The 123,915-nt window shown below is 43.3% G+C and overlaps 2 protein-coding genes and 1 pseudogene across 5 annotated transcripts; all 3 read right to left on the reverse strand.

Moving 5' to 3' along the window:
- Positions 1–48,097: 48,097 nt before the first annotated feature.
- Positions 48,098–48,632, reverse strand: LOC128045533 (ferritin light chain-like; annotated as a pseudogene).
- Positions 48,633–55,098: 6,466 nt separating this feature from the next.
- Positions 55,099–58,476, reverse strand: OLFML3 (olfactomedin like 3). Of its 2 annotated transcripts, none has more exons than XM_052638172.1 (3): positions 57,904–58,476; positions 56,684–56,969; positions 55,099–56,375 (listed from the first exon to the last, which is right to left on the reverse strand). In XM_052638172.1, exons 1-3 carry the CDS (start codon positions 58,015–58,017, stop codon positions 55,555–55,557), a joined length of 1,221 nt encoding a protein of 406 aa, XP_052494132.1. In that variant the 5' UTR covers positions 58,018–58,476; the 3' UTR covers positions 55,099–55,554. The 2 variants fall into 2 exon arrangements, with proteins under 2 accessions (XP_052494132.1, XP_052494133.1); XM_052638173.1 differs by having other exon boundaries at positions 56,684–57,012; positions 57,904–57,958.
- A 1,251-nt stretch (positions 58,477–59,727) lies between these two features.
- Positions 59,728–115,661, reverse strand: HIPK1 (homeodomain interacting protein kinase 1). Of its 3 annotated transcripts, XM_052638170.1 has the most exons (17): positions 115,564–115,661; positions 104,359–105,436; positions 94,827–94,950; positions 85,098–85,217; positions 84,241–84,327; positions 83,122–83,306; positions 82,592–82,754; positions 81,581–81,806; positions 74,574–74,695; positions 73,491–73,625; positions 70,760–70,902; positions 70,180–70,362; positions 69,497–69,703; positions 67,643–67,884; positions 65,525–65,655; positions 63,957–64,448; positions 59,728–63,744 (listed from the first exon to the last, which is right to left on the reverse strand). In XM_052638170.1, exons 2-16 carry the CDS (start codon positions 105,432–105,434, stop codon positions 63,960–63,962), a joined length of 3,633 nt encoding a protein of 1,210 aa, XP_052494130.1. In that variant the 5' UTR covers positions 105,435–105,436; positions 115,564–115,661; the 3' UTR covers positions 59,728–63,744; positions 63,957–63,959. The 3 variants fall into 3 exon arrangements, with proteins under 3 accessions (XP_052494130.1, XP_052494131.1, XP_052494129.1); XM_052638171.1 differs by having other exon boundaries at positions 59,728–64,448; positions 70,760–70,899; XM_052638169.1 differs by having other exon boundaries at positions 59,728–64,448.
- Between the last annotated feature and the right edge of the window lie 8,254 nt (positions 115,662–123,915).

The following is a 123,915-nucleotide window of genomic DNA, read 5'->3' on the forward strand; positions in this document are numbered from 1 at the left end:
TATTCTTTGGGAAGTAATTATCCAGGCCTTATTATGCTCAAAGATCACTCACCCAATTCTTAGCATGGTTTTTATCACAAGAATCTCCTGTTAACCGAACAGGCTTTTGCCTACACCATTTCCTCACTGTAATTTTTCTGATCCCTGTTTCCATTTTTATTAATGGCTGTTTTGCTTTCTGCTTATCCCACTGTCCCCTTCCACCATCCTAAATCAAAGCACCAGCCCCCTGTGGGAACTCCCACTCAGGTGCAGTTGTCATCCTGAAGGGCATCTCTTGAGCCTAGCTCACTGCAGAGAAAAGTAATGCATGCTACACCCAACGCTGACTCACTCAGGCTACCAGCTCCAGCCAGCTTTCTCACAGAGCTTGGGCCCCTGAAGGTTCCCACCCAGTCCCAGCACTGCCCCTTAGAATTGTGATGCTCAACTTTGTCCCTGTCCACCCACCCTGTGTGTACTTGTTCCCGCATCCCTGGCATCCCTGGAGCTTTTTCCCTTTATGTCTGTTGCATTCACAGGAGAGTCTTGAGGTAATGTTCAGTTCCCAGTCCTGAGTCTAATTCCAGATCCTTCCACAGCTGAGCAGCCGGCTGAGATCCTTATCCTTGCTCTCCATCTATTGGATCTAGGGCTACCATCTCCGAATTTCTCAACATATTATAACAACAAATATTCCTTCCAGGGGACGTGAAGCCCCACCCCTAGCCCCCAGGTCTCCAAGAGTTAATTCCACCTGAATCCCAAGCCCCACACACTTCCAGGGGCCCCCAGTAACCAGGCGCCCATAATGGACACTCCCTCTGCCCCAATTTTCTAACACTGCACAGCAACCAGAGCCATTAAATCCAGAAGCTAATTTGTAAGGAAAACAATGAAAAGTCTCTCCATAGGATTCCAGTGGAAGGTCCCGCCCCGACTGGTGCTCTGTAAAGAATGGAGAAGGGCACCTGGAGAGAAATGCCTATTAACGTTCTAAAGCCCCCTGGTGGAATGAAGTTGACCCACTGAAAAATGGAAATCTGCCCCCGCCCACGGAAGCCCACCCTCAGGATCACTTTCTTTATCCTGCAAACGGAGTTTCTAACGGGAAGTAGCAATAGCACAGCCAGGTTCCAGCTGTGGGGTGGGGGGTGGGCAGCTGGCAGGCCTGGGGGCTTTGAAGCAGTGCTATTTGGGAAAGAGGAAAAGGAAAAATCAAGTGAGGAGATGGGAGGGAGAGAAAGAGCTGGAAAAACTGAAAAGTCAGCGGCAGGCAGAGGGGACAGTCTGGAAGTCTTTGCAGGGCCCTGAGGAGACAGCCAACCTTGCCGGAAGGGAAGCACGGTTGCCGTCTTCTGTTGCTCACGGCTTGGGGCCGGGGCCTTGGAGAAGGGTAGACAGAGATTCACCTTGAGTCATCCCATGAGTCAGAGGCAGGAGGCAGAAATAGATCTTATGACCCGCTGTTCCTTGTCACAGAAGCATGGAGCATCTTTAACCAGGACTCCTGAGCGGGGTTGGATTTGGCTGTTCTTTGAAGCCAGGTTGGCTCATTTGAGGAGCTGTCTGTCCTCTCCCATGCCAAGGCAAGTGATTTACAGTCAAGAAGAACCAGGATCTTCAAACAGACATCCGTGGCCAAGGCTCCTGCTCGCCTCACATCAAGTACACCTGTTTGCCCTCACAGCCAGCTGTGACTCATCCGCTCTGTCTCTCCTTCACCTCCACCGCCTACTCTCACATACCACACCCAAGTCCTCTAGGACAGCGGTCCCTGACCTTTTTGGCACCAGGGATTGATTTCTTAGAAGATAGTTTTTCCACAGACCAGGGGGTGGAAGGAGTGGTTTGGGGATGATTCAAGCGCATAGCATTTATCATGCACCTTAGTTCTAATCTGATGCCACTGCTGATCTGACAGGAGCTACCGGTCCTCAGCCCAGGGATTGGGGACCCCTGCTCTCAGACTCTCCACTTCTCAGTGGAAACTCTTACACTCAGAAAGCCTTCCTTGATTAGTTCCACCCAATTCTGATCTTTTCTGTCACTTGTGTTCTTGTAGGGCTCATGAAGCATGTCTGGATTACCTACCTGACAGCCAAGATTCCGCACTGCCTTTCATCAGAACTCAGATTTGGTTGTGCTACTCACCCTCCTCAGGTGCTCAAGGAAGGGTCCCTTCATGTTCTGAACTCCCTGTGTGAGGATGTTATTGTTTTTAAAATGTGGGTTTTATTGTTTTTCAGATATAGTGAGGCCAACTGATCAGGAGCTGATCACTGTTGAAAAGACAGTTGCAGCTTCTAAGAGGAGGGAACATGCTTATACTGGGGTGGGGGTGGAGATGGGGAATGGGGACACATAGGGAAGCCCTGGGGCAAATTTGGAGGGGGGGGGAGTGGGCAAGAGCTTTATTGCAGTTTCTGCAGGCAGTACAGGTGAGGCAGGTAAGCAGGCTTAGGATTGGCTAGGTGAATGATTTCTGGCTCTGGGGATGTTCCTGCTTTCCGGATACCTAGCCCCTGGGAGGATTAGGCAGGTGGCCCAGAGGATGGGCTCCCTGGGAGAGCCTGATGAAGGGGGTGGGTGGGCTATGAGATCCAAATTAGTTGGTTTGCAAACAAAAGGCCTGTTTGCAGGCTAGCAGATTACTCTTCTCTGGGAAATGAGCCAGTCCTGAGAGGGGCCATTTCTCTAGGGTCAGCCAGAGGTCAGCCAGACTGACTAAGAGATCAATCCATCAAAAATACAGAAAATGGAACTTCGCTGGTGGCACAGTGGATAAGAATCCGCCTGCCAATGCAGGAAACACGGTTTTGATCCCTGGTCCAGGCAGATTCCACATGTCTCTAGCAACTAAGCCTGTGCACTAGAACTGCCTGAGAATGCTCGCTCTAGGGCCTGTGAGCGGCAGCAGGAGAGGGCACCACAAGGAGAAGCCTGCACACAGCTCTAATGAGCGGCCCTTGCTTGCCACAACTAGGGAAAACTCACACAAAGCAATGAAGACACAGTGCAGCCAAAAATAAACAAATAAAATACAGAAAGTGGAAGAGTGTGATTAATACTGTTAGACTTCAGGCTGTGGCAGCCATCTTGGGACAGACGGGAAAATCAGCAGGACTTGAGAGAAGCCACTTCAAGCCCCTGGACTTTGTTGAATTTCTGAACTAAGCAACCCTGAATTGCCTTGCTCTGATGTTCATCTTGCTCTGATGTTCTCATTACATGAGATAAATCCTTTACTGCTTCAGCCACTACTATTCAGCTAGCACGTTACTTGCATCTGAAAGCATCTAACTCACATGGCATTTAAGCCTTTACCTTACTCCAAAGGTAAAAATTCTAAACTGAAATTGTTTTGTTACACTAGAATTGTTTTTTTAAAGAATGAGTTACTTGAAATACCATCATTCCCAAGTTTCAGGAACTGTAGATAAAGTTATAAGAACCTATTACATTTGTTTAGAGTTTTATATTTTATAATCTCTCACTGGCTACCTACCCTCCCCAGAGTCAAAAGGGAGTGAAAAATAAGTGTTTTGAATCCAGCTGGAAAAGGAGGAAGGTATCTTTTTCCTTTTCTGATTCCTGGATCTTCTCATATGATATTTCCCCTCAGAGAGAGCTTTGGACTTTAGGTAGGTGGATGGCTGGAGAGGGACACTTGAGTAGGAAGGGGTGAAGGCAGTGAAATTCAGTTGTTACTTGACTGCAGGATCAAATAAGCGTAATGGGAGAAACGTTATCTTAGAAGGGAGAAAACAAGCTTCCTAGAGTTAGCTTGGCTGTTGTCCAGATACGTGCCCTCTGCCAAATCACACCGCACTTCTAGGCTTTGGTTCTCTCAATCACAAAGTGAAGGAGTTGGACTAAGTTATTCCTGGTCACTTCAAGCTCACAAAATGCCATGATTCTAAGTATAGATAGATTTTCTCGACTTTCGGCTAAAATGTCAACCATGTACCACCGAGTCCTTTATTAGAGGCAAAGACTATCCCGTGAATTGAAAGAACTGGTTATTAAGTGTTTCTGTTTGGCAGGGCCCTCTACCAAGATAGGGCTTCCCTGGTGGCTAAGACAGTAAAGAACCTGCCTGCAGTGCAGGAAACCCAGGTTCCATCCCTGGTTTGGGAAGATCCCCTGGAGAAGGGAATGGCAACCCACTCCAGTACTCTTGCCTGGAGAATCCCATGGACAGGGGAGCCTGGCGGGCTACAGTCTGTAGAGTTGTGAAGGATCAGGCACAACTGAGCCACTAACACTTTAACACTCTACCAAGATAAGGATGGGCTTCCCAGGTGCCACTGGGAACCTGTGCCTGCCAGGGCAGGAGATGTAAGAGATGCAGGTTAGGTCCCTGGGTAGAGAAGATCCCCTGGAGGAAGGCAGGGCAACCCCCTTCAGCATTCTTGCCTAGAGAATCCCAAGGACAGAGGAGTCAGGCGGGCTACAGTACATAGGGTCATAAAGAGTCAGACAGGACTGAAGTGACTTAGCATGCACACACGCAAGATAAGGAAAGGATTTATCAGTGATATTATGAAGACTAGTGTTATGGGCTGAAATGGGTGCCTCTTCCCAACCTGGAGCACCTCAGAACAGCACCTTCCTTGAAAGTAAAGTCCTTACAGTTGGAATTAGTTAAGATGAGATTGTACTGAAGAAGGGTGTGAGCCCTTAGTCCAGTGATGGGTGTCCTTACAAGGAGAGATGTGCACACAGAAAAGGAGCACAGACATATGAAGACACAGACACAGGAAGAACAGCCAGTGACAGCAGAGGCAGCGACTGGGGTGATGCACCTACTAACCAAGGAAGGGCAAGGATCGCTGGCAAACACCAGGAGCAAAGCAGCAAGGAAGGAGTCTGCCCTACAGGTTATTGGGGGCAGCACAACCCTGATGATACCTTGATTTCAGACTTCTAGCCTCCAGAGCTCTGAGACAAAAAATTTCTGATGTTTGAAGCCGCCCAGTTGGTGGTACATTGTTTTGACAGATTAGGAAACTAAATACAATTACCAAGAGCTAATATTTATTGAATGCTTACCACGACGTACCAAGAGCTGTGCTAAGTACATGCAGAATTTCTTTTAATCTTTTCTACAACCGTGTGGAGTTGATGCTATTTTTATCCATGTTTTACAAGTGGGGAATATAATGATTTTAGGAGTTAAGTACATAACTACAATCATTAGGCAAATAGTGAGCTTGGAGCTTTGAGGATCCTTTCTTATAGACTCTTAAGTGTTACGGGATTTAATATATTCAAGGCCTCTTGTGAATACTAAACTTCTTCACTACTTGAGTTATTTTGCCTGTGTGTGTTCATCCAGCCAAGCAGTATGATAAAGCACCTCAAATTTAACATGTCCAAAATGGTGTTTATTTTCCCCTCCAAACTTCTTCCTGTGTGTGTGTGCACTCAGTGTCAGACTCTCTGTGACCCCACGGACTGTAGCCTGCCAGACTTCTCTTCCACGGGATTCTCCAGGCAACAGTACTGGAGTGGGTTGCCATTCCCTTCTCCAGGGGATTTTCCCAACCCAGGGATTGAACCTGGGTTTCCTGCACTGCAGGCAGGTTCTTTATTGTCTTAGCCACCAGGGCTACTTTCTTCTCCAGGGGATCTTTCTGACCCCGGGATTGGACCCCAATCTCTGGCATCTCCTTCACTGGCAGGCCAATTCTTTACCACTAGTGCCACCTGGGAAGCCCCCAAACTTCTTTGATTTCCCACTGAAACATCTCCTTCCCACTCTTCCCCAGTCTTGGTGATGGCTCTGTGCTCACACCAGAATCCTAAGAGTCATTCTCAGTTCGCCCACTCATCCCCAACACAGGAGCCTCCAGCAGGTCCTGTCCCCTCGGGCTATGTATTAAAGCCAGTGTGGTCTCACTGACACACTGCCACCACCCTAGTCAATCACCGATATCCTGCTTCTGGGCTCACTGCTGTGGCCTGCCGAATCTCCCTACGAGTAGCTTCCACTCCTGCTCTCCTGGAGTCCTCTCTCCCAAAATGCCTGTTCACAATTTAAAACAAATCAGATCATATTTCTCTCCTGATTAAAGCCCTCCAAAGGCATCTCTTTCCACCTAGAATAAAATCCAGCTATTTTCATGGTCTGCAAGGCTCAGATAATCTGGCGTTTGGCCCCTCTGAAACCCCATCATTACCACTCTCTAGCTGTGCTGCTCGTTTTTGTAGTCCTCCACTACTCCTTGGCTTTGTTGTTTTCTTCACCTACAAGGTTCTCCTCGGACTTCCATTGGCTCTTTGCTTCCTTCTCATGATTTAGACCCCAAAGACCTTCCCTGACCATATTTAACATTGTCTCTTTGCCCAACCCCACTTCATCCCATTACCCTGTTTTATTTCCTTTAGTCTCTGAAAATTAGCACATACATTTATTTTTCATTAACTCTCTTGCTTATATTTTGTCTCTCTCCATTAGAATTTCAACTGTGGATGGGACTTCCCTGGTGGTCCAGTGGCTGAGAACCTGCCTTCTCATGTAAAGGACATGGATTCAATCCCAGGTCAGGCAACTGAGCCTGTGCCACAACTACTGAGCCCACGTGCTCTGGAGCCCAGACTCTGAAACAAGAGAAGCCCACGTGCCACAACAAAGGCCCAGCCCAGGCAAAAAATAATAAACAAAAATAAATTTTAAAAAAATTGGAAAGGAATTTAAACTATGGGAGCAGGGGCCTCATCTCCTGGGGTTCACTATTCTGATGACTAGAAAGTATCTGGCACATAAGAGGTGCTCCATGAATGCATGAATGGAACACTAAGGTCCTCAAAGTGGGATCCTTGCTTTGGGTGAATTACTAGTGTCTTCTGCTGCTCCCAGGTCAGCACTGTGGCCCAAGCAGGTGTCCATCAAACGCATGCTGGTTGCATGATCAGAGAAAATTTTCTCCTAGAATTTCTGGGTGGTACTAGGACTTCACATTCAGAAATCCATCCCATAGTGTTCTTGAATGAGACTCAGAGAGTCCTCCTCAGTTTTTCCCTAGAGGAGGTCTCTGCTCAGTGAGACATAGTCATCCTCCACACACAGATAGGCCTGACCTACCTCAAACATGGGACATTGCTGTTTTAACCAAACTCACATATGTAAACATTTTCCGGATTTTTAATTACTTCCAACACAGAGAACACATATGGAGGCCCTTGCCAGTCATTCTGCATCTCTTACCACTTCAAACTGCTTGGGAAAATGAGTTTTTCTGCCACAGGGGACATAGAAGAAAATGAAGGATTTTTTTTTTTTTAATTAAGTCCATATTTAGTGCTCTTCTCAGACGCCTTGCGTCCATGTGTAATAAATGGAAGTGGGCTCGTGTTCTTGGAAACTGATTTCTCCATTCCCCTTAGTACTCTGTATTTGCTAGGCCGCTGACTTTAACAGTCCCTCAGAAAGCTGTTCTGAACTCCAGATCTGCTACGGGGAGTGGTGGGGGTGGCCAGGTCCGGCAGCTAGAACTGTGGCAGCAGGTTCCTTGAGCCTCCTGAAAAGTCTGCAGGAGGCAGAGTCTGACGAGAAAAACTCTGAGCTTTAGATGTGGAGTCCTGGGCAGTTGCTGCTCTTCTGAGAGTACGTGATCACACAGAACAGGAAGTCCCCAGTACAGCTGTTTGTGTCCTGTCCCTGTCTGCCCACCCCCACTCCTCATCACCATATTCATCCATTCCCATTCTGGCCTGATTACTCCAGGCCAGGAAGGAGGAGGAGGAAAGTGATTTAAAGTAAGTTAAGTAGGCTTGGCATTAGCCTCGAAGAAGGAAGCAGCCGTGTCTATTTTGGGCAATACCATTTCTCAACAAAATTATCCAAACTTCTCTTCCTTTGGTAAAAGGTGCTGGGAAACCAAGCTGACTAAGCAATGTGTTTGCTTAAGGCTCTTTTTGGTTGCAAATAATAAATACCCACTTGGGCTAACTTCAACAAAATAGGAAAATGGATCATATGGATACAAGAATATCTCACAGAACCAAGGATCGGGGAGAGGATACGGGTCTCAGGACAGATCTAAACTAGGAGCCATGGGAAAGTAACGGGCCGTTTTCTAGTTTTATTTTACTTTAGAATCACTTAGACACTCATGTCTGTTTCCCTCTGTACCTCTCTTTGATTCTTCTCTCTTCTGCCACAGACTTTTTGTTTCTGTTTGTTTCTGCTTCTCTCTACATGAGACCATTATTCAGCTCTCAAGTTTATCCTTTCTCAGTTCAAGCCACACACAGGAACCCCCTGCTCATGAATCACAGGGTCTCAGGAGGAAGAATCTGATTGGCTCAGCTGAGTCAAGTACCAACAGCTGATACAATCCAATTTCAGCCAGGTGGACATACGTTGCTGTTGTTCAGTCACTCAGTCGTGTCCAATTCTTTGTGACCCCACAGACGGCAGCACAACCACAGGCTTCCCTGTCCTTCAGTATCTCCTGGAGTTAGATCAGACTCATGTCCATTGAGTTGATGATGCCATCCAACCATCTCATCCTCTGTTGCCCCCTTCTCTTCCTGTCCTCAATCTTTCCCAACATCAGGATATTTTCCAATAAGACGACTCTTCCCATCAGGTGGCCAAAGTGTTGGAGCTTCAGGATCGGCCCTCCCAGTGAATATTCAGGGTTGATTTCCTTTAGGATTGACTGGTTTGATCTCCTTGCAGTCCGAGGGACTCTCAAGAGTTCTCTCTAGCACCGCAGTTCAAAAGCATCGATTCTTCAGCACTCAACCTTCTTTACGGTCCAACTGTCACATCCATACATGACTACTGGAAAAACCATAGCTTTCACTATATGGAGGCAAAGTGATGTCTCTGCTTTTCAATACGCTGTCTAGGTCTGTCATAGATTTTTTTCTAAGGAGCAAGTGCCTTTTAATTTCATGGCTGCAGTCACCATCTGCAGTGATTTTGGAGCCCAAGAGAATAAAGTCTGTTATTGTTTCCATTTTTTCCCTATCTATTTGCCATGAAGTGATGAGACCGGATGCCAGAATCTTAGTTGTGGACATATACTAACTCATATTGGGAAGTCATCCCATGCATCACTGGGGCCACAGAGGGCTAGGCAGCAATCCCCCAAATACCTAGAGTGTATGATTACCCTTCACTGACAGAGAGCCACTTTTTCTTTGTTGCTGCTCTGTTCCTTTAACTCCAGCGACCTTGGAATATTCAAAAATGACTATAATCTGACTTTTCGTTTATTGCTTTTTTATCTAAGAAAGGATCATTGGTTATTAGACTTTTCTAAGAAGTCCTAAAATTATTTTTTCCAAAGTAGATTTTTTCCCCCTTCTTTCTGAATGTCTGAACAAGGGTTTTCAAACCCCTAGCTCATCATCAGTCATTCAAACACTGGAAACTAAGGTAGCAGACCTGGGACCATTAAGTTAGTTAAGGCTAAGGAATAATAGTAATGATAATCATAATGGGAAGTGGAAAGTAAAGGAGAAGAAATAGATGTGGAAGAGGAGGAGTGAATGTATATTGAATACTTATGATTGCCAGGCATTGTAATAAACATCTTAGGGACCCAGTGACCAATCCTTTCCTCAAGCAAGTTAGAGACACAGGGAGCTCTAACTGTATTATCCACCCACGTTCAGGACCACTGCTCTGCCCCTTCACCCCTGTGGGTGCTTGGCTTGATTACACAGAATATTACTGACTATTTTCATTTACACAAATAGCTTTCATTTATACCTAATCACCACATAGCACAAAGATGATTATGTGTTGATTAACTTTGCTTTAAGATTAATCTCAACATTAAACTCTTCCCATTATTTTCAGCCTTCCTAGTTTATTGTTTGTACAAAATTGATTGTCTACTCCAACTTAAAAATAATTAGAGGAAATATTATGATACTAGGCTATAATATAGATGGCACACACACGGGCCCTTCCCAAGCAGCAGAGGATAATTGGATATTTTGAAAAATTGATCTTAGACTATCTGGATATCCCTTTGGAAATGAAAGAATATTAGTGTCATGGAGATCTATAGTATGGTCTAGTTGCATTTTTAAGATGCTAAATAGAGAAGTGGGCAACAAGTTACTGTGGAAGAATACCATTACTAAAATCAAAGTCATGGTCAGCCTGCCTCCAACAACAACTAGCTATGATACTTCTGGGAAGTGAGGATGTGGGGTCCTGTAGGGGTAAACATTTGTTGCATGTATACCATTGTAAATATTAATACTGCCTGAAACTTTAGTAACAATAATAAGTAATGACAATAATACAGAAACAATAGAAACAAGATAGCTAGCATCTATTGAGCTCTTGTGCCATGTAATATCATATTTAATCCTCAGAATAACCCTGAGGGGTTGGTGCTGTCACTGAAGCTCTACTTTGGCCACCTGATGCAAAGAGTCAACTCATTGGAAAAGACCCTAATGCTGGGAAAGATTGAAGGCAGGAGGAGAAGTGGATGACAGAGGATGAGATGGTTGGATGGCATCACGAACTCGGTGGACATGAGTTTGAGCAAACTCCGGAAGATAGTGAAGGAGAGAGAAGCCTGGTGACTTACAGTCCATGAAGTCATAAAGAGTCAGACATGCCTTAGTGACTGAACAACAACAGCAACAAATTGGTGTTGTCATTGTCCTGAGTTTTCCAGAAGAGGAAACAAAAGTTGGGAGACGCTAAAAAAAAAAGACCATGTTGGTAATTCCTAGCTAGTCTGGATCTGAATCCAGGCCTGTCGGGCATCAAAACTTACAATCTTTCCTATTCTTCTAGGCTGTCTCCAAGATCGCTAATCTCCAAGAATCTCAGCTTCCTCATTTGTAAAGTTGGATAATAATATTTTTACTTAAAACGCAATATCTTGATGAGAGTCACAGGGTCACACACCTGTGTTGCTCACCCAGCAGTGGCTCAGGGCAGAGTTGCTACATGACGGATGATACTACTGTTCCAGTTATAGCACTCACTGAAGAGAGATGAGCAATTTCCTTTTATAATATCATCTTCGTCCTGAGTCTCAGGCACAAACCTGGAAGCACTTTTTAAATACTAGAAAATGTAAACTTGTTAACAGACTCACAGAGTTTACCTATTTTCCTTGGGAAATATAGGCAATCCTGCCTTTCTTCTCTCTTTTCCTCTTTCTCCCCTTCCATTCCTTTTGTCCCTCTTTAATTCTTCCCCTGCTGTCTTCCGATGCTGCAACAAATTCAACACCCTTTGCACTCCTGCCTAGTTGGGGAAAGCATTAACCAGGGAGCCCAGGAGAGCATGTGTTTCAATCAGCCACCTGTGATTCACTGAGACATGGCTTTGTCACCCTGAAGACAACTGAGACATGGCTTTGTCACCCTGAAGACAGACGGAAACCTGAGAGCAAGCTACACACCCAGCAGTGGCTCAGGGCAGAGTCGCCACGTGATGGATGATTCTGTTGCTCCAGTTAGGGGACTCACTGGAGAGAGATGAGCAATTTCCTTTTATAATATCATCTCCGTGCTGAGTCTCAGGCACAAACCTGGAATTCTCTTAGAGAAAATTAGACATCTGCCCTTGATAGGGTAATACAGATAAGGCATAGCATCTGTGACCAGAAGATTAAGATCTGAGTCCCAGCTGTGCTACTCTTTGCTGTGTGACCTTGGGGAAGTCACTTAATCTCTCTGAGCCTCAATTTTCTCATCTCTAAAAAGAGGCTCGTGGTAACAATGTTGTGTTGGAGATGTGTATATTAAATGAAGTAATAGATACTTTGCAAACAGTGGTCTTATGATTAATCACAACTTAGTTGTGATTATAATTATATATTTTTTCCAGCAATGAGGAGAGGATAGGTGAAAGGCAGTGCCCTGAGACTCTCCCTCATGGCTAGAGTCTACACAGGGTTCACCTGGCATTTATAGTCTTTTATTTTTATTATTAGAAAAACAAGCACAGGTGTCTCTTACAACTTGCAGCATGGACACCTGTGCCTGAGACAAAGGCAGTGGTGAGCGTGGGCAGATGGCGTAACTTCCAGGGGACTGGGCTTTGGAGGGTTGAGCCATTTCCTACAGGAAGAGCACTAATGGCTCAGGAAAGTAAATGAAGAAGGGAGAGGCAGATATCCATTATACACAGTTAGCAATCACCCCACAGCCCTGGCCCCCATGGATTCCAACACCCGCAAAGTTATTGCCTTTCCTACCTCTGTCTCTAACTGCCCAGATACTCCTTCTAGTCTGACTTTGAGGAGGCAAGGATGCTAGAGAAGGAAGACATCTTGTGAGGTTTGCCCCAGGACCCTGCATCCCCTCATTGTCAGAGCAAGCTCGGCTCTATCACATCCTTAGACAGAGCAATGACCACACCCCCACGGAAAAAGGAGCGTGATCCTTGAAGCTTGGTGTTAGAGAACAGGGAATCATTCAAGTTCTGCCACTAAAGTGCTGTGACTTCAGCAGTTCACTTAATCTCTGAGCTATATTCTCAGGCAAATGGAGATGTTAACATTTGTTCTGACTTCCTCATGTTGTTGATATGAGGATCAAATTAAAAAACAAAACAAAGAAATCATGGGAACAAAAAAAGTCTGTTTAAATGTTTATTTTTATTGTTTTTAAACATTTTGTTTATTTGTTTACGTAGAGCTGCGCTGGGCCTTCGTTGCTGCCCTTGGGCTTTCTCTGGTTGCGGTGAGTGGGGGCTACTCTCTGTTGCCGTGCACGGGCGTCTCATTTAAGTGCCTTCTCTTGCTACAACGCATAGGCTCTAGGGCTCAGGCTGCAGGCGTTGTGGCACACGGGCTTAGCTGGCCTGCAGCATGTGGAATCCTCCCAGACCAGGGATGGAGCCCACGTCCCTGGCATTGGCAGGCAAATTCTTAACCAGTGGACCACCAGGGAAGTCCTGAATGTTTATTTTTATGAGAACAATAAAACAGTTAAAAGCAATAGGCTAGGTGAACACCTCGCAACATGGTTGGATCTTAAATACCTGGCCCTAAATAGAAAATGCAAGAAGTATATAATGAGCTCTCTAACACAATGCCAGTCACATAAATTTAAAGCATATGCTCACTAAAAATAATAAAATATATGCTCACAAAACAGTCATTCACATTTTTCAAAAATTCAGCCCTAAACAAATTAGAACAGTAATAAGACTAAGGAATGGGGATAAAATGAATGAATGGCAAGGGTTTGTGTGGACCAATGGTGGTAGTATTCCATGAGCTGAGGAGTAGATTAATCCAATCCCATGTACCTAAAATTCACACACACAAAAAAATTGTTATTATTAATGTGTCAACTGTGGGAAGTAAAAGAGGAGTATTGACAATATTTTTTTCTGTGATGTGGTCATTCATTCAGTTAAACATCTACAACAGACCAGACTATGCCAGCTGCTAGAATTATAGAGCTTTAAAAAAAATAGGTCCCATGCTCACATCTGCTGTTTACAGAAAAGGAAAGAAATGATTACAGTGTGAGTGATGGTGTCTGACAGAGATGAGGACGAGGGGACCCAGAGAGAGGGCCTTCACCTAGCTTGGGCCGAGGGAGTGGGCTAGGGCAGCGAAGGCTAGAAGAGGGGTGCTTGGGCTGTACTGGAAGGATAAAAGGTGGGAACAGAGGCTTCAGGTATAGGAAATGGCAAGTTCAGTGGCATCAAGGCTTAAAAGAGTGAGAACAAGGGCCCCACAGAGCTGAGGCTGGAGACACAGGATAGACACTGCTCTGAAGAGCCTCTCAGAACAGGATGGGGAGTCTAGATTTTCTGTAAACTCATGGGTGCCAATGTGGCTTTACACAGGAGAATATCACACCCAGAGATGCATTTTTAATAACCTCTCTGGACACAGAAATTTTCTATGAGGGAAGCTTGAAGGTGAGGAGACCACTTAAGGGGTTGTGGAAACACTGGAAGCCTGATCTAAAGCAGCAGCCGTGGGATGGAGAGAAGAAGCCAGTCTCCTCTGACCACCTCTGACCAATTCTCTACCTGATGTCCAGCTGGACACCAAGCCATGTGATTCTGGATTCTCCCTCACCTTCCTATCTCACGTCCTTGGTCTCCCGTCTCCATCTCCACGGCCACCTCTTTAGTTCCAAGCTTCTTTTCGGACCCCAAGTTCAGGTGATCATGTCCTTCTCCAGAACAGGAAATCCAGGAGGAGGCAGGCTTGGGCAAGACAATGAATTCAGTTTTGGAGAGACTGAGTTTAACTTTCAGTAGGTTGTGCACACAGGAATGCAACTCAGGAGAGGCTGCCGGAGTCCAACTCCAGCAGCCAGGGATTCAACCTGAAGAAATGGATGGTGTTGGTGAATGAGACAGCCTCTCATTTTTCTATGGACTGCCTGTTTAGTCCAAGTTTAAGATTCTCTTTGATACATTTACAAAAACATTAGGCCAGAGGTTTGACATTTTCAGTTCCCCCTCTCCCAGATTTATTCTCTCCATAAATCACTGTTGCTCCTCAAACAGAGTTCCTGCTTCAGTGATTCTCTCGGAATCAACCTTATCATCTACTATCTACCTCCTCTAATGTGTCCTATAGTTGGCTTGTGATTACATTCTAATTCATGCTATATTCCTCAGTTTACTACTTATCTTCCTAAATCCTGTTTGCCCCTAACATCCTGAGCTCACTATATCTTAAAAAGGCTTCTAGCTATCAGTTCAGTTCAGTCGCTCAGTTGTGTCCGACTCTTTGCGACCCCATGAATTGCAGCATGCCAGGCCTCCCTGTCCATCACCATCTCCCGGAGTTCACTCAACTCACGTCCATCGAGTCAGTGATGCCATCCAGCCATCTCATCCTCTATTGTCCCCTTCTCCTCCTGCCCCCAATCCCTCCCAGCATCAGAGTCTTTTCCAATGAGTCAACTCTTTGCATGAGGTGGCCAAAGTACTGGAACTTCAGCTTTAGCATCATTCCTTCCAAAGAAATCCCAGGGCTGATCTCCTTCAGAATGGACTGGTTGGATCTCCTTGCAGTCCAAGGGACTCTCAAGAGTCTTCTCCAACACCACAGTTCAAAAGTATCAATTCTTCGGCGCTCAGCCTCCTTCACAGTCCAACTCTCACATCCATACGTGACCACTGGAGAAACCATAGCCTTGACTAGACAGACCTTTGTTGGCAAAGTAATGTCTCTGCTTTTTAATATGTTATCTAGGTTGGTCATAACTTTTCTTCCAAGGAGTAAGCGTCTTTTAATTTCATGGCTGCAATCACCATCTGCAGCGATTTTGGAGCCCAAAAAAATAAAGTCTGACACTGTTTCCACTGTTTTCCCATCTATTTCCCATGAAGTGATGGGACCGGATGCCATGATCTTAGTTTTCTGAATGTTGAGCTTTAAGCCAACTTTCTGACTCTCCACTTTCTCTCTCACTTTCATCAAGAGGCTTTTTAGTTCCTCTTCACTTTCTGCCATAAGGATGGTGTCATCTGCATATCTGAGGTTATTGATATTTCTCCTGGCAATCTTGATTCCAGCCTGTGTTTCTTCCAGTCCAGTGTTTCTCATGATGTACTCTGCATAGAAGTTAAATAAGCAGGGTGACAATATACAGCCTTGACGTACTCCTTTTCCTATTTGTAACCAGTCTGTTGTTCCATGTCCAGTTCTAACTGTTGCTTCCTGACCTGCATACGGATTTCTCAAGAGGCGGGTCAGGTGGTCTGGGATTCCCATCTCTTTCAGAATTTTCCACAGTTGATTGTGATCCACACAGTCAAAGGCTTTGGCATAGTCAATTAAGCAGAAATAGATGTTTTTCTGGATCTCGCTTGCTTTTTCCATGATCCAGCAGATGTTGGCAATTTGATCTCTGGTTTCTCTGCCTTTTCTAAAACCAGGTTGAACATCAGGAAGTTCATGGTTCACGTATTGCTGAAGCCTTGCTTGGAGAATTTTGAGCATTACTTTACTAGCATGTGAGATGAGTGCAATTGTGCGGTAGTTTGAGCATTCTTTGGCATTGCCTTTCTTTAGAATTGGAATGAAACCTGACCTTTTCCAGTCCTGTGGCCACTGCTGAGTTTTCCAAATTTGCAGGCATATTGCGTGCAGCACTTTCACAGCATCATCTTTCAGGATTTGAAACAGCTCAACTGGAATTCCATCACCTCCACTAGCTTTGTTTGTAGTGATGCTTTCTAAGGCCCACTTGACTTCATATTCCAGGATGTCTGGCTCTAGATGAGTGATCCCACCATCATGATTATTTGGGTCATGAAGATCTTTTTTGTACAGTTCTTCTGTGTATTCTTGCCCCCTCTTCTTAATATCTTCTGCTTCTGTTAGGTCCATACCATTTCTGTCTTTTATCGAGCCCATCTTTGCATGAAATGTTCCCTTGGTATCTCTAATTTTCTTGAAGAGATCTCTAGTCTTTCCCATTCTGTTCTTTTCCTCTATTTCTTTGCATTGATCGCTGAAGAAGGCTTCTTATCTCTTCTTGCTATTCTCTGGAACTCTGCATTCAGATGCTTATATCTTTCCTTTTCTCCTTGGCGTTTCACCTCTCTTCTTTTCACAGCTATTTGTAAGGCCTCCCCAGACAGCCATGTTGCTTTTTTGCATTTCTTTTCCATGGGGATGGTCTTGATCCCTGTCTCCTGTACAATGCCATGAACCTCAGTCCATAGTTCATCAGGCACTCTATCTATCAGATCTAGGCCCTTAAATCTATTTCTCACTTCCACTTTATAATCATAAGGGATTTGATTGAGGTCATACCTGAATGGTCTAGTGGTTTTCCCTACTTTCTTCAATTTGAGTCTGAATTTGGTAATAAGGAGTTCATGATCTGAGCCATAGTCAGCTCCTGGTCTTGTTTTTGTTGACTGTATAGAGCTTCTCCATCTTTGGCTGCAAAGAATATAATCAATCTGATTTCGGTGTTGACCATCTGGTGATGTCCATGTGTAGAGTCTTCTCTTGTGTTGTTGGAAGAGGGTGTTTGCTATGACCAGTGCATTTTCTTGGCAAAACTCTATCAGTCTTTGCCCTGCTTCATTCCGCATTCCAAGGCCAAATTTGCCTGTTACTCCAGGTGTTTCTTGACTTCCTACTTTTGCATTCCAGTCCCCTATAATGAAAAGGACATCTTTTTTGGGTGTTAGTTCTAAAAGGTCTTGTAGGTCTTCATAGACCCGTTCAACTTCAGCTTCTTCAGCATTACTGGTTGGGGCATAGACTTACTTGGATGCAATCTCAAAAACCACAGAATGATCTCTGTTCGTTTCTAGCTATAGTGTCTCTAAAAATTCCTAACTTCTATAAGCTATAGTAAAATATGCTAACTTTACAACTTTCCTTAAATCTTTAACTTCTATTTAATTATTTCTAAACCCTAAATTCAGTAAACTCCTTTGCCATAAACATTCTCCTTGCAAATAGGCTTCAGATATCAGTCTCTCCCATGGCCTCAAGCTGCGGCCTATGTGCTCATCCTGGAACACTCTTTTGTAAAAGTCCTTGAACAAATGTCGATGATTAACTTTATGAATTATTTTCAGAGCAATGCTGCAGAAGGTTTTGTGCCTTCTCATGCTCCTCTCAAGAACAATAAGCACCTTAATATTCCTTTTCAGTCAACTCAGCCGAGGAGAGGAAAAGACAAGTCAGAATTACGAGGCCTAACTCCTTCATCCAGGGATCCGTGCCTGCGGAATGAGGAGAGGGGGCTGGGGACCGTGCCTCCATTTTGTCAGTAATGCCTAACGCGGCTCCCAACAAGAGGCCCTGAGTTGGAAATATCCACATTTGGCAGCACTGAAATGTGAAGCCTCTGGAAGAAATGATACATCAGGGAGAAGTTAGAGCTGAAAGAAGAAGAGGGCCAAGAACAGACAGTTCATTTAAGGGATGGGTGGGGGAATAGAGACTGTGAAAAAGGGAAAGAAGAGAGACCAGAGGAAATGAGATTAAAAGTGAGTGGTGGGGCTCAGAGCTAAAAAAATTCCACCTGCCAATGCAGGAGACGTGGGTTTGATCCCTGACCCAGGAAGATCCCACGTAATGCAGAGCAACAAAGCCCATGCGACACAGCTGTTGAGCCTGTCTGTGCTTTAGAGCCTGGGAGCTGCAGCTACTAACGCCTGAGCACCCTGGAGTCCATGCTCCACAACAAGAGAAGCCACCGCAAGGGGAAAAGCCTGTACTCCACAGCTAGAGAGCAGCCCCCGCTCGCCACAACCAGAGAAAAGCCTGCGACGAAGACCCGACATAGTCAACAATAAGATAAACAAATAAAATTTTAATGAGTCATGAAAAGGAGGAGGAAGAAGCCAGATTCATCAGATAATGCAAACAGGTCAAATAACGTCAAGACTGAGATGAGTACAGCAACCAAAAGACCTGTGGTCACAACAGAGAAAATAAAAGCAGCAGGTACAGAAAACTTTTGCAAGAGATCTGGCTAAGAAGAGAAAGAGGGAGATAGAACTGGGACTAGAGGGAATCAAGGAAGGAATTTTAAAAGAATGAGAACATACAGCATATGGAACCGTATTCAATATCTTATAATAACCTATAATGGGAAAGAATCTGAAAAGGAATATATATATATATATGAACCATTTTGCTATACACCTGAAACATTGTAAATTACCTATACTTACATAAAACTTAAACATTTAAAAAATTTTTTTTGAAGAATGAGAACAACTTGAGTATCTTTAGAGGAAAGGTATGGGGAGAGAGGAAGAGATTGAAGATTCAAGTTCAGTTCAGTTCAGTCACTCAGTCATATCCGACTCTTTGCAACCCCATGGACTGCAGCACACCAGGCATCCCTGTCCATCACCAACTCTTGGAGCTTGCTCAAACTCATATCCATCGAGTCAGTGTTGCCAACCAACCATCTCATCCTCTGTCATCCCTTTCTCCTCCCCCTGCCATCTTTCCCAGCATCAGAGTCTTTTCCAATAAGTCAGTTCTTTGCATCAGGTGGCCAAAGTATTGGAGCTTCAGCTTCAGCATCAGTCCTTCTAATGAATATTCAGGACTGATTTCCTTTAGGATTGACTGGTTGGATCTCCTTGCAGTCCAAGGGACTCTCAAGAGTTTTCTCCAACAACACAGTTTAAAAGCATCAATTCTTTGGCACTCAGCTTTCTTTACAGTCCAGCTCTCACATCAGTACATGACTACTGGAAGATGCAAGAAAGATGGGAAAACTGATGCTAGGGGATCCCAGAGAAGGTGATGAGGGCAGAGCAAGGACACTGCTGAAAGGGCCCATATGGATTGAAGAAGGGACTCCTTTACCCCTGGATGCAATGAATTTTCCATCTTTCCTGAAATAGTAATGTGTACACAGCTTTCTGCTCCCTGTAAAATAAGACTGGTATCTGTTAATGAGATTACTCTAAATTTTCATGACTTTCCCATTTTCTCTTTCCCCAACTTCCTCCAACAATGGCAAGAATGCTGAGGCGGGTGCCTGAGAAGCAGGAAGAAGGGCCAGGAGCCAGTAGAGTTGGGAATGGGAAAGGGAAGCAGCCCATAATGGGACATAGAGAGGCATCAACATTCCTTCTAATCGCCAATTTAATGCCTCTGCTGAACCAGGCAGGCACAGAGAAACTGTCCTGGCTTCCCCACTGTTTAAACCTGTTCTTACTTCCCCCCTCCTCCCAACTCCAGATCCACCTCAGTCTTTAACTTCCCCACTGTTCTTTCATCGCTGGCTCCTGATGCTTTGCGCTGCCTCCAGAGTTCTGCCTTGTATTCAATACTTTGACACTCTAGAGGGCTTTTGTCTATCTTAGGCAAAGGGATCTGAGGTGGTTAACTAAGATATATTGAATATAACAAGATTTTTAAAATACTTAGATCACGAATCAAAAGAAAAAGCAAAATTAGAATAGGATAGTCAAGGTAAGGTGAAAATGCCCAAAATACATTCCATAAGTTTCTTTTACTATAAATGATCATAGATTGAGGACTTCCCTGGTGGTCCAGTGGTTAAGAATCCTCCTGCCAATGCAGAGGACATGGGTTCAATCCCTGGTTGAGGAACTAAGATTCCACATTCTGCGGGGCAACTAAGCCCATGCATCATAACTACTGAGCCCACACTCTAGAGCCCAGGCTTTGCAACAAGAGAAGCCGCTGCAACAAGAAGCTCACGCATCTCAGCCAGAGAGTGGACCCCATTCTCTGCATCTAGAGAAAGTCTGTGTGCAGTAATGATGACCAAATGCAGCCTAAATAAATAAAATAAAAATGATCATAGATTGGCCTCCTAACAGCCAATATAAGGCAACAGGAGAAGGTATGCAATTTACTGTGCTTTTAAATAAAAACGAATGCATTAAAATCAAGAATAAAGGGAATCCAAAACAAAAGAGGGGCAAAAGGAACCTCCAAGATGAACGTTAGGACAGTTCCAGAGTACTAGCCATCAGAAAGAATGTTGTAGGAGCTATCTCCATCAGAGGAAACTGATGGAATACCTGATACGTTTGAAAGTATTAAAAAGTTTAGACAATTAAAGGAATGTTTGGCATGAAATAATGATAAATACTTAGAAATTAAGCATAAAGACATGGTAATAATTATCCCCAGCATAAACAAATAAAACAGTATAAGAAAGAAAGACTAATAGTGCTGCTACAAATAGCAATTCTGTGGTCCTAATTATGTAACCATGAAATATCAATATAATATTGATCAAATCTATGCCATAATGAGAGGAGAAGAAAGTCGTTGTGAGAGATAATAATGTTTATTGCTTTAATTTGCTACTTTGCGTGTAATTATATTTCTCACTATAAAAATGAAAAAGTAGGAAACTGATAACACCTCAAACAACCAAAAAAATCAGGAAGAAGAAGTTTAAGCTTGTTATTTAGAGATATGAAAGTTTGTAACAACAACAACAAAAATAGCTTACAAAATTAGGGGCTGGAGATCCACTTCCAAGACGGCTCATTCACACGACTGGCAGGTTCTTGTTGGAAGATGGAGAATGGAGGCCTTGGTCCCTTACCACACAGACCTCTCCTTAGGGCTGATGGCGTGTCCTCGTAACAAGCAGCCAAATTCCCCCAGAGTGGGCAGGACGGGGTGGAAGACGCAGTACTTGACGATGATCTAGCTTCAGAAGTCACACTCCGTCGTTTCAGATGACTCCTACTGGTCACACAGGAGGACGCTACTCAGTGGGGGCAGTGACTAGAGAGAGATGTGAACTACCAGGTGGCCCGGTGGTAAATAATCCACCTGCCACCGCAGGAGATGCACGTTCAGTCCCTGGGCTGGGAAGGTTCCCTGAAGGGGGAAGATTCCCTGCAGGAGGAAATGGCAACCACACTCTAGTATTCTTGCCTGGAGAATCCCGTGGACAGGGGAGCATGTCGGGCTACAGTCCATGGGGTTGCAAAAGAGTTGGACAAGACTGAGCGACTGAGTGCACACACACACAAGGATTATTGAAGGCTGCTACACAAGTATCCAAAAAGTATTATACAAACTTGCTAATAAAGTAAACCACATTCTTAACATTCTTATGATAAGGACATCGTTAGGCCAGTGGCATAGCAGAGAAGTCCTGTTCTAAAAAGCTAGCCAACCAAAGGCCAAAATGATAGGTGCCAGCACCCTGCTCCCTGAAGGTCTCTGTAGGTCTGACTTATCTGTAGATAAGACAGGGAATCCAGAGGGAATGCATGTCTTTTGCCTCCATTGATGCTATTTTTTGCAACCGAGCATTTGGTAAATGTTGAGCTGCAGGAAGCTCAATGTTATGCTATTTGACAAGTACATGGAGTTCAGCTCCTCCCTGCTACCAATTAAGAGCAGATCCACAGTCTTTAATAGGCTGAGCTGGAGATGGGCTGTCATCCACCTGGGAAAGTTCAGGAGCCTGGCTGGGACACATGAGTGGTTAGAAGGACAGCCTCTTGGATGTAATATCTGTCCTCCATACAGAGACCCTTGGCATTCAGCACATCCCAGCTTTAAATCCATACCCTTCCTTTATGCCCAAGAGCAGGAAAATGATTTGTTTCCTCTTTTAAAGTTCTGTTTTTAAAAAATGTATTTATTTTTTAAAATTACATTTATTTTGGCTATGCTGGTCTTCTTCGCTGCCCGGGCTTTTCTCTAGTTGCAGTGAGTGGGCTTCTTATTGTGGTGGCTTCTCTAGTTGCAGCTCCCAGGCTCAACAGCTGTGGCTCATGGGCTTAACTGCTCCATGGCACATAGGATCTTCCCAGGTCAGGGATTGAATTCGTGTCTCCTGCATTGGCAGGGGGATTCTTTACCACTGAGTCACCAGGGAAGCCCGATCTCTTTTAAAGTTCTATCAACCCTCAAAGTCCAGTTCAAAGCACCCAATCCATCAAGACTTCTTCACTCCCTCCATACCTGCTATTCTACCTTCTCCCAGCGAGCGCTCAGGCCGCTCAGACTGCTCCCTATACAAAGTATGGTTAACAGGGTGGACGTAGTGACCCCAACAACTCCACCGTCTCTTTCAGGTACAGGTCACACCTCATCCAGGCTTGTACCTTCCTAGGCCTCAGGTCTGTCCATAAGAAGCCCTTGGCACTTTTGTACCTACAAAGCGTGCCTTCAGAACTGGATGATTCCAGGGGTACAGGGATGCCCGCAAAGAACAGCCATGATTTTGTGTGTTTGTTCAGACATTTCTTCCCCCCTAAGGAAAAAAACAGTTTTCATCAGAATCTCATGGCCCAAAGAGGTTAAGAATCCTTGTCAGAGGACACAAATCAGAGGGCATGCAAGGTTATTGGTTTGGACCACAGAGTGTTTGGAGGAAGGGAACAATATTTAAAAGTAAGAGGATTTTACACAAAAATATAGATTTATAGCTATACAAATAAAAAACAGACCCCAAAAAAATGGAAAAGGAGGCAACACTGAGCCCACATTCCCTGGTGGCAAGAACTGGCTAGTTCGGAGCAGAGCTGCTCTTCAGATGGGACACAGGCTCCCCACAGTTCCCACCAGACCAATTTCTTTTTGATGATTCTGCCTTCTTGACCCTGGTTTAGATTCTTTGTTGTAGATCTTCAAAAACTGGTGACTGTTTCTCTCCCAGCAGTCGGTTTTACTGGTTTCAGGCCACTGCTGGCCATTTTAGGAACTCTCTGCACCCCAGAGCCGCATCTCACAGGGGAGCTCACCCTTAGGCAGGCTGTTCTTTCCATTGCTGACATCTCCTAGCGGGGAAGGGACCTATCAGAGCTGACACTCCTGCCTGACTGCGCCCCCCGTTCCTGATTGGCGGCTGAGCAGAGAAAGCTGGCCGTGTCCTTCCTCCCTCCCTCTCCTCCCGCCCCAAGCCACCCAACCCATCAAGCGAGTGGGCTTCCGTTTCTTCAGGCCTTGTGGACATGTGTACAAGGGAAGGACATTAACAACCTCATTTTGCTGGATATGAGAGCTTTTTAGAAAAATAGCTTTATTTGGTTATTTATTGTTTTAGCTGTGCTGGTTCTTTGCTGTGGCATGCTTGCTTCTCGTAGCAGTGGCTTTTCTTGTTGCAGAGCATGGGCTCTGGGACACGGGCTCAGTTGTGGCTCGAGAGCTGTAGAACCGGGGCTCAGTAGCTGTGGCACAGAGGCTTAGCAGCTCGCAGCACGGGAGATCCTCTCAGACCAGGGATAGAACCGGTGTCCCCTGCATTGCAAGGTGGACTCTTAACCACTGGACATCAGAGAAGTCCTACATATGAGAGCTTTAATAGGTAGTGAAGGTGATACTTTGTTCTCCATTGGTCTACACAGTTGTGTATTTTCTCTTTAGACTGTATATGCAGGAATCACAGTGCTCTACACTGTGACCTTAGGCAAATCATTTAATCTCTCTTCTGCCTCAGTTTCCTGGGCTGTAGAAAGAGGATAAGACTAGTGTCACCTTCAGTGAGATGTTTAGAATACACCAGATAATCCATTTTTAATAAATATTCAGGACACAATAAGAACTCAGTAATTGTAATCTATTATCGATATAATGTCTGATCTCATTACTAAAAATTAAACCAAACAAAAGTAAGAAAGCCAATAACAAAATAGACAAATGCAGATTTTCTTTGGTTGGAGCACTCCTCTCCCTCCTTTCAATGGCCTCTGAAATGGTCCCAGGAAACCCCCAGGCATTCACTCCCAGGGGTCCTCCAGTTCAGTTCGGTCGCTCAGTCATGTCTGACTCTTTGCAACCCCATGGACTGCAGCACATCAGGCTTCCCTGTCCATCATCAACTCTCAGAGCTTGCTCAAACTCCTGTCCATCACGTTAGTGATGCCATCAACAATCTCATCTTCTGTCATCCCCTTCTCCTCCTGCCTTCAATATTTCCCAGCATCAGAGTCTTTTCCAATGAGTCAGTTCTTCTAACTCATTGGTGTGTTCTATTGAATACACCAATCTGGTGTATTCTATTGAATCAGGTGGTCAAAGTATTGGAGTTTCAGCTTCAACATCAATCCTTCCAATGAACACCCAGGACTGATCTCCTTTAGGATGAACTGGTTGGATCGCCTTGCAGTCCAAGAGACTCTCAAGAGTCTTCTCCAACACCACAGTTCAAAAGCATCAATTCTTCAGCATTCAGCTTTCTTTATAGCCCAACTCTCACAACCATACATGACTACTGGAAAAACCATAGCTTTGACTAGACGGACCTTTGTTGGTACAGTAATGTCCCTGCTTTTTAATATGTTGTCTAGGCTGGTCATGGCTTTCTTCCAAGGAGCAAGCATCTTTTAATTTCATGGCTGCAATCACCATCTGCAGTGATTTTGGAGCCCAGAAAAATAAAGTCAGCCACTGTTTCCACTGTTTCCCCATCTATTTGCCAGGAAGTGATGGGATCGGATGCCATGATATTAGTTTTCTGAATGTTGAGATTTAAGCCAACTTTTTCACTGTCTTTCACTTTCATCAAGAGGCTCTTTAGTTCTTCTTCACTTTCTGCCGTAAGGGTGGTGTCATCTGCATACCTGAGATTATTGATATTCTCCCGGCAATCTTGATTCCAGCTTATGCTTCATCCAGCCTGGAATTTTGCCTAATGCACTCTGCATATACGTTAAATAAGCTAGGTGACAATATACAGCCTTGATGTACTCCTTTCCTAATTTTGAACCAGTCCATTGTTCCACATCTGGTTCTAACTGTTGCTTCTTGACCTCCATACAGATTTCTCAGGAGGCAGGTCAGGTGGTCTGGTATTCCCATCTCTTTAAGAATTACCCAGTTTGTTGTGATCAACACAGTCAAAGGCTTTGGCATAGTCAATGAAGCAGAAGTAGGTGTTTTATGGGAATTCTCTTGCTTTTTCTATGATCCACTGAATGTTGGCAATTTGATCTCTGGCTCCTCTGCCTTTTCTAAAACCATCTTGAACATCTGGAAGTTCACAGTTCATGTACTGTTGAAGCCTGGCTTAGAGAATCTTGAGCATTACTTTCCTAGCATGTGAGATGAGTGCAATTGTGTGGTAGTTTGAGCATTCTTTGGCATTGCTTTTCTTTGGGGTTGGAATGAAAACTGACCTTTTCCAGTGTTGTGGCCACTGCTGAGTTTTCCAAATTTGCTGGCCTATTGAGGAGTGCAACACTTTAACAGCATCATCTGTTAGGGTTTGAAATAACTCCACTGGAATTCCATCACCCCCAGTAGCTTTGTTTGTAGTGATGCCTCCCAAGGCCCACTTGACTTCACATTCCAGGATGTCTGCCTCTAGATGAGTGATCATGCCATTGTGATTATCTGGGTCATGAAGATCTTTTTTTTTATAGTTCTTCTGTGTATTCTTGCCACCTCTTCTTAATATCTTCTGCTTGTGTTAGGTCCATACCATTTCTGTCCTTTATTTGTCCGTCTTTGCATCAGATGTAATCTTGGTATCCTTAATTTTCTTGAAGAGATCTCTAGTCGTTCCCATTCTATTGTTTTCCTCTATTTCTTTGCATTGATCATTGAGGAAGGCTTTCTTCTCTCTCATTGCTATTCTTTGGAACTCTGCATTCAAATGGGAATATCTTTCCTTTCTTCTTTTAGCTCTCCTTTCCTTTCTCTCTTCTCAGCTATTTGTAAGGCCTCCTCAAACAACCATTTTGCCTTTTTGCATTTCTTTTTCTTGGAGATGTTCTTGATCACTGCCTCCTATGCAATGTCACAAACCTCTGTCCATACTTCTTCAGGTACTTTGTCTATCAGATCTAATCCCTTGAATCTATTTGTCACTTCCACTGTATAATCGTAAGGGATTTAAGTCATACCTGAATGGTCTAGTGGTTTTCCCTACTTTCTTCAATTTAAGTTTGAACTTTGCAATAAGGAGTTCATGATCTGAGCCACAGTCAGCTCCTGGTCTTGTTTTTGTTGACTGTATAGAGCTTCTCCATCTTTGGCTGCAAAGAATATAATCAATCTGATTTCGGTGTTGACCATCTGGTGATGTCCATGTGTAGAGTCTTCTCTTGTGTTGTTGGAAGAGGGTGTTTGCTATGACCAGTGCATTCTCTTGGCAAAACTCTGTTAGCCTTTGCCCTGCTTCATTTTGTACTCCAAGGCCAAATTTTCCTGTTACTCTAGGTATCTCTTGACTTCCTACTTTTGCATTCCAATCCCCTATAATGAAAAGGATGGCTTTTGGGGGTATTATTTCTAGAAGGTCTTGTAGGTCTTCAAAGAGCAGTTCAACTTCAGCTTCTTCAGCATTACTGGTTGCGGCATAGACTTGGATTACTCTGACACTGAATGACAACTGTTAAAGACAGCAGAGTAGAAGGATGTACACTCATCTTCTCCTGAGAGCACTCCAAAATTACAACTCACTGCTGAAGAACTGTTGACAGGAGAACATTTGATCCCACCATGAAAAGATACCCCATGTCTAAGAGCAAAGGAGAAGCCCCAGAAAGATGGTAGGAGGGGCAAAATCACATTCAGAATCAAAACCCATATCTGCCAGAGACATTCAGAGGGCTCAAATGCTGGGAGCCAGCACGGGAGATCACACCCTTGACAGGGTCATGTGGAAGAGAACTGTTAAGCAAGGCTTCAGGACTCGAGGGGTTCCCTAGACTTTCTCAGGCATCTACCCCAAAACCAGAGTCTGTCTGCCTTATTGTATTATGCCTGTCACCAATGCTCCTGACATTAACAGGGGGCTATCTCTGACCACCTTTCTCTGGAGAAAATCAACTTAGGGCTCTAGCTAATAAGTCTCCTGGACATGAGAGGAATATTTCAAATCAAACCCCCTCTGTTAGCATTCTAGCTTGCTTGGCAGGTATATCCAGACTCTTGCAGCTACGCATATGATTATTTACAGCCTCCCAACTGTGAGAGGCATGGAAAGCCTTAAACATAGAGCCTTTCAAAGAGTTAAAAGTTATCAGAGTAGTGCTGGTGTAGGATTTCATTATTGGGCCAATGCTTGTTGCTAAGTTCCCATATCTCTTATCCACTGTGCACCTGGGAATGCATTAGTTAACATAGTGAGAATGTAAGAAAAACAAGTATAGCCTTGAAATTAACCACATCAGAACTTTGAGCTAATTGATTCTTTCTTGTAACTCACTGCACCTTTGCCCTGTGAAAAATGTAATTCTGTTTAGCATTTTCTGAGGCTGACATAGATTAGAAATATAAAGAAAAAACACTTTGCGGGAAAATAAGTTTTCTGGTTGAGCAGCCTTTATCAAAAAAGAAGGTCATAAAATGTTCACAGGCCTTCAAGGCCAGAAGATACTGTACACAACATCATTTGTGGGAAAGGTATGCAGAAAAAATCCTGGTTTCGATAAGGGCAAAACTGCTGGAATGTTTGGGCTGACTCTGTATGACCTTGCATCTTTCATTTCCCTCTATGTATGAGGCAAGGTATAAAAGTACCATTTGAAAAATAAAGTAATGGGGCCTCGCTCACTGAAGCAGCTTGGTCTCCCCATGTCAATCATTCTCTCTCTCTCTCCCTCTCCTTCTTTTTTTCAGGCTGATCCCTTGGAGCATAGAGGCTCCCTGCGTTCACTTATCTGCCCAGGTTTCTAAGACCTGAACAGGAAGATGTTCTGCGTCTTCACTCCTTTGGGAGACCAGGAGGGCACCTATGGCCTCCGTGAACAGGGCAAACTTCTTGTCTAGGAGTTTTATTGGCTTTCTATGTAAACCAAGGAATATCAGCCTCTTTCTCTCCTCTATTTTCTTATCTACAACATTCTTTCCTTATCTCTCTCTAAATCCTCCGCTGACGCCGTTTTTCCTTCAGGTTCCCCTAGATCCTGTGGGGGCTGGACCCCAGCACTCAAACAAAACTTTGTGTGCATCAGGAGACCCAACAGAGCCTGAGCCAGACCCTCCTTTGAGTGTTTGAATGTGTCCTGTGGACGTACAGGTCAGCAGGGGCCTGCCGCAGGGGCAGAGGCTCTGGGTGCAGCAGACCTGGATATGGGATAAGCCCTCTTGGAGGAGGTTGCCTTTAACCCCACCATGGAGCCGCCAGAAGTTACACAGGACTGGGGAAACAGACCAGGACCCAGGAGGGCACAGATAAAACCTTGTACACCCCAGGACCCAGGAGAAAGGAGCAGTGACCCCACAAGAGACTGACCCATACTTGGCCATAAGTGTCCAGCAGTCTCTGACAGAGGCATGGGTCAGCAGTGGCCTACTGCAGGACTGGGGAAACTGAGTGCTCAGTGCATACACAGGACCTTTTGAAGGAGGTCGCCATTACCTTCATTACCTAAACCATAGTTTGGTCCTCAGGTCAAACACTAGGGAGGGAACACAGCCCTGTCCACAACAGAAAATTGGATTAAAGATTTACTGAGCATGGGTCCGCCCATCAGAACAAGACCCAGTATCCCCCTCAGTCAGTCTCTCCCATCAGGAAGCTTCCATAAACTTCTTATCCTTGTCTATCAGAGGGCAGACAGAATGAAAACCACAATCACAGACAACTAATCAAACTAATCACATGGACCACAGCCTTGTCTAACTCAGTGAAACTATGAGCCATGCCATGTAGAGCCACCCAAGACAGATGGGTCATGGCGGAGAGTTCTGACAAAATGTGGCCACTGGAGAAGGGAATGGCAAACCACTGCAGTATTCTTGCCTTGAGAACCCTATGAACAGCATGAAAAGGCAAAAAGATAGGACACTGAAAGAGGAACTCTCCAGGTCGGTAGGTGCCCAATATGCTACTGGAGAACAGTGGAGAAATAACTCCAGAAAGAATGAAGCAAAAACAACACCCAGCTGTGGATGTGACTGGTGATGAAAGCCTGATGCTGTAAAGAACAATATTGCATGGAACCTAGAATGTTAGGTTTGTGAATCAAGGTAAATTGGAAGTGGTCAAACAAGAGATGGCAAGAGTGGACATTGACATTTTAGCAATCAGCAAACTAAAATGGACTGGAATGGGCAAATTTAACTCAGGAGTCTTCCAAACTTAGTTCAAAACCACTTTTTTTTTTCTTCAGACAATACTAGAAAGCTACAGTGATCAAAACAGTGTGGTACTGGCACAAAAACAGAAATTTGGCTCAATGGAACAGAATAGAAAGCCCAGAATTAAACCCGCACACCTATGGCCAATTGTGTGTGTTAGCCACTCAATCATGTTCAACTCTTTGTGACTCCCATGGACTGTAGCCCACCAGGCTCCTCTGTCCTCTAGTATTCTCCAGGCAAGAATACTGGAATGTGTTGCCATGCCTTCCTCTAGGAGATCTTCCCAACCCAGGGATCGAAACAGCATCTCTTATGTCTCCTGCATGGGCAGGTGGGTCATTTACCAGTAGCACCACCTGGGAAGCCAAATCAACTATATTTTAATTAAAAAAAAAAAAAATATATATATATATATATATATTTTTTTTTTTTTTTTTTCTCTGCTATTTCAGTGTCCTCCACCAACCTGGTGCTGGAGTTAGACACCTGAAAGTTACCATAGATTCCTCTCTCTTCCCTACTCTTCAGCAATGCCACACTCTGTTGGCAATCCCTCCTAAATTTCTCCCCATCTCTCACCTTTTCTACTACCCCTGTCATGAATTCAATAATTCACTCATTTAGCAAATACTGATACCTACTATATGCCAGGTACTGCAATAGATACTATGGATATAGCAGTGATCAAAACAAGCACATCCCTGCCTTCAAGGAAGTTTCATTCTCCTGGAAGAAGACAGAACATAAACAGAGAAGTAAAAGATGTGGTAGGTGGAAACAAAGAAACAAACATGGAAGTGGGATAGGGAGAAAAGGACTGTTTTAAGTAAACTAAGGGTCTTCATTCAATTCAAATGATGATTGGACCTACTATTGTGAACAAGAATCCCGTAGGAAAAAAAAAAAAAAAAAGAATCCCGTAGAAGAGATGGAGTAGTCCTTATAGTCAACAAAAGAGTCTGAAATACAGTACTTGGGTGCAATCTCAAAAACGACAGAAGGATCTCAGTTCATTTCCAAGGCAAACCATTCAAATCACAGTAATCCAAGTCTATGCTCCAACCACTGATGCTGAAGAAGCTGAAATTGACTTTTTCTATGAAAACCTATAACACCTTCTAGAACTAACACCCAAAAAGATGTCCTTTTCATCATAGGGAATTGGAATGCAAAATTATGAAGTCCAGAGATACCCAGAATAACAGGCAAGTTTGGCCCTAGAGTGCAAAATGAAGCAGAGCATAGGTTAATAGAGTTTTGTTAAGAGAACGTGTCGGTCATAGCAAACACCCTTTTCCAACTACCCAAGAGATGACTCTACATATAGACATCACCAGATGGTCAATATCATACAGTCAAAGCTATGATTTTTCCAGTAATCATGTCCAATTCTCAGATGTGAGAATTGGACCATAAAGAAGGCTGAGAGCCAAAGAATTTATTCTTTTGAATTGTGGTGCTGGAGAAGACTCTTGAGAATCCCCTGTACTGCAAGGAGATCAAACCAGTCAATCCTAAAGGATATCAACCCTGAATGTTCATTGGAAGGACTGTTGCTGAAGCTGAAGCTTTGCCCACTTAATGCGAAGGGCCAACTCATTGGAAAAGACACTGATGCTAGGAAAGACTGAAGGCAAATGGAGAAAGGGGTGGCAGGGGGGATAAAATGTTTAGATAGCATCACTGACTCAATGGACATGAAACTAAGTAAACTCCAGGAGATAGTGGAAGACAGTCCATGGGGTTGCAAAGACTCAGACATGACTTAGCAACTGAACAACAACAATGCTTCATTAGAAAGTAGACCTTAAGCAAAGGCTTAAATCAGGTAAGGGAGTGAACCTTGTGAACATCTAGAGAAAGATCATTCCAGACAGGAAAGAGAAGGTGCAAAGGCCCTGAGGTCAGTGTGACAGGCATGTGCAAGGATCAGCTAGTTGTCGGTGTGGCTGAGCCAGGAGAAACGGAGTGGGAGATGAGGTCACAGAGATAATGGGCCAGTCTGGGGGCCTGATGCTTCATTTATAATGGCTTTGGTCTTTACTCAGAGTCCATGGGAAACCTTAACTGAAACTCATTTCTCACCCACCTCACTGCAATGGTCTTCTGTCTGGCCACTCTGACTCCAGTCTTCACCGGTCAGTGCTGCCAGAGTCAGCCTTTTAAGGCTCATCACTCCCATTCTTTACCCCTTCAGCAGGCCCCCACTGTTGCCAGAAAATATCAGTTTCCTTGTGAATTTTTTAAACTTTGTGGTTCAGGTTTAGATACACCTCTCTCGTCTTCCTACAGTGTGGTCCAAGGAGCATGCCCTGCCCTCAGCCAGCTGAAACCCATTCAAATTCCTGTGTGGGGCCCCACCTCTCACCCTGTATCTGTTTCAGCTGTTCCTTCTGCTTACAGTGTTCAAGCCTTTCCCTTCCATCTCTTCTGACCACCCAAGTGCTTCCGTAACCAGCCTGGAGGTGGGGAAGGGCCAGGAGGCTCCCATCCTGTGGGTGCCTCTGCCACAGCCCTGTCTCGTTGTTTTCTCTTGGCTCATTCATCTGTCTGAGCTATAGAGTGCTTTGAAGACTAGCGTCTTTTTCAACTCAGTATCTCTAGTGCTCAGTGCAATTCCTTGCACATAGTAGCCGCTCAATTAAATTTTAGTTTTAAAATGAATGATCTCTTTCCTTCCCTCTTCAATCCCAACCCATTAAGCTAGAATTAATCTCTCCTCTGCTCTTAAGCACCTTCTTGCATTTGATTTTTAGCAGTTATCACAGTCCAACTTTCATTAGTTTTGTGTGTTATAGCCCCTCTTGGATTATAAACTAACTGTCCAGGAACACTGGAATTAATTTTGGTAACCACATTCCATTTCATCCCCTCACTACCTAGAATGACGCCTCTCACAGGGAGATTCTAATAAAATTAAGAGCATGGGCTTTGGGATTGAACTGACATTTGATTCTCAGCTTCCAGGTCTGTGAAGGCTTGTCTGGCTACATTTTGTCCATCCTTTTTTGGAAAATGAAGATGAGGATGGTGATGCCTGTTTCAAGAAAAATGAGCACAGGGCTTGTCTGCTCATCAAGGGCTCAACAAAGACAGCTGTGATCATTAGAGGCCCTGTGCAGAATTTTTCAAATTTGTGTGAAGTTCAGCCCTCATCCCCATCCTACCTTTTAAAAAATATTTATTTAATCATTTATTTGGCTGTGCTGGGTCTCAGTTGTGGCATGCAGGATCTTTAGTTGTGGCATATGGGATCTAGTTCCCTGATCAGGGATAGAACTCAGGGCCCCTGCATTGAGTCTTCGCCACTGGACCACCAGGGAAGTCCTACTCCGCCCCTTTTATTCCCTTTTTTCCCTTGGGTGCGCTGTGAGGCTTTCTTATCTCTTCTTGCTATTCTCTGGAACTCTGCATTCAGATGCTTATATCTTTCCTTTTCTCCTTGGCGTTTCGCCTCTCTTCTTTTCACAGCTATTTGTAAGGCCTCCTCAGACAGCCATTTTGCTTTTTTGCATTTCTTTTCCATGGGGATGGTCTTGATCCCTGTCTCCTGTACAATGCCATGAACCTCAGTCCATAGTTCATCAGGCACTCTATCTATCAGATCTAGGCCCTTAAATCTATTTCTCACTTCCACTGTATAATCATAAGGGATTTGATTGAGGTCATACCTGAATGGTCTAGTGGTTTTCCCTACTTTCTTCAATTTGAGTCTGAATTTGGTAATAAGGAGTTCATGATCTGAGCCACAGTCAGCTCCTGGTCTTGTTTTTGTTGACTGTATAGAGCTTCTCCATCTTTGGCTGCAAAGAATATAATCAATCTGATTTTGGTGTTGACCATCTGGTGATGTCCATGTGTAGAGTCTTCTCTTGTGTTGTTGGAAGAGGGTGTTTGCTATGACCAGTGCATTTTCTTGGCAAAACTCTATCAGTCTTTGCCCTGCTTCATTCCGCATTCCAAGGCCAAATTTGCCTGTTACTCCAGGTGTTTCTTGGCTTCCTACTTTTGCATTCCAGTCCCCTATAATGAAAAGGACATCTTTTTTGGGTGTTAGTTCTAAAGGGTCTTGTAGGTCTTCATAGACCCATTCAACTTCAGCTTCTTCAGCGTTACTGGTTGGGGCATAGACTTGGATTGCTGTGATATTGAATGGTTTGCCTTGGAGACGAACAGAGATCATTCTGTCATTTTTGAGATCGCATCCAAGTACTGCATTTCGGACTCTTTTGTTGACCATGATGGCTACTCCATTTCTTCTGAGGGATTCCTGCCCACAGTATTAGATATAATGGTCATCTGAGTTAAATTCACCCATTCCAGTCCATTTTAGTTCGCTGATTCCTAGAATGTCGACGTTCACTCTTGCCATCTCTTATTTGACCACTTCCAATTTGCCTTGATTCATGGACCTGACATTCCAGGATCCTATGCAATATTGCTCTTTTCAGCATCGGACCTTGCTTCTATCACCAGTCACATCCACAACTGGGTATTGTTTTTGCTTTGGCTCCATCCCTTCATTCTTTCTAGAGTTATTTCTCCACTGATCTCCAGTAGCATATTGGGCACCTACTGACCTGGGGAGTTCCTCTTTCAGTATCCTATCATTTTGCCTTTTCATACTGTTCATGGGGTTCTCAAGGCAAGAATACTGAAGTGGTTTCCCATTCCCTTCTCCAGTGGACCACGTTCTGTCAGACCTCTCCACCATGACCCGCCCGTCTTGGGTTGCCCCGCAGGCATGGCTTGGTTTCATTGAGTTAGACAAGGCTGTGGTCCTAGTGTGATTAGATTGACTAGTTTTCTGTGTGTATGGTTTCAGTGTGTCTGCCTCTGATGCCCTCTTGCAACACCTACCATCTTACTTGGGTTTCTCTTACCTTGGGTGTAGGGTATCTCTTCATGGCTGCTCCAGCAAAGCACAGCCGCTGTTCCTTACCTTGGATGAGGAGAATCTCCTCACCGCCACCCTTCCTGACCTTCAACATGGGATAGCTCCTCTAGGCCCTCCTGTGCCTGCTCAGCCACTGCTCCTCAGGTTGCTCCTCCCGGCCGTCGGCCCTGGCCTCGGGCATGGGTGGCTCCTCAGGGCCACCGCCCCTGGCCTCGGGCATGAGGTGTCTCCTCCCGGCCACCACTGACCTCGGACATGGGGCAGCTCCTCTCAGCCACCTCTCCTGACCTTGGACGCGGGGTAATAGAGGAAAACAACAGAATGGGAAAGACTAGAGATCTCTTCAAGAAAATTAGAGATACCAAGGGAACATTTCATGCAAAGATGGGCTCGATAAAGGACAGAAATGGTATGGACCTAACAGAAGCAGAAGATATTAAGAAGAGGTGGCAAGAATACACAGAAGAACTGTACAGAAAATATCTTCACGACCCAGATAATCATGATGGTGTGATCACTCATCTAGAGCCAGACATCCTGGAATATGAAGTCAAGTGGGCCTTAGAAAGCATCACTACAAACAAAGCTAGTGGAGGTGATGGAATTCCAGTTGAGCTGTTTCAAATCCTGAAAGATGATGCTGTGAAAGTGCTGCACTCAATATGCCAGTAAATTTGGAAAACTCAGCAGTGGCCACAGGACTGGAAAAGGTCCATTTTCAATCCAATTCCAAAGAAAGGCAATGCCAAAGAATGCTCAAACTACCTCACAATTGCACTCCTCTCACATGCTAGTAAAGTAATGCTCAAAATTCTCCAAGCAAGGCTTCAGCAATATGTGAACCATGAACTTCCTGATGTTCAACCTGGTTTTAGAAAAGGCAGAGGAACCAGAGATCAAACTGCCAACATCTGCTGGATCAGCAAAAAAGCAAGAGAGTTCCAGAAAAACATCTATTTCTGCTTAATTGACTATGCCAAAGCCTTTGACTGTGTGGATCACAATCAACTGTGGAAAATTCTGAAAGAGATGGGAATCCCAGACCACCTGACCTGCCTCTTGAGAAATCTGTATGCAGGTCAGGAAGCAACAGTTAGAACTGGACATGGAACAACAGACTGGTTCCAAATAGGAAAAGGAGTATGTCAAGGCTGTATATTGTTACCCTGGTTATTTAACTTCTATGCAGAGTACAACATGAGAAACGCTGGACTGGAAGAAACACAGGCTGGAATCAAGATTGCTGGGAGAAATATCAATAACCTCAGATATGCAGATAACACCACCCTTATGGCAGAAAGTGAAGAGGAACTAAAAAGCCTCCCTGTGGTCATGTATGGATGTGAGAGCTGGACTGTGAAGAAGGCAGAGCATCAAAGAATTGATGCTTTTGAGCTGTGGTATTGGAGAAGACTCTTGAGAGTCCCTTGGACTGCAAGGAGATCCACCCAGTCCATTCTAAAGAAGATCAGCCCTGGGATTTCTTTGGAAGGAATGATGCTAAAGCTGAAATTCCAGTACTTTGGCCACCTCATGCTAAGAGTTGACTCATTGGAAAAGACTCTGATGCTGGGAGGGATTGGGGTCAGGAGGAGAAAGGGACGACAGAGGATGAGATGGCTGGATGACATCACGGACTCGATGGACGTGAGTCTGAGTGAACTCCGGGAGTTGGTGATGGACAGGGAGGCCTGACGTGCTGCAATTCATGGGGTCACAAGGAGTCGGACATGACTGAGCGACTGAACTGAACTGAACTGTGCTGTGAGGTACATGGGATCTAAGTTCTCCAACTAGGGATCGAACCCAAACCCTCTACAGTGGAAGTGCAGAGTCTTAACCTCTGGACCACCAGGGAAGCCCCTCATCCTTCCCCCGACCCTTTCAGCCCCTTTCAAAGGGGACATTTTTCATAGGCTCCCTTAGAACTCAAGTGCAAAGACAGTGACTTAAAAATATCTATAAATTGTGTCTTTATAAAAGATGTCAGTAATTTTGTAAAACTTACCATAAGACTGAAAAGTCAAAATTCAAGCAATTGTTAAAGAACTTGCAGAAGCTCAGGCTTGTGTCCACAGACCTTTTGTTTACTAAGTGGACTTGGGACAGAACCAAAGGCCCAAAGGCAGAGGGTGGCTGGGGGAGGCAGTGGGCGAGGGAAGGGGTGCAGGAAGGGTCAGTTGGGAGTCCTTGGTTCTTCCCATGATGGGGAGGGGGACACTAGGGAGGAGGAGTCAAAAAGCCAGCGGTTTGTCCCTGGAGACTCTAGCCTGGTGTACAGCCAGCTGGTGGGAGTGAGGAACCTCCCACCAGAGCCCCGGAACCAGCAGCGCCTTGCACAAGGCTAAGGGGAGATCAACTGTGGGTAGAGGCAGAAAGAAGTTCTGGGAAAACAATATAACTCAGAAATTTTTATCTGCAGCAGATGGGAAAAATCACCAAGCCAACAGAGGGTCATCCAAGCAAAGAAGAACCAGGGCAACTAAATATGAAGCCAGACCCCTGCTTCTTCCTGGCCCCATACCCTGCCGGAGCCAAGGCGACTTTGGGGTCTGCTTCATTGCTCATCTCTAAAGACCACTTCTCAACCCCAGGCCTCCAAGAACACACGCCTCCCCTCTCCTCTCACCTGGCAGAAGTCAGTTTCTGGCAGTGACCCTGGCCACTGACCCAGAGCGGAAACATCTAGAGGTTCTCCGACATCGTAAGAGCCCCCTCCCCCGACCCTGGCATCGTATGGCACCTTCTCCCACAGTCAGACAGGCCTCAGCCTCCACAGTAAACAGACCAATCACGTATTATTCCCCCTCCCCAAGACCGAAAGAAACATCTAAATGACCCAGGCAGCCACAGGCCGACTCCTTCAGCAACTGCAAACAGAGATCATTTATATTCAGAATGGATCTGCAGAGGGCAGCGGCCTCTCCATGCTCTTTTCACACTGGAAGAGGCTATCGAGCTGGAGATGTTATTTTCCTCCACTCAGGAGGCTTCAGAAGGAGTGCAGATGTGCAGCTAAGCTGAGCACCCTTAAACATTCCCAGTGGCATCTCTGCGGGCTTCCCAGGAGGTGGTAGTGGTAAAGAGCCTGCCTGCCAATGCAGGAGATGTAAGAGACATGGGTTCGATCCCTGGGTTGGAAAGTTCCCCTGGAGGAGGGCATGGCAACCCACTCCAGTATTCTTGCCTGGAGAATCCCATGGACAGAGGAGCCTGGTGGGCTGCAGGCCGTGGGGTCGCAAAGAGTCAGACACGACTGAAGCAGCTTAGCACAGCATAGCAGCCCTGCAGGGGCAGACGGTGTCCTTTCCCTACAGATCCTTAGTTGTCTCCTGGAAGAGCTGTAGATGAGAGGAAAACCAGCTCTGTTCCAGATCTTTGTAGTGTAGACCAGGATCCGAACTTGGAAAAGAAACTCAACTGCTGACCCAGAGCCCAAAGGTCCCAGCTCCCTTGTCTCCCGTCACTGTCTTAGCCCTTCTTCCATCCCCTCCCTCCTCCCTTCCCCACTGGAAGTTGGAACCCTTTTCCAGAGGCCTATTTGGCAACGATGTGCGCCAAAGGTCTTCCTAAGTCTGATTTCTAGGAACTATCCCAAGAAAATAATGTTTTGTTTATATCCACGAGTGTTCTCTTTGGAGTGTTATTTATAATAAACACAAAATGACCCAACAGTAAGGAGACTGAGTATATGATGGCATCCTTATACACTAGAGTATCATAAAATCTGAGGGGAAAAAATAGAGCCCAGGCTACATTGGGAATTATTTAGAAGCATTTTCCAATACATTATTCCTGCATATTGCCAATGACACAAAGACAGAGGAAAGCAAAAATATGTACAAAAGAGGACTAGAAAGTTATGTTGCCGTGTGGTGGGTATTTGGATGGTTTCTTTGTACTCATCATTTTTTCCACAGTTAACATGTCTTATATTTCAGTCAGAGTGTAAAAAGCAATTAATTGTCCATCTTTTTAAAACACAGACACGTACTTTTACCCAATACACGTATTTGTGGAGCAAACATCTTACTGGTTGGTCTTCTGAGAAAAGCCAGAGCTGGAAAGGGCAGAAGACAGAACAAGTGATGGGTCAGTGAAAGAATCACCAGCTGGTGGGTGTAGCTACATAACTTCAGGACCCAGTGCACAATGAAAGCAAAGGGGCTCCTCTATCAAAACTTACGAACCTCAAGACAGCAAGAGCAGAGCATTAAACCAAGTGTGGGACCCTTCTAAGTGTGGGGTCCTTTGCGACCCCTATGCAGGCATCACCTGCCCAGGAAGCTGATTCTGTTCATTGGCCTCGAGCAGAACACTGTGGCCCAGCAGATGAGGGTGCGCAGACCAGCAGTGAGCTCGGAGGAACTGCTCAGAGGCCCCACTGCCTCCTCGCCTGTTGCTGAACAGGTTTTCATTCTTCATGAATTCCCCTTCCCAGCAATCAACCTCTGAAACAAAGTCAAACTTCACCATCTACGTGCAAATAAGAAACCAGCCAAGATGACTTAAACCCTGGATCATAACCTCCCCCACCTTTTTTTTTGAAGGTAACTGCTTATTTATTCTAAGGATAACAGAAAGATGCCAAGCCATCTTCACCCTGAAATTAATGACTGTCCCTACTGAGAATAGAATGTGGATTTTTTTTTAAAGCAATTTCTGATTGTTTTCTCTCCAGAATCAAGAACCCAATTGGCACAGTTTCATGGTCTTTTTCCGCTCCCAGTCCCTCCTCCGTTTTTTTTGGTCAATCCCTTTATTTTGCAAACAGAGAGGAAATTCATTAACGAATTCACTACAGAGCATTATTCATTCCACATGTCTCATTCGGAGGTTTTTAATATCAGGAGTTACAGTAAATCACCTTTGAGTTGTGATCCTATGAATCTAGCAAGGCTCACAGAGCAGCATCCCTGCTAATGACCAAACGAAGGTGAGGTTGGAGGAAAGTGTGTTGATTCCCCTTGTCTGGGGAGGAGCAAACTCAGTAACTAACCCTTGGATTAAATTATGTGCAAAGCAAATCTCTCCCTCTGCAGCCAGTCACAGAGGCCGCCTGCTGCAGAAATGCAAACAAGTCGGATTCAAACCACAGCCAGACACCTGCCTAAGCCAGAGCTTGTGAAAAATGGATTGGGAGTCACTCAGGCAGAAATGTACACGCCAAATTTCTTCCTCCAACTTCTCTGGGAGACTTCACCTGAGGCCGAGTCAGGGGTGGGTGGGGCAGGACCCAAGTTCGACCCTTTGCCCTAGCAGCCAGAAGAGCGTCGCTCATTTTCCAAGGTGTAGCATGCGGAGCTTTGCCCCGTGGCCAGCAATTCCAAGGCCTTTGAACTCTTCTGTCTTGACTTTCCTCTTTTTTATCTTGCTAAAAACTTTAACAAAACTTCAATGTTGGAAAATATTGTGAGGGGCATCTGTTCCACTCCTCTAACACTTGCCTTCCTCTGTGAAGCCACACCCAACTTTCACCCAGCCTTTGCTTGAATACCTCCAGGAATAGGGAGCGCACTACCACCAAAGGTAACAAAACATTCTAGCACAGGGCTGACCATTCTTCCTTTTGTTAAATGGAACTCCCTCTCTTTGTGTAACTTATCCCTACTGAGAGCCTTGCTTTACACTTACGGACCAGATGAAACAACTGTTATGATGACCTTTCTCATATTTGAAGACAGGGCTCTTACTTCCCACAGGTCTTTTCTTCAGTGGATATCAACAATACCAGATCCCAGTGACCTTGCCTTGCGACAGCCTCTTGAAGGCTCAAATTTCTTGCTTGTAGAATAGAGATAATAACATCAACTTTTCAGGATTGTTGTTGGGATTAAAAAGAAGGCATGCAAAGCATCTCACAGGAGCCTAGCACCCAGTAGGTGCCTAATAAATAGTAGCAGATCTAATTAGCCATTTCACCTAGGGCAGAAAAGAACATTCCTTCTCAGACCTGACCCAGCAGAGTGACCAGACTGATTCCCGCAGCCGCCTACCCCCCGCCCCCCCACCGCCCCACTAATGCTGTGCTTCTCATTTGGCCTGAGATGTCTCACCTTCAGGGGCAGTCACACGACACACAGCACCTACTAACATAAACCTTATAGCAACTAAAAGCCTGAAGTCTTTTTGTTTGTAGCCTGTCATGCTATCAAAGGTGATTGTGAAATGGGAAGATGCCTATCAAGGACACATTGTAAAGGCTCAAAAAAAGCGAGGAGCTGTTAGCTGTTACCGGTTGACCAATACTGTCCAGGAGGGGGAGGGGAGGCTGGCCACGAGGTGAGTTGCTGTGGACCCCTGGCAAGTTCCCCTGGCCCTCGCTTCTCAGCCATATCTCCGCCGTCTCTTGCTGCCTTTGTGCCAAATTCCCTTTGCTGTTGGCTGTTCCCCTAATTTTCCTTCTCAGACTTAGAGCTGATTCCCAGCCCTCACCTTCCCAACAGTTGATTCTTCCTAAGGTCAACTTTCTCCATTTCACTCGGTATCTCATCCTTTGCTCTTCTGCAAGAAGCCTCCTACGCACACGCCTGTCCTCATCCTGTGTGGGCTGGTTCCCTCTCTCCATCACACTGACCATCAACCTCTGCCCAGATGCCAGTCTTTCCCCTTCTGGAAACAAACACTGAGGATAAACAGGAATGGAGCAGCACCCCACTGGGAAGTCCCAGTGCCCTGCGAAGCCCCAGACAGATGCACCACGAAGCATCCTTCCCCCACTTCTGGGGTCTGTCCAGGACCCTCCCACATGGACACAGGGATGCCTGAACCAGGATGCTCTATTCTGTGTGTAACAGTGAGAAGTGGAAACAGCCGGCAGGAGGGGAGAGACAGGCGCAGGAATACAGTGGGAGTGAAAATGAAGGAGCTGGAACTCTGTGACCATCCTGGGCAACCTCCAAAATAATGCTGGAGCTTAAAAAGATTGCATACATGTACTTAATAGAAGGCACTTCCCTGGTGGCTCAGCAGTAAAGAATCTACCTGCCAATGCAGGAGACCGGGCTTCAATCCCTCGGTGGGGAAGGAAATGGCAACCCACTCCAGTATTCTTGCCTGGGAAATCCCATGGACAGAGGCGCCTGGTGGGCTACAGTGCGTGGGGTCCCAGAATTGAACATGACTGAGCAATGGAACAACAGTAACATTTATAGAAGATACTTTTTATGTGAATTTTAAAACATACAAAATAATTCTACAAGCTGACTTGGTACAGATATGTGCAATGAACACATTGTTTTAAACACAAGGGGATGATACTGATTTAAGGATAGTAGTAACCTGTGAGGAGAGAGGTGAGGTGGGGGTGGGGAAGATGGTTAACTGAATCTGTAAGCTTATATGTCTTTTTCTTTTTTTTAAGAAAGAAAGATCTACAGCAAGCATCAGAAATGTGAACATTTTAAGTCTGAGTGGTGATTCACGGTTGCCAATTATATTATTTTCTGTACATTTAAAATATCAACATTTCATAATATAAAATATTTAAACAAAACTTCCCTCAACCCTGCGTCTCTTTCTCTCTGCCTCCTGCCCAGCACACCTGCCTGTCGAACACCCAGTTTCTTCAGTGAGCAGCCTTGTTTCATGGCCTCCCCTCCCCTCACCAACTTGTACTTCAAAGCAAATGCCCTCCAGCTGCTTCCCTCACCATTCTGACCTCTCCAAATGTTTGAGCGTCCTGGCTGCCTCCTCCTTCTTGGTCCTTCCTCCTCTCAGATTTAGAAATGAGGACTTTCCCTAGTTCTACACAGTCTCTTTCCTCCACTGGCTCCTCTTCATTCTCCCACGCATGCTAAGCCGCTTCAGTCGTGTCCAACCCTTTATAAACCTATGGACCATAGCCCGCCAGGCTCCTCTGTCCATGGGATTCTCCAGGCAAGAACACTGGAGTGGGGCACCATTTCCTCCTACAGGGCGTCTTCGCCACCCAGGGATTGAACCGGCGTCTCATATTTCCTGCGTTGGCAGGTGGGTTCTTTACCATTGGCGCCATCTGGGAATCCCCTCAACATGCTTAGTTCGTTAGTTCAATCATTCAGTTGTGTCTGACTCTTTGTGACGTCATGGACTGCAGCACACCAGGCTTCCCTGTCCATCACCAATTCCCAGAGCCTACTCAAACTCATGTCCATCACGTTGGTGATGCCATCCAACCATCTCATCCTCTGTTGTCCCATTCTCCTCCCGCCTTCAATCTTTCCAAGCATCGGAGTCTTTTCCAATGAGTCAGTTCTTTGCATCAGGTGGCCAAAGTATTGGAGTTTCAGCTTCAGCATCAGTCCTTCCAATGTCAGGACTGATTTCCTTTAGGATGGACTGGTTTGATCTCCTTTCAGTCCAAGGGACTCTCAAGTGTCTTCTCCAACACCACAGTTCAAAAGCATCAATTCTTCAACACTCAGCCTTCTTTATAGTCCAACTCTCACATCCATACATGACCCCTGGAAAAATCATAGCTTCTACTAGGTGGACCTTTGTTGGTTAGCTCAGCTCAAAGAGAACTCCCTTAGCAATATGGCCTGATTGAGAGTTTTGGGCTTTTATTTCACTGTACACCCTTAGAGGCAATTTATATTCTCATAAAACTCACCTAGTAGCTCTTTCCAGATTATACTTGCACCTGACCATCTCCACACCTGGGCTCCTGCCAGTGTCCTCTCCTGGGGCACCCTTTCAGTCCAGCCCTTCCTCTGAGGCCACCTCAAACACTACCAGCTGATGGCACCTCTTCAAATCCCCCTCCTGGAGTACGGACCACTCCCTCCTTGGAACTCATGAAGCACTGCTCTCTAATACCACTTATTCTAAACTATCCAGCCACAGGCAGAGGGAAATCCATGCCTGTCTTATCATTCTACCCTTGGCCACCTCCCCATTCCCCCATCCCAACTGAGTAGTCAGTTTCTGAGGCCCGGAAGTCATCACGTCTTCTCAGCCCCCAGCACAAAGTCTGGCTCTCATTAAATGTGTTGGGAATCACTGTTTTGAGGCTTGAAACTATTGCATTTGTGCTGTGTAGGGTGGGTACCAAAGGCTCTGTAAACAGTGCCACTGTTTATTATTTCTGTGGGTGGCAGGCCTGGAGGTAAGTGCTCTACAGAGGCTGCGGCCAAAGGCGAAGATGAATTCTGGGGGGCATCCAGTGAGACTTGCTCCAGGGGATGCGCAACTGGCAACAAGGTCCTGTTCCTAGGAGACTTGTAAGGAAAACTCTGCAAAAAAAGGAGAACTGGCTAGGGTTCTGGCTGCTGGCTGTCTCATGAGGGAAGCTGCTCCTTCAGGAGAGCTTGTGTGCTGGTGTGTGCTAGGGCATGTCTGACTCTTTGCAATTGTGTGGACTGTAGCCCGCCATGCTCCTCTGTCCATGCGGTTGGTTCTTCAGGCAAGAATACTGGAGTGGGTTGCCACTTCCTACTCCAGGGGATTTTCCCGACCCAGGGATCAAACCCGCGTCTCTTGCATCTCCTTCACTGGCAAGTGGATTCTTTACCGCTGAGCCACCCGGAAAGCCCGCAGGAGCACTTACACCCGTGCAAACTCCTAGTCCAGAGCACTTGCCTTCAAGCTCACGGTGAACAAGTTTGGAAGGAGAGGACAGCCCTGAACAGTGAGGACCCTCCTTCCTCCCTTTGTGACCTTCCCTCTCCGTGTTCTTCGCAAACATCCATTAAGCCTGAGGAGTAGCTACCACCACTATAAAGAGGAAGTCAGTCTAGTCTGGGAAGATGGGTCCATTAACAAGCAGTGACATACAGCAAGACACCGTGACACAGGCACTGGAGCCAGGAGAGACTCTGGGGCAGGACGTCAGTTGGGAGACTCCTGCAGTGGCCCAGCTGAGTGATGACGAGAGTGGTGTGCAGAGGGGTCCTCCCTCCAGTCAGGCTGAGGACCCTCCAGAAGCTGACACACCCCCTGTACCATGAACAAAGTCCTCTTGCTGCACAAGTCTGACCACGCTGCAATGTGGTTTCTATTTATTCATGTCTTTAAACCAGAAGTCCACAAACTGTGAAGACATGTCCACGTCTGTGGACATTGACTGTTGTGAGGAAGTGAAGTCGCTCAGTCATGTCCAACTCTTTGTGACCCCATAGACTGTAGCCTACCAGGCTCTTCTGTCCATGGGATTTTCCAGGCAATAGTACTGGGGTGGGTTGCCATTTCCTTCTCCAGGGGATCTTCCCAACCCAGGGCTCGAACCCGGGTCTCCCGCATTGTAGACAGATGCTTTAGCGTCTGAGCCACCAGGGAAGTCCAACTGTGAGGAGGCACGTAGTATATACTTCACCAATAGCCATTACATTTTTCATTAATCAATTGCCTGTCCAAGCTGGCTTTGACATGGCAGTGTTCCCACAGGTGCTGCTTTTCACACAAGCCCCATTCAGACTTCAGCGTCTCTCAGTGGCCTTCCCTAACTCAGATGTGTGTCTCACCTCCAGATTTGCTTCCTGCTCTATGACTAGGCGGACTTCCCAGGTGGCTCAGTAGTAAAGAATCCACCCGCCAATGTGGAAGCCACAGGAGATGTAGGTTCTGTCCCTGGGTTGGGAAGATCCCTTGGAGGAGAAAATGGCAACCCACTCCAGTATTCTCGTGTGGGAAATCCCATGGACAGAGGTGTGGCTACAGTCTACGGGCTGCACAGTCGGATGCAACTGAGCATGCGCGCGCTATAACTAGGCATTGGGCTTCGCTCTACACGGCGTGGTGTTCTGACTTGCAGCCTGAGCACCATCTATGACTGCGTTTTCTGCCTTCTGATGACCGCTCACAGTGGTTCAATCTCATAACAGGGTCCAAGTTCCGTAGAAATCATATCCCCTTTGAGAGTCTGAGATACCTATTACAAGTTCCTTTTGTTTGTAATAATCAACCTCCTAATGATGTCTTTTTTTATTTGTACAACATCCGCTTTATCCTTCTTGCCAGACAGGTTCCTCGGCCTGTCCCATTCCTAGCACAGTCACGAGACACTCTACGATAAATCTTAATGGAGTGATCTGAGCAGCAGGCCTCTGTGTGGCTCTGTGATTTACAAAACACTTTCACATGTGTTATCTCATTTTAGTCATCACACTGCCCCTGTGAGGGAGATACGAATATTGTTGTTACCTTACAGGTGAGGAAACTGAGATTATGCAGGCAGACTAGAGCTGAACTACAAACTTGAATTTCAGATGTCTGCTCTGGGCCCTGCCACTGTCCCGTCCTCGGGGAAATGGTAAGCCATGCTGATCTTTCCCAGACCATGAATCAGTAAGAGTGTTGAGCTGCCTCCCTTGTCCTCATTAAAAACCCACAGATCATAAATCCCAATTTGTGGCTGATGATTTGTCTGCAATTTACAGGCTTTCAAATGAATACTAAAGCCCAGTTTAAATGAGATTACTTCTACCTCAATTTAAAATCCAGTGATAAAGACTTCCCTGGCTGTCCAGTGGTTAGGACTCTGCACCTTCATTGCTGTGAATCCAAGTTCAACCCCTGGCTGGGGAACAAAGTCTGCAAGCCACAAGTGACAGCCAGCCAAAGACCAAAACAAACAAACAAAAAACCCACTGATAAAACTAACATTTCCCTTACCTACTTATTAAGCTAATGTTTCTAGCTTACATCATTAAACCTTCCCTTAGATATCTAAACAATATACAGCAGTAAAAAATATTTCACCTCAGTCTGGACTAAGGAGGGTTGGAAAGGACGGAGAGAGAAAGAGAAGGGAATTTGTAGGTCATAGTCAGGAATGAGAGGAGAAATCCACAGCTGTGTGCGTTTACTTCCCCCTCTGCTGGGAGGGAAAAATGCTTAAGAATCCAGGTCATCAGGCAGATATTCCAGGGGTAGAACATCGAATCCTCAGTCACTGCCAGCATAAACCATATACCTGCTTCACAAATCACTGAGTAAACTGATCACATCATGCTGGAAGGCACCGGAAGGGCATGGTGAGTTAGAAAATACTTGTGTGACTTGAGGGTCCTAAACCAGATGACATTAAGCCTCTTCCAGATTAAAATAGGTTATGCTTCCGGTCTGTAGAATACTCTGCCACATTCTTTGTGATGCCAATAAAAGTGCCTGGCATGATTGCCAACTTGAAATCTTTCAGAGCCTTTTAACTCTTGTTCCGTCCAAGCCTAAGTGGACAGCCAATTAGAAACAGTGATGGAGATTTCTCAGAGTGGCCCCAAAGGCTACAGGGAGAACTGACAGGTGACAGTGAAGGAGCAGAGAGGAGAAACATGAAGAAGAAAAGCATCATAGCCGCACTGTACACAGCATAATTGGTTCTGAAGGCATCAGGACAAAGCAACACCATGCAGTAATTTATGTTGATAACCCTGAGCCACCAAGAGGTTAAATCATAGATACGTCACTGCGAGCTGATCATTCAACTCATTTACAAAGTATTTATCAGACACCTCATGTGCGCCTGACTCTGCCTGGATCCCCAGCAAGATGAATATGACACGGTCCCTGCCCTCAAAAGGCTCTCTGGACTTCAATTTCTTCGAGTGTAAAAGTAGGGAGCTAAACTCAATGATTCCTAAGATTCCTTCCTGGAGGTCCTAAAAGCTTTATGCATTAGGACTTGAACCTCAACAGTCCTATGAGATGGTAATCCAGATAACATAATCCTAGTTTGCAAATGAGCACTGAGACTCAAGGAGGTTAGCATCTGACTCAAGGTCACACAGTGGATGAGGAGCAAAGCCTGGACACTCAGCCACATGAACCCGTCACACTGAGATGGAAAGGTCTTTCTCCCTTCCCTGTGCTCTCTCCACACTGTCTTCCTTCCTCCAAAAGGACAGGCAGAATAGATGGAAAACAGCTCATGCATTTCACAGCTGCCTGGATTTACAATATTTATAATATTCAGCAGCCACAAAACAAAAATCACGTGCAATTGGACAGTAATAAGTATCTGTAAGACCAAGTGCAACCAAAGTGCACTGAAGGATCTGTCAAAACCAACAGCAAATAAATCCAAAAAAGTCAACAGTGATGGCTACTAGGGACACATGCTGAACAACTGAAATATCTCCAAGGGAGAAAACGTGGTAGAAGGGAAAAGGCAGCTTGGGAGCACTGTATTTTTTAAAAAAGAAAAGAAAACTAAGACCTACACACACACACATATCATTGCTGGTGGAGTTGGTTCAGGTGCAGAGAAAGGGTGGAGGTGCTTCCACACAGCTTGCTTTCTTCCCCCACCGCTGGCACAGGACACCTGTCAACACTGCTGTTGTTGATCATGTACCGATTATGGTGGGAAACAAGGGCTCTCCCTTCCCATAGACAATGTACAAGTGGAGAGCGAAGGCAGCCAGAGAACCAGTGGGTTGAGACAGATGGCTGATCACCACACAGAGACGGCAGCTGCGTACTGTCTGATATGTGACTGCAAGTCACAGCCCTGGGGACAAGCATGCAGTGAGCTCCTTTATTTTCCTGGATGTTCTGCTAGATATTTCATACACAGTAGTCCACCTACTGCTCACAACACGTCTGTGAGTGGGTAACACTCACTGACACTCAGAGAATTGATTTGCCCAGGATCATACAGCCAGTGAGTGGCTGAGCAAGGATTTTTGTTTTCCCCTTGGTGGCAAAAAGCTTTATTGTTTCTATTTAGTCCAAGGGTTGGGAGAGGGATCCAGGGTGGTTTAAAAGCTGCCTAGTGGTTGCAGAGAGGGGCTTCAGAGAGAAGCCCTATTAGGGGGGCTCCTCAAAGGCTGCTGGGCTCCTGAGGCTCCTAGCCGTGCTTAAGGGTGAGCCTTTGGAAGATATATTCACCCAGCCCAGCATGGGGACCAGCCAGCCTGTGGAGGTTGGTCAGGTGGTCACCCATCTTCTGAAGAGTTTCAAGTTTCACCTCCTCACCTAGGAACTGGCTCTCCAGGAAGTTACAGAGGTGGGGGTCTGCGCGGGCAGAACCCAGGCCATGCAGATCCAATATGGCCAGGTTTGGGTTCTTCTGTATGAGAAGGGTGGCTTCCAGGGTGTCCCAGGTTTTACACCACTCATCTTGAGATGGCTTCTGCATATCCTGGAGGAGGGCGTGATGCCACCCCGCTGGTTTTGCATTTTCAAGAGACCTTTGGCACCCTCTCGCTTCTCCTCAGCCAATTTGTAAAAAAAAGTGGCCCAGGCCTTCCAGAGCCACATCATCTCAGTGGGAATAGAAGCCCAGAGAGAGGTAGGTGTAGGAGGCCGGCAGACATGCTAACCAGGTGGCTGATGGCAGGCTCCACCTCAGTGGAATAATTCTGATAAATCTGGGAGTTCATCAGTTCCGTTCGGTTCAGTCACTCAGTTGTGTCTGACTCTTTGCGACCCCATGGACTACAGCACACCAAGCTTCCCTGTCCTTTACCATCTCCCGGAGCTCGCTCAAACTCAAGTCCATAGAGTCAGTTCTTCACATCAGTTCATGGTTGATCAGTAATAAGGAGTTAAGCTCAAAAAATGATGTTGGCTAAATATCATATATTAACACATAAGACTGGAACCTAGAAAGATGGTACTGATGAGCCTATTTGCAGGGCAGCAGCAGAGACGCAGACACAGAGATCAGACCTGTGGGCACAGCAGGGGAAGGAGAGGGTGGGACGGATTAAGGGAGTCGCGTGGAAACATACACATGACCACATGTGAAATAGATAGCCAGGGGAATTTGCTGTGTGATGCAGGGAGTCAGCATCTGTGCTCTGTGACAACCTCGGGGCGGGGATGGAAGGCGGAAGGAAGGTTCAAGAGGGAGGGGACATAGGTACCCCTACGGCTGATTCTTGTTGATGTATGGCAGAAACCAATACAATATTGTAAAGCAATTATCCTCCAATTAAAAATAATTTTTTTTAAAAAGCAAAAAAAAAAAACCCAAAATGGTGTTGGCTGATGGAGGACAACTGAGTGGCTGATTCCAAAGGCTCCGAGTGGAAAAAAAGTTGGAGGGTGGTCAGAGGCTGGAGCAAGGAGCCTCCCTGGGTCTTTTTCATCCAAGCACGAGACAGATCCATGGGACCGTGGGGGCGTGCTGCACCTGAGCAAGGATTTGAACTCAGCTTGTGTTCAGAGCTCCAGCTCTTCCAGCTCCTCCGCATAGCCTCTAAGACTGTATTCTGGCCCCACGACACTCATGATGATGCAATTGTAGACCAATCATTAAATCTCTTCTATTCCTCAGGTTCCTGAGAACTGCCTGTCTCATGGAATTGTTGTAAAGTCCGAGGAGATAAAAAGCACGAGCCTTTCTTAGTCTGAGAAGACTCCTGCAACCAAGATGATGTTGATAACGATAACAATGCTTATTGAGCACCTATTATGTGCCAGGCACTGGTTTGCTGCTTTACAAGGATTACCTCACTTCGTTCTCACAGCTGTACATGGAATTGGTATTATCTGCATTCTATAGATGAAGAAACCCAGGCTCGAAGAGAAATAATAGGAAATAGGAAAATAGTAAAGAGAAGTTAATAGGAAACCCAGGCTCAAAGAGAAATGATAGGAAATGGCAGGGCTGGGGAGGGAATGGGCTTAACTACTCCATGATCCCTGCTGTGAACCAGATGCTGAACAACAAAGGTCTCCCCACTGCCTTCTGTAGTTTTATTGCCTTCCTCCCCTGTGGCCACAGGGCTTAGCCTCCTTTGAGACATTCTCCTTAGATGTAGGAGCTAGAAATTGTCACTGTGAGAAGGCCAACATGTCCCGCAGTTGAAAAGAGACTGCATTCTGTTTTTATCTGTAGCTTGTCTTTGTCCAGCTGAATTGAAAAATGCCACCAAAAACGTTTACTTCTTGCTGAACTGAGTTAGGGGACAAATCTGCCCAGAGTTCCAAGGGTTCACAGTCTCCCGGGGGACCACGAATACAGTATTTATTGAGCCCCGTCTGAGCCAGGGTCTGGGTGAGGCCCTGGGGACTCAAAGAATAGCAAGAAACAACACATGATGGTACTGGCTCCACCTGGGATGCGCACAGGGTAGTCAGGGCCCAGAGGGAAAAGACCCTGGCCCTGCTGGAGGGTGGGGGGACCAAGGGAGATTGGAAACAGCCAGGAAAGCCTCCCAGTGGAAGTGGGGCTTGAGAGCTACATTCTGATAAAGAGTTGGCGTATATGGTCTCTAATCCTCATTGCAACAATCCTCTTGGGCAGATATTATTATCTCATAGATAAGGTATTAAGCAACTTGCTCAAAGCATCAGAGCAGAGCCAGATGCTGACCCAAGGAGCGTTCTGACTCCAAGCTTGCCAGACCCTAAAGTAGCATCAGGCTGCTGCAGAGAATAGTGTTACGAGCTACGATGGAGAAACACACCAGGAGGGGCTGGTACAGGGGAGGGTAACTGAGTCGCCATCTCTGAGGTGTCAAGAAGGACAAATGGTGTGAGCCAGCTGTGGTACAATGATTCAGGACAGGCCTGCACAGATTCTTCATTATTCTAGTGAGTCCTCTAGGTCCCAGGCAGGGAGGAACGTTCTAAAGCAGGGGTCCTCAACCCCTCTAGCAGGCCCCACGCCTGTTAGGAAGCAGGCCACACAACAGGAAGTGGGCGGTGAGCGATGGACGTTTCATCTGTACTTACAGCTCCTCCCCATCACTCCCTTTACTTCCTGAGCTCCGCCTCCTGTCAGATCAGCGGAGGCATTAGATTCTCATAGGAGCACAAATCCTACTGTGATTGTTCATGCAAGGGATCTAGGTTGCATGCTCCTTATGAGAACAATCTCGAAACCATCTTTCCCATACCAGTGCATGGAGAAATTGTCTTCCACAAAACTGGTCCCTGGTGCCAAAAGGTCAGGAGTCACTACTCTAAAGAGTCAAGGCCTCAAGGCCATGTGCCCAACAATTCAGGGGATGGGGTGATTTTTTTGGTGGGAAGCTAAAGTAAGATGAGGAGTCAGATTTGGGTTGTAGGAAACCTACTTATATGACTTGAGCAAAAAAATAAATTAAGAAAAGCAAACAAGAAAAGGGGGTATTTAAGGATTCAGGCATTTTGTAGAACCCAAGGGCTAGTGAGGTATTGTGACCACAGGAGGGCTGGTTGAGATCACTGCTCACAGCCCGCATCAGCTGCCCCCTCCCTCCTGCCTCTGCTGCTGTCTGGTGTCTCCTCATCCTTTGCCCTCTGTGGTCTGGCTCTCACTGTCTCTCCACGGCAGGGAAAAGATGCTTCCAGACACTCTCTCAGACCTAACGTCTCTGATTGCAATTCTAAATCCCCAGGAGAGGCAATCTGATTTGTTCCCCTTGGGCTACACAGTTGTGGATGAGGAGGTAGGGTGTCTATTCTCAGAGAAGGCGGAGTTGGGAAGGCTGGAGGTCATGACCCGGAGGTCATGTCAGGGTGTTCTGAAGATGAGTCCAACTGCAGATATTGTCAGAACCCATGTTCTGGAGAGAGGCTGCCAAGAGGCCTTTGTTTTTACTTTCTCATTCTGCTCTGCAAAGTAATACACTGGCTTCCACATTTATAATTCTTCTATGGTATAATTAAATCCATAAATAAAGACTGAATCTTTTAAGCTCTGCATTGTGAGAGCAGAAGTTAAAGAGCAGGCAGAGGAGAGCTTACCAGGCCTGGTGGCCGGGGCAGCAGAGGAGGATGCATCCTGGCTGCAGGGGCAGAGCAACAGCAGAGGCTGCAGCTGCAGAGAGGGACTAAGGGTGGAAGGATGGCTCCTGCCCTCTGGCTGAAGCCTGGAAGAGCCCTCCTAGGGCAGAGACGGCACTGCTCAGGCTAAAAGTCCTCTCCTGCAGGCTGGGAGACACACCAGGACCGTCTCCACAGCTCTCACGGTGAGCATGTTCTGACCTAAAGCAGGTGGAGAAATAAGAATCGCTGGAAGGGATGCTTCCAGGAAACTTGGGGAAGGGTCCCTATGCAAGGAGAAGGAATCCAGAAAGTTTGTGACTGGAGGAGGAAAAGGGCAAGGACTCTGGTTCCTGTTTAGCTCAGAGCCCGATTCCAGAGGAAGCACTGACAGCTGAATCAACAACTTCATTCCTTATAACTCTGCCCTCTTGCTCCCCACCATTTGGGACTTAGACAACACTGGCTCAGGTTCCTCCACGAAAAAGTGACAACATGAACACGTTGGTTTCTCTCGTGGGCAGACACAAAGGCCAGCACTGGGGAGGAGAGGATATTGAGAATAAAGAGGAGAGCTGGGAAGTGAGGGTGGGGAACTCTTGAGGGCAGAATAGGGGTAAAGGGGACCTCTTCAACCCTGCTTGTGATGCAGAGACACGCCTGGACCAAACACCTGGCAGACAGCTGTCCCCGCAGCAGCGGCATCTCCTGCTGCTTGACTCCATTCCTGCATCCCCATCCCTGGTGGTTACTGTCTTCAGGCTGGGGGCTGGAGGCAGATGTGGAACTTCTCTATGGACTCTTAGCCCCTCCTTCTCCCATTAGGGCCACTGCTTCCCACTGTCTTTTGTTCAATCCAAACCAGAGGTCATAACCTGCTTCTGTCAAGTGACATGTAATAGAGGGTCTGAGAAGGGGCTGTGAAGCTGTTTTCTGATGATAGGATTCAGCCACCAAGGTACTCTCTCTGAGCAGCAGTTAATTCCCGTTAATGAATTTGGACAGTTCACTGGATCGGCCCACACAGTTCCACTCACCTTCTAAAACGGCTCCCAAAATAGCACTAGCTATTGTACAGGAGCCAAAAAGAAAAAAAAGGCAGAAAGTAAGTAGTGACAAGACCTCAGAGATTTCTGCCCTTTCAGAAAAGTCTGAGTGAACTTTTCCAAAAAAATTTTAAGCAAAAAAAAAAAAAAGTAAATAAAAAAGCTACTTTTTTCCTCTTTGAGGAACCAGGAAAAGAAAGATGACATAAAGATAGGCACACACATGGGGAGGCTGAAGCACCAGTTCTTAGTCCTCACTCCTCACACTGATGGGGAAGGCAGTGGCACCCCACTCCAGTACTCTCGCCTGGAAAATCCCATGGACGGAGGAGCCTGGTAGGCTGCAGTCCATGGGGTCACTAAGAGTCGGACACGACTGAGAGACTTCACTTTCACGCACTGGAGAAAGAAATGCAAGCCACTCCAGTGTTCTTGCCTGGAGAATCCCAGGGACGGGGGAGCCTGGTGGGCTGCCGTCTGTGGGGTTGCAGAGAGTCGGACAAGACTGAAGCGACTTAGCAGCAGCAGCAGCCTCACACTGATGTCATTTACACAGAGTCCCAGAGCTATTCCCTCCTCAGGGTCTTCAAAAAGCCACTTCTGCCGTTTGGTGCTGTATCAAGACACCTCTACAGACAGGGCCTGGTCCTCGATCCAGCAGCCTATGGTCAGGTCCTTACCGAGTGTCACATTAAGGAGCAGAGCTCCTCCCCTCCCCCGCCCCGCCCCGCAGAAACGCCCCCTCCTCAGCCCGGGCCCCTTGTCTCCAGGCCTGCGGGAACTCCTCCTCCTCCACAGCCTCTCGTGCACCGTGCGCTGCGGAACCAGATGTTCCGTGGGCAGACCCCTCTGTGGGCTGACAGGTGGTGATTACTGCTGCCAGCCTCACATTACAGAGAACTGAATGGGAGCGAGCCCCCACCCATCCTGGGCTCCCCACAATAGGGCCTTTGTGAGGTGCTTCAGGGCTTTCTTTTCCCCTGCCTCCCCAACCTACGTCAGGAGCAGCTCCGCCTGGGGAGACAAGAAAACAAAAGGAGGATGGCAGGGCCCTGACTGATCAACCTTACCCTGGGTCGCGGCTGGGCGAGGGAGAGATATCCTCGGCGAAAAAGACCAGGTCCCTTTCCCCTCCTGCTAAGAGGTTAATAACCAGGAGGACCCCGGGGGCTGCTCCGAGGTCAATTTCACTGTCAAAGCAGGGGATCTTGTCCATCAGAGGGCCTTGCTCCTGAATGTTGGTCATGAGGATGAGGCTGGAACGGGGCCTGGTACAGAGCTCAGCAGATGCCTAGAGAACGGACTCCAAAACCTAGGTTTCCATCTCCTGTCCCTTCTCCCTTCCCGCAATGGTCTTCTGCATGTCTAGACCAGAGGCCGGGGTGCTAGGCAGCAAAGGGTTAAGTCTCCAGGACTTCTGGACAGACTTCCAGGGCTCCAGGACTGAGGTAGGTAGGTGGGGGCGAGGTGGGTGGAGAGAAGGATGTGTTGGGAAACTGGTAAGGACGTGGTCACTGCCCCTCCTCCTCACCCAAACCGCAGACGCTGTGGCAGCCGGAAAATCAGAGTGCTGCAGACCAAGAGTGCAATTGAGCAACCTGGCCCTGGGGGTGAGCCGCAGGCTAGAGGTGGGAGCGGGCTTCAGTGTAGGGGCGGCACAGAGTCCGCTTCAGAAGTGAGACAGTTCTTACTGAACACACACGTATATTCAGGGCCCTAGTTCCCACGTTCAACTGCAGTGTGACTAAAATCCATTTTCTGCTTCAAAACCTCAGAGAATTGGAATTGGAAGCTCTGCCCCTGGGCCCCAGTCCCGTGGCCACAGGCACGGTGCCATTTGGGGTTCTGGGAAGGCTGGTGTGGACAACGGTGGGTGTGGAGGGAAGCCTTTCGCCCAACCTCCCTAAGTGTTGGATACCCCGCCTCCCCAGGCGCCTCCCGATGAAGTCTGTAACTAGAGAAGCCCCTCTGCCTTGGCCTGGGAGCCTATTCAAGGCCCTAATGTGGCTTAAGGAGTGGCTATGTGGCAGAGAAAATGGACGATCCTGGGGAGAAATCTGATCCAAGGGCTACCCCAAACACACACAGGCGCGGAGCAGTGGATTTTCCTTTTAATGCAAAAGTCTGCAGTACAGAAGGAGTCCCATTCTCTAGGGCACTGAAGGGAAAGGGAGAGAGGGCAGAGCTAAAAGTCTCCTCCTCACCGTCTCTCCCCTGACTTCCACTGAAGCCAGAAACATTCTGTTGCCCGATCACTGGGGTTGCCCCCATGTATTTAAAGGTCAGAGCTCTGGAACGGGGTCTTCTTTCACTGGCTTGTAATTTGTTTACATGGGGCAGCAGAGGAGTGAACATCTGGGGCTTTCTTTTAGCTCGGAAAGGATTCCTTAAGATCTGGAGTCCCATGTGAAATGCATGGGGCCAGGAGAATTTAGCTTCCATGGATTAAAAACACGAGATTTGAATCACAACTTGCCCACATCTGGAGAATGAAGAGCAGGAAACTCAGGATATAAATGTATGGAGGTGAAAGAAATTCAAAAAAATAAGACCAGCTCCCTCAAACTTCTTCCTCTTTCTTCCTCATCTCCAGCTTGTAGACAATCTGGTAGCCATCATCCCAGGCGTAGAGCTGGCGCTCACGGGGGTTATAGCGCAGGCTGGCATGGGCACCATATCGGCGGGGGAAATAAGGGAGTGCTGCCCTTTCAGGGGTCAGGGTGCCGCTGGCGTCAAAGGAGCACTGGACACGAGCACGACTGGCAGGGCGGGTATTATAGACGACGTAGAGGGTCCCACAGATGACAAAGGCGGCCTCGGCATTCTCTCGGGGACATGGGGTATCCCACTGCTGCTCTGTGTCCAGTGTCTGTGGGTCTAACTTGGCCAGACACAAGTGCCTGTCATCTTCCCGGGTGGCATAGACAGCCCAAAGGCCCTCCTCGTCAGCCGCCAGGTCTATGTATGTGTCTGCCGTCAGCCCATACGGGGGGATCAAACCCTCTGCTGGGAACACTGAACTGTCCGCCACTGTCCGGTTTGCCAGGTGGAACTTGATGAGCTGCAAAGTGTTCTGCAACTCACCGCCCCCTCCAGGCCCTCCGGGGGGCCTCCGGGCATAATACAGAAAGCCACCATATACCAGCTGGCCCGTGCCTACCCAGGGGAAGGGCACCCGGACCCGGGAAGCCTTCCGGGCGGCCATGGCAAGGGTGAAGTCACGCAGTCTTGGGAAGACAAAGGCTGTGTCATTCTGGGTGCCATCTAACACGTAGATCTTCTCTGCTGGGCCCAGTGGATCCTTTGTCCACAGACCGGCTGGGCCACCAAACCGCTTCAGGATCTTCATTGATCTCACCTGAGAGATCGTGTAGCCACAGTCTCATGGGAAAGGAGAAAAACACAGAACAAGGAAATACAGGCAAGAGTTAGATGCTCACTGCAGGAACCTCCCTGGGTGGGCAGTTTGGACAAGAGCGGGCATTTGCCCAGTGGATGCCTCTACTCTATGGAAGATTGGGAGAAAGGGCACCAGAGGCCTGGGTCCCCAGAAACTCTCCTTAATGAACCTGATATTACAGAGATTTCCCTAAAAGAGACTCCAGAAGATAGAGCCAAATAGACTGGGATAAGGAGAAAAAAGGGAAAGACTCAAGGAAGAACACAGGGGTCTGTTTCAGATTGCTTACCTGTTATCATATCATACTTCTCATTTCTTCTGCCCTTGCCTTTGGTTCCAGGGCCTCCGGTCACCTTCTCATCAACCTCTACACATGGCAGGGCTGGATTCTGGGTCTCCAGATAGTCCACCTCCCGCTCCAGACGGTCTACTCTCCCGGAGATGGTGTCAGCTTCGGTTCTGAGCGCCTCCCGTTCCTTCTCGGCCACCTCCAACAGCGGCAGCATCTTGTTCTTGAAGTCCCGCAGCTCAGCAGCATGCCGACTACTCTGGTCCTGGCACTGGGCCAGCCGTTCCTGAAGGGATGGGGCAGCAGGAAGGAGGGCTGCAGGGTCACAACTCCCAGGCAGGAAGAGGCCCGAGCAGGGAGTCGGGAATGGAAAAAGGCACAAACTCAGCCAGGCATCAGCATTCCCCGCAATCCCCACAGAAAGGAAACAAAATGTTCAAGATGCTCAATGTGCAAAGAGCCGGGCTAAGACCCACACAGGCCCCTATCCTGACTTGGCATCCTCTGGCCTGCTCTCTGTGAGCAGTGCCACCAAATCATCTGAGCCTCTAGAGCAGTCTAAGTGCATGAGGGTGAGAAGAGATCTCTGCTCCATTATGCTATCCCCCTCTTAGGAATTAGGATGCTACAGGCTCCAAGCCATTAAATAGAAAGGTGCAGATTCTCTGAGAACTTCCAACTTTTAATAGAACCAGCAGCTCCTCTTGAGATGGATAAATCCTTGCAGTTCTAGCTCTCACTTCCACTCTGTTCCCTTATCCCATTTAACCCCAGGGGTGAAACACAGCGGTCTATTTGCTTTAGAACTGCACTATGAATGCTGGCTTCCCTGGTGGCTCAGTGGTAAAGAAGTCGCCTGCAATGCAGGAGATACAGAAGACTGGGGTTCAATCCCTGGGTCTGGAAGATCCCCTGGAGGAGGAAATGGCAACCCACTCCAGTATTCCTGCCTTAAGAATCCATGGACAGAGGAGCCTGGTGGGCTACAGTTCATGGGGTCTCAAGAGTCGAACAAGTCTGAGCACATATGCACTGCATTCTATGGATGTGGGGAAAGAGGAAGACTTGCAATTCTGAGAATCCTCTTATTAAAAGATGGGAGTTTTCTGTAGGTACTAACAGAGCCTAATTTGTCATCCATCCCCAGGTCCCTGACAAACTGGATGAATCAACTTAGAAGATATGGAATCCTTCCGGGCTGGGCCAGAAGAGTCACTTACCTCTAAGGCAGCTAATCGGCGTTCCATGTATTCCACAAGGTGGTGCTGCTGTCCTTGAAGGGGTCCCAACCATGACAAAAGGAACAAGATCAGGAGCGGAGTGCGGGGCCCCATGGCAGTGGAATAGTAGGGCCAGAGTGTGTAGTCGTGTGTGCGGTTGGCCTCTTCCACTCAAGCCGGCGGGTTAGCTTTGGAGGCGGGGTGGGGGCGGTGCCTTCTCTCCTTCTCCATCTCTGGTCTCTCTCACTACTCTGGAATGCTTTCAGTCTCTTTAAGGCCCCTGCCCCCTCCTTTCCGCCTGGACTGATCAAACACAGATGGCCCTATTGCAGAGCAGCCAGAAGCTTTAACCACTTCCTGCCTAGGCTGCAGGCTCCCCAGGAGAGGAGACGGGGACTGGAAACCCTAGGGCAAAGGCCTTCTGGGCAGTCATCCAGGAAAAGGAGCTAGCAGGGGGAGGCAGAAACCCCAGAGAAAACTCAGCAAACTTATTTCTGCTTTAGAATGCTTCCGACGCTGACTTCAGAAACATTCTTCATTTACCCTTCCTTTCCCAGCAATAATAGCATGGATTGTTTTCTGCCTTTGGTGGAAGCTGGAAGCAGGGGAGATGAGGTCCGAGGGGAAGAGGTGGGAAAAAAGGCCATAGTGCTCACGGCTGTAGTACCTTCCTCTACAGCTCACTGGCGCCACCTTGTGCTAAGCACCCGGTGTCATCTCAGAATTAACAGGAAAACCAAGGCTTAGACTTCACCTCCAGTGAAAATTTTCCATAAGGCAAGCCAAGTAGACTGAATTTACAAGGGTTTTCATGATTAAAATGCACCTTTCCCCACGGACTATCCAATTACCTAAGGAGCCTCTCTTTGATATAGCCTAAGAAAGACAATGTAACTGAGATTATAACTAAAGAAACAAAAAAACCCAAAACAGGTCACTGAAAAATTAGTAAATTAATTCTTGATTATCTGGAAGACAGCCTGACAGCAGAGTCATTCTATATTCCCTTTGGCCTGAAAGCTCCTAGAATATTATCTTACCAAAACTAGGGAGTGTTCAGTGAGTTCACAATAATTTTACACTCATTTAGGGGGAAAAATCTGAAAAATATATATTTGTAAATAAATGTACTCTGACTTCCCTAGTAATGGGAGAGAACAGACTACTGATAATTTCTCTTGGTTATGGCTCCAAAGGGCGTTTCTGTTTTCTCATTTCTATATTCCAACTATGACTGTAGGAGCCCCAAATGAATTAATGGCCACTGTAAGATAGACTTGTCTTGAAACCCATACATCAAAAGAAGTCAAATGAACATAGCATGTATTCAGAGACCCACGGTGATGAATCTAGACAAATCAGGAGAAATTTTACTCATTTTAATCATGAGAAATCTGATCAGAAATTCTCCTCTAAAAAACAAACAAAAACTAGTCTTCTAACAGTACAGCTTGAAAGGAGGGGAAAATAGCATCATCTTGTGGTTATTCTTATTTTCATTTTGGTACTTTAAATGTTTGGTGGAACATGCTAGGAAGCAGTTTCATTAATGAGTGTCAGAAGTTTCTGCCTTTTCCAAAGGGCTAGATCCAGATGCTCTTAAGTTAGGGCCCTGGACACTCCATTCTGGGGAAGTGTCCCCTGTCAGGCCCTAGTCATTTCTGCTGTGGAGATTTGTATGAAGAAGGAACTTGTCTCTAACATTCTACCAGTCTTCAGATGCAACGTATTCAGCCACTCCAAAGATGCCATTGTTGATCCTCTTTGCACCCTTGTAACACAAGTCAAAACCAGTCACATGAATCAGAAAATTTACCCATTTTATTGATGCATTGCAATTGCTCTACATTTTACCATATTATGTAGAAAATACTGAAAATACAAGCTACTTTGTAAAACCAAAGACAAACATTGAATCCAAAGATAAACTATGTTTTACACAATGGACCCTTTTCCCGTAGTTAGTATTAAATTTTAAATATCTATTTTTTTTTGTTAAAATGATTATTTTACATACTCCCTAAGTACATCTGCGTTACAAACATAGTTCAGTAATTCTCAGAAACTGTTTCTAGAGGCTTGTTGTAAAAGGAAGCGCACAACCAGAAAAGGGAGAAAGCAAAAAAAGTTTAAATCGCACACAATAACTAGCATATCAAATACATTTAATAAAGTTGGAATTCCATTGCAATTTCAAGGATTCAAAGCAGAAATACTAACGTTACATATAATGTACATAAAATGTACTGCTACATGTAGTGAGATTATTTTTCAAGCTGAATCAAAACCACACATTATATAAAGTTTAGCAACAAACAACCATGTAGACATGCTGCACCGTCCATCAGTTTAAAACAAAATCGAAATAGGAAGCAGGCTTGGGTCATTCCTGTCACTGAGAGGCAATTTCATTTCCTGTCCTAAAACAAACCATCCTAACCAGTGGGTTTCTGCGTAATAACGCTGAATAAAACACACATTACTGCACTTGCCTGGCTAAGGGCAGTCAAGCTAGCCCCTCCAGTGGAGGACGATGGGCGGCCAGAACTGTTTAAATCGTGTTCTCATTCCTGGGGCTGGGGTTTTAGCTGAGCACTGACCAACTCTGGAGTGATCAAGTGTCCTGATGAGCCTAGAGTGGCTGCACCTTCCCACTTCCTCTCTCACCCCTAAAGTGGGGAAGCTGGAAATACAAGTTCTGAGAGGACTTAAAGCCTTAAGCCTTAAGTCTGAGGTGAGGCCTCTGTGACCTGGGCCAGCTGCTCACTTTATTCAAGGGGCTTCCCCCATCCTGTCAGGGCTAGCAATGTTAAGCCCCAGAGACAGAATCTAGGCCACATTGAGCACATACGCATTCAACAGACACAGACGCATTTTCATCTTGGTAAATCTGAAATGCCAATTTGCAAAATTAAAACTGAAGATCTCTAAAATTCTTAAAGCCACACACTGCTAGTAAGGTGACTATGATAACAATCTAAGCTCTGAGTATTATTGTCTTCTCCCCATGAAGACTCCTATCTTAAGTGGTATCCACTTACCAGACTGAAGGTGGGGGGTGGGGGGCGCAGGAGTGGAGTGTTTTGTGTTTTTTTTCGCCCCCTGCATCTCATTTCTTACAAAAACAACAAAACTTATCCCTTGTAGAGGAAAGATAATGAACAAAAAAAGCTTCCACAGATCTGCCTTTGAGCAAGAAAATGAGAATGTGTTTGGCAAAAAGAGACACAAAGATCACCCACGCTGACACAGAAAACTGTATAATACTAGTGACAGAAACTGTACAAATTGCTTGGGTATCTTGACCAATACAGTGCTGAAAACAGAACTCAATATAATGATGAAAAGAAAGCAGAAAAACATCAACATGTTCCTGGTAGGCTGTTCTGACTATCTGCCCCATCCTGAAAGCCCTTCCTCCTTCCAATGAAGAAATTCCAAATACCTTGACAGCTCCTCGGTGTTCAACCTGGTACAGAGCTTGCTGACCAGGTCCCATGAAATCTCCCATCTCCATCCTGCACCTCCTTGACACCATCTCTACAAAGAACCAGTCCTAGACGTATCCCTCAAATCCATAACCTTCAGTTCAGATGGAACACATCCACATCTTAGGGTTAACCTTCTTTCCCCAAATCTTTTACGGGCAGGAACTTTGCCATCCCCAGTACCCTCTTCTTGACCCAGATCCGTGCAGGAGCTGAGAGTACAAGGACAATTTCACAGTTTGAAGGGCCCCAAGAATACAGAAGTTGTTAAAAAGAAACCTCAGAAGCCCAATGACTCAACAGGCTTTGGTTCCTTCTTAATATTCTTCACCGGTTAAGAAACCTTTCTGTGAGTTTCTGGTCACCAGCGGCATCACAAAACTCCTTCTCACAGTATTGGGGACATGGTGGGCAATACAACAGGCTCTTTGGTATAAACACATCTGTTAGGCGTGTTTTTTTCAACAAGCAAATATTTTACTAGGAATGTTGACTATTCGCAGGAAGGACTGCCACATGGGAAAAGGAAAAAATCAATCATCTAAAAGTGATTGCACATACTTAAAAAAACAGGGCGGGGGGATGCATATTTAATATTGACTTGACTCCTCTCACCTGCTTCCTAAATTCTCACAGAAGCAAGGTAGCAATGCACAGTGAGAGAGCCACATGGGGAAAATGCTTCTGTGAGAACACAGCTGAGAATCCAAAACAGAAAAGGGTAGAGGTGGTGAGTGAAAAAGAGAAGCTGCTGTTTTTATTTTCCAATGTCGGCAGGGAAACTGAGAACAATGCATATACACAACACAGCTACTAATCCTGTTCTGATAAATCCCAGTGAACAGCTTTGGGTCCACGGGGGCTTGCTGGTCCGTCCTAAGGCAAGCTCACTGTAAACTCTATGAACCACTACATTATCATATAAGGCACTACAATAAGGGAAGGAGGAGAAAGGGAAGGAAGAGACACACACTGAACAACTCCTCACCAGACACACCTGTGCAAAACAATTCCAAGGGTCTCCTCTCCTTGCAGGCAATGCCCCTGCTCACTCAGCACTACAGTAATATGCTCTATTATAATCGCAGTTAGTTCACATACATTCCAACAAGTATCAGTTCATTTTGGTTTAAATACAATGGAGACATCAATTTTATCTCCGGGGTAACACTGGAGGATCAGATACACACTAAATACACAATTCAAGTGTAATCACTACACATTTGATTACAAATAACATTTTGGGTTAGCAGGAAAAATTGCTTGTTATAGTCTTCTAATCAGTATGTACATATTTAATTATGCAAAATATTAAAACACCACCATTACAAAACTTCTAAAATATTTTTAAATTCAGTAATAAATTTTTAAAATATTTTTTGCAATTCCTACATGCACTTATTATATAAGTCTTAGTAAGAGAGCATTCAATTTGCTGCTGGCATACAAAGAAAGCTACTTTTAAATATAAAAGCTATACACAACGTTCTTATCTGATTTCAGATCCTTTAGCTTTCTCCCCAAATAAATCACATAGAACAAAGGGAGAGATGAGGCAAAGAGAGAAAGAGGTGTATTATTGAAAATTCATACTAATCTTCAGGCAAAGCTCATCAATGCTAGTATCGCATAATACAAAAAGAGCTTGCATATAATAAAACCACCACCACCATACAATAATAACCACCTTAATGGCTTTTCCAAGAATAAAATTGAAGCTGAATCAGAGAAAGACTTTTTTAAAATAATTTAAAAAGAATGCACAGGGTTTCATTTAAAAAGAACACCCAGTGCTTTCTTGGTAGGTATGGATTCCCTCACACTAAGTTACCAGCAAATGGTGAGCTGCCTTTTTTAACACTACTTTATAATAAACACAGGAGCAACTGAGAGAATCCCAATAGTAACACAGAGTAGTATGTAACCAGTTTTGCAAAAATAAAAATTTCCCACTAAATATAACATGACATGAAAACAAAACTAAAACACTGTAAGCTTAAATGTCCCATTAGCAAAGGTAAAAGTCTGAGAAATGCGAGACAGTAAAATACAGACTTGTGCAAGCTGCTCTTAAGAGAAGCAATTAAGTCTTGGTTTTTAAACAAGCAGAAAGTAATGGTTTTCCTTTCCTTACTTGTTACCAGATTTCAAGTCCTCCTATCAGCATGTTTCCTCTGACCAGGAATTACAATAAAATAAAGTTAAATAAAGAGATACTTCACTTGTTTTTAAAAGCATTTATAGAAATCAAGTCAGAGAGGGAAAATATTTTTCAAAGGTAACTTCAGAATGATCTCTCTTCCTTGGTAACTGCAGACGATGGGCATCTGAACTCTTCCAAATACCAAAAATGCTGTCACAAAAATAAAGAATTAAAAAACAGGGCAGACTTTGGGAGACTACAACAATGCAGTCAATACTGAGACAGGGTCCCCAGAGAAAAGCCTTCCGCTTCAGTGGGCCCCTGTGGAGCAAGTTGCTGGCTACGGAGTTTCAGGAGAGGGTAAAGGAGGGGCTCATGACAGCCCATTAAGAACTCTCACCCCTCCCCTCCCTTATGCTCACCAACTACAAGTAAGAATACTGGCTGATCTTGGTAGGACTCAGTGGGTATCCAGTGTAAATGGTTGAGCCTCGGGAAGACCCAATGTAAGACTGGGTGGCAAACTGGTGTTGGTACTGAGCAGGGGCCACGCTGGCAGAAGTGAGGAGACTGGGCCCAACACTGACAGGGACCTGGTGCACCAGAGTGCTCGGATGGGTGGCATAGGCTGCAGCGTGCCTTGAGGAGCCCTGCGGGGAGAAGAGATGAGCAATGGAGGTGGTGGAGCCCAATGCAGCCGCAGAGGTGGGGGCAGCATACGTATACAGATGAGGCTGGCTCGGCAGGTGAGCAGGGGCTGGGGCCAGGTGGGGGTGCCCCGTCGAGTGTAGTGGGCTGCCATGCTGGAAGGCGTAGGGGGCTTGGGAGAGCGGGGCCACAAATGCCTGCTGCCTGCGGGGGGCAGGGTTGCTGCTTCTCTCCTGCGAGGTTGGAGCTGATGATGACTGCTGGTTCTGGAAGGAGGAAGAAGGGAGTGAGGAATCTTGAGGTCACTAATGGCCAATTTTGAGAGTTGAGGTTCTAACGTAAACTGCTTCTGGGCTGCCAGAGCACAGAACTCCCAGACTGACAATGCTGTCAGAAGGCAGCCATCCATCCCTCTGCCTCCTGGCAGAACAGATCCTAACCCAGCCCAAACAGCAGCAGTTTGCTCTCCAGTATCACAGAGGAAAGGGGGGAAAAAAGAGTTTACAGGGGTTACCCACTCCTACAAGCGAGTAACTGTCAACTCAACTCACCCTATTCTGGCGTCAGTGACTTTGAATCTTCCCTAACCTCTCTTCCTTGCCAATGTTTCTTTTGTTCTCCTCTAAGTTCTTCACATCCCTCTTGAACTGTGGTGCCTAAAACACATGCACTAACTCGAACGTACATCTGCACCTGCATGCGCTCTCTCTCTCTCACACACACACGTGTGCACACAAACCCACAGTTACACACTCAGTTACACTTTCTCACTGCTAATAGCTTTCATACAAGCACCAAAATTTTAGCTGAGGAAAAAGTGAACACAAATAGAGTAGGGACCCTCCCCACCCATTAGAAGATCAGATGCGGGGAAAAGAGCCCCAAATGCCAGACTCGAGCAACATGTAAGACTAGAACCAGTAGATTAAGTGTATAGACAGCTTTTCACTGTCCCTTGCTTCAAGTAAACAGAATGAGGCTCAAGTGATTTATGACCCAGGAGATAAAAGAAGAGAATCTGGTCTCAGCGCTGGTGGTGGTGCAGAGCTAGGCATGGACTAAAGCATCCTTGGTGCTTTCTAAATTCCAGGCATTTCTCTAATTATCCAGGACAGACTCGGAAGGCCTGACGGGAAACCTGGACCGTATACTCTGAACACACTCACAGAGGGAATAAAGAGACACGGTACATGCAGATGCGATGCGGGCCATGAACACCAAGCTGTCTAACACAAAAGGTGCTTCATTTGGCTTTATTCAGCAATCCAGCCAGAAGCGGGTTTCTCCAGAAAGCAACAACAGGGGGGGTCCCAAACAGAAAGCAGCAGCCCCTAGCGCTTACCTGGCTAAGGTTGAGTGGCTGCGCTGCGCTGGTCCCCCCGCGTTGAGCTCGGTACCCTGTGGGGGTGATACAGCATCCAGATGACTGCCCACTCACTGAAGCCACTGGCTTGGTCTTACTACTCAGGAGACCTAAAAAAAGGGTCAAGTCAGGCCTTAGTTATGAGCAGACATGGGCTCAGTATCACTGAGCTAAACCTCACATGCCAGCACATTAATCTGTATGAGGTTTGCAAGAGTTAAGGTTTCATGTGTATCTTATTTCCTCAATTATATTTACACCAGAGGAACAAAAACTATGTTATCCCTTTTTGTCTTCCTATAGAGCTCCAAGAGGGTCCTTAGAAGGGTCACTTCAGTAAATGGTATCTGATCTCCAGTAACGTGTTAAGGTGCTATTAGAAATATAAACACAAGTAAGAACAGACCCTGCTCCCAAGGAGCCTAGGGTTTTATGTATGAAGGAATTAAACAAGAACAGAAATGACAATGTGAAACTGAGTAAGATACTGGTAATACTTCAGAACATTAAGGTGTCAAAGGGGTTTAAAGGAAGACAAGATTGTATCTTGTTGGGCATTCACTGTCTTGAAATTCTAAGAAACTACAGCTGAATATAAGCATGATCAGTTTTCAAAATTTTGCTTCCTTCTGTGGCCTCATGAGGGAAACTGGAGCATATATTCAGCGGCTGGTGGAGCATCCTATTTTCTCTGGACCCAGTGCAGGGCAGAGCTCCTAGTAATGCTGCTCAGGGATCCCCCAGTGGCTTAGTGGCAAAGAATACGCTCGCCAATGCAGGAGTCCTAGGTTTGATCCCTGGGTCGGAAAGACCCCTTGGAGGAGGAAATGGCAAGCAACTCCAGTATTCTTGCCTGGAGAATTCCATGGATAGAGGAGCCTGGTGGGCTACAGTCCATAGGGCTGCAGAGTCAGACATGACTGAAGCAACTTAGCACAGCTTGACATCAGAAAGTTTTGCCCTGTCTGCAGTGGACAGCTATTTCTGAGGAGAAGAACCACCCTCAAACTAGAACCCTGCTTATGTCTCTGGTAGTATTATAATTCACAGTAAAATACAAAGTTATAAAAGTATGGAAGGGATGGCTATATTGATGCCAAAAATTCACAAGCCTCTCTATAAAGAGAGTATAAAGTTGCGACTGAAAAAGAGCTGCCTAGACAAGGACTGTTTTCTGGGCCCCCTTGCTTCTAGGTGGGACCATGTGATGAGTTTTCACTATTTCCGGGGCTGAAGAGGTTACAACTGTGTGTGCCTGCTCTATACTTCCTTCTTCCTTCCGACTGTATACTGAGGATTCCAAGGCTCTGATCCCTAACTTTCTGCAGGCCTACCAACCAGGAGCACTGGGAACTCATGCGAATACGGAGAAAACTTCTATCATGTTAAGCCAGGAAAACTGGGGTTTGTTATTACAGTTTGCATTTCATTACCCAATAACTAAACCAGGAAGCCTAACCCCAGCATCTCACAGAACAAACAAAGATGGAGGTAATTCGGTTGATGATACAACCCATAAAAGCATCACTGCTATGCCACTGGGTAAGAAAAGATCTAAAGTACCTACTGCTTTCCAAAACAGCTTTTGTAATCATTTTTAATATTATCAGTATTCAATATTACCCTATTTTGGGACTGTCAAATTTGAATCACCTGTGGCAAAAAAACCCCACCAAAAACTGCCTGCTAATTCTCCATGCCACCCAACACATGTCTTCTCTACCTTCTTCCATCAACAGTAAGTACATTTCTGAGACTACAAGCTCATTTTTATATTAATCCAAGCAAAATGAACACAAGGAGATAAAAATTGATGGCAAAAAATAATTTCCCATTACAAGGAACTGATTCCTAAATTAGGTAACTTTTAGGAAAATCTATACCACGAGACTGTACCACTGGCACAAGTTGTAGCTGTTGTTTAGTTCAGTCGTGTCCTATGGACTTCTGTCCCTGGGATTTCCCAGGCAGAATACTGGAGTGGGTTGCCATTTCCCTCTCCAGGGGATCTTCCGGACCCAGGGATCGAACAGGGATGTGTGTACTAAGGATACACACATTAAAGGAGAATTCAATTCCAGCTATGACAATACTCACCTGAGGCCTGGGTTGCTACAGTGCAGTCACCAAGCTGAGTTTTCAGTGGAGGTACAATGATGGTGCGGGTGCCAGGACCCTCTCCCACGACTCTGCCAGGCCCCTCCGGAAGGGGCCCACTATTGCCCCGGAGAGCACTCAGGGTCTCAGTGGAGTACGGGCTGCTCAAGGAAGAGTCAGAGTCTGGAGAATCATTGACAGTGACGTAACTGATGACATTAGACCTTGCCTTCAGGCCAGAGCTGAGGAGAAGAAAAATACATGAAAATTCAGCCTTCTTATAGCAATGTTTCTTTGCTAGTCTCCAGTCCTCCGGTAACAGCAATGATGATAATCACTGTGATAGTAATAATTAACAGTAGTGGCAACAAATTTCTGAGTACTTTTTATGCATCAAGCACTATTCTTACACTCTACATGTATCTCACTGAATCCTCACAACACTTTCAGGAAGCAGGTACTTGATCCGTGTTTTGCAGAGAAGGAAACTGAGGCAGGGGGAGATTAAGAAACTTGACTGCAGTCACACAAGTGGTACGTGGTGAAGACAGGATTCAGATTCAGGACAGAGTGACTCCAAAGTACACACTTTTAACAACTATTCTATGTTGCCTCAGCCATTCCTATTCACAGTAATTTCAACAGTATTCTTCAAACACCACTTTTTTTTCATATCACCCTGCTATAAGGCAACGGCACCCCACTCCAGTACTCCTGCCTGGAAAATCCATGGACGGAGGCACCTGGTAGGGTGCAGTCTATGGGGTCACTAAGAGTCGGACACGACTGAGCGACTTCACTTTCACCTTTTACTTTCATGCACTGGAGAAGGAAATGGCAACCCACTCCAGTGTTCTTTCTTGGAGAATCCAAGGGACAGGGGAGCCTGGTGGCCTGCCCTCCATGAGGTCACACAGAGTCGGACACGACTGAAGCAGCCAGACTATAAGCAGTTCCTTACTCTAACTAAACTTTTCACTATAGGTGTTTTCTAAAAAAGTTTCTTCACAAACTGATCCCTACCTTACTACTTTTACTTTTTCCTTCATTTTAAATAGGCTTTGCTCCAGTCAAAGCAATCCTGCCGGTTATATAGTTTTTGTCATTATTATGTTCCTCAGTGGAAAATTTACTTTTTTCTTCCCCAAATCAGTTCAATGACCACTCTCAAAACTTAGTTATCACCTCTTCTATATGCCAAACACCAAAAACCCAATGAAAAAGAACACAGAACAATCAAGGCAACTGACTATGATCAGACCAAGAGAGGTGTGTATCACAGTCCTTAAATGTATCCACTCTCTCCTGGTTCACTGCTCAATTAAACTTGGATTAAGGTGTTGGGATAAAAGGAAACAATCTGGTACTTAAACTCTTAAGCTGAATGATCATGTAGCAGTCGGGGGAAAGGCGGCAGCCCTACTTAAAGCTCTACCTCTTCCAAAGAGGTCTGTTTACATAAAAACTTACATGAATTTCAAATAATCTCATATCTTCCAACTTGTTCCAATCAACTGTTGTTTATATGCTTCTGTTACAGTATCTGTTTTCAGACTCTGAAGTTCCTTAAAACCAGGGGATCATGTCTGTAGTATATAATGGGCATTCTAAGCCAGAGTAGCCTGAGTAACCATCGAATGTATCTGAACGAATGACTTAACTGATGAACGTAATATTAAAGAAAACCTGACAATGTTCAGTGATGGAAACTTCAGTGTTCTGGCTCACTCACGGAAGGCCATGCTTCCAAAATAGCCCTTTTCAGTCCTTCCTTTCACAGCCACTAGTCTGAAGCCAACAGACTAAGACCAAGAGCAGGAGCCACAGAGCCAGGGGAACTGTCACCTGTCTTACCTATTGGGTTTGTATTTGTTGTCCTCTTCCTCATCAGTGTCGCTGCGGATGGTGATGACACTCACAGCAGGGCTGGGAGTATCTGGAATGATGATTGGCTGATGCTGATCCTGAACAGGAACTAGGGAATTATAGGAAGATGTGGTACGGAGGGGGCTGCTCCCAACCAGAGAATAGACTTGAGATGGCAGAACATCCAGAGAGGACCTGCAACAAAAAGTCGTAAGAAAGATCATTCAGGCTTGGTCCCCCAAACTATAATAGATAACTTTACCCCAGAACTCTGATTTCTTTTTACCAAATCATTAAGCCAATATATTTAACTATAAAAGTTCTAAACTAACTGCTCTAGCCAGAGTTTCCAGGGGCAAGAACACCAAAATTAGAATATAGATTTTCATTTTTGTATGCCTTTTCACCCTGTGGTTAAATTTCACTGTGTAAAGTGGGCAAAAAAATGAAACATCAGCCAAAATCAGGCTGGATTCAAAGTAGCAGCAGAAAGAAATGATTAGTGTAACCAGGACACCTCTGTTCTGTGAGCATGCCCAAAGGTTAGCTCTTTCCCATTTGGCAGCTTCTTGCTGCTTCATACCAAAAGTGTCTATAACTCTACACTCTAAATGCCAGGCAACATCTCTCTCAAACTGGCAGTTTAACTATCAGCCCTAACAGAGACTTACTTAGAAGAGACTGGAGCAGACTGCTTATTCTTCTTTGAAGGGAGGGAACTGGATTGTTGTTGTCTGACAACATGGGCAACGCCAACATTAAGGGGCTGAGCAGTGGCCAAAGTCACGTGGTTCGTCAGCAAGGATGGCTGCTGCATGATAGTGCTGTACTGGTTGCCATGAGAGTGGGCACTCCTGCAGCGACAGGAAGAGAAGCGTGAATGCCGCAAACACTCAGAAATCAGGACCAGACAGGTACGAAAAGCAATGGAAACAACCAAATAAAGTTTTTATTTCAGGCTGGGCACCTGGATTATAAAGCTTTGGGGGTTTTCACTGTATGGTTTCTAATTGTATAAGACTTCCTTTAAATCTGAAGAAATCAATTCCTGAACTTAAAACCTACTGTTTCCCTGTATTCGAAGTTTTCTTGTAACTCCATCTCCTAGCCGGATATGGATTCTTTTCTTCAAGGGTTTCACAGAGATAAATCTTTCCTTTATTTTCTTCCTGTCTCACCAAATCTTCAAGTGCCCCTTCCCTAAGGGATCTGCCCTTGTAAATCTCCCAGAAAGGAACACAGGGCACTTGCCTCCAGTCTGTGAGCTGCTGGCCGCTGCCCATGGCCTCTGGGATCACTGCAGTGGGCTGGACAGAGTTGTGTAGAGCTACCCCAGGCAACTGTTGCCAAGTGGAAGGCAGGAGAATTTGTTGGGTTCCTCCAGGCCAAGCCTGCTGTAAGGAAACACAAAAAGATCCAGACTTGACTCATTCTTGGCTTTTTCTTTTTTTTTAAGATGAAAGAAAAATTCATATCTTAAAAGAAGTTCCTTGTAGATTGTTAACTTGCAGAGATTACAAAAGGAAGGTCAGAGGGGCTCAAGGTTACAAGTCTCATACACAGGGAAAAAGAATGCACTGCTTTCTCTTGGCCACCTCCATAACCTGACCACCAGGGTATTAAAGAAAGGCAGATCCCTGTGGTTAAGAGTTTCTACTGCACTGTAGAGTAAAGAGTTAAGCTCCTGTTAAATGCTAAAGTAATATTTTTGCAAAGGGTCTAAAACTGTCCCTAGAAAGAGTTAAGACAACTCCCTTGAGATTAAAAATAAGAATTTAAAAATGTGAGTGCCAATCAGATAAAAGACATCAGGTCAATTCGACCCATAAAACAAAGAGAAGAATTGTTCCTTTTTAAAACTGTAGTACTCGGAAAATGGAGCCAGATGTGGATGACCAAAGGCCAAAATCCTTTGGCAAACAAGCTTATGCCAGCAAGAGAAAACTAACATCATTTATAGTCATGTGATAGAACTTTTTAAAGGCAATAAAAAATATTTAACAAATAGACGCAGTGTACCATATTTTGTATTTGGTAGTTTCCTAAAATATGTGTAATTTGTAAGAACATAACTCGACATAAAGACTAATCACTGAAACAAAATACATTATTTGTAGTTTTTAACAAGCCATGCCACTTGCAATAGATATCAACAAATATGTTTTCTGTACTTCTTATGAAAATTGTGGCATTTCCTTAAAAAAAGGGAACAGATTTGAAAGTCTGCTTTTCAAACCTGAATTCTACAGTAGAGTCACCTACAATGCCAGAGTACATATTGTTCTGTTTCTTGAATTTCAAACTGCAAGGCCATCAACACACTGTTTTAAAAATACTTCTGCAAGTAACAGATCCACTTGTTACAAATACCGGTTCCAAACAAGAAGCCTTCAAATCAGAGAAACTGCAAACATGTCTGCTACCATAAGCAGAATTCAAAACAAAACAAAACAGAAAATAAGAGAAGTGTGTTAAGTTACACCATGCGTCTTTCCATAAGCCAACACCTGCACAAGACAAAGCATGTAGTTTAATACAGAGCAAGAAATAACATTTCAACGTGAGGCAGAAATCTGGCGTTCCAAGCGACGAACTGTTTTGACAGAGGAAGAGCAAAAATATGCAAAGCGTAGCAAATGACTAGTGCAAACTTAAGAGAAGCAGCAAAGGAGAAGTGTCAACTACCATTCCCAACCTCGAAACTAGAGGTGTGCAAGTTAAAACCAGTGGCTTGGATCACTCCAAGTCGGAAATTCATCTGACTCCCTTATACTCAGCATTTATGCTTATGATGGAATTATTTTGGCAGTGACAGACTTTTAAACTGGAAACTAAACAAACCCCAGCAACCAAAATATGTATTCTGAAAGTGTTTTTCACTCACATGAGTCCTTGAGAAACAACAAAAGAAATTTAAAGCCACTTTGAAAGATGGGGAAATATCAGGATTCAACAGTATCAAATAGGTTTTCAAATGCTTATCTGATTTTAATTTTTAAATAATTAAATGCTGGACGTCAAATAAATAATTCTAACTCCCCCCCAAAAACCAACACACATCCAAAAATCACTGTTAGGGTTCCAAATGTTGAAATATACCTCAAAGTTCTATCTGAGATAGAACTAATTTCTAAGACCCATACTACTACATTTGATGCTGTATTTAATAACTTTTCTCCATGACTTTTGATAACAAAGATATTATTCTTACATAAAGTTTTTCAATCATATTTTCACCTTGGTATAAAGACCTATTTGTAAAATCATTTATTTCCCTATAAATGAGTTCACTTTTGATTTCAACCAACAAATGAAATATGATCTAAAAAGGCTCTAAGGGGAACATGTTTAAATGGAAGATATAAGCTGCCACTGATCATGAGTGGCAAAGAGTCATCTTCATAGGTTCATGGAGGGAAAGTTAATACCAACTAATGAATAAATTACGAGAATTTTAAACATTTCTAATGCACAAAACATTTAGAAGCTTGAAACAGTAGGTAAAGGAAGGAAGCTAACTTGCCAAAGAGTTCAAATTTTGGCCATCCAGGTACCTGTAGCAGAGCCAAACTAAAGGCCACCTCCTTCATTCTTAAGGTTCAGAAGGTAAAAGATAGGGCAGAGAACAGATAGCAGTGCTGAAGCTCTTCTGAGGCTACACCAAGAGCTTTCATCACACTAGGCTGGCAAAGAAGAACCAAAGGATCTGACTCTTCCGGAGTCACACTGAACACCAGAGTCAAACAGTGAGCGCTTCAGCAAATGTCAGGGAGGAAAACAACGAGACATTAAAGATGCAGCAAGAACACAGCCACAAGATGGCACATGCTTCCATGCCCTCTGCAAAGACTCAGTTAAAAACATGTTTTTGGAAAAATGAGAAAACCAGAAAAAAACAGAACAGAAACAAACAGGAAAAATTAAAAATAAGAAAGAAACCAAAGAAACTCCGTTAGTAACACAATCAAGTGAGGGGAATTACCAGTACAGCGGCAGTCTGTTCAACCAGCGCCGGCCGGCCGGCTGCGCAGCTCAGAGTAAAGGGCACCGCATACTGCGGTGTGATGGTGGCTACTTGAGGGTGGAGAGTTGCTACCATTAGTGGTGTACAGCTTCCCTGAAATGTAGATTAGGCAGGTGAGTGAAACAAACACCGAGGCAGGTTATCTGGATTCAGAAGGGTTTTCATCCCCCCCCAAGTTATTACCAAAAATATGCAGTAGTTTCACATCACTTAAAATTCATGTACCAAACACAACATTCCCCTCCAACTCCGCACAGCACTGGCCAACTAGGTCAAATGTCAATGGCCTAAAGCAAAAAAAAATATATAGAAATCCTTCTTGGACCAGATTCAGAGGATCAGGAAACTGAGTTACTAAAAAACTCAGTTAACAAAAGCATGTATTAAGATTTCTCCTCTTCCTGCTCACAATGAGGGTTTTGGATTTCAGGATTTGCTATATGTCGTGAACCACAAACATTTACACACAGAATTTAAAATACAGTATCTGTTGTTTACAGGAACATTTCATGAGTTTTTGATCACCTTAGTTGCATTTTGCATGGCAGGTATAAAGTTTTAAAACTTTCTACAGCCTACTTAAACACAAGGAATGAAGGGATGGATTACTTGAAGAGATATCCTGATATGATCAAACCTCTCAACTGTGATGAAATTCTCAAAGACTAAAGGGGACACTAAGAGAGCAAAAGGGAAACCTTTTATGTTTAGAATTCAAGTGTTAAAATTACATGTTGTACTTTAAGAGCATCTAAATAAAAGATTTACTTCATCCCACAAAATTAAATTTACTTGGGATGATTTCTCAAAGTCTGGCTATTTAAATCTCCAAGTCTAAGGAAGACCATGGCAGAGCTGCAATAGCTTTAGGAATGAGTACATCATTCCATTATAGACGTTCCATTTTAAGTCCACTGAATATGACCAAGAAAGATCTTATGGTCAAAGCAAATTTCATTTTCTAGGACCAAATATCTGATTCTCAACAGTGCTTCAGGGAACTTCGGCACTATTGAGTGTCCAAGCTGCTCTGGCTCTTACCTGGGTGAGAACCCCCGACTGTATCTGTAGTGGCTGAGCAGCTGGTGCCTGGGGGACAATTGGCACTGCATTATCCATCCTTACAGGGAATCCAGAGTGTTTTGTTGTTGCTTGTAGTCCAGCTGTAAAAAGCAACATCACAATTATATTGCTTTGCTAGGTCTGGGGGGTACTACCTGTTTGGGGGCTTTTTGGTTTTTAGCTTTTCAGTTCAAATAATCAACCACCCAGGTTTTCAATCTAGACACTTCAAACAAAGGAGTTTCACCAAAGTCTGAGAAGTTAAGAAAAGGGAGACTTGATTCCCTTCAGGTTAGATCAATAGAAAGATGCTTGATAGGGGGAGGACTAGTTTCAGGAAATTCTAAAATTTTTTTTTATCCAACAAAGCTTAAAACATTATACTCATTCCACTCCCATTAACAGTAGAGGCAAAAATAAACAACTTTGCTTAGTACGTTACATTCACCTTTTAATCTACTAAAGACAGAAAAAAACTTGAGCATTTAAAAAAACATAATCTATTAAAAGCAAAGACTTCATAACTTTTAGTTAGATAAGGAACATTATAAAAAGCTCAATAATTTATTATCTCAGTCACCTTCTTGTTTAGAATATTTTAAGGGGATGTTTTTACCCAACTCCTCAAAAATATATAACCTAGGTCACAAATTAGCCTTAACTATTATGTGAACTGAAGGAATTATACCTAGGACAAAAGTATTTTAAAAGTAGACATTGTGGCTTACAGAAATATTTTTCAGTACTTATTTTAGAAACCTGCTCTTATCACTAATAGCTTTCTAAGAAGACTCTTTTGTTGCCTTTAAAACAATGACCGTATCTCATTACTGTTTTACTCATTATCCTCCGGGCACACATGCTTAAGAAATGTTTCCTACAAATAGGAGTATCTCATTCTAGGGAAGAAGGAGGCTCAAGATAGTTTCCCCTTTTGCTAACACTTGAGAAAAGAACCTTCAAAGCTTTCTTTTAAATCTATCCTGTCAAAGCTTTCTATGTAGAGAATTTAAGTTTCTATTATGCCTCTAATTGACTAAAGCTTGCATTTTTGTTAAAAGAGAGGATACAGCCATTTTAATTAGAATACTCTGTCAGTGCCACTTTCTGGGCTATCACCAACTAGTTTCTCTGAAACTTACTATGGAGGTATCAAATGAGCACAACTCATAAACTCTAATATGTTGCTTCCGGGAATTTTCCATTTCATAGTTCAAGTAACTTAGTAACTAATTGTCATTTAGGAAAACATAATCCAGAAATCTACAAAGTAAGAGAGACTAGTAAAATAAGAATTAGAATACTGTAATAATAACTTTTTAAACAGTGCTCAGTTCAGTTTCAGTTCAGTTCAGTCGCTCAGTCGTGTCCAACTCTTTGCGACCCCATGAACTGCAGCACGCCAGGCTTCCCTGGCCATCACCAACTCCTCGAGTTCACTCAGACTCACATTCATGGAGTCAGTGATGCCATCCAGCCATCTCATCCTCTGTCATCCCCTTCTCTTCCTGCCCCCAATCCCTCCCAGCATCAGAGTCTTTTCCAATGAGTCAACTCTTCGCATGAGGTGGCCAAAGTACTGGAGTTTCAGTTTTAGCATCATTCCTTCCCTGGTGGCTCAGATGGTAAAGCGTCTGCCTGCAATACAGGAGACCCAGGTTCGATCCCTGGGTTGGGAAGATCTCCTGGAGAAGGAAATGGCAACTCACTCCAGTATTCCTGCTTGGAGAATCCCAGGGACAGAGGAGCCTGGCAGGCTACAGTCCATGGGGTCGCAAGGAGTCTGACTTCACTTCACTTCCAAAGAACTCTCAAGAGTCTTCTCCAACACAATTCAAAAGCATCAATTCTTGGGCACTCAGCTTTCTTTGCAGTCCAGCTCTCACATCCATACATGACCACTGGAAAAACCATAGCCTTGACTAGACAAACCTTAGTCGGCAAAGTAATGTCTCTGCTTTTGAATATGCTATCTAGGTTCGTCACAACTTCCCTTCCAAGGAGTAAGCGTCTTTTAATTTCATGGCTGCAGTCACCATCTGTAGTGATTTTGGAGCCCAGAAAAATAAAGTCTGACACTGTTTCCACTGTTTCCCCATCTATTTCCCATGAAGTGATGGGACCAGATTCCATGATCTTTGTTTTCTGAATGTTCAGCTTTAAGCCAACTTTCTGACTCTCCACTTTCACTTTCATCAAGAGGCTTTTTAGTTCCTCTTCACTTTCTGCCATAAGGGTGGGGTCATCTGCATATCTGAGGTTATTGATATTTCTCCCGGCAATCTTGATTCCAGCTGGTGCTTCCTCTAGCCCAGCATTTCTCATGATGTACTCTGCATATAAGTTAAATAAGCAGGGTGACAATATACAGCCTTGATATACTCCTTTTCCTATTTGGAACCAGTCTGTTGTTCCATGTCCAGTTCTAACTGTTGCTTCCTGACCTGCATACAGGTTTCTCAAGAGGCAGGTCAGGTGGTCTGGTATTCCCATCTCTTTCAGAATTTTCCACAGTTTCTTTTTGGCATAGTCAATAAAGCAGAAATAGATGTTTTTCTGGAACTCTCTTGCTTTTTCCATGATCCAGCGGATGTGGGCAATTTGATCTCTGGTTCCTCTGCCTTTTCTAAAACCAGCTTGAACACCTGGAAGTTCACGGTTCACGTATTGCTGAAGCCTGGCTTGGAGAATTTTGAGCATTACTTTACTAGCATGTGAGATGAGTGCAATTGTGTGGTAGTTTGAGCATTCTTTGGCATTGTCTTTCTTTGGGATTGAAAACGGACCTTTTCCAGTCCTGTGGCCACTGCTGAATTTTCCAAATTTGCTGGCATATTGAGTGCAGCACTTTCACAGAATTATCTTTCAGGATTTGAAATAGCTCAACTGGAATTCCATCACCTCCACTAGCTTTGTTCATAGTGATGCTTTCTAAGGCCCACTTGACTTCACATTCCAGGATGTCTGGCTCTAGGTGAGTGATCACACCACCATGATTATCTTGGTAATGAAGATCTTTTTTGTACAGTTCTGTGTATTCTTGCCACCTCTTCTTAATATCTTCTGCTTCTGTTAGGTCCATACCATTTCTGTCCTTTATCGAGCCCATCTTTGCATGAAATGTTCCCTTGGTTATCTCTAATTTTCTTAAAGAGATCTCTAGTCTTTCCCATTCTGTTGTTTTCCTCTATTTCTTTGCATTGATCCCTGAGGAAGGCTCTCTTATCTCTTCTTGTTATTCTTTGGAACTCTGCATTCAGATGCTTGTATCTTTCCTTTTCTCCTTTGCTTTTTGCTTCTCTTCTTTTCACAGCTATTTGTAAGGCCTCCCCAGACAGCCATTTTGCTTTTTTGCATTTCTTTTCCATGGGGATGGTCTTGATCCCTGTCTCCTGTACAATGCCATGAACCTCATTCCATAGTTCATCAGGCACTCTATCTATCAGATCTAGGCCCTTAAATCTATTTCTCACTTCCACTGTATAATCATAAGGGATTTGATTGAGGTCATACCTGAATGGTCTAGTGGTTTTCCCTGCTTTCTTCAATTTAAGACTGAATTTGGCAATATGGAGCTCATGATCTGAGCCACAGTCAGGTTCTGGTCTTTTTTTGCTGACTGTATAGAGCTTTTCCATCTTTGACTGCAAAGAATATAATCAATCTGATTTCGATGTTGACCATCTGGTGATGTCCATGTGTAGAGTCTTCTCTTGTGTTGTTGGAAAAGGGTGTTTGCTATGACCAGTGCGTTCTCTTGGCAAAACTCTATTAGCCTTTGCCCTGCTTCATTCCATATTGCAAGGCCAAATTTGCCTGTTACTCCAGGTGTTTCTTGACTTCCTACTTTTGCATTCCAGTCCCCTATAATGAAAAGGACACCTTTTCTGGGTGTTAGTTCTAAAAGGTCTTGGAGGTCTTCACAGAACTGTTCAACTTCAGCTTCTTCAGCATTACTTGTTGGGGCATAGACTTGGATTCCTGTCATATTGAATGGTTTGCCTTGGAAACGAACAGAGATCATTTCAGACTCTTTTGTTGACCATGATGGCTACTCCATTTCTCCTAAGGGATTCCTGCCTGCAGTAGTAGATATAATGGTCATCTGAGTTAAATTCACCCATTCCAGTCCATTTTAGTTTGCTGATTCCTAGAATGTCGACATTCACTCTTGCCATCTCCTGTTTGACCACTTCCAATTTGCCTTGATTCATGGACCTAACATCCAGGTTCCTATGCAATATTGCTCTTTACAGCATCAGATCTTGCTTCTATCACCAGTCACATCCACAGCTGGGTACTGTTTTTGCTTTGGCTCCATCCCTTCATTCTTTTTGGAGTTATTTCTCCACTGATCTCCAGGAGCTTATTGGGCAGCTACCGACCTGTGGAGTTCCTCTTTCAGTATCCTATCCTTTTGCCTTTTCATACTGTTCATGGGGTTCTCAAGGCAAGTGCTAATTACATAAAAATAAAAGGGAACAAATCCAGGTATCCAGATTTTAAAAATTACCAGCCATTCTTCCTAAGGCAATGTTATTTAATTAGAAAGCTAGGTAACATCAAAATTCTTGTCTATATCCCCATGGCTTAACTACATTATTATATATATGTATATATATAATATAACTACATTATTATAATAGCCTCTTACAAATTGTTAGGAACTGAGGAGACAAAATTTAGAAAGAAATGTTCACTATAGAAGCTCAGCTTTGTGTCCTAGGATGATGAAATAAAAAGAGGACGAAATTACAGATTAATAGTTTCCATGGAGCAAAATGTATATCTATTTTGGTCAACTGGAATACTACAGAAAGCAGTATTTACATACTGACCCACAAATGTGACTCTAAGTATTAGATTGCTACAGTAATTTAGGCTAAGCCACAGCAGTCAAGATAGTTTAAAACTAGCTTTTCCAGGGAAGCCTCAAGTGGAAACAAAGAATTAACAAAAGGCAACACTTTGGGAAGGCTCTCCCTGAGTCCTGAACTAAAAGGATTAAAGTTTTATTTTTGTTTTTGAACACAGCCCTTTAAATCAAAACAAAAAACCATGAAAGTATGGAAAGAAGAGTAAAACTATCTAATGATGAGGGTCTACTCTCCTCTAAGTACAGGCATCTTATAAAAGAGACGATGGTGAAACAAAAGAAGGCAAACCTGTAATAGAGGACTGCTGGGCAGAGACCAGCACATGGCTATGGCTGGCAAATCAACTGACAACTCTTTACCACTATTTGAGTTTAAATACTGAAAGGTAGTAAAGAATAACACACTATATAAACTATGGACCCCACTGCCTGGGTTCAAACTGTGGTTCTACCACTAACCAGTCATAAAAAAACTGGGCAGATGAGGGACTCATGATCAATTTTCTCATCTACAAACTGGGGATTAATGACATTACCCACTTCCAAAGGTTGGTTGTGAGGATGAATTAATACATGTAAAAGCACTTAGAACATTATCTGACATGCAGTAATACATATCAGTTTTCAACACTGTCATCACTGTATTCTAAAACTCCCTTTCCTTTGGAAATTTTAAAATTTGCTCTACCTAGCTCCTCAGGTTATTTAGGCTTCCTATATAGGAAAAAATTTTCTAAAGCTATACTTACCTAATTATACCAAAACCAGTTAAACCACTTTTCCCTTCTACCTCTTGTTTACATTTTTCTTTGCTAAAAGAACTAAAAGTTCTTCTGCCTCATCTCTTAAACATCATCTGAGAAGCAGGAGAAAACTTAAGAGTCCCACATCTGAAAACTGTTACAATGAAACTCACTTTGGAAAAGGTGATGGGGAAGGAGATGGCTATTTGCTAAGTAGAAGAATCACTCAACATATGATAACCCAGAGTACAGAATTTACTATGAAGCATATGCAAGAAGTAATTTGGTAAATTAGGCTAGATTTGCATTTACGGATCTTGAATCTGCTCCTCCGCTCTCCCTGCGGTTCCTCCCTGGTTTACATCGCTATCGCTCTCCTGTCCTCCCGGTAATCTCTCAGTCTCCCCTAGCCCCTCTTTGAAGCCTTCTGCTTGCTCCGACTCTGTCAGAAACCAAACAAACAAGAGGGTCATAGTCAATAAGTAACTGAAGTAAGAAGATAAAAATGCGTTAGCTTCTATGTGAACTGCTGTGAGTAGCCTGAATTCAGGTTTATTCCCAGAGGACACAGGCACTGACTTTCTAATGGGAAAGTCCAAATGTTGTCAGAATATATCCTTAAAATAATTTAACTTTTAAAATTATTTTTTAAATGGTTCATGAGATCAATGAACACTGAACCACAGTGAGAAAATGAGGAAGGACAGAAATGTGAAAATCAAAATCTTTTTCTAACACATTGGGTGAGAGCTCCCTTCTTCAGCTACTCTGTTCCTGTTGATAGGCGTTTGTAGGAACAATATAATTTATAAGCTGAAGCAGATAATCTTAATAATGCCTTCCCCACCCAAATACCTCAGCTTGTAGAATTTTTCAGTTCAATAATGATCTTTATTTCTGAATATAACAAGAGATTTCTATATTCTTAAACAAGAGTTTTACATTTTTGAATGAAATTACTTTTTCACTTGGAATACTAATTTTATTTTTATAATGGATTGATAGAGGAAATACGATTCAGTATACAGCAGTTCTGTTTCAAACAATTTTTTTCAAGATGTATATACTCTGCACATTGAGAAATACATGTTTATGCCAGATACAGGACATTGATACAAGGTCTCAATGTACAAGAAAACTGGTATCGGGCAATTCAAATAAGGAAACAGTAATTGAACTCCTATGTGTCAGAGAGTATCATAATTAGACATGTAACCAGTATAAAAAAGGTCAGCCTTCAGTTATCTTCGTATCAGAGACTGAGTTTAAATCTGTCAAAGATCAAAACTAAGCAACTAGATACCTAATGAGGAGCTGCCTAAAGCAGGTAGGTCTGATATAGATAATACGAGAGTTTCCCCACTTACTTTGAAAAGCAGGTGGACATACTATAAATGTTTGCTGGAATGGATCTGTCTGAGTGCAAATCTGGGTAGCTCCAGGCTGCAAGGAAACACCCTGCTGGGCGACACCAGGAACGGGTGCTGCAGATGATGGGTACAAAGCTGACTGGTAGTTTAGCAGGGAGACATCGGAATTAGCCAGAGAAAGAGTAGCAGCTGCTGCAGTAGAACTGGAAGCTAGAACACTGGCCTAAAAATAAAAGGATTACAATTGGTATAGACATTCTCACATACACAGAATCTATCCAGAAAACGAGGAACAAAGTTTTAAAATGTAATGCTAACTGTCTTTGAAATAACTCTCTGCTTAAGAAATTCTTCCTATCTCTAAACTTAAGGTCAATTATAAAATTGGAAAATAAAAAAACCAAGAATAAAAAACAGTTCTGCTCTAGTTGAAGATATATGAATAAATCCCTACCTCTTCCTTCTTTGTAAAAAGCTACTGGATATGAGATCCCACAGAATTTCATATGCTCTTCCATTTAAAAGGTAGCACTAGCTAAGAAATTAGGAAACAATGTCTTCAGAAACAAACTTAAAAGTAAATGTCACTGTTTGGCAAACAAATGCAAAACCACTCTTAATTAATGGAATTCATAGACACAAAGAGTCGATCAGTGGTTGGTGGGCAGGACAAGATTTCAGTTTATCAGATAAGTTAATTCTGAGGATCTAATATACAGCATAAAAAAAATTACTGAAAACACCGTTTTATACATGTAATGAGATCTAACAAAGAGAGAGTCATTTGTCTGAAGTCAGTACATGAACAGCAATAATAACTAAAGAAGCCAGGTTCCACTTATTTGACTATGCTAAGACTATGTTAGCACATAACCAGCAGTATTATCAGTCTGAAACTTCTTATGAAGCAACCATCAAAGCAAAGACTGGTTTCTTTACTTCACCCTATACTCTTACTAGGTTTTATCCCACTTAGGTTCTGAGTTTCCAAAATCATTTACTGAATACCTGATTGTGCACTGTATTGAGCTGGTTGCTGAAGCTCATAGTTAGATTTGTGCTTGTATTTGGAGCAACATGCGTGGTGAAGGGACTCTTAATCTGACTCACTGTATCATACATGTGGACCCTCCGTTTGCAGATCTCCATGTTCTGGAAACAAGACTTAACACTGAAAAGGAGATTAAAAAGTCAATGAAATAAATCTGTGATTTAAGAAGATAGCAAATAACTCAAGATAAATACGATCAATGTTTTTCCCTCCTGAGTACTTTCAGAGAAAATGAACCAAGCATCTTTCAGAGAAAATGAATCAAGCATTTTTATAACCATAAAGAGGAAAAACACACATCTAATTTTTAATCTCATGACTTTTCAATGAGAAGAAAAACCATCATTGAGCCAAATATGCAAGTACCAAAGCCCACTGCTCATGTGATACTTCCATTTAGCTGTAAGATAAAAACAGAGAACCTGTTGAGTGTAAGTCAACAGACAACTACATCATGGCAAAATGCCCCAGACCATACTATACTCACTGATTGCTATGTGGAAAATCCAGAAGGTGAGTCATTGTCACAAACTGGTGGTTAAGAGTTTTCAGAGGAGTAATTCTCTTATCTGCATCAATTGTTAGCATTTTCTTTAACAGATCAATATATTCTCTTCGATCTGCCTTCTCTGCCAACATATCTGTTCCCTCTAAGTCTGTAGACATGTTCACCTTCCAAGGAAAATTTAGAAATATTACAGTTCATCACTTAACCTTTAACGCTGACATTTAACATCTGTATTGTATATATATATTTATACATATATAATAATATGTATGCTTTATGTGTGTGTGTGTGTGTGTGTGTGTGTGTGTGTGTGTGTGTTAGTCGCTCAGTTGTGTCCAACTCTTTGCGACCCCACAGACTGTAGCCCACCAGGCTTCTCTGTCCATGGAATTCTCCAGGCAAGAATACTGGAGTGGATTGCCATTCCCTTCTCCAGAAGAACTTCCCAACCCAGGAATCAAACCCTGGTTTCCTGCATGGCAGGCAGATTCTTTACCAATGTATGCTTTATAGATAAATACAAATATATGTGTAGAGATAGATAGATACATAGATCTCAAGAGAAACACCTGATGAAATTTTTTCACAAATGGAAGCTCTTATACTAAAATATTCAATTTGGTATAGTTCATTGGTAGAATAAAGATGCATAAACTCTTTTCATTCAAAATCTGTATAAAAGAGGTTAAACAAAAATGACTGTTATTACTTAAATACAAGTTTCTATTGCTCAAAAGATAAAATGAGACAGTATGTGATTAAACAAGAGTTTGGAATAAAAGCCCTAAATAAATGCAGCTTTTATGCAGGAGCTATTTATTCAGTAGAGAAAATGGACAAGAAAGAAACCTTCATAAATAGTATTTCAAAATTCTGACATGCATCAAGACTAGTTAAGCAAAAGCAAAGGAGAAATAATTCTAAAAATATCCTTCGCTAGGATTCAATCATTCTTTTAATACATGGAAGAATATTAATGTGTTTAGGTAAAAAATGAAAAAAAAAACACTGAATCTATCTTTAATATAACTAATGGAAGTGTATCTCTGATTAAGGAGATACACAAATGTCTGACTTTCTGAAACATTCCATACTCACCTGAGCCATATCATCTAAACAATTAAAAATGTACTTTCGAGCTTCTTTTGACTTGATCCCGGTTTCCAATTCATGTTCTTCAGGTGTCTACAAAATATAGTTTTTAAAAAATTCCATCCGTATGATATTTCCACATTTTATTCTAAATTAAAGCCAGATTACAAAGAAACAAGTATCATCATCTTCCCAACCGGAGGTCACAAACATGAAAGTAATTTACAACCAGGAAGTCTTCCAGTAGAGATGGGACCTTGATACCTGGCCTCCCTTTCAACAGTGATAAAATAAATGTGCAACCAATGAGGTAGCACAGTTCCTGAAGAATGCCAATTAAGGACAGACATAGCCATTTTTCTCTAAACGCTACTTTCAAATGAAACATTTCAAATGCTACCTATTCAAAAGGTTCAGAAACAGAGAGTACTACTGGACTAATTAAATTACTCACATTTCAATGTTTTCAAGAAAATAGGTAAGGTCTTAATATGGGCGGTTATAAAATTATGCTGTGTATCATATTTACTGAGAATTCACTAAAAAAAGATAACCACTACTCTAGTTCTTCCTATCACTCAATGATAAGTGAGCACTACTCTCCATACCCTCTTCTTAGCTGCTGATTCAAATATATAAAACAATCTCAGCTAACTGTACTGGAATTTAATGTTTTTGTTTTTTTTTTTAACCTGAGGATAAGGCATATGAGTACAATGAAATAATTTCTCCAAGTATTTCCTCCTGCAAATATACATTCTCACTGCCCACCGTCCTTCACCTCAATTTAATAACTAAACTTTGAATTCAAATTGAGATTAAGGAGTACAGGAATGAGTAGTATAGAACAATAAAAGTCAGACCTTAAGTCTCCATAGCGGGTACCCCAGATTAGGATCTCTGTTGAAAAACCTAGTAGTTTTTGTTCCGGCACTGAGAAGATATTCAGCTGGCAGGCCTTGTGTTTGTGAAATGTAACGAATCTGAAATGTCAAAATCATCAAAACATTGATTTGGAGTGAAAAGGGAAATTATTGAAAACTTTCACACTAAAATATTATTAGCTCTAGTCAAAAAAAAAAAAGAGAGGTACCACAAAGAAATTAACTATTTGATCAATACAAATGAAATTTATCTGTAAATACATATATTATTCCCAAATATTTATTCAGTAACTTTCTTGTCACTATACCTGTTATTTACAAGGAAAACTCAGTTTTGAAAATTTTCTGTGTGACCTTTATTGGTTTCCTATAGACTTCTGATACAGAGCTCCAAAAAAAGAGATTTCTAGGACAGAACAAAGTTTTCAACAAACTATTTTATGGATTACCAAGGTTATGTTTGTTGATACATTATCAGCTTCAAAAGATCAGGAAAAAATTTCCGTAAGTCTCTTTCTTCCTTAGCTACCTCTAGCTCTAACTCCAGCTCCAGTCAATAGTCCCTAGTCAACTGTCCCTACTCTACACTGCCCCAGAGCTTCTCTCTCATACCGTAAAATTAAGCACTTAATTGTTTCTCTATTCCCGTATCAATAAAGGGCAGGCACTATGCTCATTCATTCACTATTTATTGAACAACTACTTTGAACTAGCCTAGCAGTTCTCAAAGTGTGGTCTGGGGAACACTGCCACTAAGCTGCTGCTAAGTCACTTCAGTCGTGTCCGATTCTGTGCGACCCCATAGACGGCCTCCTACCAGGCTCCCCTGTCCCTGGGATTCTCCAGGCAAGAACACTGGAGTGGGTTGCCATTTCCTTCTCCAATGCATAAAAGTAAAAAGTGAAAGTGAAGTCGCTCAGTCAGGTCCGACTCTCAGCGACCCCATGGACTGCAGCCTACCAGGCTCCTCCGCGCATGGGATTTTCCAGGCAAGAGTACTGGAGTGGGGTGCCACTGCCTTCTCCGGGGGAACACTGAGGGGTCCCCAATATCTATTTAGGAATCTATGAAATATAAACTATTTTCATAATAGTACTAAGAAGTTATTTGTCTTTTTCATTTCTTTCTCACGGGTATACAGTAGAGAGTTCCAGAAGTGATGTGTGATGATCTAATTGCTCCAATGGCTAACGAGACATGTGCTTGTATATTCTTGTGTTTTAAAAGTTTCCCAGTTTTATTGTCCACATCTGTCTCTACTTTCACAATTCTCTCTATCCCACAAGGCAATCTGCTCCTTTCCCATGCGGCTCAGCTGGTAAAGAATCTACCTGCAATGTGGGAGATCTGGGTTTGATCCTTGGGTTGGGAAGATCCCCTGGAGAAGGGAAAGGCTACCCACTCCAATATTCTGGCCTGGAGAATTCCATGAACTATATATAGTCCATGGGGTTGCAAAGAGTCGGACACGCCTGAGCAACTTTCACATAACCAATTGAAAGGAAAATAATAGGTGTTTTTTTTTTTTTACATTCCCCCCACCCCTCAGATATGCAGATGACCCCACCCTTACGGCAGAAAGTGAAGAAGAACTAAAGAGCCTCTTGATGAAAGTGAAAGAGGAGTGAAAATGTTGGCTTAAAGCTCAACATTCAGAAAACTAAGATGGCATCTGGTCCCATCACTTCATGGCAAATAGATGGAGAAACAGTGGAAACAGTGGCTGACTTTATTTTTCTGGGCTCCAAAATCACTGCAGATGGTGACTGCAGTCATGAAATTAAAAGACGCTTACTCCTTGGAAGGAAAGTTATGACCAACCTAGACAGCATATTAAAAAGCAGAGACATTACTTTGTCAACAAAGGTCTGTCTAGTCAAGGCTATGGTTTTTCCAGTGGTCATGTATGGATGTGAGAGTTGGACTATAAAGAAAGCTGAGCACAGAAAAATTGATGCTTTTGAACTGTACTGTTTGCGAAGACTCTTGAGAGTTCCTTGGACTGTGAGGAGATCCAACCAGTCTATCCTAAAGGAGATCAGTCCTGGGTGTTCACTGCAAGGACTGATGTTGAAGCTGACACTCCAATACTTTAGCCATCTGATGTGAAGAGCTGACTCATTGGAAAAGACCCTGATGCTGGGAAAGATTGAGGGCAGGAGGAGAAGGGAATGACAGAGGATGAGATGGTTGGATGGCATCACCGACTCAATGGAAATAGGTGTGGGTGGACTCCGGTAGTTGGTGATGGACAGGGAGGCCTGGCATGCTGTGGTTCGTGGGGTCGCAAAGAGTCGGACATGACTGAGTGACTGAATTGAACTGAACTGAACACCTCTAGGAGCTTCCCACTTGGTGCTACAGATAGAGAATACATCGGCCAACAGAGGAGACACAAGAAACAAGGGTTCGATCCTGGGTCAAGAAGATTCCCTGAAACAGGAAAATGCCAACCCACTCCATTATTCTTCCCTGGAGAATCTCATGGACAGAGGAGCCTGGTGGGCTACAGTCCACAGGGCAGAAAAGAGTCAGACAACTGAGTGACCGAGCACACGTACTCCATATGAGGATGGCTGTATTTAATGATGAAATCAGAAACTTGTAAGCAAGTTTCTCATCTCTCCGCCCCAAAAACTTCAGTTTTAATCATTAACGCAATGTCTATTTATAGACATAAGCTATATAAACAGAGCTGTTTGGGGTCCTCAACAATTTTTTAAGAGAATAAAGCAGAGGTCAGTCTACAGGCCAAACCTGGCCTGCTAGCTATCACAAGACAATTTTAGACAACAGCAGGATATTACCCTGAGTCTGTAGGACATACTTAACTGGAAGCCGCAATAAAGCATTAGCAAAATAGAAAGAAAATTTTTTAAATTGTGAATAGGAACACTTTAAATGTGAACTTCTTTTGCATACACAAAGGACAAAATTTGTTCAATTAAATACTATGCAGACATTTTAAATGATAGAAGTATATTTATTGACATTGTAAGAAAGATATTTCATAATATCCTAAATGAAAAAGCAGATTACAAATTAAATATAACCTCACTTAAATTACACTTCCCTGATTCTAAGAGGTACGTTTTTTCACATTAACATCTTTGCAATTAGGATATGTGTTAACAACTTACAGCCACGATAAATCATGGTTTAATTGCAAGCATTCTTTCTTAGAGGTACAGAAAAGTAGTGCGTCTCTCAACAAATGGTGTCTTAGATTTGACAACAGTGTGTATGTTCCTCTATATCCGTTTATATTTGAAACATAACTATATGCAGCGCATATTCATTCATTCATTCTTTCTTTCAGTAAGTACTTATTGAGCCAGACAATGATTTTTAAAACAAACATGACTCCTGCTCTCATAGACCTTGCAGTCAAGTGAAGGAAACAGACACTGAATGTATAATTCAAACTGAACAAGTATCCTGAAAAAAATAAATACGCTTCTACAAAAGGAACCTGACCAAGATGGAGGACTGGTGAGGAAAAGGTCCTTGAAGACGTGACACTTTAGCTAATAAATGAGTAGGGACTGACTAAATGAAATAAATGAGTGGTGGAGAAGCTTTCCCAACTAAGAGAACAGTACGCATGAGGGCCTGTGCTAGAAGGAAACACTCTTAACCAGTGCTGAAATAATGCCAGTGGGTCTAGAGCAAGAAAAGCAAGAAGTGGTGTGAGAGCAAATCTAGAAAGGGAGAGAAGAAGGGGAGGAACAACCCACGTAGGGGCTCACAGGCCATATTAAGAATTTAGCCCTTTAATCTAAGTGACAGGAAACCACTAAAAGAGGAGAGGAGTGGGATCATCAAATTGGTGTTCTGAAAAAAATCGCTCTGGAAAAAAGACTGGAGGGAGGCCAGAGTAGATACAGGGAGGTTGTCTAGTAGCCCATGTAAGTGATGGAGACAGACTGGACTAGCGTAATAGCAGCAGGAAAAAATGAGTATACTCAAGAGGCATTAGGACACAGATGGTCAGGTGATGCATGCGTGTGCACATGCACACACACACACTGCAAAATGACACTTTCCTTCAGAGAATTTATCTCAATTGTCCTACTTAATTATTTGTATAATTACTAATGTCTATTTCCCATCACCAATATATAGGCTCCATGAGGGTAAGGATAATGTTTTATTCAGTGCTGTATCCCACATCATCAGAGCACCTGTGATACAAAGTAGGTATTCAATAAATATATAAAGAAAATTGACAATTAAATGTGTAAATAAATATAAAATATACCAAAATGTAACAGGTTACCTTGGAGGAGTAGAACTACTAAAGCATGAAATTTTTGTCTCCTGGCTCACTGCATCTTTTCTAGTTTTTCTACAATGATACACTTACAAAATTAAAACATTAAAAAATTTTAATAACTGTTAAAGTAGAATGGGAACTATCATACAGATACTGCTTTTCACATAGCTTAAAATAAAGCAACAAAAGCCCCACCTTTATGTAAACAGAAAGTGTTACTGTCATTTGTTACTTTAAACAATTGAAATGTTTCCAACAAAGTTGATGCTATTAACTAATACCTGGAGAGGATACACACATTTGACTTTAAGATTCACAAACATTTGCTGTAAAATCTCAACTTTAGCATTTCCAAAAACGCCACAGCTGATATCATACTTAACAATGAAAGACTGCTTTCCCCTTAAAATCAGGAACAAGACAAGAAAACCAGCTCTTGCTATTTCTATTCAACACTGTACTAGTGTGGTTCAGTGCAAAGCAGTTAAGCAAGGAGAAGAAAGGAATCCAGACTGGAAAATAAAATGGAAAATTTATTTGTAGATGACACGAATGAACAACTGAAAATAAAATTAATAATTCTATTCACTACAGCACCAAAAAAAGAACACTTAGAAGTAAATTTAACAAAAGAAGTAAAAAAAACTTGAACTCTGAAAATTACAGAACACTGCTAAAGAAAACCTAAATAAACCTGATCATGTTTATGGATCAGAAGCCAGTATTGTTAAGATGGGATACTTCCAAAAGTCATCTTCAGATTCAAGCAATCCCTTTAAAAAATAAATTAATACCTTTCTTGGGACGAAAACAGAAAAATCCACCCTAAAATTCCTACTGAATTTCAAGGGACCCTGAATAAGCCAGATCAATCTTAAAACAAACAGTTAGAGGATTCACTCATAGCTCAGTCAGTAAAGAATCTGCCTGCAATGTAGGATACCCAGGTTCAATTCCTGGGTCGTGAAGATACCCTGGAGAAGGAAATGGCAACTCACTCCAGTATTCTCGCCTGGAAAATCCCATGGACAGAGGAGCCTGGCAGGCTACAGTCTATGGGACTGCAAGAGTTGGACACGACTTAGCGACTCAATCACCACCACCTGAGGACTCACAATTACTGTTTTAAAAACTGACTGCCACCAGACAGAGAAAGACAAATACAAATGGTGTCACTTATATGTGGAATCTAAAATATGACACATAGGAGCTTATTTACAAAGCAGAAATAGACTCAATGACACAGAAAACAAACGTATGGTTACCAAAGGGGAAAAGGGATGAGAGGGATGAATTAGGAGTTTGGGATTAACAGATATCCCGTACAGGGAACTATATCTATTATCTTGCAATAACCTAGAATGAAAAGAATGTGAAAAAAAAGTACACACACACACACACACACAGGAATCACTCTGCTGTACACTTGAAACTAACACAACATTGTAAATCAACTATACTTCAATTTAAACAAAAAGAAAGAAAGAAAGCTGACTACCAAACTATAGTAATCAAAATGGCATGGTACTGGCATAAAGACAAATATAGGATATAGGTCAATGGAAAAGAACCAACAATTCAGAAATAAATCATTACATTTATTTATGGTCAACTGATTTTTGACAAGAATGCCCAGACAATTCTTGGAGAAAGATGTCTTTTAGAAAACAGTATCGAGATAACAGAAAACCCACATGCAAAAAATTGAAACTGGATACTTTCCTCACCCAATATTTAAAACTTAATAAAATGACTCAAAAACCTAAATGTATGAGCTAAAACTATAAAACTATTTGAAGAAAACATAGGAAAAAAGCTTAATTTGTTTTGCCAGTGATTTCTTAGATATGATACCACAAGTATAAGCAACAAAAGGAAAAACTGACTTCATCAAAATTTAAAACTTTTGGGTAAACACTATCAACTGAGTGAAAAGACAGCCACCTGGAATAGTAGAGTATTTGGAAATCATTTATTTGATAAGGGATTAATAATAAGAATACAGAAAGAACTCCCGTAGCTCAATAACAACAAAAATTCAAAAATGGGCAGTGGACTTGAATAGGCTTCTCCAAAGAAGATATACAGATGCCCAATAAGCACATAAAACAATGCTCATCACCACTAATCATTAGAGAAATACAAATCAAAACCCCAAAGAGATATCACAACATACCCATAAGAATAGCTATTATTTTTAAAAAAAAGAAAGCAAATAACCAGCCTTGGCAATGATGAAAGATGTAGGGAAACTGGAACTCTTGTACATTGCTGGTAGGAATGTAAAATGGTGTAACCACTGTGGAAAGAAGCTTGTTGGTTCCTCAAAAACTTAAACATAGAATTACCATATGACATTACCATATGACCCAGCAATTCTATTGGGTTGGCCAAAAAGTTCTGTAAGATGTTACAGAAAAACTTGAATGAACTTGTTAGCCAACCAATACTTTTAGCTCTACACCCAAAAAAAGTCAAAGTGTTAGTCACTCAGTTGTGCCCAACTCTTTGCAACCCCATGGACTGTAGCCCACCAGGCTCCTCTGTCCATGGAATTCTCCAGGCAAGAGTACTGGAGCGTGTTGCCATTCCCTTCTCCAGGGATCGAACCTGGGTCTTCTGCATTATAGGCAGATTCTTTATTGCTGAGCCACCAGGGAAGCACCTTTAACACCCAAAGGAATTGAAAACAGGGACTTAAACATTTTGTTTAAGGCAGGAGAAGGGGATGACAGTCTTCCCTGGTGGCTCAGATGGTAAAGCGTCTGCCTGCAATGTGGGAGACCCGGGTTCGATCCCTGGGTTGGGAAGATCTCCTGGAGAAGGAAACGGCAACCTACTCCAGTACTCTTGCCTGGAAAATCCCACGGACGGAGGAGCCTGGCAGGCTACAGTCCATGGTTTTGCAAAGAGTCGGACACGACTGAGCGACTTCACTTATTGCTGAGCCACCAGGGAAGCACCTTTAATACCCAAAGGAATTGAAAACAGGGACTTAAACATTTTGTTTAAGGCAGGAGAAGGGGACGACAGAGGATGAGATGACTGGTTGGATGGCATCACCGACTTGATGGACATAAGTTTGAGCAAGCTCTGGGAGTTGGTGATAGACAGGGAAGCCAGGCACAGGGTCCAAGGTGTCACAAAGAGTGGGACACAACTGAGCAACTGAACTGAACTGATCCATAGCACCATCATTCATGACAGCCAAAAGGTGGTAACAACCCAAGTGTCCATCAACAGATGAACACATTAAAAATGTGGTATACATATATTAATATATTTATACACAGACACATATACACACAATGAAACACTAACCAGCCATAAAAAGTAATGAAGTTCTGATACATGCAACAGCATGGATGAAAAACATCAGGCTAAGTACAAGAAGCCCGTCACAAAAGACCACATATTGTACATACTGAATAAAATATACTAGAACGGGCAACTCTAAAGAGACTGAAAGGAGTCCCTAGGGTGGCAGTGGTGGGGCAGTTAGCAGACTGGGTATTGACTGCTAATAAGTACTGGGTTTCATTTTACAGTCCTGAAAATGTTCCAAACTGAGTGTAGTGATGGTTCACAACCCTGTGAACATACTAAACACCACTTGAAATGGCTGAATTATATGGTATGTGAATTATACCTCAATAAAGTTGTTTAAAAAAACCTCAGCTGTAGGAATAACGATCCTGCCTCATGAATCTTTTTGTATAAGCAAAGATACCTCAAGATAAACTATCCCCAATCCTGCTCTACAACAGCAACATCTGATTTATCCATTATTCAGCATGGGAAAAACAACTTCCTCCTACTACCCATAGTTTCAATCTATACACCAGGCAAAAATTCCCAAAACCACCAGATCGTTTCTTTACATGATAAGCCCCCCACTGTACCTTAGCTTCTAGATCTAATTTTACTTGGTTCTACTTCCTAGGAACATTACAATATAATCTGTTCACTAAGTTTGAAGAGATGCCACAAAACAGCTGCCTAGGAATGGCACTTTGGAGGCTATAATTGCTCGGAGCAAGGTTTCTTAATCAGGGGGTCCCTGAATTCCCTAACTTTGTATATAAGACACTGTATATATATATTTCTGAGAAGATTCACACCAGATTCTCAAAAGAGTTTAAAACCCAAAGGGGAGAATTAGTGAACTGGTTCAACTAATGGTGGCTTTCCATCATTTAATCTCCCTCATACTTATTTGTGGTTGTTAAAATAACGAAGGTGGCTCCTGGCTATAAGGTGGATGAAAGACTGAAAAATTAAAAATTACAAAACTCAACCTAACTGGTTACTTATCAAATGAGCAACTCTTTGTTTATGTCAGACTCTGATGACAGGAAAGACTGAAGGCAAAGAGAAGGAGGTGGCAGAGGATGAGACGGTTAGACAGCATCACCGACTCAATGCACATAAACTTGAGCAAACAGTGGAGGGGACAGTGGAGGACAGAGGAAACTCAGGCGACAGTCCACGGGGCTGCCAAGTGTCGGACAGGACTTAGTGACGGAACAAAAACAACCACAGAGACAAGTCCAAAGAGCCAAACTGTTAGAAATTGGAAAATGCTACATCTACTCTAAAATGGATCTAGGTTGAATGAGAGAACACACTATTTTACTCTTTTTCCTTTTAGAAATTCAAAATAACCATTCACTTCTCAAAACAAAAACAAAACAACCTCGTGTATCTACTGTGTCCCAGATACAATGTTAGCAGTTGAGGATACACTGGTAGAATCAAGCAATCTCTGCCCTCAAAGAGCTCACAGCATAGTAGTTAGAACTGGCTTTTTGAAAAAACAAGAAATGAGAATTCACAATTTTCTTCCAAGGCAAAACTTTTGCCTTTAGGACCAGTTTCTTAGGAAGCCACAGCATATCTTCTAAAGCTTGTCTATTCTGAAACATAGATCATTTATTAAAGTACCTTTCAACTCCTACGATTTCCCTCCTAAATCCTATGTTACAGCGACCTAATACACATTGCAGCTTCTGGGGTCCAATGTGTTTCAGTATGCAGTCAGTAATTACTTTAGTGGGTGTCATGTGTAAAAGGAAATAATAGCACTGAATGAGCCAAAGTTCGCTCTTAAAATTCCAACTTCACATCCTTACACTACTTTCGTACCTTAACTCACAAGACACATTAGCTAACTAAAGTTAAGTCTCACTACAGGTCTGGAAAAGTAGCAATCTAAAGTAATACGAATAAAATCCTTTTTAAAAGTACAGAATTGCAAATATAACTTCCAGACTAAAAAGCAGGTAGACAAATTTTAGTTCTTTATAAAATTATTTCTAATTGGATTATTCTTTCCCTGCAATCTAAATACTTCACTAGTAACTTCTATTCCTCTAGCATCTTTCACCAGTTAACTACTTGCTTCCTATCGCTATCCAAATAAACACTCTTACCTGATCATATTCTGAAGCACCAGGATAAAGAGGCCATCCCAGGAACAGCTCTGCTATCACACAGCCCAATGACCACATATCAATAGCTTCACAAAATGGTAAGCCAAGAATAATTTCAGGGGCTCTAGCAAAAACAAAAATAGCAGATTAAAAAAGATACACACTATTTTGGGAAATTGTGCTGTTACTATTCGTTTTAGTATTAGTAAAGGTATACTGATTTAATGACACTAAATACAATCTTGGGTATAAAATCTGTAATTTGAAACTCGGCCCTAGATATGGTTCTTGAATTTCAGAAAAGTACTACCCATGTATAAACTACAAACTGCATAATAATCCCTATAGAGTTCAGGAAGCATCACACAATCAAACACATTAATATTTCTGCAACAAAACATATGAGCAATCACACTAAGCCAGACAAATACCTTTAATAGCCTTACATTGATTCAAGTCAGGTCTTGCTAATAATAGCTTACACCAAACTTAGAAAAAGATTTAGTTTTGAAAGCTTTCTGAATTTTGAAAATTTAGCACTTTTTATCCTTAGCACCTTTTCAATTACAGAAAAATCAATTAAGTGGCCTGACCAATAAATACTCTTTGTGACAGATATGCCTTCTGTAGAAATAATGGTGGTTCATACCCTAGTTCCATTACTTGAAAGCTGCAGGCAATTAGTTTCTCTGTATGTCATGTTCCTCATTCATAAAATGGAGATGAGTACCTACTACATAGGGCTGTGGTAAGGTTTAAATAAATAAGTAAACAAAAAGATGATAATGCTGACGATGTTGTTGCTCAAATACTAAAGCTCTTGATCAGTGTCTAGCACACAGTAAGCACTATGAAACTGTTTGATAAAATAATGACTATTATTATTACATCATCATTTTTAAAAGACTGAACCCTCTGTGTGCTTTCAGAAATATTCATTTTGATTAATACTCTAGTGAGAAACCCAACCCTAGGGAACCTTAAAGAGAAGACTACAGTAATATCATAAACTAAGAGCTTTACGTATATATATATATATGAATACATCCAAGGCAAAGTCCCACTTACAGAGAAGGAAACAGACACAAATGGATTAAGAAATCTACCCCAAATCATATAATTAATTAATGGCAGAGCTAGAATTTGAATTCTAGCAGTCTAGCTCTGAAGTTGAGTAAATTGTACTATTACTCTAAGTAAGCAAAAGTTAAATATATACCCTGACATGAAAAGCCAACTCACTGAAAAAGACCCTGATGCCGGGAAATATTGAAGGCAAAAGGGAAAGACAGAGGCAAAGGATGAGAGGTTAGATATCATCACCAACTCAATGGACATGAATTTGAGAAAACTCCGAGAGATAGTGAAGGACAGGGAAGCCTGGCATGCTACGGTCCTCGGGGTCACAAAGAGTCAGACATGACTTAGCGACTGAGCAATAACAACAAATACATACCCATCTATATACATCTATTTGGCATTGTGGTATACATGGTGTTTTCCAAACTGTGACAAATAGATAAGTGGATTCAAGAGGGGGATAATATTAATAAATGACACATATGTAGGGCCAAGTGTGTACCATGCACTGTTCTAGGTTCTTTATAAATATGGGGTTTACTTAATCCTATTTACAACAATCTTATCAAAGTATTGTCACTGTTGAGCCCTCAATTACATGATGCACATTTTTCACATATCTCTGAAATTGAGACACTTGCTAATGACAGTATATTTTAGTTTAATAGTAATGTTTTTACTTTCTTATTAGTAACATAAATAATATTTCATCTTATAATCAATGGCACTTTGCCTCTACATTAAAAGTATCATTTCTATTTTAAAGATAAAGAAACTGGACACGGACAGGTTAAGGTGCTCAAGGCTGGCCACCAGGCAGTCTGGGTCCAAGAACTGAGCTCTTAAAACACTTTATTATCTCCAAATAATTTCCTTTCCTTCTATTAAGTACCAGAATTTGAATCCATAAGGACACTCCAGATCCAGATCCTTCATTTAACAGGAGCTAAACGGAAAAGCAGATCTCTCCATTAGGACCCAACTCATAGCTGTCTCCTTGCAAGTGTCCCAAATTTTTACTCTCAAGCAGTATGTGTTTATTGTTGCTCTGTATGTATGTGGAAGAAGGGGGAGGGGGACAAATATTGAGTATATTTGTAGGAGGGTATAAAGACATTTCTTTTAATAAGAATATTACTTTCCTCGAGTAATTTTCTAAACAGCCCCTAGAAAACAGGGTAAATTAGAGGACTCCAATAGCGTAAGCTCCCGGCCCGCTGGGACTTACACTATGTGACCAGAAAGGGCAGAACCACTAATACCATCAGGTTTTGTTCCATTTGATGTGCCCTGTGTCTTTTTTAGCCAAAGAAAACAACTTTCAAAAGTGACATTCCTGTTGCAGGAGGCTAGAGCCCCACATTACTGATGGAATTTCAGAGTTCAATTAAATACAACCATGTGTCATATTTGAGAGCATTAATAAACTAGAGGGTAAGAGTACCCTGAAACATAAAAGCCTTTCTAAAATTAAAAAAGAACAAAATTTTTACTTTCACTGAGCAGACTCATTAATTTCTAAGTTCATGACAGTGCCAAAAATAGCTGGCAGGGAGAATGCAAATGGCTTTGTGCCAAAATAAAAACTGGGCTTAGAACATTCCTAAACATCAACTGAAGAGCAGCAGATTGATTTTGCCATTCCCACTATACCAGGAAGACATTTCAAAATCTGAAAGGTAGGTCACAGGGAGGGCCCAGGCCACCCAATAACTTACTTTTTTTGAAAGATAGCCATAACATGTGATAACTGTTAGGCTTCAAAGGCTTAAAATTTCAGGGAAATTAAGAAAAATGCTAATCCCATCCCCCAAACTACATAAAACAAAAACCCCTGAAGATTGGCTGGAATCAGTTTTTCCATTTGGTCTTGCTCTGCTTCTAAGTAACAAAAGCAGCTAAGGATTTTGAGCTAAAGCTCACTCAAAACAGTTAACTCTGCCACTTCTACTATACAAAATGGTAAGTATCAAAAGAAAAAATACGAAAGCAGTAAAAATAAAATAAGGCTGCTCAATCTACTGAGGACTTTTCACTACCATTACAGCCTCAACATGTTAGACTTATGTAAACTCTAGGAAGCAAAAAGACTGAAGCTATATACTTTTTTTTTTTGAAAATCATTTACAGCAGGTTTACCTCTAAAGACAGAATGGTTTAAACTTTGAATTCAGATCAAAATTCTCTGTAATATTCTCATTACGATAACATCTCTCCCCTTGGCCTCTGTTATTTCTCAATCCCTCAATATACACTAGACACTGAAATTCTGGTTCTACCTCATCTATATAATAAGTTACTCACTCTTCTAGGTTCTTATCAGCTCTGACATTCTAACAACTAGGCAGTAAAAAAGATTACACACAGCAAAAAGAAAAACAAACTAGCAGCCTTGAGTAGAAAAATGGCATTAATTGTACTTTGGACATAGTGACTCTCTTCTTTGAAGATACATTCCGTCCTTAAAGAACAAATACTAAACAAGATTTCCCAACTCCTGTAAATTGAAAAATTCCACCTAAATCATAAAGCTCTGTTTCACTGGAACCCAGAGCAAGCTGAAGTTGGGATAACTTAAGAACACAAATCATTCTCTGCTCATTTTCATGAACACTCTTGTTTCATCCCACCCATCTCAGAGGCATCAAACCAAATAGATGTTATATAAAGTCTAACTTCCTGCATCTGTAGCTTAGGTGTAACTGTGGTTTCAGTGTCAAACGAAATTGCATTGCTTTTTGTCTAGGATAAACTAACGATTATACACTAGAAGTGAGAAATAGATTTAAGGGACTGTATCTGATAGACAGAGTGCCTGATGAACTATAGATGGAGGTTCGTGACATTGAACAGGAGACAGGGTGCAACCCATCCCCAAGAAAAAGAAATACGAAAAGCAAAATGGCTGTCTGAGGAGGCCTTACAAATAACTGTGAAAAGAAGAGAAGCAAAAAGCAAAGGAGAAAAAGAAAGATATACCCATTTGAATGCAGAGTTCCAAAGAATAGCAAGGAGAGATAAGAAAGCCTTCCTCAGTGATCAATGCAAAGAAATAGACGAAAACAATAAAACGGGAAAGACTAGAGATTTCTTCTAGAATTTAGAGATACCAAGGGAACATTTCATGCAAAGACGGGCTCAGTGAAGGACAGAAATGGTATGGACCTAACAGAAGCAGAAGATATTAAGAAGAGGTGGCAAGAATACACAAGAGAACTGTACAGAAAAGATCTTCACGATCAAGATAATCACGACGGTGTGATCACTCACCTAGAGCCAGACATCCTGGAATGTGAAGTCAAGTGGGCCTTAGAAAGCATCACACTATGAACAAAGCTAGTGGAGGTGATGGAATTCCAGCTGAGCTATTTCAAATCCTAAAAGATGATTGTGAATGTGCTGCACTCAATATGAGAGCAAATTTAGAAAACTCAGCAGTGGCCATGGGACTGGAAAAGGTCAGTTTCCAATCCAATCCCAAAGAAAGGCAATGCCAAAGAATGCTCAAACTACCACACAATTGCACCCATCTCACACAGTAGTAAAGTAATGCTCAAAATTCTCGAAGTCAGGCTTCAGCACTATGTGAACCGTGAACTTCCAGAGGTTCAAGTTGGTTTTAGAAAAGGCAGAGGAACCAGAGATCAAATTGCCAACATCTGCTGGATCATCGAAAATGCAAGAGAGTTCCAGAAAAACATCTATTTGACTATGCCAAAGCCTTTGACTATGTGGATCGCAATAAACTGTGGGAAATTCTGAAAGAGATGGGAATACCAGATCACCTGACCTGCCTCTTGAGAAACCTGTATGCAGGTCAGGGAGCAACAGTCAGAATGGGACATGGAACAACAGACTGGTTCCAAATAGGAAAAGGAGTACGTCAAGGCTGTATATTGTCACCCTGCTTATTTAACTGCTATGCAGAGTACATCATGACAAACGCTGGGCTGGAAGAAGCACAAGCTGGAATCAAGATTGCCGGGAGAAATAGCAATAACCTCAGATATGCAGATGACACCACCCTTATAGCTGAAAGTGAAGAGGAACTAAAAAGTCTCTTGATGAAAGTAAAAGAGAAGAGTGAAAAAGTTGGCTTAAAGCTCAATATTCAGGAAACTAAGATCATGGCATCTGGTCCCATCACTTCATGGGAAATAGATGGAGAAACAGTGTAAACAGTGACAGACTTTATTTTGGGGAGCTCCAAAATCACTGCAAATGGTGACTGCAGCCATGAAATTAAAAGACGCTGACTCCTTGGAAGGAAAGTTATGACCAACCTAGACAGCATATTAAAAAGCAGAGACATTACTTTGCCAATAAATGTCCATCTAGTCAAGACTGTGGTTTTTCCAGTGGTCATGTATGGATGTGAGAATTGGACTATAAAGAAAGCTGAGCGCCAAAGAATTGATGCTTTTGAACTGTGGTGTTGGAGAAGACTCTCGAGAGTCCCTTGGACTGCAAGGAGATCCAACCAGTCCGTCCTAAGGGAAATCAGTCCTGAATATTCATCATTGTAAGGACTGATGTTGAAGCTGAAACTCCAATACTTTGGCCACCTGATGCAAAGAGCTGACTCATTTGAAAGGACCCTGATGCTGGGAAAGATTGAAGGTGGGAGGAGAAGGGGACAACAGAGGATGAAATGGCTGGATGGCATCACCGACTCAATGGGCATGAATTTGAGTAAACTCCAGCAGGTGGTGATGGACAGGGAGGCCTGGAGTGCTGCAGTCCATGGGGTCACAAAGAGTCAGACACGACTGAGCTGAACTGAACTGAAACTGAAAATATGCTTTCCTTATCTAGACCTTGTCCTTCCATACATAATAAAGTGATCTCAGCTCTAAATAAAGGCCAGCTGGCCTGTTCAAAATGGAAAAGCATTGAGCTGTAAGTATGGCAAACCTTTGTGTCTAAAACCCAAGCCCCAAAGACAGCAACTTTTCTTGGAATTAATCTACATTTACACTTACAGTGGGTTAGGAAATAAAGTATTTTCATCCAGTCACACCTATGGCCAACAGAAACAGCACAGTGGCAAAAACTTATGTCAACTGATAGTATTCTGGCATGTTATCAGCGAGATGAAGCAATGTAAACTAAAAGGGAGGCCAGGGGAAGACTGGCTCTGGAGCCAGAATGCTCCACTAGTCAAAAGGATTACAGAGAATTTTTCTAAAAAGACAAGAGGGTAAGGATTTAATGGACTCTAATAAAGCAACAGTGCAACATGAAAAGAACCACTGTGGATAAAATTAATGATAAAAAAGGAATGCCTGAGCTGCTACTCCCCTTGCCTTAGGCCCACCATCAAGTATTACTGTGATACAGCTTTATAAAACTATAAAAAGAAAAGATAAAAATAGACAAGGGTGGACTGGAAGACAATGTTGTTGAGATATAGGTACCATACAAGATGATTTGCAGATTCAGTGTGATCCCTATCAAACACCAAGGAGTATTTTTTCAGAAACAGAAAAATCCATCCTAAAATTCATACAGAATTTCAGGAGACTCCAAATAGCCAAAACAACCTTGAAAGAAAATAAAAACAGAGGTCTCACACTTTCTGATTTCAAAACAAAGCTACAAGCAGTCAAAAAAGCATGGTACTGGCATAAGGACAGACATTTAGAACAATGGAAAAGAACAGACAGCCCAGAAATAAACCCTCATACTTATGGTCAAAGGATTCTGACAAGAGTGTCAGACCATTCAATGGAGAAAGGATAGTCTTTTTAGCAAATGGTGCTGGAAAAACTGAATAATCAACATGCAGAAGAATAAAACTGGAGCCATACTTCATAGCATACAAAAATTAACCCAAAATGGATCAAAACCCTAACTATAAGAGCTAATGCTATTCAAAGAAAACACAGGGGAAAAGCTTCATGACATTGACTTGGCCATGATTTCTTGGATATGATACCAAAAGTACAAAGCAACAGCAACAAAAAAGACAAAATTCATCAAAATTTAAAACTTTTGTGCAAATGACACTATCAAAAGGGTGAAAAGGAAACCCCACTGAATAGGAGAAAATGTCTGCAAATCATGTATCTGACCAGGCATTAATACCTAGAGTATATAAAGAACTTTTACAACTCAACAACAACAACAAAAAAAGACAATCCAATTCAAAAATGGACAAAGAACTTGTCCAAAGAAGATGGCCCCAAAGCACATGAAATGATGTTCATCATCAGTAATTATTAGGGAAATGCAAATCAAAACTAAATGAGATATCATTTCACATACGTAAGGATGGCTATTATCCAAAAAAAAAAGAGGGAGAGAGAAAGAAAATAACAACTGTTGGTATGTGGAAAAATTGGAATCTCCCTGCATGGCTGGTGGGAATAAAAAAATCATGCAGTGGCTGAGGAAAACAGTTTGGTGGCTCCTCAGCAGGTTAAGTAATTACCATCTGAACCAGCAACTCTAATTCTAGTTTTATACCCCCAAAAAAGCAAAAACTGGGACTCAAACACTTGAATGTCAATGTGCATTACACCATTATTCACAATAGCCAAAAATGTAGAAACAATCCAAGTGTTCATCAACAGAGGAAAGATAAATAAAATGTGGTATAGACATGCAATGAAATATTCAGTCCTGAAAAAGAATGAAATTCTAATACATGCTACAGAATTTCAGAGATTAACCTTGAAGACATTATGCAAAGTGAAGTAAGTCAGACCCAAAGGACAAATACTTTATGAGTCTACTTATCTGCAATATCTAGAACAGACAAATTCACAGAGACAGAAAATCAAACAGAGGTAACTGGGGTGGCTGGTGTAGGAGAATAGAGTAGTTACTGCCTAATGGTTACAGAGTTTGTTTTGAGTGATAAAAAAAATTTGGAAGGACTTCCCTGATGGTCCAGCGGTTAAGAATCTGCCTGCCAATGCAGGGGACATAGGTTCCATCCCTGGTGGGAGACCTAAGATTCCGTGTGTGTGTTTGTGTGTGTGCGAGCGCGAGCTTAGTTGCTCAGTCATGTCTGACTCTTTGTGACCCCACTGACTGTAGCCTGTCAGGCTCCTCTGTCCACGCGATTCTCCAGGCAAGAATACTGGAGTGGGTTGCCATTCCCTTCTCCAGGGGATCTTCCCGATCCAGGGATCAAAGCCAGGCCTCCTGCACTGCAGGCGGATTCGTTACCGTCAGAGTGCAGTGCAGATCACTTGCACCTTGGGGCAACTAAGCCCAGGTGCCACAGCTAACGAACCCGCACACCACAACCAGAGAAAAGCCCGAGCAACAGTGAAGAGCCTGCCTGCCGCTGAAGATCCAGCAGAGCCAGAAAACAAAATTCAGAAGCGGACAGCGGGGAAGGCTACAGGGCATTGTGAAGGCACTGCATGACGCTGAATGGCACGTGTTAAAAAGCTAAGTACCACAATTAGAAAAACAAAAAATAGATAGGTGGCATATTTTCTGAATCCCTGCACAGGTTAAAATATCCTTGTATTTTTTTCACTTGTAATATAAAATTCTTAGTTCAGAATTTCTATTCCCTCAAAATGTATTAGCCAAACATAAAACTTGACAAAACTTATTTTTGGGGTTATCTTTATTACTGTTTCACTTCCTGATTGGGTGTGTGTACAATCTGTGTTTAACGCATGACCATTAAAATAAATATCAGATTCCCTAAAATTAATAACTAGACAGATAAATGAGGTACTGAGAAATAAAAGTTCATATAAAGATTTTCTCCTTTCTTTCAGTAATGCGCCTTGATTATAGTACAGACAAAATTCTATATTTTAGCATTTAAGTTCTGTTCCAATAATTACTAGGTATTGAAAAGGTAGCTTTATTAGAAGTATCAATACGGAAATACAAATCACTGAAGTATAAGGTGCTTGGGTCAAGGCCATTTTAGGATAACCAAATGAGTTCATATGCAAGTAAGTTCAAAGACCTATGGAGAATATTAAAACAAGAAAAGATCTTAGCAATCATCTAATCCAATTCTATTATGCAAGAGAGAAAACGTAAAATAATAAAATGATGCTACAGTTAAAACTTGGGAATTACTCCAAGGCATCTCACCTGCCAAGACTGAAACCTGGAGAAAATAGCAGCATATGCCCAAATTCATCACAATTAAGTAAATATCTTATATATTTAAAGATACTTTAAAATGGGAAGATTATGTATAAAGGTAGCAAGAAGGAATCAGATGCGAGAATAATTCAACTAGGAACAAATTTCAGAATCAGACTGAATTAATTTTTCTAGAGTTAAAATTTCAGAAATAAAATAATGTTACATACAGGAAAGCCACATACAGGGAATAAACTGAAATATATTACCCTATTCTGTGCTGAAATCTGTAAATAATTCACTGTTATATGTAGCCCTTTGTAGTACATGCTAAATATAAAGACAGATCTCTAGTGAGACATGTTTTTTAGCATTTGCCACTTGCCTGTAGTAACGTGACTGTAAGTAGGTTGAGCACACAGCTTTGGAAACGTGACTAGCAGAACCAAAGTCAATGACCTTCACTCGGTAGGGCTGGCGCACTGGATCAACCAGCATTATGTTTTCAGGCTTAAGGTCAGCATGAATTAGACCAAGGCTCTTGAGCTTCATCAGGGCAGTGGCCACCTGCTGCAAGATTGGCCTGATGTACTTGAGTGGCAGTGGACTAAACTTGTTCTGCTTTAGAAAATCATATAAGTTCTGTTCCAGCATCTCGAACACAAGGCAGGTATGATTCTTATGCTGAAAGCACTCATAAGAACGGACAAAATTATACTCATCAGCATTTTCACTGCTTAGGCGAGAAAGAATGCTCACTTCAATCTGTCCCTGTCTGGCATAGGAGGGGTGGTTCTTCAAGATTTTAATAGCCACAATTTCCTTGGTGCTCCGCTTCCAGCACTTAGCCACCTGTCCAAATGTCCCCCGGCCTAGGAACTCCAAGACTTCATAGCTGTTTGTCATAGAGCAAAGGATCTCATGCTGGACCAGCTGGTAATCCCCTTCTCCGCTGGAACTGCTACTCTTTGTGGTGACAGTGGTGGTCGTGGCAGCAGCACCCACCACAGTCCTGTTTTGCAGCATGAGAGGGGGATGTTCTTCTATGATTTGCACGCTACCGTTGCTGTCAACTTCCTCACTTTTTCTTTTCAATCCACATTTTTGATAAGGCTCAAGCAAAGAAACGTTGCTTCTGTGAGTCAGGGTCTGGCTGCTTTGGAAGGTTGACGTAGCAGCACTGGCCGAGCTATCAGCAGCTGTTACAACAATATGCTCCACTGCAGGAGCTGGGAGGAGGAGGCCCTGGTCGTAAGCAGGGATGTTGAAATTTGCTACCTGGTGAGAGGAGTTGGCTTGCCCTTGTGTGGCTGGGAGGGTTTTGCTGTGGGTATAATATTTGTCGTTGCTGCTCTGTCCAGAAACATCCCAGCCAGAGGGCTCTATTTTCAGCTTCTTCGCACTGCAGAAGGCACTCGACGACACTGATGGGGGGGAAAACACCTGCAGCTGTGATGCCATACCTACATTGAGAAAGAGGAAGAGGAATTAAGCCCTTAATTTTATACAACTCCTCACTTAGTACAGTAGGAAATTTTCAGTTCAAAAAACCCACAAGTAAACGTGTATCTGGCTGACGTTTTATTTTATACATTTTCCAAAACTTGTTGCCCATTAAAGAAGGATAAACTTTTTGGTCTAATTACACATCCTGAATCACTCTTTGAGACTCAGCAATAATAGGACAGATTGTTAAAGCGTATGAACATCTATGATGGTTTATAAAATAAAAACAACATCAATAATAATGCCTTAGATGACTGGTCATCTACTATGCACCAAGAGGCAGTCTAAGCACTTCAAACACATTAACTTAATTCTCACCACAACCTTTTTAAAAAGATACTATCCTTACTTCCACTCTAGAGATGAGGAAACTAAGGCAGAGAGTGGTTAAAATAACTTGCCCCAAATAAGAGAGCCAAGTGGCAGGACTAGAATTCAAACCCAAGTTCTTTGGCCTCAGAGTTTATTCCACAGCTCTGTCTTCATTGGAGAAGGCAATAGCACCCCACTCCAGTACTCTTGCCTGGAAAATTCCCTGGACGGAGGAGCTTGGTGGGCTGCAGTCCATGGGGCCACTAAGAGTCAGACACGACTGAGCGACTTCACTTTCACGCATTGGAGAAGGAAATGGCAACCCACTCCAGTGTTCTTGCCTGGAGAATCCCAGGGACAGGGGAGCCTGGTGGGCTGCTGTCTATGGGGTCGCACAGAGCTGGACACGAATGAATCGACTTAGCAGCAGCAGCAGCAGCAGCAGCACTGTCTTCATTCCTGTCCTAATTAGCTTTTTAATCAATTATTTAAATTTAGACATAGATCGTATATAGTATCATAACTATACAATTCAGAGATGAATCAAATTTGGGCAGGATACTCAATATTGCTAAGTAACAGATCCAAAAGGATCACCAAGAACAGAAACCATAAAGTAAACCTAGCTGATGACATTTAACACAAATACAGACTTCCTACTTAGGTCTGAAATCTGGCTAGCACAAAACACAAGGTTAACAGACACAAGGGTAAGCAGGAGCATATATGAAAAACACACCTTTGTTAGCAGGAGAAACCCTATGTAATAATGTTCCTCTCTCCTCAAAAGCAAATTCAATCTTAAACTATGTTCACAGAAAAAGTAGTGTCCAGAACATGGCAGACAATAGCTCTGTCCACTGCACTGTAAAAGGACCACCGATAAACTGACCAGAAGAAAGGAATCAGGATGAGGTGAAACCTAGAGAGGATCTTCTGAAGAACCTTGGGGAAATCATCCTTAGAAAAATATGGGGAAAGGTAACAAGAATTGCCCACTTATATACAGACACCTCGAGCTCAATAAGCCCAAAGACTAATTACAAATTTGGACCAATACGGACTTTAGACTAAAGTCCAAACTTGGCACTGTGGTAAAGAATCTGCCTGCTAATGCTGGAGACGTGAGATGTGGGTTCCACCCCTGGGTCAGGAAGATCCCCTGGAGGAGGGCATGGCAACCCATTCTAGTATTCTTGCCTGGAACATTCCATGGACAGAAGAGCCTGGCAGACTGCAGTCCGTAAGGCTGCAAAGAGTCAGACACAACTGAGCGCAAATGTCCAGAGAGTTGACTGAGCACACAAATCATTTCATATTTATCTTCTCCCTTCCCAACTATATAACCCTCAGATGCCTCAGGGCTCATACTATCCTCCTCCTCTAGTTTCCCTCTTTTTACTACTTTCCAACAGTATTTATCTGTTTCTCTATTTGTAAATTTTCTCTAACCCAGACTCCTCTCTTCAGCTCCAAATCCTTATTTCACACTTCAATCTGGATCCCTTAGAGACATCTCAATTCAACATGCCCCAAATTCAACTTTTTAAGACTCCCACACCCAGTTGTTTACCTCAACTGAGAGACACTACCACACATCCAATATCTCAAGCAGAAAATCTAGGTGGCAATGAGTCTCTGTTTCTTAATCTACAAAATGGTGACAGCAATACCTACATTTTGGGGCTCTTCTGAGAATTAAATGATTTAATACAGAGGAGAGGCTTAGTGTCTAGAACTCATTTAATATTATTATACTGACTCATTCCCCTCCCTTACTACCTTCCCTTGGGCTTCCCTCGTGGCTCAGATGGTAAAGCGTCTGCCTACACTTTGGGAGACCCGCGTTTGAGCCCTGGGTCGGGAAGATCCTCTGGAGAAGGAAATGGCAACCCACTCCGGTACTCTTGCCTGGAAAATCCCGTGGAGGAGCCCGGTGAGCTATAGTCCATGGGGTCGCAAAGAGTTGGACACGACTGAGCAACTTCACTACACTACACTACCTTCCCTTAATCCCCATGTCTAATCTATAACCAAATCTTATCACTCCACCTTCTAAGTGAAGCTGTCTTACAAAATCTCCTCACTTCAGTTCCTCCACCACTCCAGCCATGCTGCCCTTTTTGCAGTTTTGGGGAGGCCCTCTAGTATGCTGGGAGAATTTCTGTTAGGAAAACTGTTTCCTTCCTCTCACAAACTCTGTCACCACTGCATTCCCAACAGCATGCTGTTCCTACCTTATAACATTAAATTATTTATTTATAATGTTATATTCCCAGGTACGGTAAAAGTTCCATGAGCGCTGGGACCGTATCTGTCTTGCGTCACCAGAACGTGCCACACACGCTGGCGACATACAGACACTCAGTATCTGCTGGGTGATTTGACCACTGCCAGCCAACCTCATTTCTACTCCCTACTGCTTGTGCTAAACTGCAGGATACTCAAATGCTTGTTCTGGCTTTTTGACATCCCTCTTTTAGCTGTGCTGCCCTTGCGATAATGGGGGAAGTCTCCCCTCTAGTAGAGACTGCAGCTTTATTAGTCATAAGAGAATAAACACACATACCTAGAAAGGAAGGAAACATGGCAAAGGGATGTTACAGAACATAGAGAAGCAACGTGTGTTTTTCTTTGTGCCTGGATGTAGCTAAAAACCATCTGCACTGGACCAAAGAGCTGAAAGGAAGAACCCTCAACCTTCAACTTCTAAAATGCTGTCTAGATTTACTTTGAACAAGGGTTTCCATAATTTATAAGAACCTTGAAGAGAAAAAAAGTGTAAATTAAAAGAACATTATTGCAATTCAACTCCTAGGTTACAAATTCACAAATCATCTTGTTCCACCTCTATCACTGACATAATACCAAACTATAATAAAACAAAAACTGAAATCAGGTAGTGCCTTTACAAAATTTACCTATTAATATATGAAAAAATAACATCATAAAATCAAACATTTTTGAAATTGGTTTCCATCATATATTTGCTAAATCTTTTAGCACAACCTTCTTATACCTGAAAGTGAAAAAGTGAAAGTGAAGTCCCTCAGTTTTATCTGACTCTTGGCAACCCCATGGACTGTACCCTATCAGGCTCCTCTGTCCATGGGATTTTCCAGGCAAGGGTACTGGAGTGGGTTGCCATTTCCTTCTCCAGGGGATCTTCCCCCAACCAGGGATTGAACCCAGGTCTCCCACATTGCAGGCAGACGCTTTACCAACTGAGCCACCAGGGAAGCTTCTACCTAAGAGTATCGTAAAACTATCTGAATACAAAATTTGCAGTTTGTAGCTATGTTAGGAATATGGAGGTTTAAAGTAATAACACTGAAAAGAATTCATGAAATATAACAACAAATTTTTAAAGCATGCTCATAACTAGACACTTCGTAAAAATATTCTATTTACCAGAGCAACGTAATGACAACTTGTCACCCAATGAACTAAATAACAGATACTGATGGCTTCAAATTCACACTGAGCATTGCAAAAAGGACAAGTTCTAAGAAACTGTTCTGAAAGTTTAAGTATATAAATGAATATAATTCTTATCCAGTAAGACGAATTTAAGTCCACCCATAGGGAAATAACAACCCACAATTTCAGTGGCCTTCCCCCTCCTCCCACCCCCCAGCAAGGGTATGTGATACTGCAGTCAACAGTTTGCCACCAGAACTCTTATAGTGTGGGTGACATTCATCCTGACCTCAACTAGCACTATGTGGGGGGGGAAAAAAAAAAACAGAATCAAAACTGCCTAGAAAAATCTACACTCTTACTTACATTACCATTTGAAACTCAGCTAAAAACAGCCATCTCTAGACACAAAATACTATGTCTCACAAAATTTGCTTTGTCAAATGGGGAGACACTTTTCTTCCTAGGCTGAGACTTCCCAAACAAAACTATGCAACAGAATTAACATCTGTGAAAAATTTACTATGTATCACACTCTGTTGAGCATATTACACATATTTTCAATTCACATGAGAACTGCTCCCAATAAATTAAAAGCTAACTTCCTGAAAATGTTGCACCTCTTGACTCTAGCAGTAAACTAGTCTTTGCATTTCAAACCTGATTTTCCAAAGATTTAACTATCTAAATACAATGACAAACTTGCCCACTGAATTAATCCCAAACCAGAACCGGTAGCCAAAAGGCTACTGGTACTTGTATGTATTACTAAAAAGAGAAATGAGTCTTGCTAGGATCCAAGGCCGGAGAAGGCAATGGCACCCCAGTCCAGTACTCTTGCCTGGAAAATCCCATACATGGAGAAGCCTGGTGGGCTGCAGTCCATGGGGTCACTACGAGTCGGACACGACTGAGCGACTTCACTTTCACTTTACACTTTCACACACTGGAGAAGGAAATGGTAACCCACACTCCAGTGTTCTGGCCTGGAGAATCCCAGGGACGGGGGAGCCTGGTGGGCTGCCGTCTATGGGGTCACACAGAGTCGGACACGACTGAAGCAACTTAGCAGCAGCAGCAGGATCCAAGGCTATCAAAAACAGTCAAGTTAAGAGCTTCCCCACTCCCTCCCATGAGCACATCTATTTGACAATATTAACGGGGTGCCCCACCTTAGTGGCAGGATTCCCTGGTAGCTCAGTGGTACAGAATCGCCTGCCAGTGCAGGAGACACAGGTTCATTCCCTGGGTGGGGAAGATCCCCTGGAGAAGGAAATGGCAACCCACTCCAGTATTCTTGCCTGGAAAATCCCACAGACAGAGGAGCCTGGCGGGCTACAGACCATGCACAGGGTCGCAGAAGTGCTGGACATGACTTAGCAACTAAGCAACAACCACTACCATCCTATGGGCACTACAGGTAGATAAGCGAAAAGTGAAACTGTTAGTTGCTCAGTTGTGTCAGACTTTGCCACTCCATCTTCTATAGCCTGCCAGGCTCCTCTATCCATGGAATTCTCCAAGCAAGGATTCTCAAGTGGGTTGCCATTTCTTTCTCCAGGGGTCTTCCCGACCCAGGGATCGAACCCCAGACTCTTGCATTGCTGGCAGATTCTTTACCCACTGAGCTACCAGGAAAGCCCAAAGGTACATAATCTTACCATAAAGAATTCAGATATTACAATTATGAATGAAACTGCTGGGTATGACAATCAAAGTTACCACTGGTCAGTGTTTTGCCTTAGTCTTCAGTAACTTCCTTCTTCTCCCTGAGACACCAATAATAAATTCCCAATGCTTTTACTTGGTGTCACCTTTGTCTTTTTGATACAATTTAACAATTGGTTAACTAAATAACTATAAAATCAGTACTATATACTGATTTCTTCCTCTAGAACTTGTCCTCAGCTGCCATGCACACAGATGTACATATTCTCCAGTACACTGATATAGAAAGAGTATTCAGTGGGTAAATAAGAATACACATTCTGTAAACAAAGGTAAGACTGGGAAGAACACTCTTCCACCGGAACACCAAATATCTCTCACTCCACCCCTACTGTACAATCCTGTACTGCTTACTTCAACTGCCTAAACTGTCTTCCCAAATGGTACTCTTTGGCCTTCTTTTTAAGCTCCCTTCTCCAATTCATTCTTCACCTTACAATCAAAGTTTTTACAAATGCATATCTATCTCCCACTTAAAATTTTAGAATAAAGTCCAAAATCTCTCATTTGGATTGTCAGGCTTTGTAAGCTCTGGACCCTGACTATTTTGTAGCCTCATTTCACCAACTCTTTCCCGCAGCACTTCCTTTTCCAGTAGTTCTAAATATCTCTGGGTCTAAACTTGACTTCTCCTGCCTCAGTTCCTTCACACATAACACTGTCTCTCTAAATTTCATTCTACCCTTTTAGGTAGCCTTCTTTTAACTACCATTTATCCTTTCAGCCTCTACTTAAAGCTCATGTTTTCAGTGTGGCACAAGACTGTTGGTCTGGATTATAGTTTAGTCTCTCCTCCATCCCATGCACAAAGCCAGACTCCATTTACCAGTCCCTCTCTCCAATACAAAGTGATACATGAGCCTTTAGCATTCTCTTCCTTTTCCACCAAGAGGAACCCACGAAGACCCAGTTTCTGCCAGGAGACAACACTCGAGGGAGGGCAGAGCAGCAAGATGCAAAGAGCACGGGTACCTGAACGATCATATAGAGCAGAGTCCCCTGCCCATCAAAAAGTAGCAGAAGAAGGACCCAAAAAGGAAAACAAGGGCCAGAACACATACTGACTTGTGGGCCACTCTGGATTTTTATTCTAAGTATGACTATTTGAAATTATTTATTTAAAAGTTAACTTCTAAAAAAAAAAGTTGACTTCCCTTCTGAACTGCAAGTTCTAACAGGGCAATTGTCAATAGCAGAGTATCATCTTCCTTTGTATCACCAGCATCAATCATAATGGATGGAATACAGCATGTGTCAAATGTTTGACAGAATGAATGACTATAAAGAGACCATGCTATTTCTCCATATATAAAGAGATCTCAGAAGTCATTCTCACTAAATTAGAGAAATACACGTGATAAAAATTACAGCCTCTTGTCTACAAGAGAATACTTTTCCAAGTATAGTAATATAGAAGAAAAAAATAACCTTGAAGCCCTGAGGACACTATTTGAATCAAAGTTCCCCACCCCCTTTCCTGTAGCACTTCCTTCATATGGAACCATGTGAAAGGAGCCAGTTCCCCAACCAGTATGCAAAAACAGGGTGTGGAATAGTGGTGTTAGCTGACAAAGTAGTAACTCTACAATTCTATGTAATTTCCAGCCATTTAAACCAATTTTGGAATATTTTGGTAAACTGGCTGAGGTGCTTTCCTTCTAGGGAAGACATTTTTTTCCTAAATTTCAATAGCTCTCTTAGATTTATTTGGAATGACAAACCTAAAGCAACAGAACAAAAGAAAAGTAGGTTTTTCTGGTGTTTGGTAAAATGGTGCTACCCTAGTATGTGCACAGGACAGTCTATAATATCTATAAAGTTTACAGTAAAGAAAACTATACCTCAGTTTCTATCATAAGAAAAATGGCAAATTAACAAAGCATAGACCAATATGAAACACGAACACTAAGAGAGGACCTTTAGCCAGAAAGGGCCTAAGGAAAATAGAACTCAAGTAAGGTAACAACAGTCTGACAGATGGAAAGCAGATGAAGGTCTTAAAGATGAAAGAGCTAACTTGAGAAAGTATTCCAGGGGATATGGAAAAATGAAAAGCTGTTTAGAGTATCTGACTGGAGAAGACACTGGCAAAAAAAAAAGTACAGGGATTCTTGCAGCTAAAATAGAGCTTAAAAGACCCTTTCTAAAACGCCCTAATTCCAAGATGAGAAAAAGTAGACCCAAGAAAGCCACACAAGTTTTACCCAGAGCTAATTAACAGTAATGCTATCAAAAAATTCAGGTTTTCTGATTCTTTTTCATTAAGTATGGTGGGAAAGCATTGTCCCAGGCATCCTTAAAGAAGCCAAAAGAAATGCACCTAAGTTTCCCTGTCTTCAAAGAACTTAAAATGTTGCTTAGTTAGTGTGACACATAAAAAAGAAAAATATAAAAACAGGATGTAAAAATTTTTTTAAGTGTCAAATTATGCTTTACAAAAATACATAAGGTATTTAGGGAGCTGGGAGATTGGAAATAAAAAATAAAAACAAAAAAGGAACCAAAAAGCAAATCAATGACTGTTGAAGTGGTACTTGAAAGAAAAATTATTTTGATGACTTCTGTTCAGAATGGAATTACATTTAAGGGAAGAAACTGGGGAGGAATTAATAACTGTAACTTTAAAAATTATGGATTGCTTTATATAGTCACGAAAATAAAAGGGCCAATCAGGAAGTTCATGTTTGCAAAATTACCTCAAATTACAGAAGAACCAGTTACAATATATAACTAACAAGTTGCACAAGTTCCAAGTGTAAGAAGTTCATAAGGCAGGTTTGGCTCACTGATTTCTACCAACAGAACCAATGACTAAGCTGTGCTTATGAAAACCAAACCACAGAAAAAAAGAATTCTATTTTCCAGAGAATTGTGGATGTTGAGATTATCTTTTTTTTTTCCCCCTGCTAGTAGAAAGTTCTGGTTTGGTTTTCAATCTCAAGTTACCAATCAACTTGCTCTGCAATCCATAAAACTACAGTGTCCAGATAGGATAAAGATATCGCCAGCAAAAGTCTTATTATTAACCAGAGTCAGTATATTTACAAGATCTCATTCACCATTTTACTGGTAAAATGCTTTACTAGCCTGACTGCCTCCAGTTGCAACCACAAGTACCTTACCAAAATATTCTTCAAGCCAGGGAACAGTGTCTTAAAGTCAATGATATCCTTCTTCACACCATCATACCAGTTCTACAACCCAGAACCCGGAGATTATTACATGTATCTCCAAAATCACCAGCTGCATTAACAACAACTATATAAAATGACCTGTTAGCATATTTTTTAGATGTTTTACAGAAAGCTTTAGACCTACATATGAAAAAGAGCTGGTAATGATTTGCATTCTCTATAATCTTAAAAAAAACTACACTACAGACCAGGAATCAAAAATAGCTTTACACAAACAAGAGCAAAATTGTAGGTTTTGCTGAGGGCATCAGCCACTTAATTTAACCCCATTTCATCAGGAGCAGGAAGCCATGCTGCTGTTTCCATCAGTTACTAGGAAACAAGATAAAGGAAGGATTGGGCAGAAGAGTCTATAGCTGAAATTAATAATTCGATACAGTGACTGAAAATTCCCAAAGGAAAAAAGCACCTAGAGCTGCCTCAAAAAGAGAATCTGCAACATAATCAATGGTTTAATTGGAGAAAAGACACACTCGAGCTTGGGGCTGTTTTTCTCCCCCCTTCTCTAGCCCCTCCTCCCTTCCCCCACCTAAACAGGAAAGAAAGCGCGCCCAGCGTAAACACAGGCCAAACCTCACGGTTTGTCACCACAACAAACTGGAGGTTAGACCAGTGCTCTTGGAGACTGAGTCCCAGGTCTCGGTTGCTAGGCACAGAAACGGCCTCTTTCCCACAGACCTGTGAACACCGGGGCGGGGGTGGGGGTGGGGGACTGGGGCGCGGAGGCTCACCCAAGAGTTTTGGTGGTTTCCTCCCACCCCACCCCCGAGACTTTTTTTTTTTTTTAACGAAAGCTTTGGCAAAGTGGCGACAAACAGCAAAAGTTTCCCTTTGAGCCAGACTTCTAGATCTACCTAACACAGATATACATTTAGGTTGGCCGGTCCCACGGAGTCTCCACCATCATCACGATTTACCAAGCTAACGATTAAAGAACACAAGCGGAGAGGATAAGAGGGCTTCCACACCCACCCCACCGCCGCCGTCCGTTCCAGACACCGCTTCCTTGTCCCCAGCAGCACAGATAGCCCCAAACCAGGGCGCTAAGCAGAGCTGTGAAATTCACACGCGCAAGCCATACAGTGGGAACCGGCCACGACACCCGAGGAAAAACCGGCCGGGTGAGGAGACGCCTGGCGGCCCCCTGTCATCTGAGGACAACACGCCCAGGAGAGAAGTGGCAGGACACAGGAGGAGTTGCCCCGAAAAGAAGCCCACAGCCTCCCCACTTTCTTGGGAACGCCATCCCCTCCGCGGCCGGGCCGCAAGGCTTGGCGCCGGGTCCCGGGTGGGGGCTGCCGAGGGAGGCGCCCCCCGCAAGGCCGGGCGCCCCGGAGAGCCCGCGGCCAGCCTGGCCCCGCCTCGGGGACCCGATAGGAGATCGCTCCCCGCCGAGGCCCCTGCCCGCCCGCTCTCCCGCCTCGACTCACCGCCGGTGTGTCTTCTGGTTCTCAGCCGCGAGCTGGGGCTGCCGTGAGGAGGCGGCGGAGGAGACGAGATCCGGGGCCCCGCCGCCGGGTCATCATACCCCCTGCGCGAGCCGGCCCGGGCCCCGGCCCCCGCCCCCCGGAGCCGTCCCCGCGCCCGTCCCGCGAGGGGAGCCTTCTCAGCCTCCCGCCCGCTCCACCGCCCGGCCCCTCTCCGCCGCCGCCGCCGCCTCAGACCCGCGCGCTCCCTCCTCGGCCTCCCGCTGCTGTCCGGGGCCGCCGCCGGGCCCCTAGCTCCGCAGCCGCGGTTGTCGCCAGACCCGACAAGCTGAGCGCCGAGCGTCCGCCCTCATCCGGCCCGCCCCGCCTCACGGGAACTAGTCCCGGGTCCCGCGCCATGACACCTACTGAGGCGGAAGTCCGGGAGAGCGGGAGGATTACGACGACCTCATATTACGGGTGGGAGTGGAAGTGGGAGTGCGTGGACCTCCGTGGGGAGCCAGCGTGGATCGAGTGCTGGGGCCATCTCCCCGCCCTCTCCGCACGGCCAACACCGAGGTGACTTAAAGGTGCCTAGTGTCGGTGTGAGGTCCAGGTTTAAAATGTCATCCCCGCTAGTGTGACATCACCACCGCCTAGTGTGACACCTCCAGAGATTGAGCAGCGCGCGGGGAGGCAGCTGGGGAGGAATGACCCAAGTTTAGGCTTTAATGTTTCCTCGCTATCTAGAGACGTTCTAGCTGCTTGGCAGAGGTGTATGGGATCTGTGAGCCTCCACGCCCATTAGGACCCCCTCAGGGGGCTCTTCCATTCCCTCCTAGGGAAGCTGGGTTTGCAACAGGAGGTGAGAAAGAATAGCTGTACTCTGAATCCTACCCCTCAAGCGCTTCAGTGAGCTCATACTACCATAATTTTCTCTCCTCTACCAGGAGATAGTAAAACCGGGTGTTCAGGAAAAGGAATGCAACGTTCTGGAAAAAATAAACACTGCCTGAAAACTAGGTTATCCTAAAAGAAAGACAGTTGCCATCTCCCTTGGCCAAGAGATTCTGAAAGTCTTCAGATATACCTCTTGGTGTGTAAAATGCTCTGATTCCTAAAGTGTGGGACATTTTTAGGCAGACAGTATATTTTTTTCCTTCCTACAAGTTCTGGAGGCAGCAAGGATCTGAGCCCTAGAAAGTGATTGTACAGAACTATGGTATTTACTTGCGTATACTCTCTAAGGGGGCTTCCCAGATGGCGCTAGTGGTAAAGAATCCACTTGTTAATGCAGGAGATTTAAGAGATGTGGGTTCCATCCCTGCATCAGGAAGATCCCCTAGAGGAGGGCATGACAACCCACTCCATTATACTTGCCTGGAGAATACTGGAGGAGAGAGGAGCTTGGTGGGCTATCAAGGCTGGTAAAGAGCTGGACACGACTGAAGTGACTTAGAATGCTGGCACGCTAAGGAGAGGGCAGATACAGCTAAAACAAGATTATACTATCAGGTTACATTCCTCAGGTCCCAGCCATTTTACCTCTTTGGGTTTTGTTTATTATTCAGTCCCTAAGTCATGTCTGACTCTTTGTGACCCCAGGGATTGCAGCACCCCAGGCTCCTCTGTCCTCCACTATTTCCCAGAGTTTGCTCAAATTCATGTTCATTGAGTTGGTGATGCTATCTAACCATCTTATCCTCTGCTGCCTCTCCCCTTTTGCCTTCAATCTTTCCCAGCATCAGAGTGTTTTCCAGTGAGTTGGCTCTTTGCATCAGGTGGCCAAAGTATTAGAGCTTCAGCTTTAGCATCAGTCCTTCTCATGAATATTCAGGGTTTATTTCCTTTAGAATTGGTTTGATCTTCTTGCAGTCCAGAGGGCTCTCAAGAGTCTTCTCCAACACCACAATTCCAAAGCATCAATTCTTCGGTGCTTAGCCTTCTTTATGGTCCAGTTCTCACATCCTTACGTGACTACTGGTAAAACCATAACTTTGACTGTGCAGTCCTTGGTCAGCAAAGTGATGTCTCTGCTTTTTTAATATACAGTCTAGTTTTCTTATAGCTTTCCTTCCAAGGAGCAAGCCTTTTAATTTCATGGCTGCAGTCACCTTCTGTAGTGATTTTGATGCTCAGGAAAAGAAAATCTGTCACTGTTTCCACTTTTTCCCATTCTATTTGCCATGAAGTGATGGTACTGATTGCCATGATCTTAGTTTTTTGAATGTTGAGTTTCAAGCCAGCCTTTTCACTCTCCTCTTTCACCCTCATCAAGAGGCTCTTTAGTTCCTCTTCACTTTCTGCCATTAGAGTTGTATCACCTGTCTATTTGAGGTTGTTGATATTTCTCCCAGCAATCTTGATTCCAGCCTGGGATTCATCCAGCCTAGCATTTCGAATGATGTACTTACTCTACATGTAAGTTAAATAAGCAGGGTGACAATATACTTGTTGTACTCCTTTCCTAATTTTAAACCAGTCAGTTCCATACCTGGTTCTAACTGTTGCTTCTTGACGTGCATACAGGCTTCTCAGAAGACAGGTAAGGTGGTCTGATAGTCCCATCTCTTTAAGAATTTTCCACAGATTATTGTGATCCACACAAAGGCTTAGGCATAAGTCAATGAAGCAAAAGTGGATGTTGTTAATATTTATTTTATTTATTTATTTGGCTGCACTAGACCTTAGTTGGGACATGCAGGATATTTTAGTTGTGACATGCCGGATCTAGTTCACTGATTAGGGATCAAACCCAGCTCTCATGCACTGGGAGTGTGGAGTGTTAGCAACTGGACCAACAAGGAAGTCCCTTGTTAAACCTCTTTGGATCAAAGAGATCATTTTTGTGAAGATGTACTCAAGTGGTTATGCAGCCTTTGGATTTCTCTCTTGCCTTAACAACACTAGAAACAGTTCTATTGGGAAGAGGAAAGTTTATTTCCCTGGAGAACCAGGGTTAGCAAGAGTGTTCAATTCCACAGGGAAGTTTTGGTTACTTATTTTAACAGAAACTTGGAGGACATGAAGTGCTACACTGGGCTGACCTGGGAAACATCGAGACATGGAGAGTGGGCAAACAGGGCTGCTTGGGGAGCCAGGAGAAAGGCAGAGCTTGAGCTCCAGGGAAGAGCAGATCTCACTTGAAAAGCAGGCTTTCAATACCCTAATTGCTTACTGTGCTTTGGTTTAACTCAACTGCATGACAGGCCTCTAAGCTCCTGTTAGGAGAATAGAACATTATGTCCCTTTCTGCTTTGTCAAACACATCTCACAATTTGCCCTGAGGATGCCTTTTCCGATTAACTCCCACTTACTTCTAGTTATTCAGTCCTGCATCATTATTTGACTACTTCACTTGCTTCTTGTATGCTATTTATTTATACTTGTTGATATCATTTTCATTGCTCTTTGGTCATTTCCTCAGTCTCACTATACGGAGACCTTTTCAAATCTGGTGTTTTCCCCTCTCTAATATTTATATCCATCCAACAAACTCTGCCTACTCAATGGCAGGTACTCTCCTAGACCCTCAGTCAGATGCGAGATGAATAAGACATGGTCTTTTCCCTCAGAAAATTTAACAGTGTAGTGGGCGGGGGCGGGAGGGGGGTGGTAATGCATGGATGATGTGTTTCCATGAAGAAATACATCCACTTGAAGAAGATTTGAATGACAGTGTCGAGACTGTCATTCACTATCAGAGAAGGTGATATTTAAGCATGGTCTGCTCAAAGTTTCAGAGTTTAACCGAAGTTCATTTGTTCATTCAGCAGAAATCTATTGAGTATCTTCTGTGTGCCAGGCACTGTGTTAGAATTAAAGATACGAAGAAGAAAAGGTGTGGTCTGTGCTCTGAAGGAGCTCCCAGTTCAGCAGAGGAATGTCAGGATTTGGGAACTAAAATGGGCTGAGTCAGATTTTGAAAGGCAGCGCAGAGCTGGTAGAATTTAATCAGGCAAGTAATATGAAGGAATGTGTGCTTTAAAGAGAGAACTGGTAGCAGTGAGGAGGATGGCAGGCTGGAGTGGGAAAAGACTGGAGAAACAGAGCGTACTTAGAAAAGAAAACTATGATGAGGGTTTGATGAAGCAGAAAACTTGGAGAGAAGGGGGCAGATATGTGAACTACTGGGCTTCCCAGGTGGCACTACTGGTAAAGAACCCACCAGCCAATACAGGAGAAGAGACGTGGGTCTGATCCCTGGGTCGAGAAGATACCCTGGAGGAGGACATAGCAACCCACTCCAGTACTCTTGCCTGGAAAGTCCCATGGACAGAGGAGCCTGGCAGGCTGCAGTCCACAGGATCACAAAGAGTCAGACATGGCTGAAATGACTTAGCAGGCACGCGTGTGAACTATTTCCTCCCAAATTCAGGGCAGCTGGAGAGGGAGATGGAGCTGTTGCCAGTTGGAAGCACTGATGTCTCATCTAGGGTATGATATCCCTCTAGGGCTTGGAGCCTGGATTCAGTATTGGAGGCCAGAAGTCTCTTCCGCAGGAGCTGCAGTGCATAAGGCCAAGTAGAAGCTGACCAAAAGGCTGTTTTGAGAGAAACTAAGGCAAAGTAGCTACACAAGTAGTAGATATGAGGGACCAAGAAGAAAAAAGATTTCAAACAGAAACCAACAGTTGCAAAACTGGGAAAACCAGATGAGAGGGAAAGACTGAAGTGAAGAATAGAAGGCAAAACATGGGAAATTTTTTGAAAGAACAAGAGAAAATCCTCACTGATTTTTAAAATTTATTTTTAATTGGAGGATAACTGCTTTACAATTTCATTGGTTTCTGCCATATATCAACATGAATCAGCCATAGGTGTATGTATGTCTCCTCCCTCTTGAACTTCCCTCCATCTCCCGCCCAGTCCCACCCCTCTGAGCTCCCTTTTCATAGAGCAAATAACTACTGTCTGTTGTCCATATGGCAATGTATGTTTCAGTGCTACTCTCCCGGTTTGTCCCCCGCTCTCCTGCCCCCGCTGGGTCCACAAGTCTCTTCACTGTGTCTGCCTCTCCACTGCTGCCCTGCCTATAGGTTCATCAGCACCATCTTTCTAGATCCCATATGTATGTGTCCACATATGATACTTGTTTTTCTCTTTCTGACTTACTTCACTCTGCATAATAGGCTCTAGGTTCATCCACCTCATTAGAACGGACTCAAATTCTTTTTTATGGCTGAGTAATTTTCTACTGTATATATGTACCACAGCTTCTTTATCCATATGTCAATGGATGTCTCAGCAGCTTCCATGCCCTAGCTATTGTAAATAGCGCTGCAGTGAACACTGGGGTACATGTGTCTTTTTCAATTATGATTTCATCAGGGTGTATGCCCAGTAGTGGGATTGCTGGGTCACATGGTAATTTTATTTCTAGTTTTTAAATGAATCTCCATACTGTTCTCCATACTGGCTATATCAATTTGCCTTCCCACCAACAGTACTACAGGGTTCCCTTTTCTCCAAACCTGTCTAGGTTGGTCATAGCTTTTCTTCCAAGGAGCAAGTGTCTTAATTTCATGGCTGCAGTCACCATCTGCAGTGATTTTGGAGCCCAAGAAAATAAAGTCTGTCACTGTTTCCATTGTTTCCCCATCTATTTGCCATGAAGTGATGGGACGGGATGCCATGATCTTCGTTTTCTGAATGTTGAGCTTTACGCCAACTTTTTCACTCTCCTCTTTCGCTTTCCTCAAGAGGCTCTTTAGTTCCTCTTTGCTTTTTTGCCATAAGGGTGGTGTCATCTGCATATCTGAGGTTATTGATATTTCTCCTGGTAATCTTGATTCCAGCTTGTGTTTCATCCAGCCTGGAATTTTGCATAATGCACTCTGCATATAAGTTAAATAGGCAAGATGACAATATACAGCCTTGATGTGTTCCTTTCCTAATTGTGAACCAGTCCATTGTTCCATGTCTGGTTCTAACTGTTTCTTCTTAACTTGCATACACATTTCTCAGGAGGCAGATAAAGCGGTCTGGTATTCCCATCTCTTTAAGGATTTTCCAGTTTGTTGTGATCAGCACAGTCAAAGGCTTTAGCATAGTCAATGAAGCAGAAGTAGATGTTGTACGAGAATTCTCTTGCTTTTTCTATGATCCAACGGATCTTGGCAATTTGATCTCTGGTTCCTCTGCCATTTCTAAATTCAGCTTGAACATCTGGAAGTTCTGAGTTCACATATTGTTGAAGCCTAGCTTAGAGAATTTTGAGCTTTACTTTGCTAGCTTGTGAAATGAGTGTAATTGTGTGGTAGTTTGAACATTCTTTGGCATTGCCTTTCTTTAGGATTGGAATGAAACCTGACCTTTTCCAGTCCTATGGCCACTGCTGAGTTTTCCAAATTTGCTGACATATGGAGTGCAGCACTTTCACAGCATCATCTTTTAGGATTTGAAATAGCTCAGCTGGAATTCCTTCACCTCCACTAGCTTTGTTCATAGTGATGCTTTCTAAGGCACACTTGACTTCACATTCCAGGATGTCTGGCTGTAGGTGCATGATCACACCATCATGGTTATCTGGGTCATTTAAATCTTTTTGGTTCTTCTGTGTATTGTTGCTACCTCTTCCTAATATCTTCTGATTCTGTTAGGTCCATACCGTTTCTGTCCTTTATTGAGCCCATCTTTGCATGAAATGTTCCCTTGGTATCTCTAATTTTTTTGAAGAGATCTCTAGTCTTTTCCATTCTGTTGTTTTCCTCTGTTTATTTGCATTGATCACTTTGGAAGACTTTCTTATCTCTCCCTGCTATTCTTTGGAACTCTGCATTCAGATGGGTATATCTTTCCTTTTCTCCTTTGCCTTTCACTTTTCTTCTTTTCTCAGCTATTTGTAAGGCCTCCTCAAACAACCATTTTGCCTTTATGCATTTCTTTTTCTTGGGGATAGTCTTGATCCCTGTTTCCTGTACAGTGTTACAATCCTCCATCCATAGTTATTCAGGCATTTATCAGATCTAATCCCTTGAATCTGTTTGTCACTTCCACTGTATAATCATAAGGGATTTGATTTAGGTCATACCTGAATGGCCTAGTGGTTTTCCCTACTTTCTTCAATTTAAGTCTGAATTTGGCAATAAGGAGTTCATGATCTGAGCCACAGTCAGCTCCTGGTCTTCTTTCTGCTGACTGTATACAACTTTTCCATCTTCAGCTGCAAAGAATATAATCAATCTGATTTTGGTATTGACCATCTGGTGATGTCCATGTGTAGAATCATCTATTGTGTTATTGGGAAAGGGTGTTTGCTATGACCAGTTCATTCTCTTGGCAAAATTCTGTTAGCCTTTGCCCTGCTTCATTTGTACTCCAAGGCCAAATTTTCCTGTTACTCCAGGTATCTCTTGACTTCCTACTTTTGCATTCTAGTCCCCCATAATGAAAAGGACATCTTTTTTTTGGTGTTAGTTCTAGAAGGTGTTGTAGATCTTCATAGAACTGTTCAGCTTCTTCAGCATTTCTGGTCAGGGCATAGGCTTGGATTACTGTGATATTGAATGGTTTACCTTGGAAACGGAGATCATTCTGTCGTTTTTGAGACTGCACCCAGGTACTGCATTTCAGACTCTTTTGTTGACTATGATGACTATTCCATTTCCTCTAAGGAATTCTTGCCCACAGTAGTAGATATAATGGACATCTGAATTAAATTAGCTTATGCCGGTCCATTTTAGTTCGCTGTATAAGCTGTATAAGCTGTATGAGCTGTTTATATTTTCTGGAGATTAATACTGTGTCAGTTGTTTTAGTTTGCAATTATTTTCTCCCATTCTTAGGGTTGTCTTTTAATTCTGTTTATTGTTTCCTTTGCAGTGCAGAAGCTTTTAAATTTAATTAAGTCTCATTTGTTTATTTTTGTTTTTAATCCATTATTCTAGGAGGTGGGTCAAAGAAGATCTTGCTGGGATGTATATCAAAGGTGTACTGCCTATGTTTTCCTCTAAGAGCTTTATAGTTTCTGGCCTCACATTTAAGACTTTAATCCATTTTGAGTTTATTTTTATGTATAGTGTTAGGAAGTGTTCTGGTTTCATTCTTTTACATGTAGCTCTCCAGTTTTCCTACTTATTGTATAGCCTTTTTTCTCCATTGTATATTCTTGCCTCCTTTGTCAAAGCTAAGGTGCTCAGAGGTGTGTGGATTTATCTCTGGGCTTTCTTATCTTGTTCCATTGGTCTTTACTTCTGTTTCTGTGCTGGTACCATACTCTCCTGATGACTGTAGCTTTGTAGTATAGTCTGAAGTCAGGACGACTGATTCCTCTAGCTCAGTTTTTCTTTCTCAAGATTACTTTGGCTGTTTGGGGTCTTTCGTGTTTCCACACAAATTGTGAAATTTTTTCTTCTAGTTCTGTGAAAAATACCAT

This window comes from Budorcas taxicolor, chromosome 3, assembly GCF_023091745.1.
Source record: "Budorcas taxicolor isolate Tak-1 chromosome 3, Takin1.1, whole genome shotgun sequence".
NCBI classification, from domain to species: Eukaryota; Metazoa; Chordata; class Mammalia; order Artiodactyla; family Bovidae; genus Budorcas; species Budorcas taxicolor.

Excerpts from the sequence above, each read along its gene's own strand:
- OLFML3 (XM_052638172.1), bottom strand. The coding sequence starts at position 58,017 with ATGGGGCCCCGCACTCCGCTCCTGATCTTGTTCCTTTTGTCATGGTTG. Across the intron at positions 56,970-57,903 it reads GCCGATTAGCTGCCTTAGAG|GAACGGCTGGCCCAGTGCCA; the intron begins GTAAGTGACTCT and ends CCATCCCTTCAG. Across the intron at positions 56,376-56,683 it reads GAAGTATGATATGATAACAG|ACTGTGGCTACACGATCTCT; the intron begins GTAAGCAATCTG and ends CTTTCCCATGAG.
- HIPK1 (XM_052638170.1), bottom strand. The coding sequence starts at position 105,434 with ATGGCATCACAGCTGCAGGTGTTTTCCCCCCCATCAGTGTCGTCGAGT. Across the intron at positions 94,951-104,358 it reads TTACAGTCACGTTACTACAG|AGCCCCTGAAATTATTCTTG; the intron begins GCAAGTGGCAAA and ends TGTTTTTGCTAG. Across the intron at positions 73,626-74,573 it reads AGTCGGGGGTTCTCACCCAG|GGAAGCTGTACACCACTAAT; the intron begins GTAAGAGCCAGA and ends TCTACATTTCAG.